The sequence below is a fragment of the Oratosquilla oratoria genome, chromosome 20 (assembly GCF_046742065.1).
Source record: "Oratosquilla oratoria isolate Oo_2021 chromosome 20, ASM4674206v1, whole genome shotgun sequence".
NCBI classification, from domain to species: Eukaryota; Metazoa; Arthropoda; class Malacostraca; order Stomatopoda; family Squillidae; genus Oratosquilla; species Oratosquilla oratoria.
This window is the reverse complement of record NC_134796.1, coordinates 3,323,400-3,467,578: the sequence shown is the minus strand read 5'-3', so window position 1 is coordinate 3,467,578 and position 144,179 is coordinate 3,323,400. Positions and strand designations below refer to the sequence as shown.

The window sequence follows — 144,179 nt, the reverse complement described above, 5'->3', positions numbered from 1 at the left end:
TGTGTGTGTGTGTATATATACATATATATATATATATATATATATATATACATATATATATATATATATATATATATATATATATATGTGTGTGTGTGTGTGTGTGTGTGTGTGTGTGTGTGTGTGTGTGTGTGTGTGTGTGTGTGTGTGTGTGTGTGTGTGTGTGTGTGTGTTCACCTCGGATCTGCTGCAGTCTCTGTCGAGACAGCCAGACACCACCCTACGGCAGTGAGCTCAGAGCTCCTTATTAGCCGATCTCTGGGTAGGTCTGAGACCACTCACACACCACACACCGGGACAGCAAGGTCACAACTCCTTGACTAACGTCCCGTACCTACTCGCTGCTAGGTGAACAGGGGCTACACGTGAAAGGAGTGTGTGTGTGTGTGTGTGTGTGTGTGTGTGTGTGTGTGTGTGTGTGTGTGTGTGTGTGTGTGTGTGTGTGTGTGTGTGTGTGTGTGTGTGTTTGGGTGTGTGTATATATTTGTGGGTGTGTTTCTGCGTGCGCGTGGAAAAGTGCTTAATACATTAGGGCCAATAATAGATTTCGTGCCCACAGAAGGTCACTATGAGGGAAATCCAATATCCAGCCACCTGGAAGCCTGCTGAGAAAGGGCAATCAACAACATCAACAGCCGTTTGACTTCCAAGGTAATACTTGAGCACGACCGCGCTTCACCCCTTGTGTGCTGTTAATAGCTTCCTCTGAAAGGCCAGCAGGCATAGACGCACACACACGCAAGCACGTTCACACACACATACACACACACACACACACACACACACACACACACACACACACACACACACACACACACGCACACACACACACACACGTGGGCGGGAAGTTGGGTGTGTGTGTGTGTGTGTGTGTGCAAGGTCATAGCATTACCCATAGATCGGACCTACGAGCTCTGAGCTCTCTTCCAGGAGGGAAATAGCTGTCGATCACGAGTCCAACACGTGATCCAAAGACCAAAGACCAAGTGAATACACACACACACACACACACACACACACACACACACACACACACACACACACAGTGTACAGTAATACCACACAAGCTTACTCCAACTCTCGTGGACGGAGAGTTGGATGTGTGTGTGCGTGTAAGGTCACAGCATTACCAATAGATCGGTCATATACGAGCTCTGAGCTCTCTTCCAGGAGGAAAATAGCTGTCGATCAAGAGTCCAACACGTGATCCACTCACATACAATACGAAAGTATATAGGATCACAAAAGCAAGCACGCGAACACACAAAAGGTAACACCAAACACGCAAATACAAACACAAAAACACACACAAGCACAAATCCAAACAGAAGCACACACACACACATACACACACACAATTATATATCAATAACGTGAGAAAGATGTGTGTGTGTGTGTGTGTGTGTGTGTGTGTGTGTGTGTGTGTGTGTGTGTGTGTGTGTGTGTGTGTGTGTGTGTGTGTGTGTGTGTGTATGTGTGTGTATGTGTGTGTGTGTGTGTGCATGTGTGTGTGTGTGTGCGTGTGTGTGTTGTGTACATACATACATACATACATATATACATATATGCATACATATATATCAACAGTTGTTCCTATAATGGTACAATAACTATTCAAGTAAATAGGCAAAGAACTTAAAACTAATAGACAATAAACGACTCGATACGCACTATAAATAAAGAGATAACTAAATGAAAATAAAAAGATAAACAAAGATGTTATCAAAATAGATACAAATGCATAAAACGAAACTAAAAACGAGAAAGCAAATATAAACATACATAAATCCATGACCTACAAAGTGAAATGAAAAAAATACGAGTAAGTATAAAGAAACATAAATACATTAATGGATTAAACAAGTGCAATATAAATAAAAATAGATAAATAAAGTTTCCAGGGAGTTTCTGTTCTTCGTGTGTGTGTCAGTCGATTCCAGTTCCAGCAAAGTATCCCCCTCACCCACCGAACTAATCGTTCTATTTACGTAGCCACGTCTACGCGCCCAATCCCCAATCTCCTACTAATCCATGACTATGCGTCCTCTGTTGTTGCTACGAGAGACAGAAAGACAAGGAGATGAGTGGGAAGGAAGGAAATGGAGGAAGTGCGAGGGGGAAAGAGGTAAGGGGAGAGGGACGTATTAGGTGCGGGGCCATTAGAGTTGGACGGAAATCATGGGGTGGAACGGGGAAGGGAATGAACGCTGAGACGTGGAGGGTCGTCAAGGGAAGATGAAAAAAGCATGATGGAAGACAAGGAGAGACTTGAGGTAAGGCGGTGAGGGGCATGAGTGGAAAGGGTAACGATTGTGGGGTGGAAATAAGGCAGAATATGAAAATAAAATATGGAACAGAATATGAAGAAAGGATATAGTAGTGAAAAAGGGGTGGAGGGGTTAACACACTTCAATACTTTCCCCTTACGTTCCTCCCCTCTCTTTTGTGACCCGCCCTCCCCTCCCCTCTCCCCCCCATTCCCTCTCTCGTACGTCCCTCCTCTCCTTAAGTCCCTCTCTTCCCTCATCCATCCCCATCTTCTTTGATGACCTTCCCCTCCCTTTCCCCTCTTCCACTCCCCTCTCTTCCCATCTCTCGCCCTTCCCTGTTCCCTTCCCTAAGTCCTTATGTCTGCTCCTCTATCTCCCCATGTCCCCCTCCCCTCTCTTCCTCTCTCTCCTCCTCCTCTCACATAGCTCAACCTCCACTCTCCTCTTCCCCCTCACGTTCTGTGTTCCATTTCTTTAACCTCTTTGTGACACCATGTATGGATCCTGGACAACGCCATTCAGCCGTAAGTGCGTCACAAAAGCGAAATAACGGAAGCCTCGATTAATCTTCTTAGACGGGTCAGGTACTCGACGGGTGCGACTTTGGACAACGCGTTTTATTCAGCCGTGTGAAGGGGTCAATAGACACGGACACATCCCATGAGGTTCCATGTGTTCGCGCGTTTTCCCAGTGGGAGAGGAAGGTGGGAAGGAGAGTGTTGAAAGAGTAGATAAAGGACAGTAAAGGTCAGAGAGTAGAATGCAGAGAGTAGAGTGCAGAGAGTAGATGGAAGAGTTCAAAGGTCAGAGACTAAAGTACAAGGCGCAAAGAGCAGAGAGAGAGAGAGAGAGAGAGAGAGAGAGAGAGAGAGAGAGAGAGAGAGAGAGAGAGATACTGAGAGAGAGAGAGAGAGAGAGAGAGAGAGAGAGAGAGAGAGAGAGAGAGAGAGAGAGAGAGAGAGAGAGAGAGAGAGAGAGAGAGAGAGAGAGAAGGGAGAGAGACACGGAGAGAGATAGAAGGGGGAGACAGAGAGTGGAGAGATAGAGTGGAGAGAGAGAGAGATAGAGTGGAGAGAGCGAAATAGAGTGGAGAGAGAGAGAGAGAGAGAGAGAGAGAGAGAGAGAGAGAGAGAGAGAGAGAGAGAGAGAGAGAGAGCAGAGAGAGAGCAGAGAGAGAGCAGAGAGAGAGAGAGAGAGAGAGAGAGAGAGAGAGAGAGAGAGAGAGAGAGAGAGAAATATAGGGGAGAATGAGAGGGAGCGATAGAGAAATAGAGAGGAAGAAAGAGGAGAGAAGAAGAGAGAGTTGAGTTGAAGAGAGAAGGAAAGGGGGGGGAAGGCGAGAAGGAGGGGGAAGAGGGGGAAGAGGAGAGGGTGGGAGGGAGGGGAGGATAGGAAGGAGGGGGAAGAGGGAAAAGAGGGGGAAGGGGGGGAAGAGGGGAAAGAGGGGGAGGGTGGGAGGGAGAAGAGGATGGAAAGGAGGAGAGGGTGAGAAGGAGGGGAAGGTGAGAAGGAGGGAAGGGGGGAAGGAGGGGAAGGGGGAAGGAGGGGGAGGGTGGGAAGGAGGGGGAGGGTGGGAAGGATGAGATGGTGGGAAGGAGGAGAGGTTGGGAAGGAGAGGGAGGATAGGAAGGAGAGTTAGAAAGAGAAGGAGAAAGAAGAGGGGAAGGAGGAGGAGAAGAAGGAGGAGGAGAAGAAGGAGGAGGAGAAGAAGGAGGAGGAGAAGAAGGAAGAGGAGAAGAAGGAGGAGGAGAAGAAGGAGGAGGAAAAGAAGGATGAGGAGAAGAAGGAGGAGGAGAAGAAGGAGGAGGAGAAGAGGGAGGAGGAGAAGAAGGAGGAGGAGAAGAAGGAGGAGGAGGAGAAGGAGGAGGAGAAGAAGGAGGAGAAATTGGAGAGACGAGGAAGAGTTGTATACACTAGGAGAGACGGACGAGGAACAGCATGAAACTGAGCAAGAGGGAGGGAAGGGGTGGCGGTGGTGAGGGGCCTACGCTAGGAGGCGCTGAGTAGCTGAGGCCGAATCCGTCACTTTTGCCCTATCGTGCCCTTGGACTGGTGTGGCAGGTAACAGTTACTGCTGGGAATCGGAGAGAAGGGCGGGATTCGAACCCACAACAAAGCGAATACGGGGCCAACACTCGGAAGGAAAGAGTGTTATAGACACCTGGGAGAAAAGAGTGAAAGAAGGAAATGTGAAGGAGAGTGACGGGGAAAGAGAAGAGAAGAGAAGAGAGGAGAAGAGAATAGAAGAGAAGAAAGGAGAGAAGATCACGTCGGTGAAAGTAGGGGGAGGAGAGAGCATAAAGTAAAGTAGAGAATACATTAGAGAATACACGAGAAAAGAGAAGGCATCAAGCAGGAAGAAACAGAACGAGATATTTGCTCAAGAACGAGGAGAAGAGGTAGAGAGAGGGTGATAAAAAGGAGGAAGAAGGGACAAAGGTAGACGAAGCCGAGGAAGAGGGCTAAGGAGGCGACAGGGATGAAGAGGAGGAAGAGGAGGAGAGGAGAGGAAGGGGAGGAGAGGAGAGGGCAAGGGGGAGAGAAGTTGGGCCACAGGAACGACGTGTGAATGCAAGAAATAAATGGAAAAAGAAAAGGGAAAAAAAATCAGAATCTATGAATATGAGAAAAGGATGCGAAAAGAATGTGGTTGTTTGTTGCTTCTATATTTCTCTCTGCCTCTCTCTCTCTCTCTCTTTCTCTCTCTCTCTCTCTCTCTCTCTCTCTCTCTCTCACACACACACACACACACTCTCTCTCTCTCTCTCTCTCTCTCTCTCTCTCTCTCTCTCTCTCTCTCTCTCTCTCTCTCTCTCTCTCTCTCTCTCTCTCTCTGCCTGTCAGTCTCTGCATGCCTGCCTGTGCGTCTGTCTGTCTGTCTGTCTATCTTTCTGTTTCTGTATCCCTTTCTCTAATGCAGAATTGAAGTTGGTAAGAAATAAAATCCATGGATAATATAATATGTGATATGATATGATATATAGTATAGTATGATATAATATAATATAATATAATATAATATAATATAATATAATGTAATATGATATAATGTAATATAATATAATATAATATAATGTAATATAATATAGTATAATATATGATATAATATGATATATAACATGATACATAAGATGATACAAAATATATATATATATATATATATATATATATATATATATATATATATGTATATATATGTATATTCCAAATCATTCACAATTTTATTCTGTGAAGGTGAGTTGACTGTCTACAAACAAATCATTGATTCTGTAATATTTATAGTCGAAGGTGTAACCTACACTTTTCAGATATCAAAACATATACACTCACAGTGTATCTTTTCAAAGGGTAGGAAACAGGATACTCATTTTTATTGACATTTTCTAATATTCTAACAATGTTTGCGATACCAAAAGTTTCAAACCTTTTGTCCAAATTTTCATCCAAATTCTTCAGTTTCGCATGAAAAGATGCATTTTCTGTTTTGAATAGAATGTTTGATAAAGAACATAAATTGCTTGCGTTTTCTAATTGCACTTTTCTCTGGAGTTGCCATATCTTTCACCTTTTATTCTTTTCATTTCTTTCAGGATGGAATGTTTATGTTTCCTTAATTTGTTTCGAATTGAATTATCATTAAGTGGAAAATGTGAACATATTCAAATTCTATCATTCTCTTGACACGCTGAAATTCTCTGTTTTGTTTGTTTTTTATTTGAAAATATGTTTTAGAGTTTAAACCCTCTGAGCTGTTTCCTTATTACAAAGAAAAAACGTGTGTCGCGCTGATGTTCATGAACTAAGAAAGTAAATATAGGAAGATCATGAAGAACTGATTCAATTTTTCTAAACTGCTTTTGTGTAGTTTGTGCTGCTCACCAACTAGTGTATAAGCCAACAGTTGATAGAAAATACAAATTTGTGTGTAATGTATATCGATAAAGATATTCTATAGCCCTTAAGCATGTCGACCGTCAGTATAAAAGGAAAAAGTGACACTTTTATGGGAGGGATTGATATATGTATGTATGTATAAAAATTATATATATTTATATATATATATATATATATATATATATATATATATATATATATACGTGTGTATGTGCGTGCGTGCGTGTGTGTGTGTGTGTGTGTGCGTGTGTGTGTGTGTGTGTGCGTGTGCGTGTGTGTGCATTTGTGTGTGCATGTACGTACATATAACAATATACATATATATATGTGTATATATATATATACATATATATATATGTATATATATATATATATATATATATATATATACATGTATGTATGTACTCGTATGTATAAAAGCATTGTAACCTGGAATCGATCTGAATCCTGAGGATAGGAAAGATCACTAATCTGCGACCCCAGTTCCTGTTTTACACAAGGCCCAAGCCCACTAGTGGCAGGGGGTAAGGATCGGAACAAATCCCTTTCACACTTTCGCCATTGTAACTATGAGAGAAATTCGCTAGTGACAGCGACATTAATCTGATCATTTTTATGACAGTCGCATGTAGGATTCGAACCCACTGCTTCGGCCACCCGTAAGATTACCCAGTACACCACAGAGACTTAAAAGCCTTAACATTATCAGGTTGGGAAAAACGATAATGTATGTATGACCGGTGGATTTCTATTTATAAGAAAGGTAAAGCACCATTATTGATATCAATTTCAACCGTTAAGGAAATGAAAAGCATTTATGTTATCAGGCCAAAGGCAGAGAATATCATCAACATTAAGTGGCCATGTAATACCAGGGGGAATTATCTAAATTGATATTTTCCATGTACAAATTACTTAAAACAGGGGTGAGGGGATTTCCCATATTCATGTCAAATGTTTGGGTATAGCACTTGTCATTAAATCAAAACTTCCAACTTTTAGTACATACTTTGATTAATTCAATAATATTGTAGGTAAGTAATGGTAATATATGTTTCTCAAGATCAACTTAAAGGGAATTTATTAGATTATCAATTGGAACTTATCACAACTAATTAATTCAAAACCATAATTTGACTGTGCATTGTTAGGTTTGTCTTTGGGATCTGAGTTGTTATTAATACAGGATGTGGATATTGTTCCGACTAAAGTGCTAAGAGTTGTCACAAGCCATTTGGAAAGTTTATAAGCGGCTAATCCTATTGACGAAATGATTGGCCTAATAGGATTGCTTGGTCTGTGTGTATTCATAAACACGCACATGTATAGTAAAGGGAGACTTATAGGGGAGTAAATTTCTTTATTGAATTACTATGTTCCTTTAAGATAAGCTTAATCTTTTTATTGCAAATACTATCTACACACTCAATGTGTTTATTTCTAAGTGGAGTGTATGTGTTAGTGTCATTTAATATATTTTTAATTTTGTTTAAGTAATCCTTTATTATTCAAGATAACAATTACTTGCGAACTATCAGCTTTAGTTATGTGGAGACCACTGTAATTTTTTTCAAATTACTGATGGCATATATATACAAGTATATATAAACATTTGGTCAAAAGAGTAATGACTTGCCCAGTTCCTCCCCAGCTAACAGCGTTTTTCAGTAACCACATTACTTTTTCTTTATCCAGCAGGAAACATCGATGTTTGTCCTGTTCATATTGCTCTTCTGTGTAAATCTATTTCCACACGGGTTCCCACGATAGTTACTTATTTGCACGCGTGACAATTGATCCTTTCACATGGGACACTTGGTCCGCCACCTTGTTGGTTGTGTTTTTCATGACACCTTTTTGTTTCACTTTTACTGTATGTTATTGTTTTTGTTTCATGTCGTGTGTGTGTGTGTGTGTGTGTGTGTGTGTGTGTGTGTGTGTGTGTGTGTGTGTGTGTGTGTGTGTGTGTGTGTGTGTGTGTGTGTGTGTGTGTGTATGTGTGTATGTGCGCGCGTGTGTATGTGTGTGTGTGTGTGTGTGTGTATGTACATGTATACATATACGTATGTATGTACACCTATGCATATATATATATATATATATACATATATATATATATATGTATATACATATATATATATAGAAGCATAGAGCGAAACTGGTCAGGAATAAACTCAGAAACTCGGAACTAGACCCGTGACTTCTTTTTCAAAGCATCCCTGCGAAACTAGACAGGAATAAACTCAAGACTAAGACTCCTGTGTTTCCTACCCCGCTTACGTCAAATATACATATGTATATATATATATATATGTATATATGTTATATATATATATACATATATATATATATACATACATACATATACATATACATATACATATACATATATATATATATATATATATATATATAATATATATGCATACACACACACACACATGTATATATATATATGCATATACATATAAATGTATATTCATTCACATGTATATATATATATATATATATATATATATATATATATTTATATAAATATAAATGTATATTCATTCACATGTATATATATATATACATATATATATATATATACATATATATATATATATATATATATATATATGCATATACATATAAATGTATACTCTCACTCAACTGATGCGCATGAATAAGTAGATGAATTACCACACGTCAAACAAGTGAATTGAATAATACTCCTTTGAAATCAACAGTCGACTATGCTTATTCTGGCTTCCACCAGGTAATTTTATTCAACCGAAGGAAGCCCTCGCAATGTTATAGGAATAACCACAAGTGATGCCCAAAGTTAGAGGCTTATCCGAACAGCTTGGTGGCCTGGAACGACCTAGACTAAACTAATATTGAGAATTAACAAAAGTTTGGTGAAGCTCCCCCCCCCCGCCCCCTCATCCTAATGCCTAGTGCCACATTGAAGATTTTTGTTTTGGTTAACGTCAGGCGATGTTATTCAGACCACGGGATACCTGTGATCATCAAAGGATACCAAAGCATTAATGGGAACACGCGGACCTCACCCAAGCTATATCAAAGCTATGCAAATACGACTTTTGTTATCAAGTCCTCCATGTGAGTCTATACACATCAGTTCCCTTACGATGATGGTCGATTTCGTAAATAAAATTGTAATGGTGCAACAATAACAAAAGACGCGACTGCACAGTTCCCAGTACAGCATAGGATCGAAGGATTTTCGTCGTGGATGCGTTAACACAGTCAACAATTCCAGTCTCTGTGGAGCTACTCGTGTATTCAAATGTACTTGAAACAAGTGTGAAGTAAAAGTACCGTACCCTAGTATTTTCCATTTGACTCACTTCATCAAGGCCCCTACACACTGCCAGTCATGATTGCACAATATTCATGATTGCGCAAGCATATCCTGTGTGAGTGGGTATGATTGAGTGTTTGCGCAGATGATTGAGGAATTTCCAACACAGTTTGATTTTGTAAGCTCAAGCATAGTAGTTACACCATCATGAGTGATAGTTAGTGGCGATGATTGCGCCAACAGCTCAGTCTTTCCTTTGTAACCATGGCGAGCACACACGACACTCAGGAATTTTGGAGGGAGTTCATCCAATTCCACAAACTCCAACAGGTAAGTAATGATTGCTCAATCTTAGTGACAGTGTGTGTCCCAAACACTGTTTGCACAATCTCGATGACTGTGCAATCATGACTGACAGTGTATAGGGACCTTCAGAGTCATGACCGTCTTTTCGCACTCAGACGGACATTCCAATGTCAAAAAAGCCGCGTTGCCTAAACATCACCCGATTGTGTGCTTTACTAAGCATAGCCTGAGGTAATACTGAGTGTCAAAGAGCCGGGTTTGATGCCGCAATCGAAACCCTTCAAAAAGATTCAGACGAGTGTGTCCGTCACACCAAGACCTCACGGCCATGGTACAAACTCATAATAGACACGTATTGTCGTTGAAAGTAACACAATAACAACATTTAAAAATCGCCTATATAAATACTTAGACTCTAATCCGCAAATAAAATATTATCCCTTGCAATAAAAGACCTGACAGCCCGGCATTTAATTGTAACGGCCATTGTACAAACGCATAATAGACAAGTATTGTCGTTGAAAGTAACATAATAACAGCATCTAAAAATCGCCTATACAAATACTTAGACTCTAATCCGCAAATAAAATATTATCCCTTGCAATAAATGATCTGACAGCCCGGCATTTAATTGTAATTGGACAAGATAGTAGTAGCAGTAGTGTTAGCTCATCTTCTATCACCTAGCTACCCTGTTTTCTTAACTGTAGCTTAGTAAAGTAAACATAAACAGCTTCGTTAGGGCCAGTAGGCCTGCTGTTGTTTGCTCTTCCTTTGTGTTCTTTTGTGTACATCGTCCTTTGTCTGACCCCAGTAACCCTCCCATCATGTAATCCAAAAGTAGGGAAGATAGGATACATAACCACAGTGTTCAGGTCATTGAAAAGAGTGGATAAATCTGACAATATTTCCTGTTGTGGAAAACGAGTTGGAATCACGGGGTCAACGGAACGAATAAAAAACAAGTACATTTCCGAGGAATATAAAAATTTTACTTTTTATACTGTTGCGTCAACTCGTTGAACAACTAAAGCCAGGTCCACATTTGTTGCATTTCCACGTATCGTATCATCTTTGCGTACCACCTAGTGATACAATACGGTGCAACGGGGTATTGTACCCACTTGTTGCGTATCCGTATACAGCAGGCGGATACGTAATAAGAGAGTACAATACCCTGTTGCACCGTATCGTATCACTAGGTGGTACGCAAAGATGATACGATACGTGGAATTGCAACAAGTGTGGACCCGGCTTTACAGGAAGGAGTCTGATCTAAAACAATTAATACTCTTAAAGCCAAGTTTGAACGTTGGATAAAGGGAAACAGGTCCCCACGAGCGTAACTCTTCCCTGTGTATTGAATTTAAGTAAAGACAATAAGGTAATTACACACACACACACGGATGGTAGAGTCCCAAACTGTCACTACGGCGGTCCGGGTTCGAATCCTACCCAGGGCTAAAAATAATTTCAGTATCGCTGCGCTTCGAGTCGTTACTCCAACTCTCGTGGGAGGGGAGTTGGGGGTGTGTGCGTGTAAGGTCAAAGCATTACCCATAGATCGGTCATACGAGCTCTGAGCTCTCTTCCGGGAGGGAAATAGCTGTCGATCACGAGTCCAACACGTGATCCAAAGACCAAGGTGAATCACACACACACACACACACACACACACACACACACACACACACACACACACACACACACACACACACACACACTTGCACCCTCCTGACTTGGCACTCCCGATAATGATGTCATTGTGCCACTTGGCTTTATTGGGGGCAATTAATGACCTGTAGAGAACATATATACGAGCAATCCGCTCTTCAAGATTGCTATATCGATGCACTGAACCGCGTGAAATACAAGGACATTCCTCTTTACTCTCTGAAAGGAAGATTTGGTGGATCAAATCTACGTCATTCTACTCGTTGATGCCGCCTGGCTATTTTAGTCACTTTCGTGGCAGACGCTCGTTAAAAACGAGGTGGAGGGATTTACGAGGATCCACAAGTCCACCTACATCAGCAGTATCAGAAGTTTAATATATCCAGCATATCCCATAGACGCTTAGTATTTGGTTACATTTGCTCCCAGTGTACCCATGGACCAGTTGGTCACTTGCGAGTTTGCTTTTGGATATAGACACTAAGAAAAATTCGTGACGTCTTTAAAAATATATACAAGTTCATCTTCAGCATGATCACACGCTTTATGGGATTTGTTTTATTCAGTGGAGGTCAAATCTGATTAAATTTCTTACTTCTTACAAGGACAAATTTTACGTCGTACTGGCCTACGCGAGGCGAACTCATTCAGATTAAAGGAACACCTTGGCAATAGAGTAAAATCTCGATTCAACTATTCATCCTTATACTGCCTAGAACAGTGGTTCCCAACCGGTGTCGCGGCACCAAAGAATGCCGTGAGATCAACTTGAGCCACCCTTGCCAAGCCTTTCAAAAGTCCCCGGCACCCTTATTAGAAAATCTAAATTCTAGTTTGTCAGTATTTTGTTGATTCAACATCACTGTAACAAAATTTTGTGTCTGGATAATATGTAAATACTCATCTTTACATTGATGCTGCTTTAATAAACAAAAATGGATGACGGAGAGAGTAGGTAATACGAAAATTATTTTTGCCCTCAATTTTGGCGGCACCCTCCCTCAGTTGTTGATCTCACGGCACTCTTTGGTGCCGCGGCACACTGTTTGGGAACCAGTGACATAACTGAATACGTTTATTAACTCCCAACGTCATACGCCAGTAGACGTTCAACTGCGACCGAGGTGGTACGAGGCACGAACAGAAACAACCCGACACTTGGTACATCTCAGGTCTATTGTTACTCTTTCACTATCAAAATCGACTCACGGGTCTTGGTCTGGTTGCCGCCAGGCAATTTTATTCATTTTAGGTGAGAAAACTACGGACGAGAAGATAAGAAATACCTAAACAAAACTTCCGTCCAACACTAAACAATATTAAAAATGAACAATGATTTTAAACATTACGACTCACTTCCGTCCAACACTTAACAATATGAAAAATGAACAATGATTTTAAACATTACAACTCACTTCCGTCCAACACTTAACAATATGAAAAATGAACAATGATTTTAAACATTACAACTCACTTCCGTCCAACACTTAACAATATGAAAAATGAACAATGATTTTAAACATTACAACTCACTTCCGTCCAACACTTAACAATATGAAAAATGAACAATGATTTTAAACATTACAACTCACTTCCGTCCAACACTTAACAATATGAAAAATGAACAATGATTTTAAACATTACAACTCACTTCCGTCCAACACTTAACAATATGAAAAATGAACAATGATTTTAAACATTACAACTCACTCCCGTCCAACACTTAACAATATTAAAAATGAACAATGATTTAAACATTACAACTCACTTCCGTCCAACACTTAACAATATGAAAAATGAACAATGATTTTAAACATTACAACTCACTTCCGTCCAACACTTAACAATATGAAAAATGAACAATGATTTTAAACATTACAACTCACTTCCGTCCAACACTTAACAATATGAAAAATGAACAATGATTTTAAACATTACAACTCACTTCCGTCCAACACTTAACAATATGAAAAATGAACAATGATTTTAAACATTACAACTCACTTCCGTCCGACACTTAACAATATGAAAAATTAACAATGATTTTAAACATTACAACTCACTTCCGTCCAACACTTAACAATATGAAAAATGAACAATGATTTTAAACATTACAACTCACTTCCGTCCAGCACTTAACAATATGAAAAATGAACAATGATTTCAAACTTTACATCTCACTTCCGTCCAACACTTAACAATATTAAAAATGAACAATGATTTTAAACATTACAACTCACTTCCGTCCAACACTTAACAATATGAAAAATGAACAATGATTTTAAACATTACAACTCACTTCCGTCCAACACTTAACAATATGAAAAATGAACAATGATTTTAAACATTACAACTCACCTCCGTCCAACACTTAACAATATGAAAAATGAACAATGAGTTTAAACATTACAACTCACTTCCGTCCAACACTTAACAATATGAAAAATGAACAATGATTTTAAACATTACAACTCACCTCCGTCCAACACTTAACAATATGAAAAATGAACAATGAGTTTAAACATTACAACTCACCTCCGTCCAACACTTAACAATATGAAAAATGAACAATGATTTTAGACATTACAACTCATGACCAAAATGCTAATGAAAATTAAATTCAGCATTGGTCAACTTGCGAATATATCCAACCCAGCGAATGCTAATTCTGAATGCACGAGAATGCACCATTGACAGCGTGAACGTTTAGTACACCCAAACGCTCAAAGGAGGTTCCATAACTAGGTTCGACTAACAACACCAAGAAAGTAAAAAATCCATGATTATTGGTAAATGGCAAAAGGCAAACTACAGGAGGCTCGATGCTGCATCCAAAGTAACCTTTGCCTTATGTGCTTGTGTAGACAGGGCCAGCAGCAGTTATCGGTGGCTGATACGAAATGTTAAAGCCCATCGTATTATTACAACGGAACTGTGAGTTAAAAGGTGATGAGTTTACGTTAAGCAATTATGAGTTCCGGCCAGACCCTTTACATGGCTAAGTGACGACACGAGGCAAAGTTCTCAGTAACGCTATACCCCCTCCTCCTCCATCAACACCTCCCACCTCCACCATCCCTTACATCCTATGACCTTAATTTGTGTAACGTGATTATAGGTTTACATAATAAAAGATCCACTTGCTGCGTGTGCCGTATAATTAAGTGAAAATTAAAAAAAAAAATCCATAAATAATAAAAAAAAAACATTCCTCAGACTGCAATTTTTTTTGTAATAAGGGGAAAAAATTTCATGTTATGTCGATTCTAACGCAAAACTCGTCGATAACGGTAAAACACGCAAGGCTTCTTTAACCTCTTTTTTTTTTGTCATTATTTTGTCAGCCTTGTGGGCAGCAAGGTCAGGCTAGAATTGTCGCCCCCCTAAAAGTGCCCCCCATGGCCATATGCCCCCCCCCCACACACACACACACCAACCCCTTGTGAGGGCCCTGGCTACGGTCAAAATTGTCACCTGTACCTGGACAACAAGAGCAAGTGGCAGTTATCGAAATTACACAGTTACGAGACATACCCGAGGCCCATTATGCCACGACACACAGTGTAAAGATTTAAGAGAGCATGAATAAATAAGGACTGAATGGATATATGAATAAATAAATAAACAAACAAACATACTATGAGTATAGTATGAACATACTAATGAATGGTATATGATATATACATATATATATATATATATATATATATATATATATGTATATATATATTGATGGCCTTGTTGTAAATTCACTGTCGCACTTGTCATGAGGATACCCGGTTCGAGTCCTGGGTAGTACCACATTTCAATTTCAAGCATGCTGGCCTTTGATGGCTTAGAATTAAAGTGCATTGTGGTTGTTAAAATGTATATATATATTTATATATATATATATATATATATATATTATATATATATATATATAAACACACAAAGTATAGAGATATAGATAAGTAAATGAATGAAGGAATAAACAAGTAGATGCATAAACAAATAAGTTAATAAATAAACTAGTAAATTTGTCAAACTAATAAATAAATGAAGTAGATAAATAAAAATGTAGGTAAGTACATAAAGATTAGATGAATATATAAATGAATAGATAAATAACTAGATAGCTATATATATATATATATATATATATATATATATATATATATATATATATACGTAAATAAGTAAATGCATAAGTATATACATACATAAATGTACGTACTCATGCACGCACGCATATATGAATAAACAAATAAACAGATATATAGCTAATTAGCTAAACAAATAGATAAATGAATAAATGAATCAATGATTAATTCACCAAGGGAGAACATGTGCCACTCGTATTTCCCACACAGTTCTGGCGTATCATGGCCGAGGTGGGGGACACTATGGAGCAAGAGGAGGGTGCTAAGCAGTAACCACATGGTACAACCAGGTGCTAAGCAGGAACCACATGGCACGACCAGAACCACCATCAGCCCCCCAAGCCACCCATCAGGATTATACCACGGATATACATGGAATGCCAGCAGACGCTGAATAAAACCCAGCTTCCTAGGAATTCGAATAAAATGGAGACAATACAAAATGTTTTGTCACAAAGTCGTGTGTAAAAGGAATATGGAATTTTCAGGAATATGCACTAGAATCCGCAAGAGTTGAAGCGTGTAGGTATGTGAACCACGAATACCTATTGCAGTGTTTCTCAACCAGAGTTCCCCGGAACGCTAAGGTTCCGTAAAAGGTCCCTAAGGGTTCCGCGGGAACAAGGGAGATAAGCTAATGCACTTTTGATTTCATATTTAATATCATATACGTAATATAATTAAACACGCACGACATATTCTTGGTTATTGTAATAATGCGTTGTAGACATCATCCTATCTAACCTATTGTTACGATGAAAATAAAACGAGAAAGATATGGAATATGTGTTTGCTTTTTGTCCTGGGGTTCCTTGAGACATGCAATTTATTTTAAAGGTTACGCAAAGGCAATAAGGTTGAGAAACGCTGACCTATTGGAATGCTGTGGAGCCGTAGCAGTTTACAAACCTGAGAATAAAACAACAAAATGGACGCATTGTGTAAATATAACATGTGCATATCCTTGCATTGATTTAACTTTTAACAAACTTTGGTTAGAACGTAAGTAAAGCTGTACCTCACCATACGAATGTAGGAGACTGTAAGAGACCATAAAGCCTACACTAGGTAGTTTAATGTCCATTACCTCCTATAATCCCCATTCATAAAGTTATCTGACCTTCTCTTTAAGCAACCAATAATTTCAGTGCTCAGTGCGTGGTTACCAAGTCTACGTATTCCAATCGTTAACCACTAAACTGGTAAACCATTTCTTGGTTATTTTCTCCTTAAACCTGAAGTTGTCCAGTTTAAATTCACTACTAAAAGTCCTGCCCTGTTGTCATATAATGACCTTGTCTTTATTACCCTTGTTAAAGCCCTTGACTCGTTTGATTACTTCTATTAGATCACCTTGCACTTTATTTCTCTCCAGAGGGTAAGGATGCCTAAGCCTGTTTTCGTTAGGTAAACTTCTGAGCCTTTGTATTATTTTGGTCATTATTTTCTGTACTGTTTAAAGACACGACTATCGCCCTTAAGTCGCCTTGCTAGGTGACCTGTCGTCTGCTTCCCGCCATTTCTATATTTACTTGTTTTGAATTGGTTAGATTTGATTAATACTACCATTATCATTATAATGGCCTGCTATATATTTTTTTATATGCTTATGTTTGTGCATTTATTTGGATCCAGGGAAAGAGGGTAATTATTTACCATCTTTGAAATATCTTGTTTTCGTAAGTAAATAAACAGAATCGACGCCATATTTTTTACTTGAATCCCGCCCGATTTTCTGGTAAAGCCGGCAGATATTGTGAGGTTTTTGAACATTACATGTACTGATTCTAGTTTGACTCGACTAGTGTGGCTGGATCAGAGTGATCTTACCTCCCTGAAGTGCTGATCAGAGGAGGAAGACCATAGAAGATAAAAACCTTTGTTGACCATCTCAGTAAAGTAACACATTTCGCGATTTTTTGTTGCCGCGAACTGCAGGTGATTTTTATTCGTCTGAGTAGCAAACTCCAGCCAGCCGGCCAAAGGGGGTTCCAGATCGATACTCTGGATCCTTAACTGAGGATACAAAGTGCGTCGTTATTCCGAAGGGATTATCCTAATATGTGCCGGGTGTAATTTTTTCCTTTTAATCTAGCTATTTCTAGTTTATTTTATTAATTTTCGTGGCGCTCCCCTCCATAGTGAAGGAGTTCGGTGACAAGGAAAAACCACTGACCTTTGTGTACAGTCATGGTGTTTGTTTATTATTTAACTATACTTATGCATTTATTTATTTTATTTACTATTATTTATATTATTATAATCTATTTATTTATTTATTATTTATTTATCATTATTATATTTTTTTCGCATCCGACCTAGTTATGCTCCGCCTTTGTAATCCTTTGTAAGTTATGCTATCAAATGCTTCAACACGTTGACATGCGTTTAGGATTGTGTTCTGGTTCCTGCCGCCATTCCATTTGATTTAGCAGAAAGACAGATCCAGAAATGAATAGAGTCTTGATCGATGGAGATCGCATTTACTCTAAAACTCATCCCCCTAACGTCCCATAACCTGAATCATTTAGATAAACACCTAAGCAAGATGCTGTAATGATAATAATTTATTTTATATTATTTGTTTTTGTTTTGTTATCATTTGTCTGTTTGATTTTCTTTTATTATTAGTTGTATGTCAATTTATTATTATTTACTATTTACCTGTTTGTTTATTATTTAACTATACCTATGCATTTATTTGTGTATCTTATTCATTTACATTATTATAGTTTTTATTTATTAATTTATTATTATTATAATTTTTTTCGCATCCGACCTAGATATGGACCAAAAGGTCTCCTGTCGGCATGCTCCGCCTTTGTAATCCTTTGAAAATGTCTGTGGTTAGCCAAAGTAAATTCCATAAAATATGCCATATGGATTGACGGTAGAGTCGCCTCGGTAAGTTCTCTCAGCCCTATTAAATTCACTTGCACGCAAAACTTCTCTTACAGGGTGTATGAGCTCTTTTCCTCAACGTTACTGCATTAGAAAAAATCACGATCAATATATATCAAATTCTCAGCAAGGAAAGTCGTATTTCCGCCTATCAAAAGTGCTGACGGGGTGATGGGCCAACTGAACTGTGCACATGGACTTCATCCCTTCACTCTACCCCACGGAATCCCGCCTTCCATGTTGATACCATAGGCCTGGCCACCTGCATTCCAGCGATGTCAATAAAACTGTCACCAAAGAGAAGTATTCACAATTACTGCTGCCGGGTCCAGGATCAGCCTCGGAGGAGGGGTCTGCAGACAAAGTGGACGGAATTCCTGTGAGAGTGACGCAGAAGGGGGCCGTCGCGCCCCATCCCTCCACCGCGACAGCAGGAAAAAGAGATGGGACTAGTGACGGGTCTCGTGTAGGGGGAAAGAAAACGGGAGAGGGGGAACGTAAAGAAGGAAGGATAAAGAGAAGGAGAGAGAGAGGGATAACGGAAAAATGAGAGAGGAGGAAGTTAAGACCGAGTTGGCTAGGAAAAGAGGTAGGGAAGAGGGGAAGATTCGAGGGGAAAGGAAGGAATGGCGGAGGAGATATAAGATTTGCAGGGGAAAGTGTGTGAGGGTGATAAAAAGAGAAAATGGAAGGACGCGAACATGTGCACACACACACACACATACTATTCAATATTTTAAGAAAAAACTTGATGCTGAAAGATACAAAGAAGGGTCACTACAAGCATAGCTCCCTTCCCGTGTAATACTAGGAAATACACACACACATACACACACACATACACTAACACACACACAAACACATACACACAAACACACACACACACACACACACACACACCACGAACACACACACACGCATTGATTTAACGGTGCCTAATGGGTAAGAATGACCATGGGGTTCTTGAATTTTGTGCTGGAACTGGAAAATGTGCTGGAACTGGAAAAGACAGAAAAAGAGAGAAGGAAATATAGAGACAGGGAAAATAAAATTTTGCAAACGCCAACTTTTCCAATATGCAGAAATACTTTGAAGGAGGTTGGAGGAAGTTCAATGAAACTAAAGAAACTGAAAATAAATGGAATGTAACTATAAGAAATACAACATAAAAGTAGAAAAGTACGCTCGAAAGACGAGTGGGAAAGAAGAATTTTTTTTTTTAATAAGAGTTAAGCATTGACGACACAAAACAAAGATAAAACCTGGAAAACGTGGCAGAAATAAGAATTAAATATACAAAAGACGAATAAAAGAAAATAGAAATTAATATATAAGAAGAGGGAAAATCTCTGAGGATGTAGTTGATAAAGGTAAGGATTAACCAAAGTAATTCTTCAGATTTGTGAATGGTAAACTGAAATATAGTGTAGAAACATCTAAGTTGAAAGTTGCAGGTAAGGATCAACCAAAGTAATTCTTCAGATTTGTGAAAGGTAAGCTGAAATATGGTGTAGAAACATCTAAGTTGAAAGTTGAAGGTGTACTATATAAAGTGGCAAGATTGCAAACTGAAATAATGAATGAAAACTTTCGGTCATTATTCAACATGGAAGAGGAACCTATGGGAGAAAAGTGTGACGAGAACGAAGACGTTATAAACAACATAACAGTGGAAGTAAGTAGTTTAGATTATTTGAGAATTTGTGCGTAATTGGCACTTCCCAAGAAATTAAGTACTAAATGTACTTGATCAGGCTGTAACAAGCAAAACATAGTACTGATAAAGGCCTCCGTCTTCGGATGGTGTTTCTTGTGAATTACTTGGGAAACTGGGAGTGAGGAAGGACTCAGTGTTAGATGGATGGGATCTCAATTTAGATACTGAAAAAGTGTAGAGAACAATTAGTAAATACAGTACATCAACTGACCGAATGTTCACTGGAAGAAGAGAAGGTGCAACTGGACTGGAAATTGGCAAGTGTAGTACCAATATTCAAAGGAGGAAACAAGGAGATACCGTTTAATTAAAAACTAGTGTCCTTGATCAGTATGATAGTCAAAATGTGTGAAAAAATGCAATGGATAGATAGATGAAATACATGTAGGAGAGGAATTTTAGTTGATAACCAAATTCGATAGGGAAATGTAGGATATTGTGTAACCAACCTGTCAAGTTTTTGTTTGAGGATGGCTGATGTGTTGCATGAGAGTAAGGAATGAATGGCATCTCACTAACGCCCTTCTCCTCCTCCTCCTCCTCCTCCACGCACCCTTCCTCCATCACTTCACTCTTCACCCGTAACAACCTTGGGATAATTGACCGCGTCTTTGTAAAAAACGCACATAAATAATGTGAACTTTGTCATCTGTCCTACAACTGTCTTTAGATTAAGTATCAACCATCATGTATATCACTTTTTCATTTACTGTTTTATATAATTTGTATTTATCATATTATTTGTAACTGTTGATTGCCCTGTATTATTACAGTTATTTCAGAAAATGTCTTATTAAAGACGAAACGTCAAAATAAATGCAAGATTATGGGAATCTTGCTTACGCTCATCCACCCGAAGGAGAAATAATTGTTAGAAAATTTGAGAATACGAAAAAGCTAAATAACTACAAGAATGCTGTCTTTTCAATACTACGCACACACACACACGCTAACACACACACACATACACACACACACACACACAAAGCTTACAAAGGATTACAAAGGCAGAGTATGCCGACAGGAGACCTTTTGGTCCATAACTAGGTCGGATGTGAAAAAAAATTATAATAATGATAAATAAATAAAAATTATAATATAATAACAAATATAATAAATGCATATGTATAGTTCAATAATAAACAAACAGGTAAATAGTAAGTAATAATAAATTGACAGATAAATAATGACTGAAAATCAAGCAAATAATAACCACAGATAATAACAAACAAAAACAACACACACACACACACCTATATGCATATTGGAAAAAGAAACGAAGCAGAGCGCTTTCGTATATTACATCTTCAGTGCACTTGTTGCACTGAAGATGTAATATACGAAAGCGCTCTGCTTCGTTAGTTTCTTTTTTGCAAGTGGTCTACTTTGTATATATATATATATACATATATATATATATACATATTTATATGTATATATATATACATATATACATATATATATATATAGATATAGATATATATACATATTGTATATATTCATTTAAGGTTGTATTTATGACTATATTTTCCCATTTTTTCTCAAGTTCATGGTAATCATGGTTGAGTTTTTGGATTTTGTCTTTTAATTCTTTTATCCTTTGTTTCATGTATTTTATCCTTTCTTCTTTATTAGGTTTTCTCTTGTGTTTTTTGCTTTGGTTTACTACCCCATCACTGGGGATATTAATATACACCGGCAGTAGATTTTCTTTTATACATAATTCATTGAAAGTGATGGCTAATTGTGCATTTATTTTTTAATGTATTTTCCATATGTCTTACTATGGACTTGTGTTCCTTTGAAAGGAGGTTTATGACTTCATTATAGGTGGTCATGTTTGCTAAGAAAATATTGACCGCCTTTTCATTGAAATCACTAACCAACACAGAAATTTCATCACTAGAGCTAACCAAGAGAAATTGATTAATCTGAATAGCGGCCATATTAAATACTCACGCTCTTTAAACGGTTACATTAACTTAACCAATAAGATTCTCACCCCTGACCAAGAGGAACTACTTAACGTAGGGCTCAATTACCATATTATGTCTAAGCCAAAAAAAAAGTTCCAAAAAAGAACAGAATGTGACTACATGAGTAAAAGAGGAGGATCAGGCAACCAATTACACTAACATGTGAGAAGACGATGCAAAGAAAATGTGAAGAAAAGAAAATGAGGAAGACTGCAGCTACTACAAAAAGACCTTGACATAACTGGAGCCAAGTGTGGAAAATGAATTTAATTCCCAAAAATGTACATTATTAGAAATGTGTAAAAATACAGACCACCAATGATTTACTAAGTGGGAATTCAAACGACTACATGAATAAGAGGAGCTGGGAATTGGTGAACTTGTCACCCGACAAGCACATGATTGTGGGCGAGACATAAAACACTGTTGACGAACACAATTCTACGTTTTTACTTTATAGAGGTAGAGATGATGGAAAAGAATTCATTCAGAGACCTTAAACCAAAATTTAAGTGTACAACAATAATGTGGTCCCTGCACAAACTGTTGAAAGTTATGGGTATTATATAAACGCTTAGAAAAGCACTTAACTGTTTATTGTTCTTCAGAGGCACACATAAGTTTATGTTCTGACAATAGTTCACACATCTACCTCACCACACCGTGGCTCCACCATGACTGACTTGCAATGGCGTGGCTTCCACTTTAGCGCGGGAAAAACTCTCAGGCCTAGCAACTGAATTTTGTTATACATGCAAATTAACTACAGATTATACAATAAATCAAATGAAAAAATTCCTATTATATATTGCATTGTACATCCAATCAAAAACAACACAAGATGCACAATAACAAATGTTTATATTTCAACACAAACGAGGGATATGAACAGGATCAAGAGAAAACAGAGCAGGAATCAAGTTGCTCCTTAGCTCAGCAGACAAAACCATACAAAGAATGATGGGCTTGAGTCTGTCATCATAAGAAATGGAAAAAAAAAGAGATGATATGATTGCAGTGTTCAGATCAAAGGAGCTTATAAAATTGACAAGGGAGATATCTTGATCTGAATTGAAAATAGTATAGGCATATGCCCATATCCGAATGTCTACATCACTGGGAGTCTGATCGAGAAGAGCAGGCTCGTGTAGAGGGGGGGGGGGTGCCCGAGCACCTGCCCTTTTGCCCTGTGCCCCAAAAGTGCCCTTCACGTAAATATATAAAAATGAATTAAAATTTATTTCTCACGGGATTTTTCCATTTTCTTACCATTCAGAAATTACAACGTGGAAAAGGGTGTACTCTACCGGATAGTTGCCAAATACGAATAATACAAAAGAATGAAGTGCCCAATTTCCTGCCAAAAGCACCTGCCCTTGCATTGTCTGTGCACGTTACTGAAGAAGATCTACCTTTAAATGAACCACATACTAAAGATGTCGCGCAACTGGAAATCACTGAAATTACCCGGGTTAAATGAGAAGCTACATTAAGTGGTTAAAATTCATTACGCAGACGTTCACAAAGCTCTACATGGTCAAGGAAATTTCGAATTGGCTCCGTTAAGAATGAACTTTAAAGTGGCTGATACAGTGTGGAGAGGGGAAACTTAAGAGAAAGATGTATATATACCAGAGCTTCATGAATTATATTCCAACTAGAAAGATGGCACATCCACGGGTTGCCCTCAACAGATTCCCAACCCCACTCACCGCAAAAGAACAGACATTTCCGATTAATTTCAGATTATTTTTGGCGGCGACCTTTGAAATTCCTCGACATAGTTTGCGTCGCCTCTTAAGCGGGCTACACACTATCAAACATGCTTGTCTAACAAGATGTTTGATCAAACAATTCGAAAACAATTTGAGAGAGTGTGGGCTGGCTGGAAGGTTTGACAAGCAGTTTGATACTCATGGTAGTCTGTGGCGATGTTTGAACAAACACGCTGGACAAACATGTTTGATAGTGTGTAGCCCACTTTAGGTACATGAACAGGATTACTTCGTGGCTGCCACATTGCGCGTATAATTGTCGGTGAATTGTTTTTCAACATGTTCACTGTTTTATACAAATGAGGAGGTGAGGAGGAGAACAGGGGTGGAAAGGGAGCTGGGAGATAGGGTTGATGAAAGAATATTAGGTTGGTTTGGACACATGGAAAGAATGAGTGAAGAAAGACTAGTAAAAGAGGTATGGAAGGCAGATGTGGAGGGAGTGAACATGAGGGGACGTCCTAGGATGAGGTGGATGGATGGGGTGAAGGGGGCTTTGGGGAAGAGGGGAATGTCTGTTGAGGAAGGACGGGAGAGGACAGAAGACAGGGGTGAATGGAGAATGGTTGTATATGGATGATGTTGTGATTGCATGAGGTGGAATGGGTGGGGGGATGGGGGTGAGGTAGTATGTGTGAGCAAAATTTGACGCAGCCCGAAGGGATTTCTCCTCGTCCTCTCCTTTTATGCAATGGGGGGGACGGAGAGGGGGGGTCGCCGATTTAATGAAGCGGCCTTGCTGTGGATGTGCTGTGTCTTGCGACACTACTTCTGACCCAGGGCAGTGGACAAGGTGCAAGGATGACCCGTCATCCAGGAGGTGCTCAGATAGGAGGGAGGGTGGAGGGGTGTGGAGTGTATTCAGGGATGGAATGGGTGGAAATGATTTTATGCCTTTCCCTTTTTGGCTACCTCCCTTGTAAAGGGGAAAAAGCCTTGGTATATATATATATGTACATATTTTTTACCTCATACTGGGGTTTTATAATAAACATAGTAAATGCATCTATTCCTTGTTTCTGTCCTCATCGATTCTCACGTAATGTCTGGAAGGCATGCAAAAAACATTACCAACATCCGGACCTTACTTAATTAAATTGCTCCGGGCCCTGAAGACAAAATAACATGCCTCAATCATTTTTGTCTGATATTAATATTTTTGTAATATTTTTCAACCAAATAAACACCTAAAAAAAAATGGTGTACATTAAGATTATACACCTGCCCCTTTGCCCTGTGACCCAATAGTGCCCTTCACAAAAATATATAAAAATGAGTGAAAAATAATTTCTCACAGGTTTTTTCCATTTTCTTACCATTCAGAAATTATAATGTGGGAAATGGTGTTGCACTCTACCGAATAGTTGCCAAATACGAATAATACAATAGTAAAGTGCCTAATTTCCAGCCCAAAGCACCTGCCCCTTTGTTATTTACATTATTATAGTTTGTATTTATTATTTTATTATTCATACGATTTTTTTTCGCATCCGACCTAGATATGGATAAAAAGGTCTCCTGTCGCCATGCTCCGCCTTTGTAATCCTTTGCAATGTCTGTGCACGTTACAGCTCCACTGCCTCTATATATTTAACTAGGTGAGGACACCAGACCTGATTCGCATATTTTAGCTATGGCCTCAACAATTGTACAAGGGCTTAAAAGATTGCAGGCTCAGGATGTATAAACGTCCTTATGAGACCAACTATACGGTTTGCTGTATTAATCTTCTCTGCTAAGAGGTCAAAGAATTTCAATTTGCCACCTATGACCACTCCAATATCCTTTTCAACCTTAGTATTTTTATTGTATCCATACATGGGTCCCTGTCGTCCACGCTCGTCCTCCCCATTCGCATGTACCTACTTTTTTTCAGGATGGAAGTTTAACAGCAACTTTTCGGTCCAACGTCTCAGCCTAAGTCCTATTGCAGCTTGTCGCAGTCCTGTGGATCCTTACTGAAATCATTGTATTCATCACTCATCGACGTTGTTGTTGTTGTTGTTCCCTAGACTGTCTGTCCGAGCAGTCCCGTCTCCCCAAGGAATGCCACAGCCGAAACTGGGTTTTCCCACAAATCCTTTATAGAGTGTATGTTGTGTTGTTTGCGTGCATCACTCATCAGCGTTGAATGAACTGGTTTTGTGTCGGCTTGAATGAAATGTGTACGTCAGTAACCGTGGTTAAACAAAATGTTGTCTAATTACCCCTTCCGTACCAGGCAGTATTTGTCCGATGAATCTAGCTACCGTCGGGGCTATACTATACCAGATGGCATTCCCCCATAGCCAACAGGTTGCCCATCTCGATTAATCCCTGGTGGTACTTGTTCCTTTATTCTGGTGGCCGTCAGACTTCCATTCCTGCCTCACCATCACGGCAGGAAAGGGAGAAACAAATTGCACAGAAAACAAAATTTTGAACACTGGAAATAATAAATTTACACCTTGAAAAATATCCTTTGTTGACAATTCTACACACGGTAAAAAGAAAAAAAGTTTTTTAAATTGGGTTATACAATGAAACTACGCATAACACGTGACATTTTTTTCTAGATGGAATCAATCTTGGGGAGTGGTGCCATAGATACAAATAAAGTATAAACCTAATCTAACCTAACCTAACATAACCTGACGTTCTACAGTTGATTATGGCTCGTGATTAGGGTGGCAATTTCCAAATTTCCAAAAAGGAGAACACTGCATATCGATGATTATAATATACAATATATATATATATATATATATATATATATATATATATATATATATATATATATATATATATATATATAATAGTAATAATAAAAAACTGAAAGTGAATAATGTTTTTCACTTCTAATGAAACCGACAAAAACAATTACCTAATTTCTAAGTTACAACACAAACGAAACCTAGTTGTATCCCCAATTTGATTGCCAAACTCTTTGGCTCAGTCAGAGTTAAACAAAGTCTTTTAGGCATTTTCAGACTCCTTAACCTCATAGATTAATTGCCAAACCACACTGCACCGTGGCCACCCCAGGACTGCAGCTCAGTGTGTAAGATGTGAATCATGCAATCACCCGTTCACTACATTCAACATTGGTCCTGTGCAGTTCCTGTCTACTTCGGCTGCCAAGTTCCAACGTTGACATTGGCCTGGGTACTCCCACATTATTTAATTGTACTGGATTATTGTATACCTAGGGTTATTCATTTATTTATATATTCTTTATTCATTTATTTTTGTCACACCCCAAGAAAGGAGGACAAATGCACGTACGGCGTGAGGTTACGCCGGATGGAGGACAGTGCTCAAAAGGAGGACTGTACGGCCTAAAGGAGGACGTCTGGCCACCCTACTCGTGATTCATAACCTATCCAAACCTAACCTGATATAACCTAATATTCTACAATTGATTATAGCTCGTGATATATAACATAACCTAACCTGCCCCAACCTAACCTGACCTGGTCAAACCTAACCCAACCTAGTCTATTAGGGTGGAGAGTCTACATTTGATCACTGTGAGGGAGGGGCGATTCTACATTGGAGTGTAGTTGGGGCAGAGATTCTACCGTTGATCAGTATGGTGGGGAAATTCTACAATTGACCCGATTATTTCTATTAGCTTAAGCTGGGAATGATACCAAAGCAAAAAGATCAAAACATGAGAGCAAAATCGGTCAGGAATAAAATTCGAGAATCAGATCCAGACCTGTGGCTTTCCCTTTCCACCTTTCTCAATCTGTCACAATGTCTCAAGTCTCAACATATATATATATATATATATATATATATATATAATGTATATATATATATATGTATATATATATACATATATATATGTATATATAAATATATGTATATATATATACATATATATATGTATATATATATATATTATATATGTATATATATATATATACTCATATATATATGTGTGTATTTACCTAGTTGTATTTTGTGGGAGAACTATGCTTGTAGTGACCTGCTGTTTATCTTTCCGCATCCAGTTTTTTCTTAAAGTCATGTATAGTTTTGGCACTCGGTTTCCTCTTTCAGTTTGTTCCAGATATCTATTACTCTGTGTGGAAAGCTATTCTTTTTCAGATCTCTTCTGTAACTTTTTTCTTAAGTTTCTTCTCATGTCCTCTTGTATTTTTTCTGTCCCATTTTAGTAGGTCATCCCTATCAAGAATTTCCATCCCTTTCATAATTCTGTAAATGGTCATCAAGTCACCTCTTTCTCCTCTTTGTTGTAGGGCTGGTAAATTTAGTTAGTCCAATCTTTGTTCGTATGTCAAGTTGCAAAGTGTTGGTGCCATCTTTGCCATTGCTCTTTGAATTCTTTCTAGTTTATGTTTTCTTTTTTTTTTGGTACTAGGTGTCCATAGAGATGCTGCATATTCTAATTTTGGTCTTATCAGTGTAACTAGTATTTTCTTTACCATTTCTTCATCCATGTAGTCAAAGGCCACTTTCATTGATATTAATAAGTTAAAAGTTTCTCTGGCTAATTTGTTGACATGTTTGTCTGGTGTCATGTCATTTGAGATAGTTACCCCTAGGTCCCTTTCTGAGTTTACTTTTTTTACTTCTTTTGTACCAATTTAATGTTGACCCAAGGCTCAATTTTTGCTTTTTCCAAATTCCATTATACTACATTTCTTAATGTTGAACTTCACTTCACTCTTTTGACTCCATTTCCAGACTTTGTCCAGGTCTTCTTGAAAAGATTTGCAATCTTCCTCTGTACTTACTCTCTTCAATAGTTTTGCATCATCTGCAAAGAAGTTCATATAACATTCCATGCCTTCGTCCATGTCATTTATATAAATACATACATACATATACCAAGGCTTTTTCCCCCTTCCAAGGGAGGTAGCCAAAAAGGGAAAGGCATAAAAACACTCCCACCCATTTCATCCCTAAATACACTCCACACCCCTCCCACCCTTCCTCTCATCTGAGCACCTCCTGGATGACGGGTCATCCCTGCACCCTGCCCACCGCCCTGGGTCAGAAGCAAACATTATCAGAGCCAATACAGAGCCTTGGGGGACTCCGCTTATCATATCTTCTTAATTTGAGTTCTTGTCTCATTTTTCTTCCGTTCAAGGAATTTTTCATCCATTCCAATAATTTACCTTGTATTCCACCTATTATTTCAATTGTTCCTAGTAGCTTTTTGTAGTACTTTGTCAAAAGCCTTTTGTAAGTCCAAGAAAGCACAATCTGCCCATCCGTCTCTTGTATTATTTCTATTAATTTTGGGTAAAAGCATATTTTGTAGTACATTATCTTCCACTTCTAATTCCAAATTGTTTGGGGTTTAGTATATTGTTCTCTTCCAAGTGTTTAATCCATTTATTTTTAATAACTTTTTCCCATATTTTTGAAATTGTGCTTGTAAAGGATACTGGTCTATAGTTTGCTGGATTTTCTTTGTCTCCTCCTTTATGTATTGGTGCAATATTTGCATTTTTCCAGTCTTGTGGTACTTTTCCTTCTTTGAGTGAGAAGTCAATTATCTTATGTATTTTGTCTGTAAGTTCATCAATACATTCTTTCAATATCCAGTTCACTATTCCATTGGGCACATGGCTTTCTGACATCAAGATTCTTTATTTAGTCCCTTATTTCTTTCTGTCACCATTATTTCTCTCATTTTGGGGGATCCTTCTCAATGTCCTTCATCCCAAATTTGCAAGCTTTCAATTGTAAATACAGACCTAAAATGTCTAGTCATTACTTCAGCCATTTCTACATCTCCTGTATATTCTTTGTTTCATTCACGCAGTTTCACTATTTCATGTTTGTCTTTTAGTTTGTCATTTACATATCTATAGTTTAGGTTGGTCTTTGCATTTGTCTATTATATCTTTTTTGTTGTTTCTTTTTCCTCTCTACGTATATCTACATATTCATTTCTCAGTTTGATGTATGATTGCCATTTGGTAATTTTTTTTTGGTCTTTTTTCCATCTTTTCCAGGCTTTGTCTATTCTACCTTTAGCATTACTACACTTTTTGTTATACCAACACTTTATGTAAACCCTTTTTTGTTTCTTTAAGTACCTCTTTATCTGTTCCCTCCTTGTATTTTTCTTTAAATATGTTCCATTTCTCTTCCATCTTTCTTTCATTATTTGAATTTTTTCCCAATTAGTGTTTTGAAAACAAATTCTAAGTTTTATAGTCATTTTTGTTGTACATTAATCTTCTTTCTCTGTGTTTCTCATTTCTTCTCACATCATTTTGTTCCTTTAGTTCAAACTTTATTAGTACGTGGTCACTCTTCCCAATTGGTGTCTTATAATTCATTTTGTGTGTGTATTATATATATATATATATATATATATATATATATATATATATATATGGTTAAACTTAATGGCAAGATTATTATTGCAGAGTTTTTTATCTGCCTTTTCTCTTTCTCTGAGAATCTTTTTCCCTTCCACGGGAAGTTGTCTTATAATGTCACCATATGACATTGTATTGTCAGTTACTTTGGGCAATAATAATCTTGCCATTAAGTTTAACCATACATGCTTGAGAGAAAATCTCCTGCCCATATATACAATGAATATATATATATATATATATATATATATATAATATATATATATATAATGTGTATATACATATTATAAGTGTATTTGGGTAGGAGTTTTCTCTAATGCATGTATCATTAAAAGTGATGGCTAGTTTTTCATTGATTATTTTCTTAAAAATACCTTTAAGAAAATAATCAATGCAAAACTAGCCATCACTTTTAATGATGTATGTATATACATATATATATATATATGTTACTGACAGACAATTTCATTCAGCCTAGAGGACATGACTAACTAGAGACTGTCAAAAGGATGTAAAGAAATACAGTTTTCCATAGAGATATATAAACCCTTGAAATGGCCAAGAAGGTGACATAACCCAAGCTGGAATCGTACATGATTTTTCATCCTGGAGAGTAAGAGATAGAACCACACAAGTAAAGCTCCTTACCAGTGTATTACAATTAGGTACATACTAATCCATGGCTACCCCCCCCCCCCCGTATAAGGGGGAAAAAGCCTTTGGTATATGTATGTACTAATCCAAATTCATTCATCAACTGTGTTTTTCTCCTCAGTATCAGCCACAAGTGCAGTGTTTTGTGCAAATAACAGCTGGTTAATTTCCCATGTCTTTCCATTTTCTGTATTACCATACCAAAGCCAGAGAAAACACCAGAAAACCCAACATCAAGCAGACCAATGTCATTAATATCCACCATATCCAAGTTAATGGAAAGACTAATAGCTGAAATATAAGTAATCTACCCACCTCACCAAAAAATAATAATAATAAGAAGAAGAAGAAGAAGAAGAAGACTGGTCATGGTAACAATACACATAAAGTAGGCATTTCATCAAGTTCCACAACTGGAATATGCATAAAAAGATCAGAGAAAGATTTCTACAACAGTGACAAGAAATGGCTGACAAATTTCTTAGCTGACAGACAGTGTATAACAACCCTAAACAATTAAATTTCTGGCACTAAACAAATGTACAATGGAGTAACCCCAAAGTGCTCACATATGCAGATTCTATCTATATACCCATAATTCCCCTTAGAAAGGAGGTAGCCACACCTATACAAAATGATAACTTGACACAGTAGCTACAAAAATAGCTAAAAACACCCGAGCCTACCCTCGTAAATGACCTGACAATGCTAACTTGGCAGTAGCTATAGAAATAGATGCTAGAAGCTCCTAAAACTACTTAAACAAACTAGAACAATGGCTTTGTTATAATAGAATGAGTCTCCCCTCAAAACTCATCAGTAACATTACTCTCTCCAGACATCTATGAATCAAAGAAACAGCCATTAGTAATATTGAATGGCCTAACCCTTCAACTGATAATGAACACAGAAATCTTGACTCTTACTTTTGATATTCATACAACTTTCAATGCACACATCAAAGGCCGACAATGAAAACCAACAAGAAAATAAACATACTACAACCAGTTCAATGCACAGGCTTTGGATGGCAGGAAACTAACCATATTCTACAAAACTTTTTTTGAGAACTCCATTCAGCTATGTCTTTGCAGCATTGCTCCCAACAATAAGGAAAATATTGTATACAAACTGTACAAAATATTGCATTGAGAATAACAAGGGGCACTGGAGCACCAAATGATAGATACACACTTTTGTGCAAGAGCCTTCAACCATACTCACCCATTTCACTACTTCACACTAGCCCAACTGAAGGAGGAGGAGGAGGAAAAAAACAAACAAAAAAAAAACTATGGCAGCATGCTACTAAAAACATCTACAACCTTCCACCTTCACCACCCAACATATCCATACAAATGCATTCATATTCAGATCACAAAATCAACCAACCACTAAACTCCCTCCTTCAACAAACCCCCTTCAAACATTAGCTGCAGAAAAATACATCCGAAATGAGGCAAGAACTACATCTGCCTGTGTTCAGTGCAACATCCAGGACCAAAATAATGCCAACACAGAATAGGTCTGGTGATGGAAACAAACAGTCTCAAATGCAGTCTTAATAAAGATGACAAAGAGCACCTCATATTACTCTATCCCACCTTAGCAATACAAAAACAGCACAATATTTCTTCTTTGAGTGACTTCTGGGTCAATCCAGTGGCTGTTGTTGGTTATCTGAAAGCCATGGTCTTTTGCAAAAGATATGTAGCTATGGACTGATTGATTCCATTCTCCACCATTTCTAAGCCTCTGCCAAATAACCTCTTACAATCCCATCCATATATACATTTAACAGCCATGGCAACATCAGACAACCTCGATGCAGTTCTACATCCACCTCAAACCATTCACTCTCTTCATTCCCAATCCAGACAACTGTCCTACTATTCATGTAAAAACTTGTCTGCTTTGAAAAGACTCCTCCCATCTTCCATATATCTGTAACTTGCAATATCATGTAATCTTTCTTTAAACTGCAAACTGAAAAGTTTAGGAAAATAATAGTCAAGGTATTTCAGTTTTGTTATTTATTTTACAAGGTACACAACTATACATCAAGTTAATGTTTTGCAAAGGTCAACACATACATGGTACAAGAAAACAATAGAAAATACTTTCAGATATGAAAGTCTATTTCATAGCATGTAAAGTATCTGTTACCATTCAAATGAATTCTTTCCAGGCTGATGATTTAATTCATTTGACCATCTTCAACTCAATGACAAGAGATGAGCTACAAAATAAATTCTCCCACAAAAATACCCAACATTCACTGAATAATAATATGTATATACTTTCAGTATAACATTCTTGATCAAAACAATAATGTTCTCTTGTCAGATGAGATGTGCTATGGGTAGAATTCTACCCTTAGCCATACAGTTGTGTAACCTTGAATCCAACCAGTTTTGTCCATATCAAATATAAAAAAGTATTAGTATCAGAACCTGTGGCAGGCAGTCTTGTATAATAACCTGTGGCAGGCAGTCTTGTGCTAACATCCTCAGATCACAGCGCTCCCCTTGTTTTAATGGAAGTGTAACAATCTGCAGTATCCATGTTTTTTCTCTTGTGTTAGAGGGACTTAATACAGTATATTTCATTTCCTTCAAATGAGATGGAAGTAAAAAATATAAAATAAATAAATAAATAGACAAAGACAAAAGATGTACATTCAAGACAATGCATCTTTACATTAGTATGAACCCTTTTTTTTCTTTTGACCTTGTTTGAGACAAATAGTAATTTATTAAGTTTCACTAACACATGAAAAAACAGAAATACAGTAGAGTATCTCAAGCGAAACTGAGAATCATATTCTGTTTTTGTTTATAAGCAAAACAAGAGCATGAGCACAATGAGGATGTGGGGGCTGCTTGTCACATCACTGAAGATCTGAACGAAATGCACGGAAAAGGTTGGACGGAAGGGAAGATTAGATATGTAATCTAAACCAAAGCTTTGGGCCATATAATCACACTCCACAAAAACTTGTGAGAACAACCATTTGCTTAATTTTTTTTCCATTTTTTCAAAAATATCACATCCTTCTGCATTAAATCTCATTAATAAATAATGTTGATAGAAAAGCTTCAATATAAAAACATTCTCTGTACTGTTCCAGCGGTCATTTGCTATGCAACCAAGAGAAAGCACATTCCATTGGCAAGATGAAGGATCACACACAGTATCACAACGTCTACGACACTTCATGGGGATTGGTGGGGCTCCACTGGGGTACAATTGAGATCCCCTTAAACATAACTTAACTTTGAGGTACCCACTGCTTATTAAAGAGTTTTGCCTATGGAGCTAACCTTTTAATTGGTATTAGGACTTTCAACATCTTTCTATAACTGTTGTCATATACTCATCTCCTCTTCCTCCTACGAGTAGATGACACAGAAACAGACCTACACCGATACAACATAGACGGCAGTCTAATGTTTCTTCCCAAAGAGATCTACGGAAGGACCCCAAGGACCATTACTTGCTACTGAGAAACTGCAGGTTTCCAGTCAGTGAAACTTATGGCAACAATTACTATTATTAATTATTGACAGATGATTTTATTTAATTCTGGGTGTGCCCTCTGCATGTTTTGTGACCAAGACTGATTAATGTTTATGAAAAATGATCACATGGAAGATAAACTGTTACAGAAACTTCAGACTCAAGAGAAGCCAATTAAGTTCCACAGATATATAGGCAGAAATATGCCAGTCTTTCAGAAACCAATTGCACTGAATCCCCGAAAATTTAGCAACATGAATATAAATTTACTACACTATGTAGCATATTCTATAATTTTGTTCTGGATAATATATGGTACCAAGAGGACCCTCTTTATACAGGGATGAGACAGGGGAGGCAAAGTCAAAGCATACACCCACCCCAAAGAAGTGTTAGGCCATTTCATTCAGCTGAGGGGCTGACCCCAACACCAAAGGAGGGCTCTACTGGCAGCAAGCAAGTTTGTAGCGAGGGCACACTATAGCAAGATCCCTGCTTCAAAAAGTCTTCTGCAATGAGGCAAATCCTCACTCTTTCTGGGATGGGGAGTTAGGATAGGCAATGAGGTGAGGAGAGCAGGGGCAGAAAGGGAGCTGGCAGTTAGGGCTGGTGGAAAAGTTTTGGAATGGTTTGGGCACATGGAAAGAATGAGTGAGGAAACGTTAGTAAGAAGAGTATGGAAGGCAGAGGTGGGTGAACTTGAGGAGATGACCAAGAATGAGATGGAGGGATGGAGTGAAGGGAGCCTTAACTTAAGTAAAAAGGGAATATTTGTTGAGGAGGGAAGGGAGAAGGCAAGGGATTGGTGTGAGTGGAGAATGGTTGCTAATGGACTATAAATTGATGGCTTTCCTGCTGTGTTTGTGCTGTGTCTTGCTGCAATGCTTCTGACACAGGCAGTGGGCAAGAGCCAGGGACGACCATCAACAAAAAGGTAGAATGAAAGGGAAACAAATGGGTGATGGATGGGAGAGGGATAGGTTTATGCCTTGGCTGACTACCTCCTTTATAAGAGAGAAGTCTTTGGTATATAGATAAATTGACAGAGATAAAATGAAAATTCCACGAGTGCAAAATATAGTATATGTATGCATGGAATCAGCCTCAGTCCTCCACCTGATCCCCACTATGAAGCACTCACAATGGTAAACCATCTCCTTCATCAAACCACCACTTCAATGAACACATAATATCACAACACCCATCTCAACTATAGCCTGTTCATTATAACATGGCAGAGATTTATTACAAGAGAAATTTCCTGTAACCTGTTGGAATAAAAATCTTGGTGTAATGCACATATCAACAAGAAAAATTACAATATGACAATAAATGGAAATTGATTGAAACCTGATGATTACAAACCAACTATTCCACAACAATAATGATGCAAATCTTTGCCAGGTTAAGATAAATAGAATATAGTTCCCCTATACAAAAACTTAACTAAAATCTCTAGCCTATTTTGTTGCTTGGAAGGAAGACTTGTATTGGGATCCTATGGCTTCATGAGTATGGAATAAAAAAAAAAAAAAATCCATTATTGCACCCTAGAAATCATGAGTATCTTGGTAAATTACCAATACTGACCCTACCTAACTACAACTGATTTATGCTTCTGTGGTGGGAGGGGGTAAAACGCCAATACTATGTTCCCATGCATGTCATAACAAGTGACTAAATGGGGTAGAGTGTGGGGACTGGGAAATCCCCATCCTGTAATTTTCTCCTGCAAAGAATCATATTATGCTTTAACTTGGCCACGTTCCTTACGTGGGGAAAAGGCCAGTGATATATGCATACACATATATGTATATGTGGATATACATATATACATACATATACATACATATATATATATATATATATATATATATATATACACACACATTATATATACTATCAGACCTTGCCCAACACGACTTCACTATGCATGAAATTCTCATTTATATGAATAGGTAAAATATCTTAGCATTTGCCAAACACAAACATGATTCATGATAGTACGATTTGAACAGCCTGCCAGGTTGCATTGTGCACCAGTGTCTGGAGAAAGTCTGGGAACCTAATCTATTTTTTCCCATAAGACCTGTTATTCACCAAACACAAATTTCATCCTGCATGACGGGCTAAGGAACCTAACACTCATGTTGGGGGAGGCCTGACTGTATGTATGTATGTATGTATGTATGTATGTATGTATGCATATATGTATGTATATATATATATATATATATATATATATATATATATATATATATATATATATATATATGCAAAAGGTGCAAGGAGTAATGAATCAACATGAGAATACTTTTAAAATACAACTATCTTACATTTGACCAATTTAATTTATGGGTGGGGGAATATGGACACAAAAAATGCATAAAATGATTAAACATTGAGATCATTAAAGAAACATTTGACACAAATCTTGAATTTCAGTATGATCTACTCCTATCCATTCTACACAATCCTCCATCCCAAGCAGTTCTATCATCAATAGTTCATTAACATCCTCAACCAACACCTCAATCATGTAAACTCTCAGACTATCTTACATAAATAACAAATCTATTTCACATCCTTTCCACAAATAAGACCATTCTATCCATTCAATCCATAATATATCACTACCACATAGTGGTAGAGTGGATTGCAAACACAGCACTGGTATATGAAGTTGAAAATACTTTCCAGGTTTTCTAGAGCCCTTTTCTTTATTTTCCAACTCAGTACTAAATAATGTTGACCTTAATACTGCCTAAATAATAGCCCAATTTTCCATAAGCTTCATAAGAGCTCACACTTTCCAATTATATATTTTCCTTTTTTTTGGCAACTATCTTCCAAATGGTGATTTCTGAAGAAACATGAAATTCCAGAAGTTTATTTGACAACAAATGCAATTCCAAGCATTTTCCAGAAATTTCTGGTGTCTCTCTTTCCTTCCACCTCTATACAATTAAAACTACATTTCACATATCAATCTACATATCTGGCATTTATTCAATAGTCAGTCATCCATCTCTTCCTTTTCACATTCTATTTCTGAGACCCACAATCATTCAATACTTTAGTTTAAATCATTCATCCATTCAACAGCCCACTAATTTCAGATCCAACACATTTAATCTACATACACTTTTTTCTTTTCTTCAACCATCCATTCATTTACCTTCCTAAGTATTTATCAGGAGTGAGCATGGTCATCAGGATTGTCTGCCCCAGGTTCTTGTTTGATAACAAAGTCAGCAGGGAGCGAGGAAATGGGGATGAGAGGCTTTAGAGGTGGTGTACTTGACCCCTGGAAGCTTTGCAGGAAGGCTTTGAGTCTAGCAATCGAGAGGCGTGTTTCACTTTCTTTTTTGTAGAGTTCGAGCTTTCGTTGTCTCTGTTCCTGAAGATCAAAGAATTCATATGTCACCAAATAGAATTCATCATTACAATACTAATCTGTACATTCACTATTTCTTTACATTACATCAAACCAACATTACAAAGGAGGAGCATGCTGACAGGAGACCTTCTGGTCCATAACTAGGTCAGACCCGGAAAAAAAAAAAAAAAAAAAAAAAAAAAAAACATAATGATAAACAGATAAATAAAAATTATAATAATATAAATCATAAAAAATAAATAATAAGCAAACAGGTAAATAGTACATACATACATACATATACCATAGGCTTTTTCCCCCTTACACAGGGGGTAGCCAAAAAGAAAAAGGCATAGAAACCACTCCCACCCATTCCATCCCCTGCATATTCCACTCCCCTCCACCCTCCTTCTCATCTTGGCACCTCCTGGATGACGGGTCATCCCTCCATCCTGTCCACTGCCCTGGGTCAGAAGCAGAGTCTCAAGACACAGCACATCCACAGCTAGGCCGCTTCATTAATTCGGTGACGCCCCCTCTCCGTCAACCTCATGCAGAAAAGGAGGAGACAGGGAGAAATCCCCTCGGGCTGCATCAAATTTCTCATACATACTTCCTCACCCCCCATCCCCCACCCACTCCCCCTCATGGATCACAACATCATCTATACACAACCCTTCTCCATTCATCCCTATCTTCTGTCCTCTCTCGTCCTTCCTCAACAGACATTTCCCTCTTTTGTAATGATCCTTTTACCCCATCCATTCATCTCATCCTAGGACTCCCCCTCATATTCCTTCCTTCCACCTCTGCCTTCCACATCTCTTTTACTAATCTTTCTTCAATCATTCTTTCCATGTGTCCAAACCATCCTAATACTCTTTCATCAACCCTATCTCCCAGCTCCCTTTCCACCCCTGTTCTCCTCCTCACCTCCTCATTTCTCACTCTATCCAGCCTAGTAACCCCTATCATACTTCTCAGACATTTCATTTCAAACACATTCAAACTCCCTCTCTCTTCCTCTCTTATGTTCCATGTTTCTATCCCGTACAGTGCTGTTGGCACAATCACTCCTTCATATAACCTCCTCTTAGCATCCATTCCCAGATGTCTATTTCTCATTACACTTTTAAGTCCACCAAACCACCCCCACTCCTCCCTCCTCCCTTTCCTGCCACATTCACACCCAATTATCTAAAACTATCCACTTCCTCTAGTCTCTCTCCCTTAATGCTCACTTCCAGCCTGCTGTCACTCTCTCCCCTTGTGATACATCTTATCACCTTACTTTTGCCCACATTTATCTTCAACTTCCTTCTTTCACACACATTCTCAAACTCTGTCACTAACTTCCTCAATACCTCCTCTGATCCTGCTACAAGCGCAGTGTCATCCGAAAACGACAACTGGCTTATTTCCTACTTTTCTCCATTTTTTTTAACCATCTCCAACCCCTGACCCACTACCCTTGCATTCACCTCTCGCACCACCCCATCCATGTAAAGATTGAACAGCCAGGGTGACATAACACATCCCTAACAAAGTCCCACCTTTACCTCAAACCATTCACTCTCTCCATTTCTAATCCTAACACAAGCTCTACTACTCTCGTAAAAATTCTTGACTGCTCTTAACAGCTTTCCTCCAATCCCATATATCGCTTGTTTGCGAAAACGTCGTCATAACTCAAAATATCGAATTTTTCAGGAGAGGCATTTTAAAGTTACAAAACGCTCTCAATATTATAAAAAGCCCTCAAACACCATAGGTGGAACATTTTTTGGAACATCAAATATGCCTCTAAAGTTTATAGAAGTTGAAACAATCATAATCTTTACTAAGTCTAAAATATTTGTTGGAACAAGTTGGAACATGTAAGGTTAAGTCGTTGGGACATTTAGCACTCCCTAGTGGTCAATTTTTGAGCTACAGATATGACACTGTTACAAAAAAAAATCCGTGTTTGAAGATGAATATGTCTGTATAGATAACTCAAAAATTCAATTTTTTGAGTTATGACGACGTTTTCGCAAACAAGCAATATCTGCAATACCTCCCACAGTGCCTTCCTGTCTACTCTGTCATAAGCCTTTTCCAAATCCATAAAGGCCCAAAAAACATCCTTACCTTTTCCTAAAGCTTTCTCACATATCTGCCTTACCACAAAAATCTGATCCACGCAATCCCTACCTGTCCTAAACCCACACTGTTCCTCACCAATTACTCCTTGTTCCTCTCTTAATCCTCTCAATCAAAACCCTCCCATAAACCTTCCCAAATACACTCAATGAAATGATCCCTCTGAAACTACTACACTCTCCTCCATTTTCCTCAATCATCATTGTCATTTTCTTAGTACTTCCCACTGCAACTACCTTTCCTTCCATATCCTCCTTCACATTTAGAAACTCCTTAAAATAATCTGCCCCTCTTTCTCTTACTGCTGTCTCTTCCATTATCATCTCTCAATATGCAACTTTTACCTTTTCTTCTCTACTTGATTTACCCTCTCTTCCACTCTGAATTTCCTTCCAAAACATTTTTTATTACTTTCAAATTTTTCTGTCATATTCTTAGCCCATTTCACATCTGCTCTCCTCTTTACCTCTTGTATCTTATGCTTTACTTCTCTTTTCTTTGTACCTCTCATATGATTCTTTCATCCTATTTTGTAACCAATCTGTGAATGCTTGTTTCTTCTCTTCTACAACTTTGTAAAAATACTTTGTAATAGACCAATACCCATCCCAGGATAAAACAATAAACAAAATAGTAACTACCATCGAAAAGGGAAGTCAGAAACATATTCCCAGTGGGAGAAGGGATTAAAAATAAATAAATAAATAAATAAAATAAAATCAACCCCTATTAAACATAGGAGGTAGCATCCTTAAAGGGATCTATATATAAGAATGGCTTTTTCTCCCTTATAAGGAAGGTGGCCAAGTCAAAAGGCACATAACCACTCCCATCCACAACCCTTTCCTCCCTCTCATCTTAGCTCCTTGTGGATGAAGGGTTATTCCTGTCTCCTGCCCACTGCCCTGGGTCAGAAGCAATGCAGAGGACACAGTACATTCATAGCAAGGCCGCTTCACTTAATCAGTGACCCCCTCTCTATCCCTTCATGTGGAAAATAGAGAAGATGGGGAGAAATCTCTTCTGGCTGCATAAAAACAGCATTCATACATAACCACTTTCTACTCCCCTTCCCCTCCTTGCCTTGCATCACAGTATCATCTATACAAAGCCATTCTCCACTCATCTCTATTATTTGCCTTCTCCCTTCCTTGCTCAACAGACATCTATTGCTCAAAGCCCCTTTCACCCCATCCATCCATCTCATCCTTGGTCATCTCATCGAGTTCACCCCACCCACCTGTCTTCTACACTTCTTTTACTAATCTTTCTTCATTCATTCTTTCCATGTGTCCAAACCATTCCAATACTCTTTCATCAGCCATATCTGCCATCTCCTTTTCCACTCTGGCTCTCCTCCTCACCTCCTCATTTCTCACTCTATCCAGCCTTGCAACCCCTACCATACTTCTCAGACATTTCATTTCAAACACCTTTAAACTTTTCTCTGCCTTTATCAAATTCCAAGTCTCTGCCCTAAACAGTGTCATCAGCACAATCACCTCTTCATACAATCTCCTCTTTGCATCCATTCCCAGATGCCTATTTCTCATGACACCTGTAAAAGGGGCATTGGGAAAGAGGGGGATGTCTGTTGAGGAAGGAAGGGAGAAGACAGAAGATAGGGGTGAGTGGAGAATGGTTGTGTATGGATGATGCTGTGATACATGGAAGGGAGTGGGTGAGGGATGGAGGCAGTGAGAGAGCATGTGTGAATGATATTTTGATATAGCCCGAAAGGATTTCTCCCCATCTTCTCTTTTTCTGCATGAGGGGGTATAGAGGGATAATTGCCAATTAAATGAAGCAGCCTTGTGAATATGCTATCTTGCTGCATAGCTTCTGACCCAGGGCAGTGGGCAAGATGCAGGGATGACATTTTATCTAGGAGGAGCCAAGAAAAGAGGGAGGGCAGGATGATGCAGGGGAGTGGAGTATGCAAGGATGAAATGGGTGGGAGTGAATTTATACCTTTGATTTTGGCTACCTCCCTTGAAAGGGGGAAAAAGCCTTTGGTATATGTATGACTTTGGCTACCTCCCTTGTAAGGGGGAAAAACTCCTTGGTTTGTGTATTTCTCTTCGAGTAGAGATTTTCTCTAACAAAGACAAAATGATGTGTGGCTCTGGTCTGTAGGGTCACCCCATATAGCCTCTAAAGAAAATATATAGTCTCCAAGAAAATTCTAGTGATGGGAGAAGAAAATGGAGGAGAAATAAAAAAAGATGAGGTACAGGTAGTTTTGAGAAAAGAAAAAAATAAAGAAAAAGAAAAAACTAACAAATTATGAAACAGAAACCTCACAAATTTACATAACAGAGAGAAAACTGGGAAAAATTAATCAACACAATAGAGTGACCAACAATGGAAATATGTGGAGAACTGTAAAATCCATCAAAAACTGAAAATTACCCCCTCCCTCTTCCACACACACACACACACACCCATGAAGTTGGTGCAACTTTGGGCAAAATATCATCACCTCTATGATTATACCTCTTCATTGCAACATTGTCTCCATAGATAGCAGTGGTTACTGTCAATGAAATACTAAATACTGTGTGCTAGTAGACTACATAAGAACATCAGAATGAAGGAGACTGCAAGAGACCATAAGCCTACACTAGGTAGTTCCATACCCACTACCACCTATCATCCCTATCCATAAAGTTGTCCGTTTCTTAAAACAACTGATAGTTTCAGCCCTCACTACATGGTTACAAAGTCTATTCCATTCACTGACCACCCTATTACTAAACCAGTTCTTGCCTATTTCCTTCTTAAATCTAAATTTGTCCAAGTTAAATCCATTACTGTGAGTCCTGGCCTGTTGTCTTAATATGATGACCTTGTTTGCATCACCCTTGTTAATCCACTTAAACACCTCTATTAGATCATCCCACACTGTGTCTTTTTAGAGACTGTAAGTTAAGGTGCCTAAGCCTCTCTTCGTAAGGTAAATTTCTGAACCCATGTGTCATTTTGGTCATTCTCCTCTGTACTGATTCTAGTGAATTGATGTCCATTCTACAAGACGGAGACCAAAACTGTAAAACATGTTCAAGTATGGGTCTAACTAATGCTAGAGTTTGATAATTACCTCTGCAATTCAATTCGTAACCATTCTACCAGTGAAACATAATGCACTGTTAGCTTTATTTCTGGCACTAGTGCACCGTTTCCTGGATTTAAGGTCAGAACTCACAAGAACTCTCAAGTCTCTCTTGCACTCAGTTTTCTCTAAAAAATGTGTTATCTAAGCTATACCTACTTTCAGGGTTGTGTAGCCTTATGTTTAACCACTTCCATATGGTGACGCCTACGTAGGCGGCATGAGGAGCAAGTGGGTACTCGATGATGCCAACGTCGGCATCTTGATTATATTTATTGTAGTCGTACCTACGTATCCTCCATTCTCTCTAAACTGGCGTCATCATATTTTCTATGGTTATCAAAATACACGGGTGAAAGAGAACGAACGATTGAGCACTGACTTTATTTTTTATAATGCGAATAATATGACGCAACATCGCACGTCGGGCAGCTAATGCTTCCAGACGTGCGATGTGCCCCAGAGTGAAAAGGTTAACACCCTGCACTTTGAGATATTGAAGTCCATTTGCCATTTAAAACTTACTATCATCACTATTAATCCCATTGTCCAAGTCATTTATGTACATAATGAACAACAAGGGACCCAAGACTGAGCCCTGGGGAACTCCACTAGGAACACTCCCCCAGTTACAACAGTTGCATTAATCTTGGGTGCAGTTTGTCTACCAGCTACATTCCATACAACCTACAACACTCACTATTCTTGCTTTGTGGTATGGCTAGTATTTGTTATGAACAAAATCAACCTATAGTGGACATAGTGGACAGAAGCATCAGTGCCCCAAATTAATTTCACATATCCATCTCACAAAGCTGCATCAATTTCATGCTGAAAAATACAGTAAGACAAAGCATAGTACCTTGACCACTCACTTGCAATGCCATGGACATGTCTCTTTTCCGTTGCTCCAACTCTGCCTTGGCGACAGTCAACTCTGCCCTCTGCCGCAAGAGCCTCTCCCTCTCACATAATGCCTCTATCACAAAGAAAGTTATCTCTTAGTGGATCGTTAACAAATTACAAACCTCCCTGTAATGATGAAGTTAATTAAAAATCTAAGTTGCAAAAGATAATGGCTCCTGCTCTTTATATTTCTAAAGCTCTTTTGACAAATCAAGGATTCATGTGCACTATAGAAGAAAAAATAAAATAAAATTATAAAATAAAATAAATAAAATCCTTATACAGATCAAGTCAACATTCCCTTATTGGAGTATTTCCTTATATTTCCAAGTGGCTATGAGCATAGCAAGCATATAATGTTCCACTTTCTATGGCAAACTAGCCTTTACTGTACCTTGAATATCTAGAATCCTTAAGATGTCATTATCAGATTACTGAGCCTGTAAAAACAAAAAATAGTAACAGAAAAAAAAGTTTTCTAAATACAATAATGCCTGAACATTTGAAAGCAAAAACCTATGCCTTCAACTTTTACAAAACAAAATTTTCTATTGCACGAGCTCTTAAATGTGGCTTAAAAAAAATGTTCTGCCTGAAAGACACGTGCATAAAAATTTATCACCTACCTCTACGTTGAATCTGCTGACTAGGGTCTAAGAGTGACCGTGAGCGGAGACCTAACTGTTCGCACTTTAGACACAGCCACTGATCGGGATTATCAATGTCAAGTGCATCAACACACTGGCTGTGGTAGACAATTCCACATCCATCACATTGGAGATCAGCTCCTAAAAGAGAATATAATTTTGTGTTCAGATTGATGCAGTTAACATTAGTCTGTATACAAAAGTTCCTTATTATACAGCTATTGACCAGGTCAAAAGGAGAGAAAATAAACATGAATGTGTTATGTGTAATCAACTTTGTTGTAGTAATACAATATGTCTTCAAATGTAGAGGTTATTCTTAATCTGTCCTCTTCTAATCTCACTTCATCATATGTAAGTCATAAATGTTTTTGCCACATTAAATTTCTTGACAATTCATTGTCTTTCTACTACTTTTCTTGAAATGCTTAATTTCTTGATCTGTCTTCTGGCTTCTTTTCTATTAATTTCTGGAATTGTGCAGACATTTTAATAACTAGCAACTGAACATAGACATTCCATGCATAACTTATCTTGGTTAAGTTTGTACAATGTGATTATGCCGATCCTCACTTTTTGTAATCCAGTACTGTAAATTTTCAAGGTTCTGTAGATTATCAACAACTCCCAAGTAACTGGCAACAGCACACCAGATGGCCCCATAAGTCATTCAAGGAAGAAATATTGTGTTGTTGTCTAGGTAAGGTTAGGGAGGAGCAATGTATGATGTGTTCAGAGTCTTCTGTGCAACAATTACATTTGGAGCAGTTTGATTCTGTGGACTGGCCTATTCCGTGCTGGTATTGTGTTAGTGCTGGATAGTGACATGAAAGCAGTCATATCATTGTAGTTCTTGATTCTCTTGGGAGGAATTTTCTGCATGGCTAATGTCTAGAGAAGTATGATGGAGAAGTGTGTTTGGTAGTCACACTTGAAGTGCTTGTTTTGTGAGCTGGGTGTTAATGTGCTTTTGTATGTATGTGTTGCACTGTGCATGTGGGAGGTTGTTGATGTTTCAGTAATATAATGCTGGTGTAGTTTTTTGTTGCATTCAGTTGGTTATGCTTCTGTGGTGTAATGAGATGGATGAGTAGATATTAGGGCTATTGCGTAAAATTGTGTAACTATCATTTTCATGTGATGTCCTATAGGGAGGATTTTAGTTTCTGTGTGAAGGTGTATTGAGGTAGTTCCAACACATCCCATTATTCTCAATGCTTCGTTTTGTATAGTTTTTACTGTATTTATGTTTTCCTGTTGGGAACCATGTTATGAAGCATAGCTGAGTTCTCAAGCAATGTTTATAGACTGTGGTTTGAGTCTCCTTCTGCTGTCCAAGTGCTTGCAAGTGATTTTGGCATGTTTTATTGTTAATTTTCATTGTCAGATCTTTGATGTGTGGGCTGAGGGTCATGTGAATACCAAAAGTTTTGGGTTCTTTTCTAATGAAAGTATTGGGCCATTCAGTTTAACTATTGGATGTTTCTTTGATTCATGGTTGTTTTGAAGTGAGTAATGTCTGTTGAACAGGAAAGAGGGAAGTAAGAGATAGGTGTGAGAGGAGAATGGCTGTGAATGGACCATAAATTAATGATATCTGAATGGATTTCTTCTTATGTTCTCTATCTTCACATGAGGAGACAAAGAGGGGGTTGATGTGTAAATGAAAAGGTTGGTTGCTGCAATGCCTATGACCCAGGCAGTGGGCATGATAGGGATAACCTTCATCCACGAAGAGCTAAGATGAAAGGGAAAACAAATAGGTGAAGGTTGGTACTGGATGGGTGGGGCTGGATGTATACCTTGGCTGGCTACCTCCCTTGTAAGCATGGAAGGAATTGGGGGCCAAACTGTTACAAGGAGCCCTTGTCACCCCTGCGGGTGGAACAGATCCCTGGGAGTAGCTTTGGTTACCTGGGGCAATTACCACAATTCTTATACGAGAGAAAAAGCCTATGATATATAGATAGAATATTACTCATGATTTGTTAGGGGAAGCCTCCATTCTATTACTTCTATGCCACTGTTCTAATTCGTTTTAGTAGGTCTGGATGTTCTTAGCAGCTATTTCGTACATGTTACGCTAGGTTTGTCAGGATATCTCTGTATGTGTGTGCTTTGGTGTTAAGTTCTGAATCTGGTGGTAGATCACTTAGTGCTCCTTGGGGGGTTCCACTGTAGTCCTTTAGTCCCAGAGATCTGGTTATTTTGAGTTACTATCCACTGTCTATTATTTAGAAAATTGTTAGCTATTTCTTGTTGTTGTGGTGGATGTCTGTCTATATGATCTTTTTTGAAAGTGTCTAGGAACCTTATCAAATATATTTTTGATGTCTACTGTTACCACATCTATCCATTCTAGTGGTGCTTTCTTGTTAACCTCTACAGCACTGTTGTGATATTTGTGAAAAGTGTGCTGGTGGAGTGGCACTCCTTGAATCCGTGTAGGTTTGCACAGGTGTACTCTGTTCAGCATATGCCTATGCTTGTCTCTTTTTTTGAAACACTTTGTTTACTACTATCAATTCATTTCTTAACACATTTCTATTACATTCTTACCTTTACTTACATACATACATACATATCCCAAGGCTTTTTCCCCCTTACAAGGGAGGTAGCCAAAAAGGAAAAGGCATAAAATCATTCCCACCCATTCCATCCCTGAATACACTCCACACCCCTCCACCGTCCCTCTTATCTTAGCACCTCCCGGAAAGTGTGAACTATGTACAATAGTTGTCATCTTACCTTTAACATTACACATTGGGCATATCTCTTCAGACACTGGAGACTGAGATCTGGATTTGGTACTAGAATCTGGTGAGGCTGGAAGGGACGTTGCATTGCTGTGGTGAGGAGATTGATACAATGGAGTGGAAGAGGATGCTGATGGAGTTGGAGATGGAGCACGAGAGGGGGGACGTGAGGAAGGACATGAGGGTGGCTGAGATGAAGCTAATGCTGCATTGGTAGTTGCTCGATTCTTCCGCCGAAGGTTTGGTGGGGAACCAGCCCCTGACATGAGCCATGCCCTTCTCTTTCTCTTCTGGAAGTATCAAAATAAAATAACACATTAACATATGTATGTATTGAATAATTTTCCCTCTTCATAAAGGGTAAAGCTAAGGCAAAATATTCATATTATGAAGGTGAATTATAGGGTGAAGGAAGCAAATAAGTGTTTGGGTGAAATAAAAAATGTTACGAGAAACAGGTATCTGGGGATGAATAAAAAAAGAAGGTTGTGTAAAGGAGTGATGGAATGCTTGCTGGCTGAGAAGGTTAGGGTGTCACTACTTGTGGCAGAGATTGAGGTGATGGCAGTTCAAACTTTGCCACTGGTGAGTTGAACCAAGGGCATGGTTCATTAAATTCCATGCTACAAAGTTCTCTGTAAGGGGCACCATCCTAGCCTTCTGATAAGGGGGTCTTGCAACATTAAATTGAATCATCATAAAGGAACGATTAAGCCCATGGTACTGTTGAAAAGAGATTCTAAATGTATGGGAGACAGAGACAATGAGTCCGAATGTTTTTTGAGATCAGGAGTTTGAGATATGTGATAGGTGTTACAAGAATGGAGAGAGTGAGAAATGTGGCATGGCAGAGAATATGAGGGTTGAGAAGAGCTGCCAGACAGAGCAGATCAGAGTGCTGCAGTCATCTGGACACACAGAAAGAATGAATGAAACAAAACAGATCACACCAGACAACCATGAATAAAAAAAATGCCCAATACTAAAATTAAAAGGCCAAATTATCCCATTGGAAAAGAACTATAAAATTCTTGGCCTTACATTTGATAACCATATAACTTCCAGCCCGCATATCAAAGGCCTGACGGCCAAAAATCAACAAGAAAACAATCCTAATTAAATCCATTGCAAGCACTGACTTTGGTCAACAAACAGAAACTCTAATAGGGGATCTGAATTCTCAAGTAGAGGATGAGCCAATAGATGGAGTAGGAGGAAGGTTTGGGGTGCCAAGTGATGATGATAGAGATGTGTTTTGAAAGGGAGTTGATGATACCAAATACTGTTTAAGAACAGAATCAAGCATAAATATACATGGAAAAGAGTGGTGGAAAGAAGGGTGGTTGAAGGGGCATTAATGGGCAATGTAGTGGCATCCAAAGGAAAGCTAGAAATAATTCTGGATGTTCATGTTTACAGGGGAGAAAGTGGGGGAGTGTCGATCATTTTCTGGCAGAAGAGAAATTGAAAGTGCAAGAAAGTGTCAAGAGTTAACAAACTGAATGAAAAGGAAAAGAAGAAAGAATACCAGAAGTGGAGAGAAATTTAGATGGTGAAGAATTGAAGGGAAGTAGAAGAACAAATGTTTAAAGGAGGTAGTGACAAACTGTGCAAAGACAGTATGTGGGATGAGGAGGATGAGAGGAAATAGAAAGGTATTGAATGGTGGGATGAAGAGGTGAAGATGGTAGGAGAAGAGGTGGACATATGTGGGTTAGTTGCAAGGTAGAACTATGAAGGATGAGAGGTACAAGAAGAGAGAAGAAAAATGTAAGGTGAAGGAGGCAATGCGGAGAGCAGATGTAAAATGATGGAGTATGAGAGAAAATACTGAAAAGAATAACAAAAAAATATGTTTTAAATAAAGTGAGGGGAGTGAGTAACATTGAGAGGAAAAGGTAAAGGGTACAGATGGACAAATGTTAAAAGATGTGAAGGTGGTAAGGGGAAGATGGGTAGAGCATTTCAGAGAATTGTTGAATTTGGAGGAGGTTAGGGAAGGACTGATTGTGCCAGTAGGAGGAGCTAGAAAAATGACAGTGACGGGACAGGAAAATGATAGGGTTATCAGAAAAGATAAGGTACAAAGAGGAGTGAAAATTATGAAAGGTAAGGAGAAAAGACTGGGGGTAGAGGTAAATTACAGGGCAAGGGAAGCAAGTTAATGTCATGTGAGAATGGAAAGTGTTATAAAAAGTAGATATCTGAGGGTGATTCATGATACTGGGTGATTGTGCCTATAAAACTATATGAGTCAGAGAATTCGAATTTAAGGGAGGCAGAAAAGAAGTGTTTAAATGTGTTTGAAACAATGTACTTCAGATGTATGGTGGGGTTATGAGGATAAGAGTGAGAAATGAGATGATGTGGAGAGCAGGCGTAGAAAGAGAATTGGCATACAAAGTTCTTCATAGAATGCTGGGATGATTTGGGGGTATTTATTTAAAGAATGAGTGAAGAAAGGCTAGCAAAAAGAGCTTGAAAGGTAGAGGTGGGTAGAGTGAACTGGGGAGGGGGGAGACCAAGAAGGGAATGGATGGAGTATATTGGTATTTTGACACTCAAGAAGCTGAGTTACACAGGTGTTATGGGAAAAATTTATATAGGGGAGCACATCAGAAGGATAGCATAAGTTAAAAATTATCAGCATTCTTTTTTGGGTGGAGACTAGTTTCTTATCATAAGAGAATGTTGGGTGACTTGGTCTATAGAAATGCCATTAAAGAACATAAGAACATAAGAATGAAGGATACTGCAAGAGACCATAAGGCCTACACTAGGCAGTCCTTAAAATAGTGCCTGTACAAAACATACCCTATGCATATAGGTGATGGATGGAGTAAAAAGGACCTTTAATAAAAGGAGAATGTCTGTTCAGGAGGAAAAGGAAGGGGCAAGAGATATTGCAAGAAAAGAGCAGTTGTGAATAGAGGATAAATCTATATGGCCCAAAGGGATTTCTTCAGGCCTGCTCTGTTCCTTCATGAGAAGATGAGGGGGAAAAGGTTGCCATGAAATGAAGTGGTGAGGGCAAATTAGCTTTGGCTGTTGGGTCCTGCTGTGATGGTGCTATGCCTTGCTGCACTGTCTCTGACATGGGTAGTGGGCAGAGGACAGAGATATCCTTTCATCCACAAGGAGCTAAGATAAAAGAAAAAGCAAATGGGTGCTGCACAGGCATGGAGTGGAAGAAAAGTGGGTGCATGCTCTGGTTGGCCACCTCCCTTCAGGGGCAAAGGGCCTTTTGGTATGTACATACATACATACATACATATACCAAGGCTTTTTCCCCCTTACAAGGGAGGTAGCCAAAAAGGAAAAGGCATAAAATCATTCCCACCCATTCCATCCCTGAATACACTAAACACCCATACACCCTCCCTCTTATCTTAGCACCTCCTGAATGACGGGTCATCCCTGCACCTTGTCCACTGCCCTGGGTCAGAAGCAGTGTCGCAAGACATACCACATCCACAGCAAGGCCGCTTCATTAAATTGGCAACCCCACCTCTCCATACCCCCATGCATAAAAGGAGAAGACGGGGAGAAATCCCTTCGGGCTGCGTCAAATTTTGCTCACACATACTACCTCACCCCCCATCCCCCCCCGCCCATTCCACCTCATGCATCACAACATCATCCATATACAACCATTCTCCATTCACCCCTGTCTTCTGTCCTCTCCCATCCTTCCTCAACAGACATTCCCCTCTTCCCCAAAGCCCCCTTCACCCCATCCATCCACCTCATCCTAGGACGTCCCCTCATGTTCACTCCCTCCACATCTGCCTTCCACACCTCTTTTACTAGTCTTTCTTCACTCATTCTTTCCATGTGTCCAAACCATCCTAATACTCTTTCATCAACCCTATCTCCCAACTCCCTTTCCACCCCCATTCTTCTCCTCACCTCCTCATTTCTCACTCTATCTAGCCTAGTAACCCCCATCATACTTCTCAGACACCTCATCTCAAACACATTCAAACTCCTTCTCTCTTCCTCTCTTATGTTCCAAGTTTCTGCCCCATACAGTGCTGTTGGCACAATCACTTCTTCATACAATCTCCTCTTAGCATCCATTCCCAAATGTCTATTCCTCATTACACTCTTTAATCCACCAAGGCATTTACTCGCTTCTCTCAATCTACATTCTACCTCCACCTTCACTCCACCTTTTTCTGCCACATTTGCACCCAAGTATCTAAAACTATCCACTTCCTCCAGTCGCTCTCCCTTAATGCTCACTTCCAGTCTACTGCCACTTTCACCCCTTGTACATCTCATCACCTTACTTTTACCCACATTTATCTTTAGCTTTCTTCTATCACATACTTTCCCAAACTCTGTCACCAACTTCCTCATTCCCTCCTCTGATCCTGCCACAAGCGCAGTGTCGTCAGCAAACAACAGCTGGCTCACCTCCCACTTTTCTCCATTTTCTTTAACCATCTCCAATCCCTGACCCACTACCCTTGCATTTACCTCTCGCACTACCCCATCCATGTATAAGTTGAACAGCCAGGGCAACATAACGCATCCTTGACGAAGTCCCACCTTTACCACGAACCACTCACTCTCTCCATTTCTAATCCTGACACAAGCTCTACTACTCTCATAAAAACTCTTGACAGCTCCTAGAAGCTTTCCTCCTATCCCATATATCTGCATAACCTACCACAGTGCCTTTCTGTCTACCCTATCGTAAGCCTTTTCCAGATCCATAAAGGCCCAAAAAACATCCTTCCCCTTTCCTATAGCTTTCTCACATATTTGTCTTACCACAAAGATCTGATCTACACAACCTCTACCCGTCCTAAATCCACACTGTTCCTCACCAATTACTCCCTCCGTTCCTCTCCTAATCCTCTCAATCAAGATCCTCCCATAAGACTTCCCTACTACACTTAACAAGCTAATCCCTCTGAAACTACTACATTCACACTTGTCCCCTTTTCCCTTGTAAAGTGGAACTATACAGGCACTCCTCCAGTCCTCTGGCACTCTACCCTCTCTCCAGCAAACATTAAATAACCTCACCAGCCAGTCCACCATCACTGTACCTCCTTTTTTTAGACATTCTGCATGGCATCCATCCAGACCAGGTGCCTTACCTGCTTTCATCATCTTAACAACTGCCTTCACTTCTTCCTTATTTCTCCTCCATTTTCCTCACTCATCACTCTCATTTTCTTAGCATTTCCCACTGCAACTCTCTTTCCCTCCCTATCCTCCTTCACATTTAGCAACTCCCTAAAATATTCTGCCCATCTTCCCCTTACTGCCTTCTCTTCCATTATCATCTCTCCATCTACACCTTTTACCTTTTCTTCTCTACTTGATTTGCCTCCTCTTCCTCTCTTAATTTCTTTCCAAAACATCTTTTTATTACCTTCAAAATTTTCTGTCATACTCTTACCCCACTTCACATCTGCTCTCCTCTTTGCCTCCTTTACCTTTTGCTTTACTTCTCTTTTCTTTTCTTTGTACCTCTCATATGACTCCCTCGTCCTATTTTGTAATTTTGTATTTTGTATTTTGGTATGTATGTATGTGTGTGTGTGTATATATATATATATATATATATATATATATATATATATATATATATATATATATATATATATATATATATATATATATATATATATGTAGAGACATTGGGACAAATTATGGGAAAGGTGAAGGGGAAAACATGGGTCATTATCTGAATATCGAGTTTATTCCTGACCGGTTTCACTTACAATAGCTTGAAGCTATTGTAAGCGAAACTAGTCAGGAATAAACTCGATAATCAGATAAAGACCCTTGTTTCCCCCTCCACCTTTCCCATAATATATATGTATGTATATATGTATATATATATGTATGTATATATATATGTATATATATATGTATATATATGTATATATATATATATATATATATATGTACGTACATAATATCAGCATATATCTTTACTTCCATACAGTTCTTAATTTTTCTCTTTATATTCACCACTGAATTTAATGGTATTTCCATCAACACTCACCATATTTTAGATCACAACATATATATTTGTTTTCTGATTATTAGAGAACTTACCGTCTCTGGCTTTTCCCATATGGTGGAGGAGAACACAGTGGAAAATGCATTTCGCTTCCTCCTTTCCGTCCTCTTAACTACAACCTCCTCACACTCCTTCAGGGTGAGTAGGCCTGCAATCAGGAAAACAAATATGATAATCCCTCTATAATTTGTACGGCAACTTTTTACCCATTCTCATTTTTAACCACACCATCCTTAATGGCTTTTCCTTACATTCAATTACACATTAACTACTTAGAGTGATAAGGAAAAGCAAGGTTGAGTTTAGGAACATGAGAGGTAAGATACTGGGGTAAGCAAGAGGGTGAAGGAGGGAAAGAATAGCTATATTGGTGAGTGATAAGTGTCTGAAATGCAGTACCTGTACTGGGGGTAGTGATTGCATGATCACAAGCAGAAAATGTTTTAGGGGCTGGTTTGGAGCACCCTAACAGACTGAAGCCACATATCATTTGTCTATGTTAAAGTAAAAATTCTAATCATAAAGGAACATACCACAACTGTCCCTCCTTTCTGCTATTCCCTTGGAAATGTCCTTTACTACTTCTTACCCCTTATGGTAGGAAGGAAAACAATCTGCCATTACAATTTCTATCCAGGTCATAAAAGGCAACAAACTGGGATGGAGTGATGGGACTAGGGATTCTGCTCTATTTATGTTCACCGAAACAAAAAGTCATGGCATAAAAGGTCTGAGAAAATTCTAAACCAAACCCTAAAATTTAGGTTGTTAAGTATGTGGTTGTGGCACAAATGAGAATACAAGGGAAGAGACTGGCTCTATGTTTGTGACAAAGAGTATTTGTGATGTTTATAAATTGAAAGGGAGGGGTGATTTTGAGTTTGGAAGTGGTGGGGAGAGTGTTGAGAGCAAGGAGGGAGAGAGGAAGGGATGGAGTGACGTTACTGGTGACAAGATAAGAAAGTGCATGGTGGAGTGGAGGGAAGTGTCTTCAAGGAGTGGGTGATGGTGACACTAGGACAGGAGATGTGGGTGCATATGGACCTGGTAGTGAGAAAAGTGAAGAGGAAAGGGAACCCTTTGGGGCAGATTTAAATGAGTGTTTAGAAAAATTTGGGAGGAATGTGAATGTAGTGGTGTTGGAGATCTCAATGGGATGAACCATTAGATGTAGTAGGGAAATCTGGGGTGTCAGAAAAGAATCTCAGTGGAAAGATGTTAGAAATGTGTTTAGAAAGGGAGTTGATGATAGCAAACACAATTTTTAAGAGAACCATGCATAAATATTCAGGGGGAGGTGGATGGATGGGTGGTTCATAGGACATTAATGGACTATGTAGTGGTATCAAATGGATAAGAGGAGTTATGGATACTCATGTTTTCAGTGGAGAGTGAAATGTCTGATAATTTTTTGGTAGAAGGGAAACTAGAGTGGAAGAGGAAAAGAGTTGGGGACAGAGTTGTGCAGAGAGTTAATTAATGCAATGAGATGGCAAAGGAGAAGGCATACAAGAAGCTGAGAGCAGTGAGAAGGAAGAGAGGAAAGCATAAGTATACAGAGGAAATGGTGGTGGATGGATGGGTAGTTGACTGGACATCAATAGACTATGTAGTGATATCAAAAGTAAGGATAGGAAGAGTTATGGACATTCATGTTTTCAGGGGAGAGAGTAGAATGTTTGGACATTTTACAGTAGAAGGGCAACTGAGAGTAAAGGGAAAATGGAGGAGGAAAAGGGTACGGGTCATAGCAATGCAGGGAGTTAATAAATTCAATGAGATGGAAAAGGGCAGAGAATACGAAAAGCTGAGAGCAGTATGAAAAGTTGTGGAAAAGAGAGGAAAGGTAGGAATAAAAGAATGGGTTTTAAGGAGTATGTGACAAAGTGTGCAAACCTGGTACTTATGGGGTAGATGGGTACTGTAATTCAGAGTTATTGAATGTTAGACAAGGTTAGGGAGAGACTGATTGTGGCAATGGAAGGAGCTAGGAAAATGAAAGTTGGGAAAATGTAATGAGGAATAGACATTTGGGAATGGATGCTAAGAGGAGAGTGGATGAAGGAGTGATGGTGCCAACAGCACTGTATGGGGAAGATATATGGAATATGAGAGAGGAAAAGAGGAGTTTGAAAGTGTTTGAGATGAGGTGTCTGAGAAGTATGATGGGGGTTACTAGGCTGGATAGAGTGAGAAATGAGGAGGTGAGGAGGAGAACAGGGGTGGTAAGGGAGTTGGGAGATAGGGTGGATGAAAGAGTATTGGGATGGTTTGGACACATGGAAAGAATGAGTGAAGAAAGACTAGTAAAAGAGGTATGGTAGGCAGATGTGGAAGGAGTGAACATGAGGGGGCGACCTAGGATGAGATGGAAGGATGGGGTGAAAGGGGCTTTATTGAAGAGGGGAATGTCTGTTGAGGAGGGACAGGAGAGGACAAAAGACGGGTGAATGGAAAATGGTTGTATATGGATGATGCTGTGATCCATGAGGTGGAATGGGTGGGGGGATGGGGGGTGAGGTAGTATGCGTGAGAAAAATTTGACACGGCCCGAAGGGATTTCTCCCCATCTTCTCTTTTTCTGCATGAGGAGACAGAGAGAGAGAGAGAGAGAGAGAGAGAGAGAGAGAGAGAGAGAGAGAGAGAGAGAGAGAGAGAGAGAGAGGGGGGGTCGCCGATTTAATGAAGCAGCCTTGTTGTGGATGTGCTGTATCTTGCAACACTGCTTCTGACCCAGGGCAGTGGACAAGATGCAGGGATGACCCATCATCCAGGAGGTGCCAAAATAAGAGGGAGGGTAGAGGGTGGAGGGGTGTGGAGTGTATCAGGGATGAAATGGGTGGGAATGTTTTTTATGCCTTTATTTTTTGGCTACCTCCCTTGTAAGGGGAAAAGCCTTTGGTATATGTATGTACTTATTAACACTATCTGTTTAAAAGTTCTCTATCTATATATTCCAAAAACAGATTTAAGTTTTAGATTACTGTAATCATTCTTTAATGATATTATGAGGAACTGATTTCAAATGCTTTCTTCACTGAATTTATCAACTTTTTCCTTAAACCATGAAATAAAGAAAAGAAAAGAAAAAATATAAGTAAAAGAAAATCAAACACTTCAAAGGTACCATGCTACAATATCTAATGGTAGTGAATGATGCAGCGATGATGTACTTCAATTCTATCATGAACATGGCTACATTTGACTGCAATAAAGGCATTAAATAATCAATCCATCTTTAACTTACTCAGAGCATGCATAAATTCTTCTTGTGTCACTAAATCATGTACATCTTCACTCCAACTGTCTTCAGGTTCCTGTTGTAAAAGCTTTGTCTTTTTCTCAGATGAGGTAAAGAATCCATTGCTGGCATCCCCTGGCCTGTCCTTCCTGGTGTGTACAGGCAAGTCTTTGCTGTGTGAGAGAAAAGAAAGTTTTTATAAGATAGATAATAACTACATAGGAAGATATAATTTTGAGATACGAAGAACTGAGGACCAAAATGATTGTAACAATATACTCTATTTATCATCTGATACACAGGGCCCTGTAATTTGGCAATATCAACCCCTTCGATACGATGATACCTACATAGGCGTCATGAGGAGCAAGTGGGTACACAAGGATGCCGATGTCGGCGTCTTGATCATATATATTGTAGTTGTACCTGCGTGACCCCCATACTCTGTAAACTGGCTTCATCATATTTTCTATAGTTATCAATATTCACGGGTGAAAGAGAACGAGCAATATACAGTGGTAACTTTATTTTTTAGAATGCGAGTATTATGACACAACATCGCACGTCTGGCAGCTAATGCTGCTCGCGAGATTTTGGCCCGAAGTGAAGGGGTTAATGTAAGATATCATGCTATATACTATCTATATATCAAAGGTTTTTTCCCCCTTTACAAGGGAGTTAGCAAAGTTAAAATGCATGTACCCACTCCCATCTACAACCCTTTCTACCCTCTCATCTTAGCTCATGCACCTTTTGGAAAACCCCTACTTTTTTCCCCTCTCCAATCTAATCTTATTTCACATTCTCATTCTAAATTCATTAGTAATTGGAATCCCATGGTGGCTGCATGGTAACCTGGTCAGTAATTAGGGCTGCTTTTGGGGTGCCTCTGCAGACCTGAGTCATATATTTCTGTTTCAATTCAAGATGAATGGCAAGATGTTTTTGCATTAATGCTGTCCCCTTGACCTTATTCTTTACCATTTCTTTGACTCTACCTGTTCCTTCTCTGTTTACCCTGTGGTGGTGGAGCAGGGAGAAAGATACTCTCACTATATTCATCAAATTTCACCTAATTGTAGAATACCAGATGTGGATATGCTGTCTTACTACACTACTTCTGACACAGGGCAGTGGGCAGGATACAGGGGTGATCCATCATCCATGACGAGCTAAGATGAGAGGGAGGAAAGGGTGGTGGATGGGAGTGGGTGCTTGCCTACTGACTTGGTTACCTCCCTCCAGTTGAGGAGCAACACTTGTGGGGTCCCTTCTTTTACTTTCCAGTTATCGTGCCTGGCTACGAATTCACTTATGATTCTAATTTGGGCTATATCTCTTTATTCTCCAATTGTCATACTTAGATTTAAATTCCTGTAATGTTCCAGTTTGGGCTATATTTCCTTCTAAGCTATTTATCATGCCTGGCTACAAATTCACTTATGATTCTAATTTGGGCTGTATCTCCTTATTCTCCAACTGTCTTACTTAGATCTAAATTCCTATAATGTTCCAGTTTGGGTTATGTTTCCTTCTAAGCTATTTATCGTGCCTGGCTACAAATTCACTTATGATTCTAATTTGGGTTATAACTCCTTATTCTCCAATTGTCATACTTAGATTTAAATTCCTGTAATGTTCCAGTTTGGGCTATATTTCCTTCTAAGCTATTCTAAATATTTATATATCTGTATGGAAAACATTATTTCTTCACATCCTTCAGACAGTCTTTTTCAATTTGTTCTAAAGACATCTTATAGCCCTTCCATATTTAATCAAAAGATCTTTTTTATCAATATAGACTATACCTTTTAGTGACCTGAACAGTGAAATTAAGCCACCTCTTTCTCTCTGATATTTCAATGCTGGCAGCTCCAATGCATTTAGTCTGACTTATCAGCAAAGCTGTAAACCAGTTTGGTTGCAAACTTTTGTATCCTATCAATCTTGCTTATATCTTTAACTCTGGGAACCATATCACTAACATATCCAGTCTTGGAAGGATTTCTTTCTTTCTTTTCTTTTCCTTTTTTTCTAATCTCTACATCCATATAGTAAAAGCCACTTTAATATTCTACATCAATCCATGTGTGTCTCCCACAATCTAACTGACTGTTCAGTGAAAGTTTTCTTTTATCAACATTCCCAAATCTTCTCTTTTTGCCTTTGTAATGGCGTGGCAAGAAGGAATTACAGCAACAGAAAAAAATAAAGTTGAAATGAGTACTGATGATAGTAAATATAATGTTTAAGAAGAGAGGCAAACATAAGTATGCATGGTCATGGGGTAGGGTGGTGGGTAAGAAAGTCAAGAAGGTGATGGACTATGCAGTGCTACCAAAAATTACTAGAAGAATCCTGGATGCAAATGTATTCAGGGGAGAGTGCAGTGGATTGTCAGGTCATTGCCTGGTGGAAGGGAAAAGTGGAGATTAAGTGGTTTCACTTTTTCCAAGTGCCACACAAGAGACAAAACATGGCTTGGCTTGGAGAAGATGCATGACCCAGCAGTGCCAAGGGAGGATTTTGCTCATAAAAGCAAATGTTCATCGTGTTCTTCAGTTCAACCGGCCCTGTATCCATTGTTACTGTGCTCAAAGATCAATGTTAATGCAACTTACTATACAGAAACAGCTCTCAAGTCAGTAGTGAAAAATCTAAAAGAAAACAAAGCCCATATGCCTTGCCTCAGGAAAGGTTCACCTCCACCATGACAACGCCTCCAGTCACACTGCTGTCAAAACTCACCAGTTTGTGGAGGAAAGCAAGCTGCAACTCACTGACCATCCACCTTACAGTCCTGACCTGGCACCATGTGACTTTTGGTTACTTCCTAAGTTGTCAGAAAAACTTGCTGGGATCAATTTTCACAGGGAATAGGACCTTGCCAGAAGGATAAATGCAGAAAAGTATACCTGCTTGTGAGTACTCTGGGTGCTTAGTCAAGTGGATGATATGGCTCCAGAATTGTGTAAACCTTGGAGGAGAGTGTGTTGAAGGAGTGTGAGGTTCAATAGATGTGTATCTCTATTAATTTTGTTTTTGTTACCTCTGTTGCCAAAACGTTTTGAATGCCCCTCATATAGTAAAGGACAAAAGAGAAACAAAGATTGCAGATGAACATACTTAAAGGAGGAACTGCTTAAATGTGCATGGGGTAGGGTGGTGGGAAAGCAGTAAAGAGGGTGTTAATGGACTATGTAGTGTTGCCAAAAAGGATCAGAAGAGTTCTGGATGTAAATGTATTCTGGGGAGTGTGTATTGGAATGTCAAGATTATCTGGTGGAAGGAAAAAAAAAGTGGAGGTTAAGTGGTGGGGAAAGAAATGAGAGGGAGGCAGAGAAGTGTTGAAGGTGAGCAAACTAAGAGAAAGAAAAAGGAAACAATACAAAGTTAAGCTGAAAGAAATATCAGTGACCCCCCTCTCTGTCCTCTCATGCAGAAAAAGAGAACAATGAAAAGTACCATGAGAAAGAAAAAATCAAATAAAATTGATGGTGTGATTGTGTTTATGACACTGTTAAGGTGTAGACACTTGGAATTTAAGGGAAGGAGAAAGAAGAGTTTAGAGGCACAAAGTGTTTCAAAAGTATAGTGGGATTTATGAGGATGGATAGAGCAAGAAATGAGGTTGATCAATGAATACTGTGATGGTTTTTGCATATGAAAGGAACAAGTGAGGAAAGACTGGCTACTTTCCTTATAATAGGGAAGAAGCTTTTGCTATATAGATATAAATTTATATTGTTACCCCTTCAAAGTAGAGGTGCATTATGATGATTCTATTCTGGCTAAAGCTAGATGATTTAACTTTAGAGGCAGATTATGGACTGTTGGGGGTCCTGATTAATTAATCCGAGTGAAATTGAGTTAAATCAACTGAAAAAATGAGTATCAAGAGAATTCCCTCAGCCCTGAAGGATAGTTAGTAAAATAGATCCAGTCTTTAGTTGAATAAGAATATTTGGTATTTGTCAAAACATCTATAAATTAGGATCAAGAAAAGCAATAAATACCTTTCCCCTCTTGGGACAGGTCCATGGTACCCATTGGCGTAATCATGTGGTTTTGATGGACTGACTAATGATGCTGGACTTGATGGGTTTGTGCCATTGCATTCTACATACTTCCTCTCCATTCTTCTTTCTACAAGATGACCATTTTCATTGTCTGCTCTGACAACAGAACTAGTGGAAACATGGTTCTTTCCCTTCCTTGAGTAGTCTACAGGTTCTTCCTGTGTTCTGTCATCCTCATCATCAGAAAGATTTGGTTCTTGCACCAACTGCTCCTCACAAAAGAGATTTACTTCATTCTGCTTATATTTCTTGTTTACGTCAGTGGTTTTTTTTCTTTCACGCATTTGTGATATTATCAATTTCTGGAAGTAAAAAATACATGATAATAATGTTGATACATAATAGTAATAACAATATTGCAGTAATACAAGTAATACATGTATAAATACATCATAAGTTTTAAAAGGGAGGTCAACAGTCAAGGTATGCACCCACTCTTCATTCATATCACACCCATCACCCTTTCGTTTTCCCCTTTATCTGAAGTTCTTGTGGTTGAGCCATCCCTGTCCCCTGTCCACTGTCCAGGTCAGAAGTAATGTTAGAAGACACACCACCTCCACAAGAGGGCCCAACAGCTGAAGCTGGTTAACCTCCACTCCTTCATACCCCCTGCCCCATATCTACTCCAAAATTTACAGAATAGACAAGAAGAAACCCCTTTGGGCTGCATCAATTTCTCATCCACTCACAACCTCTCTCCATTTACAACTATCTCTTGCCTTCTCCTTTCCCTCCTAAACAAACATTCCCCATTTGTCCAAGGTATGAATAAATCTAGCAAGGGATTCAAATATTTGAGAAATATATTTCTCACAGTAAGTTATGCCAAAATCAAAGAAGGTACAGAAGAGGTTAAGTGAATGAGAAGTATGGTGGGGGTTACAAGATTGAATAGAATGAAAAATGAGAAGGTGGAGAGCTGGTGTAGAAAGGGAGTTGGCACAGATAGAGCTGATAAAAGATTATTGGGATGGTTTGGGCACATGGAGAGAATGAGACAAGAAAGAAAAGCGAAATGAGTGTAGAATGAGAGGGGTCAACCAAAGATGAGATGGATGGATGGGGTGAAAGGGCCTTTGAATAAGAGGGGATCTGTTGAGTAGGGAAGGGAGAAGATAGGGGATAGGTATAAGTGGCAAGTGGTTGTGTAATGATATTTTGACATAGCTTGAAGAGATTTCTCCCTATCTTCTTTATTTTTTTGCATGAGAGGACAAGGACGGGGGGTTGCCAAGTAAATGAAGCAGCCCTGCGGTGGATGTATTGTGTCTTATTCCATTTTTTCTGGTCCCGGCAGTGGGCAGGAAACTGGGATGATCCTTAATCAATAAAATACTACGAAGAGAGGTAAACAATTGGATGGTGGATGGAAAAGAAGTGGGTGAGAGTGGGTGTGTGCCTTTGCAGGTTCTTTTATATGGGGTAAGAGTCCCTTGATGTATGTATGTATATATATATATATATATATATATATATATATATATCTATATATATATTTATATATATATATATATATATATATATATATATATATACACATATATATATATTTTGCAGAAAAACCACTGGTATTTAAGAAACGTAATCCGAATGTTTTTGTCTATTTAAGACATCATCAAGGTATTCCCTTGATGATGTCTTAAATAGACAAAAACATTTGGACTACGTTTCTTATTTACCAGTGGTTTTTCTGCACAATATATTCACATGTCATTTGTGAAATACTGCAAAATATATATATATACACACAGACACAGTACAGTATATATACATACATATACCAAAGGCTTTTCCCCACTTATATTGGAGGTAGCAAAAAAAAAAAAAAAAAAAAAAAAAAAAAAAAAAAAAAAAAAAAAAAAAAAAAAAAAAAAAAAAAAAAAAAAAAAAAAAAAAAAAAAAAAAAAAAAAAAAAAATCCCGCCCATTCCATTCCCACACACTCCACTCCCATCCCTCTTATCTTGGCTCTTCCTGGATGACGGGTCATCCCTGCATCTTGCCCACTGCCCTGGATCAGAAGCAGTGTTGCAAGACACAGCACATCCACAGCATGGCCACTTCATTAAATTGGTGACCCTCCCACTCTGTCCCCTCATGCAGAAAAGGAGAAGACAGGGAGAATTCCCTTCAGGCTGGGTAAATTTATTTTTCATGCATAATCCCTCACCCCCAATCCCCCACCCACTCCCCCTCTTCTATCCACTCCTGTCCTTCCACAACAGACATTCCTCTCTTTTGTAATGCCCCTTTCACCCCACCAATCCATCTCATATTTGGACGCCCCCTCATGTTCACTCCTTCTACCTCTGCCCTCCATGAAACCATCCCAATAATCTTAAGAAAAAACTTGATGCTGAAAGATACAAAGATGGGTCACCACGAACATAGCTCCCTTCCTGTATAATACATCTAGGTAAATACACACCCAATTAAGTAGTTTTATAACAGATAAGTTAAAATCAAAGAAAACAGACTACATCATACCTGCTGATCATTGAGGTTGATTAAATGGCACAAAACATCCAAGATTTCTTTCTGAAGAGTTGGATTCTGTGAAAGCAAATAAAAAATTACCTTTTTGTTAGACACTGTTTCACATATTATCTACCTGGTGATAACAACCTGTGCACACTTCAATACAGTGGTACCTCAACATACGAGTATTCTGAAACATGAGCTGCAGCTTGGTCAATTTTTACCTTGGGTTATGAGCAGAAACAAGATAGGAGCAAGCTTCCTGATGCTGCAGCTATTCTACTTGTGGTGCACAGAGCACACAGCATCAGCTGCTGCCCTTTCTTGCTCAGTTCCATGTGTCAACTACATTCAGACACATCTCTTGTGTTTGCTCATGTGCTTGTGTTTAGCTTGTTTATTGCTTTTGTACTCAACTTTTTGTTCTTTCACATCATGGGCCCAAAGAAATCGAGTACCAAGGAGAGTGGTGATAAGAAAAAGCATATGATGTCAATGGAAACTAAACATTAAATAATAGAAAAATATGGGGGAGGTGTATGTGAGATGTGAACTGCCAAGGCAGTATGAGCATAGTACATTGACGATATGTATGATCTTATAACAAAAGGAAGTGATGAAGACCTTAACGTCAGCCAAAGGCATTACCATTCTTTTGAATTCAAATATCCATGAAGAGATGGAGAAGCTACAATTGCTGTGGGTGAATGAGAAGCAATTGGCAGGCAACACCATAATGAAGGTGATTATCTGCAAAAAGGAACACATCGTTTATAGCAACTTGAAAAAAGACACCAGGAGCTTCAGCAGATGAGCCACCAGACGAATCATTCAATGCAAGTTGCAGATGGTTCGAGAATTTCTACAGAAGACCAGGTATTCACTCAGTGGTGAGGCATAGTGAGGCAGTAAGCTTGGGCATGTAGGCAGCTGAGGAGTATGTCCAAGGTTTTGCTGATATTATTACGAAAGAAGGCTACATTACCCAACAAGTTTTAAAATGTGATGAAATGGGATTGTTCTGGAAGCTGCCACAAAGGGCTTTCATAATGGCAGAGAAAAAGAAGCTGCTAGGCCACAAACCCATGAAGGATCAGTTGACTCTTGCATTGTGAGCAAATACAAGTGGTGGTTTAAAGATAAAGCCACTGTTTGTTTATCACTCCAAAAATCCCAAAGCTTTTAAGACTCACAAGATCTAAAAAAAAATTGCAAGTTATGTGAAGAGCAAATGCAAAAGCATGGATCACTAGGCATTCTTTCCCGAATGGGCAAATCTTGTCTTTGGTCCTTCTGTCAAAAGTAGCTGCATGAAAATGGCCTTCCATTGAAAGCATAACTAACCCTTAACAATGGTTCTGCTCACCCTTCTGGCTTTGAAGATGACATTCTCGACGAGTTTAATTTTGTGAAGATCCTCTACCTCCCACCCAACACCATCCCTCTCCTCCAACCCATGGATCAGCAGGTCATCGCTAACTTCAGAAACTCTACACCAGGCACTTGTTCTGCAGTTGTTTTGGGGGCACTGAAAACACCAACCTAACCCTTTGTGAGTTCTGGAAAGAGCACTACAACATTGTTCTATGTCTAAACATTCTTGATTTGGCATGGCAAGGGGTTACCAGAACCACATTGAACTCTGCTTGGAAAAAGTTATGGCCTGACATTGTGCTTGAACAGGATTTCAAAGGATTTGAACCTGAAGTTGATCCCAATCTGGAAGTGTTGAAGGCGACTGTGTCCCTTGGAAAGTCTATAGGTGTGAAAGAGGATGAAGGAGACGTCAACAAGTTCGTTGAGGACCATGAGGAGGAACCCTCAATGGAGGAGCTGAAAGAGCTACAGATGCTGCAAGACACAGAGATCTTGCAAAAGGTTAGTAGCAAGGAGGGGGAAAAGCTGGAGGAGGTTATCTCTACAACTGAGCTAAAAAAAATGTTGGCAATGTGGGAGCTTTCTAGTTTCATTAAAAAGAAACATCTGGAAAATATGGATACTGGTTGTGCATCAGTGCTGCTTAATGATGCTTGCCTATAGCATTTCCTAACATTTTGAAAGGGAAGTGGGAACAAACCTCCTTGGATAAGTTTTTACTCAAAAGACCTGCACGCGAAAGTGAAAAAAAGGTGCCAAAAAAGGCAAAAAAAGATGTGAAGAAAAATATAAAAGAAAAAGTAGCAGTCAATTTTAGGCTAAAAAAAAAAAAAAGTAACAATTAAGATTAGGCCTATGTTTACATTTAAGCTAGTGTGTAAATAGCCTAGTTTAATCATGTAAAAAAAATAAATAAATAAAATAAATTAATAAATAAAATAAACCACATTTTCTATTATCATACATTTTATTATGTACTTGTAAAGTATATTACATGTGTAATCTTAATTAGAAATACATTTATTGCTATAATTTTGGGCACATTGGGGTGTTTTTAGAGGGTTGGAATGAATTAACATAATTTCTGTTATTTTAAAAAAGAGAATTGCTTTGAGATACAAGCATATTCAGTTACAACCTTGGTCAGAGAACGAATTCTGCTCATATATTGAGGTACCACTGTAATTGAAAATACCCTTTTGTTTTTCAAATTATTATATCAATCAATCCATTGCCCAAATTCTCTCTTTAATGACATACAAACAATCGTTTATATCAAATAAAGTAATCAATATCTGTGTAGGTTGAAGTATTTCAATGCACTTTAGTTAAGAATTATTCCAGCTCAGTGATGTACTTGATAAACTCTGTTTGGTTGGTACCAGTTCATTCAAGCCTACTTAGTGGACTGACTCCACAGTGAGATGTCATGATAAATCAAGAACCACTTCAATACCAAATTTGCCCTCCAGGGAGCATTTTTTGTCATACATCATACAGCTTGTGGGGCAAACATTAAACAAAATGGAAGTTGAGTGGGGTGAGGTTCTTGATTAATTGCAGCCTTATTTTTGTCTGCATCTGGCCTTAGCAAATACAATCCTTAATAAATATATCTGCCCTTGTGAGGTTAATAATCTAGATAAAACAAATTCTATTTAAAGTTACATAGGTACTCACTTCTGGGTCCTCCTTCCCTTTTGCCACAAGATGCTGAAAAAAAAAATACTAATTAGAAATAAAAATTCAATCTCCATATTTTTTTTTTTTTTTTTTTTTATTGTTTAATGTCACAAACTCCTCCCTATTGGAAGGCTAAGACGGTGCCCCTCACAGAGGGCTCTGTAGCCAAAATAAAGACAGAAATTGTATGGTTTCATGATACCTGCAATCAATCAATCAATCATACTTAATAATCAATCCTTCTACTTTTTACAATACTTGCCAAAGGTATACAGATTTACACAAGAATGGTCTTGTGGGTGATAGACAAAAGTATGTGGCAACAACATGATATGATATCACAGCATTTGATAACCCTTGGCAACCAAATCAAGGCAAGGCAAAGCATCAGTTGCCTTCAGGGTGCCCTTATCAGCATTGGTCTACCACACCTTAATCCATAACTGAGCCTTGTCTTTTGCACTTATCAATGGCATTTGTGGTAATACATTGTTACTCTGGTACTTACAGAGGAACTAGACAAAGAAACCAATGATTAGATAATAATTTTGAAGGAAATGAGATGACACTACATCAACTGTATTTACCTAGATGTATTTTACAGGAAGGGGAGCTATGATTGTGGTGTCCCGTCTTCATATCTCGTTTTATCTAGCCTGTTTTTAAATTCTTGTATTGTTTTTGCACACACATTTTCATCTAACTTGTTCCAAACATCTATTATCCTGTGGAGAAAGCTGCTCTTTTTCAGGTCTCTTCTATAATTGTTTTTTTTTAATCTTCTTACCGCGTCCTCTTGTATCTCTACTATCCCATTTTATTAGATCCTCTCTATCAATAATTTCTATGGCTTTCATGATTCTATAGTTATCAAGTCTCCTCTCTTCTTTGCTCTAATGTCTGTAGCTCAAGTTTCGCTAGTCTCTCCTCATATGATAGTTCTGAGAGCGCTGGTGCCAATTTTGTAATTGCTCTTTGTATTCTTGCAAGTTTTGCTATACATTCTTTTGTACTTGGTGACCACGTCGTTACCACATACTCCAATCTTGGTCTTATCAAAGTGACTAGTACTTTCTTCACCATTTCTTCATCCAGGTATGTAAATGCCACTTTGATTGTTCTTATCAAATGATAAGTTTCTCCAAAAATTTTGTTTATATGTTTCTCAGGGGACATATTCATAAAAATGACTCCCAGGTCCTTCTCATTTTACACTTTTTTTTTTCTTCCTCTCCTAATTTATATGATCCCACTATTCTTTTTTTGCTTCTTCCAAATTCCATTATACTTCTTAATAATGAATTCCATCTCCCACTTCCTACTCCATTCCCATACTTTATTGAGATCACTCTGTAGCGACTCACAATTTTCTACAGTGTTCACTTTTTTCAACAGTTTTGCATCATCTGCAAAGAAGCTCATATAACTTTCAATTCCTTTATCCATATCATTAATATATATAGCAATCATTATTGGGGTCAAAACTGTTCCTTGTGGAACTCCACTGATCACTTCATCCCAATTAGAATGTTTGTCTCTTATCACCACTCTCATTTTTCTATCATGCAAGAAGTCTTCAATCCACTTCAGCAGTTTGCCCTGTATTCCTCCTGAAGTTTATAATTTCTTAAGCAATTTCTTATGTGGCACCTTATCAAAAGCTTTTTTCAGTTCTAGAAATGCACAATCAGCCCATCCATCTCTTTCTTGTATTACATCTATTAGTCTTGAATAGTAACACATCAAGTTTGTGACATGATCTTGTCTAAATCCAAATTGCCTTGGATTTAGTACATTTTTTTTTTTTTCAAATGCCTTACCCATCTAATTTGGATAATTCTTTCACAAATTTTAGCTACCGTACTTGTTAGAGAGACCGATCTATAGTTAGTAGGGTCTTCCTTGTTTCCCCCTTTATATATTGGTACTATATTTGCTCTTTTCCAATCTTCTGGAACTTTTCCTCCTTTCAATGAACTGTTTATTAGACTATGTATTTTGTCTGTTAGTTCGTTCCTGCATTCTCTCAAAATCCAGTTTGTCATTTCATCTGGTCCATGTAATTTCCTAACATCGAGATTACTCAAGAGATTCAATATTTCTTTCCTTGTTACTTCTCTTTCATAGGGGGGACTTTCTCCTCCCACTCAACATCTCTTAAGTTGTATGTTCTCCCTCATAAACACTGATTTAAAATCCTTGTTCATAATTTCTGCCATTTCTATTTCCTCTGTGTAGTTTCACTAATTCTTGTTCGTTTTTCAGTTTGTTGTTTACAAATCTATAAAATATTTTGGTTGACCTTTACATTTTTCTATGACATCCTTAGCTCCCTACATCTTTTGTTTACCAATATTTTACATATTCTTTTTCTTGTTTTTGTCTTGGAACATACTTTCCCACTCCTTTATAAATTTTTGTCAAAATTTTCCATTTCTCTTCTGCTGTTGTTTCCTCCTTGTGTATTCTTTCCCAGTCTGCTTTTTCAAAAAAATTCTCTTATTTGATCAAAATTTGTTTTTCCATACATCAATCTTCCCTTTCTATATTGTTCGTTTTTTCCCATGTATTTTTCCCCCATTTAGTTCCAGTTCAACTAATATGTGGTCACTTTTACTTAGTGGTGTCTTATATTCAATCTTGTCCACTATTACAGGTTCTGATGTGATTATTAAGTCCAGTCTCGATGGTTCGTCCTCATTTATATACCTAGCCTAGTATTCTCTTGTATCCATTGTGTCATTGTATGCTCTATATTCATATCAAGTAGTACACTTCCCCATAGGTTGTGTCCCCCTCTCACTGTGACCTCTTCCCTGCAGATTTCTTTACAATTAAAGCCACTCATTATAACTATTCTTCCTCCATCTTTCATTACCTTATTTAGTTTATCCTTGTGTCTTCTAACATATTCTTGTGTTCTCTTCCACAAAGCCATTTTAGGAGGCACATAATTTAACACAAACTTCCTGCTCTTCTTGTCCTTGTTCTCTATTTTCATCATGATCATCTTCACTCTATTCTTTCCATATATAACATTCCTCACATTTATATCCTTAGTCAGGAACATAACTCCACCCCCTTGTTTTACTTCTCTGTTTCTAATCCAATAATTATATGCACCATGTCCTACACTGTTGGGTGGTAATGGACCTTTCAATTTTGTCTCTACAATTCCCATTATGTCAGGTTCTTTTTCCTTCAGGTAATCATTCAGTTCATTCAAGCCTGTTATTAAACCATCTATATTTGTGAAAGACACTTTTAATTTTCTGTTACCTCCATCCTGTTTTCTGTTTCCCTCCCGTTTTTCTCTAATATGAACCATTTCCTCACTTTTATGTCCACTACTCTCCAATAGAATTTCTCTTTGTCTGACTCTATTTTGTTCTCGTTTTTTTCCTTAGCTTTGATTCTTTTTTTTTCTCTTCCTCTCTTTCCTCTTTATTCATCTCTCTTTTTATCCATACCTGTTTATACTGATCACTTTTTGATAGTTTCCCTGTTTTTGATAGGACATTCTCTGCTGTCGTTTGTGACCTGAATTTAACCTTAATTGGTCTGGTTTTATCTATATTGTATTTCCCTAGTCTATATATTTCTTCAATTTCTTTCTCTATTTCTTGTTCATCTTCTTTAACTATTTTTAATACCTTATTTACTTTTTCCTTCTCCTTTACTCTAGTAATCCTATTTGGATTATGCTTCTCTTCCATTCCTAATATAATTATACATTTATTTTTATCTGCTAAGTCTCTTACTATATTCTCCTCTCTCACCACTTTAATAACTGTGTCCTTAGTTTATTCTTTCATATGTTGTTTCACTATATCTCTAAATTCAATTTTGTTATTCCCTTGGACTTTTTTTTTTTTTTACAACCATTTACTTCTTTTGCTATGGACTCTTTATTCTCTATTATTATTCTTTAATTCCCCATTCTCACCCTTTACTTCTCTTAACTGTCTTTTTGGTTCTTCTATTTCTTTAGTTAAGTTTTGATTTTCCTTCTTTATTTCTTCCAGCTTATCAACTCTTTGTGTGACTAGTGCTAGTTGGCTAAACCTAACCTCCCATGCTTCGTTCATTTTTGTTAGTTTCTCCTCTAGACTTACTAGTCGGGGGAGGTTGTCATCTCCTCCCTCATTAAATCCATAGAAGTAATTAATTACTCTTTCCATTGAGCTGCTCTTATCTATATCCCTACTCTTGATACTTTGGCTCACCTATTCGACCTCGGCTGTGTCGTCTGCACACCTTTTGTTTACACCCCTTCTGACTTCCAAGGCCCAATCCTCACCTTCCTCATTTTTTTTTCCATTTTCCTCAATAATGCCTCCCCTTCTCTTTTTTCTTCACCTGCCCACTACACCACGAGCTTTCCCCTTCCCTACTAATACAACACAGGTACTCCCTCGTTGCTGAAATCCACGAAAATTACGTTCCAATCTTCGCCGTCAATACCACGTGTGTGTGTGTGCGAGCGCACATGTGTCCATGTGCGTGTGTGTGAATAGTATATACATATACAGAATGAGCCCACAATGAGAGCCTTCACGTAACAGTCCACCTTCCATCCAATCGTCACAAAATTTCACAATTCCCTCACTCCCACTTGGCACTTGGTTTGTCTCAAAGACTTTTATCCCCTTCAACTATATGCCCATCAAGTTCAACTACATTCCACACACCTGTTACATACAGGGCAATAAATACACAATATCCAGTTCACATGCACGTGTAGTCTACACCCACACTTCATGTCATCGAGTCATGTGTTCATCCACTCGCGCCCATTTCAGATGATTGCATAGGGTAATTACTCTGAGGTGCAATGGAATGTATGCTTGGGAGTGGTATCATCTAAGGAAGGAGTGCCTTCCACATACTTCGCAATTCTTATTTACAAATTAAATGCATAACGGCTTTAAACCTTGCTACACTCCCCATCCAAAGCTTACAATACGATCGTATAGATATAAGCCCTGGGAGTGGGGTAGGAGGGAGGATAGAAGAGGTAAAATACTGGGGAAGGAGAGAACTAAGAGGTGAAGCATAAGAACATGAGACTGAAGGAGACTGCAAGAGACCATAAAGCCTACACAAGGCAGTTCCATGTCCATTACCATCTATCGTCCTCATCCATGAAATTATCTGACTTTCTCTTAAAACAACAAATAGTTTCAGCGCTCACTACATGATTAAGATCTTCCTGCAGTATCGTGGCGTCTTCACCTGACCTAATTTGGGGTCCTATTTTAGTAATGTCCACAAACTAACATCACTAACAACCATCTTATCCAAGTCGTTTATATTCATAATGAACCATAAGGGACCCAAAACCGAGCCTGGGAACTCGACTAGTAACATTCCGCCATTTGGATTTTACACCATTATGGTGATCCACTGTTTTCTGTCAATAAACCATGCTCTATTCCATTCAAACACTTTTCCTCCTATGCCATCAGCTTTGACTTCATTTAGTAGTCTCTGGTGGGTGCACCTTGTCGAACCATTTGTTAAAGCTAAGGTAAACGATGTCATAACTATCATTATCTGATGCCTTGTAGACATTTATGTAAAAAGATAAAGATTAGTTACACATGGCTTACCTTTGGTGAACCCATGTTGTGAGTCACGAATCAAATTCTCTCAATGTGATCTCTGATTCTATTAGCTATTATTGATTCTTGCATTTTACATATAACCGACGTCAAACTGATTGGCCTGTAGCTGTGCATAGACGATTTATTACCCTTTTTTGAAAACGGAAAGAATATTTACCTGCCCCTAAGTAATAGACAATAATCCTGTGTCTACCGACTTACTAAATATTTCCCTTGACTGGTCGCAGATTTCAAATTTAGACTCTTGAAGCACTCTCAGAAAAAAAATGCTTGAACCCAGGGATTCTGTAGCTTAAAGTCTATCAATTTGTTTTACTACTTCTTCCCTACTAATGCTGATGATAGTCTACTTCCCTCATCCCCACTGAAGATCCAGTTGCAGTCTGGTACCATTTCTAACTTCTCCTTTGTAAATACCATGAAATAATATTCATTAAACGCCTCACTTCTTTTTTCCTCTATATCTATCTAGACATCTTCACCGTTTTTAATTAGGCTTATTATTTCCTTATAGGGCATTCTATAGTGTTCAACTTCTACTGTACATTTAAGTGGCTAAGTAAAGTTTGGTGGTTGTTGTTGGTTTTAATGTGCCAGACAGCTCTATGGCCTACAAATACAAGGTAAGCTCCGTTCAAGACCCGGAAGGTTGCCAGAAACATCTTATATATACATTTACTATGTTGCCAAAACTTGGTATATAAAAGGTTTCGTCGCTTCGACTTGGGCGACGGCGAGACGCCGGATTAGGCTTTTGTCTGCGCAGATGTCCTGCTGGCTTCTTTGTTCAAGTAGAGGACTTCAGGTAGCTTGACCCGAGACGTGCTGCGCCTATTGTTCGCCAAGGGGCGTCGCCTGGAAGAGTTGGTGAGCTTGGGTCACTCGGACAATGGCTTTTGCCTCGGGAGAGCCGCAAAGACGTAGGAGTACCTTTTCATAGAATATGTGTGCATGGTTTTCTGGGTAGTTTTAGGGCTCTAAACACATTTCTGAAATTTTAAGGTCAATCTGGACAACCGTTCAGGACATATGACTTCAGATATTTTGAGGTCATATGAGAGGTCACTGATATTTGGTGACCAATAACTAGGATAATGTAAATGTACTGTATATATATTTAGAATCGGAAACATTCAATGAATACAAATATCAGAGGTTTAGGACTCTAGGTTGAAGAAAAAAAAAAACACTCGCTTGTCTAGGAACTTTAAATCCGTAGTTACGTTTCGCTGTGCGCATCCATCTGGGAGTACAGTATTAGTATTCGATCTTATAGTTTTGAGGGGAATTAATTTACTCTGCTGTCGACCTCTGGCCTGTATGCGACTTGATCTGTGGATTGCATACCTCCTTTCATGACCCGACCTTGGTCTAGATAGACACCTGACTGCGCTAATGACCTCGGGCTGACCACATAGCAGCCCTCATTATACTTTTCATCTAGACACCTGGCCCTGTCATTGTCCTCCGGGCTGGCCTCGAATGTGACCAACTATTCTAAATATTTCCTCAGGTTTTCAGAATTGGCTCTCCTAAAGCCAGGCACTAGAATCTAGAATGTTATTCGTACTATTCAATTCTTCCCATAAAATATTATCTCTTATTTCTTGATGATCGCTAGAGCCTAAACTATCACCCACCTCGTTTTTAGTTACGAGTAAGTCCAGCGTACTCTCTCCTCTCGATGGATCTGTAATCGTTTCAGGAAATTATCTTTTATCACATAAAAAACGCTTCCTGATCTCTACTAAAAGTTCAGTCACGTTTCTGTACTTAAAATCTTCCATGATCACATGTTTGCACTGAGACGCTCTGCGAATTTCTTGAATCAAAGATCCAGTCAGTTCAATGCTATGATTTGGAATGTATAGGACACCAATAATAAGTTCCTTATTCTTGCCTATAATCTCCACCCAAACAGATTTCGTGCTTTCCTCTTCCTCAATTGAATTATCGATAATACAATTAGTTGTGTTTTTGACGAAAAGTGCTACCCTACTCCTCCTGTCTACCATACCTTTGTGAAATATTTTAATATCCTTTTATCTCGATTTCCGGAAGGAAATGTCTATCCGCCATATTGATCCAGGATTCAGTAATAGCTAAAATATAAAACATCTCTACGCTTGCTTTACCTTTCAACAAATGTTATTGATTACGCTTCTGCTGTTAGTACAGTAAACCTTTTGTGATTCTTTTTCACAGTCCCCTCTCTCTCTGAGCTGGAGAAAAGAGGGGCTTGAAGGGGCTTGAAGGGGGGGGGGGAAGACGTAATATAAGCTGAAATCACGGAAATTCTAAATGTTGTGGTTCAGGGATGGGAATGATGAGATATCACAATCCATTGTATTTGTTTTCCTGTAGGTCTTTATATTCGAGTTTGTGTATGAAACTTTGTCACCTACATATATATATATATATATATATGTGTGTGTGTGTGTGTGTGTGTGTGTGTGTGTGTGTGTGTGTGTGTGTGTGTGTGTGTGTGTGTGCGTGTGTGTGTTATTTCTATGGTAACCGCCCAGCGGTGAGGACGGAGGCTGTCGGTGCTGGATGCCTCCCGCGCGGCTTCATACTGAGGTGATCAGAATCCCGTATTTTTTACGCCTTCTCCTGTTTTTTAAATATTACTGGAAAGTCCCATTTTCACGTTTGACCCACTCTTCCAATGTTACAGCTTCCTCTGAAGAAGCTGTAAGCGAAACCGGTCAGGAATAAACTCGGCCCTAGACCCGTGTCTTTCTCTTCCTCCTTCCTCAAACCTATCAAAATGTTTCAACATCAATAAATTATATATATATATATATATATATATATATATATATATATATATATATATATTCAACTTCACTACAGTAATTCATTAACTGTCAATTTTACGTTCTACTTGCCATGAGTTTTTTTTTTTTTTTTTTTTTTTTTATCATCACTAGCGAATCCACAGTGAGGGGGAGGGAGTATGTCGGGGGATCATGCTTCCACCCCCCACCCCCCACACCCACACACCCAAGGACGCACTTTGGTTTACAAGTGTTCGCAAGCTGAATACGAACATGACTACATATTGTTACGCAAATGAATACACTTGCGTCAAAGAACAACCGCTGTTCACGCGTTGGGCGAAAAGTGTTCTTCCATACAGAAGGCAGAGAACGCCACCAATACAACCACGTTGTCAGTGGCGGCGCCAGGGGGGGGATGGGGGGGGCTTTAGCCCCCCCAAAAAAAGTGGCCAGCCCCCCCATTAGCCCTCCCAACTGAAATGAGCAAATTGAAAATTTAAAACACTCATTGAAATAATTTTATTAAGTGGAATTTTTAATTGCCAGGGCTAAAGATTTGTCAGCCATCAGTGCTAGCCCAACCATTAACCCCCTCCCCTTCTGAAATGAGGATAATATATGTGTACAGTATTATCATATTACTATTAGCCCCCCCAAAATTTGCTCAGCCCCCCCTTAGCCTCCCCAACTAAAAATTCCTGGCGCCGCCGCTGCACGTTGTTCACTACTTTACTCGTCGCTATAATTTTCCAACTGTGATATGTCTTTTTTAATGTCCATGACTTTTATTTAGCTTTGGCATCAGCTCTAAACAATTATATTCCTCAATTTCTGACACCTTGACGTTGGTGGATAGGTTTGAGTATCTTCATGACTATAAGAGATATGTAGATGACATCACCCATATCGAAAAGGTCTTGTACGAAATATATACTTAAGATCAGTTCCCAGTGATAAAACCCACTGTTAACTGGCACGTTTCTATTGCCGAAAAGGAAAATTCCTCGTGGATTTATGGGGTGCTGTTATGATGACGGCGTGATCCATTGGGTACCCAATAGATATATAAAGCCCCACCAAATATATTGAATAATGTGGGACCAAAGAAATATCTCACCAGAAATTAGGTGGCCAAGAAGTGAGATTACTGTCACCACTCAGCAGGACCGTGCGGGGGGGGGTGGGTGGAATTGAGCACCTGCCTCTTTCCCCTGTGCCCCAAAAGTGCCCTTCATCACAAAAATATATAAAAATTAATGAAAAATTATTTCTCACGGGTTTTTTCCATTTTCTTACCATTCAGAAATTATGATGTGGAAAATGGTGTTGCATCCTAGCTGATAGTTGCCTAATACGAATAATACAAAAGAGTGAAGTGCCCAATTTCCAGCCCAAAGCACCTGCCCCTTGCAATGTCTGTGCACGTTACTGCCACTCAGGGCAAAAACGGATTGCACAAAACGAAAACGGGAATTTCTTTTTTTTTGGATCGTCGTCTCGCGTGCTTTCCCGCAACAAATAAACCTTTCCGTACGAGAAGGGGATAACATTTTAAACCCAACGTAAGATCAATATGCGTCCTTTGCCTCAAGTGTATTCAATTGCGTAATAATATGTGTCCAAGTTGTATTCAATTTGCGAACGCATGTGAATTTACACCTATACAGCCGCCATTTTTTTTTCCGTGGCTTGCTGGAAACCCACCAACCGGATGTCGACCTTCCAGGTAGTCCGGAATAAGGACATAAGAAGATAATAGTGAAGGAGACTGCAAGAGACCATAAGGCCTACACTAGGCAGTTCCGTATCCATCACCACCTGTCATCCCCATCCATAAAGTTGTCTAATCGTTTCTTAAAACAAATTATAGTTTCAGCGCTTACTACATGGTTACTAAGTTTATTCCATTCGTCGACCACCCTATTAGTAAACAAATTCTTGCCTACTTCCTTTTTAAATCTAAATTTGTCCAGTTTATACCCATTACTGCGAGTCCTGCCCTGTTGTTTTAATATGATGACCTTGTTTGCATCACCCTTGTTAAAGCCTTTGATCCACTTGAACACCTCTATTAGATCACCCCGCACTCTGCGTCTTTCCAGCGAGTGTAAGTTAAGGTGCCTAAGCCTCTCTTCGTAAGGCAAATTTCTGAGTCCATGTATCATTTTGGTCATTCTTCTCTGTACTGATTCTAGTGAACTGATGTCATACATGAACTCAGGAGGCGATGTCTATAGTATGCCACTGCAGTGACGATACTCAGAGGAAGATAATGTTATGATTAAAAAGGCGGAGCATGCCGACAGGAGACCTTTTGGTCCATATCTAGGTCGGATACGAGGTGACCTTCGGTCGTGGACCAAGACTCACAGTGGATACCCTTCCTAACCTCAACGCCGTGGCCAGGATTCGAACAGACACCCGATATCCCTACACGGTTACTAGACACGTGCGCTACCACTGAGCCATTGGCGGACAACCCCCCCCCACCCCGCGCCGAACAGACGTCTAGATCCACCTAAGTATCAAATTAAGAAGATAACATTAGGAAACGCTATAAATTACAATTTCCTGGATGTTTTTGAGATGACAATATGAAACATTTAGGTATTTCTAGATGACTCCAAATTAGAGAAACTGAAAATTGAATTGACAATAGACAGTCCACACTCAAAAATATGGGTGATATTTTTTTAATCGGTAAAGAATTAAAATCAAAGCTTGTGTGTATATATATATATATATATATATATACATATATATATACATATATTATACAATATATGTATATATATATATAATATATATATACATATATATATATATACATATATATATATACACACATATATATATATATATATATATATATATATATGTTACAGTAAGAACACGTACCTAGGGATTACGCGTAATCCCTGAATGTTTATTCAGTGAATACGCGTAATCCCCGTTTCACTAACCTAACCTAACCTAACCTAACCTGACCTAACCGAACCTAACCTAAACTAACCTAACCTAAGGTTAGGTTAGGTTAGGTTAGGTTAGTGAAACGGGGATTACGCGTATTCACTGAATAAACGGTTAGTGAAACGGATATTACGCGTATTCACTGAATAAACATTCAGGGATTACGCGTAATCCCTAGGTACGTGTTCTTACTGTAACACATATATATATATATATACACACACACGGCAACAGCCTAACTGACCTGTCTTTTGAGTTCTTGTTACGCCATCATGAAAACATTTCCCATTCACTTGAACTGCGATATTTCGCCAAACGTACTTTCGTTTGTCCTCAGTGCGCGGGCCTTACGTCTACTCGACAGGAAAAACAGCATCCATACATAAAAACGCCGGGGCATATCGGGACAAAAACGCGTTCAAGCTGCGCATCAAATGCTATGACGTAATGTGGCGTATTTTTCAGCTCAGTTGCTCGCGTACAACGGTCGGGTAAGGACGTCGGTTGAGTGCGCTTGAACTGACGCTGGAATCATCTCGACTCTCTTCCCAGCTCGTTACGGACAGCATGGTTTCTCGCTGCCCAACACTTGTAGGTTCTGCAAACGGTCAATGAACATCCATGCTAATAAACTTTAATCTCCAGTTCCGTAATAAATGAGAGGGTGTAATATGTGTGCGTGTGTGTGTATTATATATATATATATAATATATATATACACATACATATATCAAAGGCTTTTTCCCCCTTACAAGGGAGGTAGGCAAAAAACAAAGACATAAAAACCATTCCTACCCACTCCATCCCTATCACACTCCATTTCCCTCCCTCTTATCTTGGCACCTCCTGGATGACGGGTCATCCCTGCATCTTGTCCACTACCCTGGGTCAGAAGCAGGGTCGCAAGACAGCACATCCACAGCAAGGCCGCTATATATATATATATATATATATATATATATATATATATATATATATATATATATATATATATATATATATATATATTGGGCCGGTTTCAAGGCAAACTCTGATGGAGAGAGTATTGGTTTTTATTAGCAACGAAGTTGAGCGCCAATGTTATATGGGGCTCGCTTCAAGTGCGAGAAAGAGGGGAGGGACGGCGAGGGAGGTGACGACTATGCGTTCCAAGTCGTGTCTCAACTTAGTCTACTTACGGGAGAGGGGCATCAAGCTAGGCTCAGAGTGTGATGCTCCGAGGCGATCTGAACCTTCGTTGTTCTGTCCAGCTTATATACGATTGACACGAGGGCAAAGTCCATGTCAGGAAAGTCGAACGCAAAACGTTCTTATACTATTGAGTCACCAAGTATGGGACGTGTGTTCCTCAAAGGACCGTTGTGTATCATAACGTGGATGGCCGAGGTGCAGGTTAGTCATCACTGGGACCGATACTGGTACTGCACGTGAGTTTCCTCAAAGAGGCTTTGTCCCACCCGTGCACCTCAAGGAAGCGTGTCCCCATGGGACCTTTTTGTGTGACGGCAAGGTCGTGGGATGGGCCAGTAGAGGGGGTAAGAGAGGGAGAAGTAAGGATAATCCTCCCAATACATATATATATACATATATATATATATATATATATATGTATACACATATATATATATACATATATATATATATATATATATAATGTACGCTGGCATCCTTCAACCTTGTAAGGCTATGGTCAAGTCTTTTAAAGAAATATCTATTGATGTTTACCACCATCTAGAATGCCTTGCCAAACCGATATGGGCATGGCAATCTTTGCCACACTTTTGGCAAACGGATGTGGAGGTATTCTCAGAGACTGCTGCCTGTCTGGCTTTCCTCCTATCTTTTATGGCTTTTGAGTATTTTTGCCGTTCCAGTTCAAAGGTCCCGATATTTGGTGGCCTACCTCCAAGCTGACCTGTCTTTGCCTTGAGTTTCCAAAGAGTTGAAGGTGATGTCAAAAATTAATACTTTGAGATCCCTCTTGCAGATATATTTATATTTCAATGCTGGTCTGCTTTTTCCTTACTGGGGTTCTCCATACAGAAGGTCATTGGGAATTCTGTCATTATTCATATGTATCATGTGGCCATGCCGTCTAATTCACCTCTGGATCATAAGAGTATACATGCATGGGATGACTGCTCTTTTCAGTATATCCTCATCCTGCACTTTCTTCTCCCAGAAGATGCTAAGAATGTGTCTCAGGTAACGCATGTGGTGTGAGTTATATTTCTCCTGTTTTTTATGTAATGTCTATGCTTTGCTGTCATAAAGGAGAACGCTGACTACATAGACCTTGTAGACAAGAACTTTTGTGTACTCCATGAGTTTCTTGTTAGACCACACTCTCTCATTAAGTTTTGACACCACAGTGGCAGCTTTTCCAATATATCTATTTCTGAATCAAGTGACAGGAGTCTGATATTGTGGAGCCAAGGTAAACAAACTCTTTTACTGTGTCTGGCTTTGCATCTTGGGTACACAGGTTCAAGGGCGACTTGACACCTTGTCCCATATCACTTGCATTTTTTAGGCTGATAGTTAGTCCAAAGTCTGTGCATACTTAGCTGAAATTATTTAACAGTAATTGTAGGTCCTCTTGAGAGTGGGCTACAGGACTTGTATCATCACCAAAAAGGGGCTCATGGATACATCCTTGCTGGATAAGTCTTACTATTGAGTCTAGAGAGGTGGAAAAGGCTTCCATCAGACCTTGTTCTCAGATAGATACACTTTGTTGATGAACCAACGGCATATTTTAGCAAAACAGAAAAAAATCACTTTGTTGATGCACCAACGGCATATTTCCGCAAAACAGAAAAAAAATCACTTTGTTGATGCACCAACGGCATATTTCAGCAAAACGGAAAAAAAAACTTTGTTGATGCACCTATGGTATATTTCAGCAAAACAGAAAAAAAAAATTGATGCACCAACGGCATATTTCAGCAAAACAGAAAAAAAAGAAAAAGAAAAAAATCCTTAAAAACAGCTGCAGGAAGAACACATCCATTGCATGTCACTCCTGATTTCAAATGTCTCTGATGACAAGTTATCGTATACAACAGTACCTCTCCTGTCATCATGGAAAGATTTAACGAACCTTAGAAGCTTGGGCAGACATCTTATCTTAGGCAAAATTTGTAGAAACCCATATCTGCTAATAAAGTCAAGAGCCTTTGGTCGATGAATGCAATGTACAAAAGGCAATCCTGTTCTCTACATTTCTCTTGCAGTTGTCTAATGAAAAACAACATATCAATTGTAGATCCTCCATACACAAACTCTCCACCCCTTCAAAAATCATCTCTAGTATCAAGATCTCATGATCAACCTTTTATCAAACTTTCGCCGGTATAGAAATAAAAGTATCGTATGATCATATAAAACAAATAGAAAATAAAAATAACTGCCATGCTGCCATGGTATTATATTTTAGTTTCTGTTAAAATGTTGCTGGATCAAATTTCCGTTAACGCTACCGACAAATGACGTCACGAACGTCTCAGCTCCGATGAAAGCTCCACGTTATATAGAACAGTGGGAAATGCGAAGAGTCAAAGCATGCTGGTGGCTTAGTAATTCTGTTATACCTTCATCTTTACTTTTACTGTAAAAGTTAGGAAAAATGTAAAAGGGCTGAGTACCCCTCATCGATAATTCATTGATGAAAAAAAAAAATGCTCATCTTTATATCCAAGGGAGAAAAAGTTCGGTTGCCTATAAACAATCTCTTTCATGAGAGTTACGTATATGCCCCGTTGGTGTTAACTATCTTTATATTAAGTGTATGTGAAGCTAGATTGGTATGTTTGGTATGCCTGTGCCGAATGAATTCCTTGTGAGGGAAGCGAAACACTCCATTTCCCTCCCTCTTATCTTGGCACCTCCTGGATGACGGGTCATCCCTGCATCTTGTCCACTACCCTGGGTCAGAAGCAGGGTCGCAAGACAGCACATCCACAGCAAGGCCGCTATATATATATATATATATATATATATATATATATATATATATATATATATATATATATATATATATATTGGGCCGGTTTCAAGGCAAACTCTGATGGAGAGAGTATTGGTTTTTATTAGCAACGAAGTTGAGCGCCAATGTTATATGGGGCTCGCTTCAAGTGCGAGAAAGAGGGGAGGGACGGCGAGGGAGGTGACGACTATGCGTTCCAAGTCGTGTCTCAACTTAGTCTACTTACGGGAGAGGGGCATCAAGCTAGGCTCAGAGTGTGATGCTCCGAGGCGATCTGAACCTTCGTTGTTCTGTCCAGCTTATATACGATTGACACGAGGGCAAAGTCCATGTCAGGAAAGTCGAACGCAAAACGTTCTTATACTATTGAGTCACCAAGTATGGGACGTGTGTTCCTCAAAGGACCGTTGTGTATCATAACGTGGATGGCCGAGGTGCAGGTTAGTCATCACTGGGACCGATACTGGTACTGCACGTGAGTTTCCTCAAAGAGGCTTTGTCCCACCCGTGCACCTCAAGGAAGCGTGTCCCCATGGGACCTTTTTGTGTGACGGCAAGGTCGTGGGATGGGCCAGTAGAGGGGGTAAGAGAGGGAGAAGTAAGGATAATCCTCCCAATACATATATATATATATATATATATATATATATGTATATATGTATACACATATATATATATATACGTATATATATATATATATATATAACTGGCATCCTTCAACCTTGCAAGTCTAAGGTCACATCTTTTAAAGAAATAACCACTGATGTTTAGCAGCATCTAGAATTGCCAAACCGACATGTGCATGGCAGTTTTTGTCACAATTTTGTCAGATTGATGTGGAGGTATTCCCAGGGACAATTACCTGCCTGGCTTTCCTCCTATATTTCATTGCTTTTGAACATTTTTTCCATTCTACTTCAAAGGTCTTGAACCAATATTTGGTGGCCTACCTCCAAGCTGACCTGTCTTTGCCTTGAGTTTCCAAAGAGTTGAAGGTGATGTCAAAAATTAATACTTTGAGATCCCTCTTGCAGATATATTTATATTTCAATGCTGGTCTGCTTTTTCCTTACTGGGGTTCTCCATACAGAAGGTCATTGGGAATTCTGTCATTATTCATATGTATCATGTGGCCATGCCGTCTAATTCACCTCTGGATCATAAGAGTATACATGCATGGGATGACTGCTCTTTTCAGTATATCCTCATCCTGCACTTTCTTCTCCCAGAAGATGCTAAGAATGTGTCTCAGGTAACGCATGTGGTGTGAGTTATATTTCTCCTGTTTTTTATGTAATGTCTATGCTTTGCTGTCATAAAGGAGAACGCTGACTACATAGACCTTGTAGACAAGAACTTTTGTGTACTCCATGAGTTTCTTGTTAGACCACACTCTCTCATTAAGTTTTGACACCACAGTGGCAGCTTTTCCAATATATCTATTTCTGAATCAAGTGACAGGAGTCTGATATTGTGGAGCCAAGGTAAACAAACTCTTTTACTGTGTCTGGCTTTGCATCTTGGGTACACAGGTTCAAGGGCGACTTGACACCTTGTCCCATATCACTTGCATTTTTTTAGGCTGATAGTTAGTCCAAAGTCTGTGCATACTTAGCTGAAATTATTTAACAGTAATTGTAGGTCCTCTTGAGAGTGGGCTACAGGACTTGTATCATCACCAAAAAGGGGCTCATGGATACATCCTTGCTGGATAAGTCTTACTATTGAGTCTAGAGAGGTGGAAAAGGCTTCCATCAGACCTTGTTCTCAGATAGATACACTTTGTTGATGAACCAACGGCATATTTTAGCAAAACAGAAAAAAAATCACTTTGTTGATGCACCAACGGCATATTTCCGCAAAACAGAAAAAAAATCACTTTGTTGATGCACCAACGGCATATTTCAGCAAAACGGAAAAAAAAACTTTGTTGATGCACCTATGGTATATTTCAGCAAAACAGAAAAAAAAAATTGATGCACCAACGGCATATTTCAGCAAAACAGAAAAAAATAAAAAGAAAAAAATCCTTAAAAACAGCTGCAGGAAGAACACATCCATTGCATGTCACTCCTGATTTCAAATGTCTCTGATGACAAGTTATCGTATACAACAGTACCTCTCCTGTCATCATGGAAAGATTTAACGAACCTTAGAAGCTTGGGCAGACATCTTATCTTAGGCAAAATTTGTAGAAACCCATATCTGCTAATAAAGTCAAGAGCCTTTGGTCGATGAATGCAATGTACAAAAGGCAATCCTGTTCTCTACATTTCTCTTGCAGTTGTCTAATGAAAAACAACATATCAATTGTAGATCCTCCATACACAAACTCTCCACCCCTTCAAAAATCATCTCTAGTATCAAGATCTCATGATCAACCTTTTATCAAACTTTCGCCGGTATAGAAATAAAAGTATCGTATGATCATATAAAACAAATAGAAAATAAAAATAACTGCCATGCTGCCATGGTATTATATTTTAGTTTCTGTTAAAATGTTGCTGGATCAAATTTCCGTTAACGCTACCGACAAATGACGTCACGAACGTCTCAGCTCCGATGAAAGCTCCACGTTATATAGAACAGTGGGAAATGCGAAGAGTCAAAGCATGCTGGTGGCTTAGTAATTCTGTTATACCTTCATCTTTACTTTTACTGTAAAAGTTAGGAAAAATGTAAAAGGGCTGAGTACCCCTCATCGATAATTCATTGATGAAAAAAAAAAATGCTCATCTTTATATCTCTTTCATGAGAGTTACGTATATGCCCCGTTGGTGTTAACTATCTTTATATTAAGTGTATGTGAAGCTAGATTGGTATGTTTGGTATGCCTGTGCCGAATGAATTCCTTGTGAGGGAAGCGAAACACTCCATTTCCCTCCCTCTTATCTTGGGGCCTCCTGGATGACGGGTCATCCCTGAATCTTGTCCATTACCCTGGGTCAGAAGCAGTGTCGCAAGACAGCACATCCACAGTAAGGCCGCTATATATATATATATATATATATATATATATATATATATATATATATATGTATATATATATATATATATATATATTGGGCCGGTTTCAAGGCAAACTCTGATGGAGAGAGTATTGGTTTTTATTAGCAATAAAGTTTGGCGCCAATGTTATATGGGGGTTCGCTTTAAGTGCGAGAAAGGAGGGGAGGGACGGCGAGGGAGGTGACGACTATGCGTTCCAAGTCGTGTCTCAACTTAGTCTACTTACGGGAGAGGGGCATCAAGCTAGGCTCAGAGTGTGATGCTCCGAGGCGATCTGAACCTTCGTTGTTCTGTCCAGCTTATATACGATTGACACGAGGGCAAAGTCCATGTCAGGAAAGTCGAACGCAAAACGTTCTTATACTATTGAGTCACCAAGTATGGGACGTGTGTTCCTCAAAGGACCGTTGTGTATCATAACGTGGATGGCCGAGGTGCAGGTTAGTCATCACTGGGACCGATACTGGTACTGCACGTGAGTTTCCTCAAAGAGGCTTTGTCCCACCCGTGCACCTCAAGGAAGCGTGTCCCCATGGGACCTTTTTGTGTGACGGCAAGGTCGTGGGATGGGCCAGTAGAGGGGGTAAGAGAGGGAGAAGTAAGGATAATCCTCCCAATACATATATATATATATATATATATATATATATATGTATATATGTATACACATATATATATATATACGTATATATATATATATATATATAATGTACGCTGGCATCCTTCAACCTTGTAAGTCTAAGGTCACATCTTTTAAAGAAATAACCACTGATGTTTAGCAGCATCTAGAATTGCCAAACCGACATGTGCATGGCAGTTTTTGTCACAATTTTGTCAGATTGATGTGGAGGTATTCCCAGGGACAATTACCTGCCTGGCTTTCCTCCTATATTTCATTGCTTTTGAACATTTTTTCCATTCTACTTCAAAGGTCTTGAACCAATATTTGGTGGCCTACCTCCAAGCTGACCTGTCTTTGCCTTGAGTTTCCAAAGAGTTGAAGGTGATGTCAAAAATTAATACTTTGAGATCCCTCTTGCAGATATATTTATATTTCAATGCTGGTCTGCTTTTTCCTTACTGGGGTTCTCCATACAGAAGGTCATTGGGAATTCTGTCATTATTCATATGTATCATGTGGCCATGCCGTCTAATTCACCTCTGGATCATAAGAGTATACATGCATGGGATGACTGCTCTTTTCAGTATATCCTCATCCTGCACTTTCTTCTCCCAGAAGATGCTAAGAATGTGTCTCAGGTAACGCATGTGGTGTGAGTTATATTTCTCCTGTTTTTTATGTAATGTCTATGCTTTGCTGTCATAAAGGAGAACGCTGACTACATAGACCTTGTAGACAAGAACTTTTGTGTACTCCATGAGTTTCTTGTTAGACCACACTCTCTCATTAAGTTTTGACACCACAGTGGCAGCTTTTCCAATATATCTATTTCTGAATCAAGTGACAGGAGTCTGATATTGTGGAGCCAAGGTAAACAAACTCTTTTACTGTGTCTGGCTTTGCATCTTGGGTACACAGGTTCAAGGGCGACTTGACACCTTGTCCCATATCACTTGCATTTTTTAGGCTGATAGTTTAGTCCAAAGTCTGTGCATACTTAGCTGAAATTATTTAACAGTAATTGTAGGTCCTCTTGAGAGTGGGCTACAGGACTTGTATCATCACCAAAAAGGGGCTCATGGATACATCCTTGCTGGATAAGTCTTACTATTGAGTCTAGAGAGGTGGAAAAGGCTTCCATCAGACCTTGTTCTCAGATAGATACACTTTGTTGATGAACCAACGGCATATTTTAGCAAAACAGAAAAAAATCACTTTGTTGATGCACCAACGGCATATTTCCGCAAAACAGAAAAAAAATCACTTTGTTGATGCACCAACGGCATATTTCAGCAAAACGGAAAAAAAAACTTTGTTGATGCACCTATGGTATATTTCAGCAAAACAGAAAAAAAAAATTGATGCACCAACGGCATATTTCAGCAAAACAGAAAAAAATAAAAAGAAAAAAATCCTTAAAAACAGCTGCAGGAAGAACACATCCATTGCATGTCACTCCTGATTTCAAATGTCTCTGATGACAAGTTATCGTATACAACAGTACCTCTCCTGTCATCATGGAAAGATTTAACGAACCTTAGAAGCTTGGGCAGACATCTTATCTTAGGCAAAATTTGTAGAAACCCATATCTGCTAATAAAGTCAAGAGCCTTTGGTCGATGAATGCAATGTACAAAAGGCAATCCTGTTCTCTACATTTCTCTTGCAGTTGTCTAATGAAAAACAACATATCAATTGTAGATCCTCCATACACAAACTCTCCACCCCTTCAAAAATCATCTCTAGTATCAAGATCTCATGATCAACCTTTTATCAAACTTTCGCCGGTATAGAAATAAAAGTATCGTATGATCATATAAAACAAATAGAAAATAAAAATAACTGCCATGCTGCCATGGTATTATATTTTAGTTTCTGTTAAAATGTTGCTGGATCAAATTTCCGTTAACGCTACCGACAAATGACGTCACGAACGTCTCAGCTCCGATGAAAGCTCCACGTTATATAGAACAGTGGGAAATGCGAAGAGTCAAAGCATGCTGGTGGCTTAGTAATTCTGTTATACCTTCATCTTTACTTTTACTGTAAAAGTTAGGAAAAATGTAAAAGGGCTGAGTACCCCTCATCGATAATTCATTGATGAAAAAAAAAAATGCTCATCTTTATATCCAAGGGAGAAAAAGTTCGGTTGCCTATAAACAATCTCTTTCATGAGAGTTACGTATATGCCCCGTTGGTGTTAACTATCTTTATATTAAGTGTATGTGAAGCTAGATTGGTATGTTTGGTATGCCTGTGCCGAATGAATTCCTTGTGAGGGAAGCGAAACAAATTGGTTGAGTCGATCAAGCTTAGGACATGTGAACTCCGACGAGTTACAAACTACTTGTTTTTCATTCCAAGCTCTGCACCACTCCGACCATCTAGACTACCGTATTACCAAGTTGAGCCTTTTCAAACAAACATCATATCCAGATTAATAATAATAATAATAATAATAATAATGAAATAAAGATAAATAAATAAAAAAAATAACATAAAAGATAAAATACCTCGAAACCAATATGGAGCGATCAAGCCTACGTAATTCGATAGCACAGCTACCCCTACAAAATTAAACAGGCCAGAGTTATTTGAGCTAAAAGTGGGATATCAATCTAATGACAAAATGTATTGGTATGATAAAGTTGCAGTTATTGGAATAGTAAAGGTGAATATGTTATCAAGAGTCAACTAAAAAGTAACATTGAAAATCGGAACATAAAAAAATGAGGAAGTCAAAAAAAAAAAAAAAAAAAAAAATCCAGGCCTGTGATCACATTCTACAAATTATACAACAAACCTTCATCGAAGAAAATTAATCCTACAATGTTTTCAACAACAGGATCAAATTTTAAACAATCACTGAAAATAGCATGCAATAGAAAACATAATTACTGATAATACGTACGTAAAGGCATTCCATCAATTATGTGATATTTGGTCATTGTCATATTTTCCTAAGTTGTGTAAGTTGTGTGCAGGAGAGAGAGAGAGAGAGAGAGAGAGAGAGAGAGAGAGAGAAAGAGAGAGAGAGAGAGAGAGAGAGAGAGAGAGAGAGAGAGAGAGAGAGAGAGAGAGAGAAAGAGAGAGAGAGAGAGAGAGAGAGAGAGAGACTTAACCCCTACAGCGTCAGCGGCACACACAGATTCAACGATACTGTTCACAGATTTCGTGGGATGCGCTGCTCGCAATTTTATATTTTGGTCACGTGTCAATAGTTACATACAGGTGGATGATGCTCAAAACAGAGTTTAGTGGTTTTCATACTGTAATCTCTATCATTGTCTTTAAAGCATATTTTTATGTGTGTCTTAAATAAAAGTCTGATTTAAATTCTTATATTTCTATCATTGTCTTTACATCAATTTTAGACTGATCGTCATTAGACCAAATAGTTTATTGGACGAATCGGTTTTAGACGAATTGGTCTATTAGACCAATTGCCTTTGGACCAATCGGTATTAGACCAATCGTCGTTAGACCAATCGTACCGAACTCCTTCTGTGGTGGTCAATGGGTCGTATTTTCTCTCTCTTTAGAAGTTAAGAAGAAAATAAGCAAGAACTGGTTTATCAACATTAGTTAATGAATGGAACAGACTTAGTAACCATGAAAGCGTTGAAATAATTGGTTATTTAGAGATAACTTTATGGGTAGGGATGACACACGGCAAAGGGCATGGAACTGCCTAGTGTAGGCCTTATGGTCTCTTGTAGTCTCCTCCATTCTTATGTTATTATGCTCTCTCTCTCTCTCTCTCTCTCTCTCTCTCTCTCTCTCTCTCTCTCTCTCTCTCTCTCTCTCTCTCTCTTTCCTGCAGAGGACCTGGGATTTTGGCCTATTTCACCTACAGTTTAGAATAAATAATTGTACTGTACTACATTTACCGAATACATTTTATGTAGTGTCTGCTTCGAGACGGTCTCATAGAGAAACAGAATCGCGTAGTGGGAGAAATGATAAAAAGAACTGTAAAGGGACGGGCTAACTGATTTAGGCTATGGGTCGTTTGCCACTCAGGGGGGCGAAAATGGCTACGAAGATGAACACAATCTTACGGCGGCAGCCCGAAGAGTGCCATCCGGTATGGAAGGAATTTCAAATTCAAATCCTGGTTGAAAATGGCCGCGGTGTCCGAAATCCAGTCTCTTACTCTGCAATTATCATCCCTAGCTTCAAATCCATGTACGATTCCATCCATACTGTGTGTATTTACCTAGTTGTATTTACCTAGTTGTATTTTACGGGAAGGGGAGCTATGCTCGTGAGGTCCCGTCTTCATATCTCATTTTATCTAAACTATTTTTAAATTCATGTATTGTTTTTGCACACCCCACTTTCTCATCTAACTTGTTCCAACTGTCTATTGCTCTGTGAGGAAAGCTGTTCTTTTTCAAATCTCTTCTATAGTTGTCTTTTTTTATTTTCTTTCCGTGTCCTCTTGTATTTCTGTCATCCCATTTTATCAGATTCTCTCTATCAGTAATTTCTATGCCTTTCATGATTCTGTAAATAGCTATCAAATCTCCTCTCTCTCTTCTTTGCTCTAGTGTCTGTAGTTTAAGTTTTTGTAGTCTCTCTTCATATGATAGTTTTGAGAGTGTTGGTGCCAGTTTAGTAATTGCTCTTTGTATTCTTTCAAGTTTTTTTATACATTTTTTTGTACTTGGTGACCATATCGTTGCTGCATATTCCAATCTTGGTCTTATCAGGGTGACTAGGATTTTCCTCACCATTTCTTCATCCAGGTATGTAAATGCCACTTTGATTGTTCTTATTAAATTATAAGTTTCTCCAAAAATCTTATTTATATGTTTCTCAGGTGACATATTATTCATAACAATGACTCCCAGGTCCCTCTCATTTTCTACTCTTTTTATTCCTTCTTCTCCCAAATTATATGATCCTGTTATTCTGTTTTTGCTTTTTCCAAATTCCATTATACTACACTTTTTTGTATTGAACTCCATCTCCCACTTCCTACTCCATTCTTGTACTTTATTTAGATCTCTCAGTAATTTTGCATCATCTGCAAAGAAGCTCATATAGCTTTCAATTCCTTCATCCATATCATTAATATATATAGCAAACATTATTGGGGCCAGAACTGTTCCCTGCGGGACACCGCTTATTACTTCATTCCATTTTGAGTGCTGATCTCTTATCACTACTCGCATTTTTCTTTCTTGCAAAAAGTCTTCCATCCAATTTAGCAATTTACCTTGTATTCCTCCTTCATATTCTAATTTCTTAAGCAACTTCTTATGTGGTACTTTGTCAAAAGCTTTTTTTAGGTCTAGAAATGCACAATCAGCCCATCCATCTCTTTCTTGTATTATATCTATTAGCCTTGAATAGAAACATATTAAATTGGTGACGCATGATCGTCCTTGTCTGAATCCAAATTGCCTTGGATTTAGTACGTTGTTTTTTTCCAAGTATTTTACCCATCTACTTTTGATAATTCTTTCACATATTTTTGCTATTGTACTTGTTAGAGAGACTGGTCTATAGTTGGTAGGTTCTTCTTTATTTCCTCCTTTATATATAGGTACTATATTTGCTTTTTTCCAATCTTCTGGAACTTTTCCTTCTTTTAAGGAACTGCTTATTATGCTATGTATTTTGTCTGCCAGTTCATTCCTACATTCTTTCAGAATCCAGTTTGCTATTTCATCTGGCCCATGCGATTTTCTGACATCAAAATTACCCAAGTGTGTCAATATTTCATTCTTCGTTACTTCTATTTCTTCCATAGGGGGGACTTTTTCCTTCCACTCAATCTCTTCAGGTTGTATATTTTCCCTTGTAAACACTGATTTAAAATGTTTGTTCATAATTTCTGCCATTTCCATTTCCTCAGTGTATTCAACTCCCCCTTGTCTTAATTTCTCCAAGTCTTGTTTGTTTTTCAGTTTATTGTTTACAAATCTGTAGAATAGTTTTGGTTGATCTTTACACTTTTCTATAACATCTTTTTCATATTTTCTTTTTTCCTCTCTGCACTTTTGTACATATTCATTTCTATAACCAGTATATATTTTCCATTTTTCAGGTCTTCTGTCTTTTTTTCCATCCGGTCCAGGCTTTGTCTCTTTTGTCTTTTAACTCCCTACAACTTTTGTTGTACCAGCATTTTACATATTCTTTTTCTTGTTTTTGTCTTGGGACATACTTTTCCACTCCTTCTTTGTAAATTTTTTGTCAAAATATTCCATTTCTCTTCCACTGATGTTTCTTCTTTGTATATTTCTTCCCAGTTTTCTTGTTGGAAGAATTCTCTTATTTTATCAAAGTTTGTTTTTTCATACATCATTCTTCCTTTTCTATATTGTTCATTTCTTTTCATATATTTTTCTTCATTAAGTTCCAGTTCAATCAATATGTGGTCACTTTTACCTATTGGTGTTTTATATTCAATCTTGTCCACTATTCTAGGTTCAGATGTAATTATTAAGTCTAGCCTCGATGGTTCTTCTTCATTTCTATACCTAGTGTTCTCTTGTATCCATTGTGTCATTGAATGGTCAGTAATCATCTCAAGTAGAGCATTTCCCCATGAGTCATCACCACTCTTTACTGTCATTTCTTCCCAGCAGATTTCTTTGCAATTAAAGTCGCCCATCATAACTATTCTTCCTCCGTCTTCCATTATCTTAGTTAATGCTATCTTTGTGTCCTCTAACATACTTTTATGTTCATTCTCCTCCCATGAGGCTGTTTTCGGAGGCACATAGTTGATCACAAATTTTCTGCTCTTCTTATCTCGGTCTTCCACTTCTATCATAATCATCTCTACTGTATTCTTTCCATATATGACACCTTTCACGTTTATATCCTTCTTTGTCAGGAACATAACTCCACCCCCTTGTTTTTTCTCTCTGTTTCTAATCCAATAATTGTATGTATCATGTCCTACACTGTTGGGTGGTAGTGGGCCTTTTAATTTTGTTTCTACAATTCCCATTATGTCCGGTTCTTTTTCTTTCAAATAATCATTCAGTTCATTCAATCCTGTTATCAATCCATCTATATTTGTGTAAGACACTCTTAGTTTTCTGCCACTTCCATTGTGTTCTCTGTTTCCCTTATGTTTTTCTTTAGTATGTCGAACTGCTTTATTTTCATGTTCACTACTCTCCAATAGAATCTCTCTTTCTCTGACTCCGTTCTTTCCTCGTTTTTTGCCTTAGCTTCAATTCTTTTCTGCTTTTCTGCCTCTCTTTCCTCCTTATTCATTTCTCTTTTTATCCATACCTTTTTATATTGATCATTTGTTGCTAGTTTCCCTGTCTTGGATAGAATTTTCTCTGCCGTTGTTTGTGACCTGAATTTAATCTTAATTGGTCTGGTCTTATCTGTACTATATTTTCCGAGTCTGAATTTTTCCTCAATTTCCTTTATAATTTCTGGTTCATCTTCCTGGACTAATTTTAATAAACTGCTTACCCTTTCATTTTCCTCCTTGATTCTTGCGGTTCTATCTGGGTTATGTTTCTCTTCCATTCCTAATATAATTATACATTTCTTTTTGTCAGCTAATTCTCTTACTATATTCTCCTTCTGTCTCATCACTTTAATAACTGAGTCTTCATTATGTTCTTTCAATTGCTGTTTGACTATGTCAGTGAATGAAACCTTATTCCCTTCTTGAGTTATTCTCCAATTTTTAGCTTCTGTAGCTATTTTCTCACTGTTTTCATTACTATTCTTCTTCAATTTCTCATTCTCCTCCTTTACATTTCCTAACTGTCTTTTTAGGTCCTCTACTTCTTCAGTTAAGTTTCTGTTAGTCTTCTCTAGTTGTTCCAATCTTTCAATTCTTTGTAGAATGGAGCCTACATTACCTAACTTACGTTCCAAGTCCTCGATCACCTTATCAACTCTCTCCTCTAGTCTTATCAGTCTGGGGGGGGTTGTGTCCCCCCCACCCTCTTTAAATCCCTGGAACATATTCTCGTCACTTTCTACTGTATTTCTCCTCTCTATACTTCTAATCTTTACATTTTTATTTGCCATTTCGTCATCCGGTGGTCGTTTCATGTTGATCTTCCGCCCGTCTGCCTGGGCCAAGTCCTCCACATCCTCATTATCTTCCATTTCCCCAGTAATCCCTCCCCCTCTCCTCTTTCCTTACTTTCCCACTACCTCACGAGCAATTCCCCCCCCCCTGCAAATACAAAAAGGCACTTCTCTTTGCGTTGGTATCCTCAATCTGCTCTTTTCTTCTCATAGTTCGTCAAGCCGTCCGTCCGTTGACAGAGTGTGTGTGTGTGTGTGTGTGTGTGTGTGTGTGTGTGTGTGTGTGTGTGTGTGTCATCGCCGATATCACAGTCCTTATCATATACCCAACCAACGTTATATTGACCATATTATATATATATATATATATATATATATATATATATATATATATGTGTGTGTGTGTGTGTGTGTGTGTGTGTGTGTGTGTGTGTGTGTGTGTGTGTGTGTGTGTGTGTGTGTGTGTGTGGTAGGGTGGTGAGTTTAAACGCCAAGAATCCGTTGAAGTTTTATTACTGACGTTTCGTCCAACTAGGACTTCTTCAGAGTGTACACATATAAGGCATTGACAGCTTACATATTCACACAGCTCACCCCGTTCCTCCCCGGTCAATTGTTGTCATCTCGCTTTCGTCTAGCTTCGTGGAGAATTGGGCTGTTTGCTAATTTGACAAAACAGTCCCGATGATTGTGAATTGTGTGAATATATAAATTGTTAATGTCTTATATGTGTACACTCTGGAAAAGTCCTAGTTGGACGAAACGTCAGCAATAAAACTTCAACGGGTTCTTGGCATTTAAACTCACCACCCTACCACTCATTCTGTCTTCACACTTCAATATATATATATAATGTGTGTGTGTGTGTGTGTGTGTGTGTGTGTGTGTGTGTGTGTGTGTGTGTGTGTGTGTGTGTGCGTGCGTGCGTGTGAGAGTATACATACGTTTCGATATTCTGAAGTTTCTATATTCGGGTCATTTTGTTTGTCGCTTTGATCTAAGTGGCTTGTATGCAAAAGTTCAGACAAACTGAATGTCATTTAAAGGTTCTACACTCTTAACACAGTATTACAAGTATAACTCTTGTATTTGACATGAACATTAAGTTCAATTTATCTATTTTTTGTTAATGGACTTGTGTCGCGCAGTGACGGACCTGTGTCGCGCAGTAACGGACCTGTGTCGCGCAGTAACGGACCTGTGTCGCGCAGTATTGGACCTGTGTCGCGCAGTAATGGACCTGTTTCGCGCAGTAACGAACCTGTGTCGCGCAGTAATGGACCTGTGTCGCGCAGTAACGGACCTGTGTCGCGCAGTAACGGACCTGTGTCGCACAGTAACGGACCTGTGTCGCACAGTAACGGACCTGTGTCGCGCAGTAACGGACCTGTGTCGCGCAGTAACGGACCTGTGTCGCGCAGTAACGGACCTGTGTCGCGCAGTAATGGACCTGTCTCGCGCAGTAATGGACCTGTCTCGCGCAGTAATAAATAATGTTACCTGGTGCGGTTTTAACTTCCTGGCTGCTGCCAGGCCCTTTTATTCAGCTGAGGGAAACTCCCTCCGCAATAAAATAGTTAATCACGCCTTGAGGGTCTCTATAGGATTTCGGACCAAAATCAGTTTCACCTTTTTCATGAGAAGTCATTTCTACGATGAAAATATTCTAACAAACTGCCGAAAACGAATGGCAAGTAATAATAAATTTCTACAGTAATAAGACTTATAGGAAATGCCCCATTTCACATTTTTCTTCTCATTACCCCTTGGAGATCTATCTAAAGAAATTATTCTCAAGAAATCGTCAAAAACAATAATAAGAGCGTTAGTTAGTTTCTAAGATTAAAACTAGTGTTATGTACCAATCCCCCGTGTAAACAGGGACGTCATTTTTTTTTTTTTTTTTTTTTTTTTTTACAACAAAGTATTTCAGGTAAGTTTTGTCTTTCAACACAAAACAAAAAAACGAAAAAATGGAGAGCGCTCTCCGTTTTGATGACCAAATTTAATTACACAATTAAATGTTCCTGTCATTGATTCCGACGATCTTTATTTATTTTCTTAAGGAATAGAATACTTCTTACGTGACCTACAGAGAATTGACAAGCGATTTTCTTTTTCTTTTTTCAGGGAGCAAAATATGACAAGCCTTACTGGTCCCTATCGTTGCTTCCGACGATTTTCATTTATTTTCTTGAGGAATAGAATAGTCTTACGTGACCTACAGAGAACTGACAAGCGATTTTCTTTTCTTTTTTCAGGGAGTAAAATATGACAAATCTTACTGTCGTCCCTATCAATGTTTCCGACGATTTTCATTTATTTTCTTAAGAAATAGAATACTTCTTACGTGACCTATTGAGAACTGACAAGCGATTTTCTTTTCTTTTTTCAGGGAGTAAAATATGACAAGCCTTACTGTCGTCCCTATCAATGTTTCCGACGATTTTCATTTATTTTCTTAAGAAATAGAATACTTCTTACGTGACCTACAGAGAACTGACAAGCGATTTTCTTTTCTTTTTTCAGGAGGTAAAATATGACAAGCCTTACTGTCGTCCCTATCAATGTTTCCGACGATTTTCATTTATTTTCTTAAGAAATAGAATACTTCTTACGTGACCTACAGAGAACTGACAAGCGATTTTCTTTTCTTTTTTTCAGGGAGTAAAATATGACAAATCTTACTGTCGTCCCTATCAATGTTTCCGACGATTTTAATTTATTTTCTTAAGAAATAGAATACTTCTTACGTGACCTATAGAGAACTGACAAGCGATTTTCTTTTCTTTTTTCGGGGAGTAAAATATGACAAATCTTATTGTCGTTCCTATCAATGTTTCCGACGATTTTAATCTATTTTCTTTGGGAATAGAATACTTCTTACGTGACCTACAGAGAATTGACAAGCGATTTTCTTTTCTTTTCATCCTTTCACGGCGTCCTACGCAGTAACGTGTACAGGCATTGCAAGGAACACGTGCTTTGGGCAGGAAATTGGGCACTTCACTCTTTCGTATTATTCGTATTTGGCAACTATCCGGTAGGTTGCAACACCATTTTCCACATTATAATTTCTGAACGGTAAGAAAATGGAAAAAGCCTGTGAGAAATAATTTTTCATTCATTTTTATATATATTTTTGTGAAGGGCAATTTTGGGGGCACAGGGCAAAGGGGCAGGTGCTAGGGCAACCCCCCCACCTCTGCACGGACCTTGCCTTACGACTTGCTGTCGTCATTCCAGCAACGACCACCAAGTCATTCCATTCACCCGAAGGAAAACCACACCGGGATGAAAAGGTCAACACAACGCGTTATCCTGAGGAAGGCCTCTTCTTAATTTTCCTACAGGGTCAAATTTCCTACACGAGACAGTCTCCGAAGAAAAGCAAAACTTCAAGAGGGATTACCAAGGCAGGCCTGGGAATTCCTCACTTGTTTTCCTGCTGATATTTTACTTAGGCTAAGGTTTAAACACACACACATGTATATATATATATATATATATATATATATATATATATATATATATATTTGTGTGTGTGTGTGTGTGTGTGTGTGTGTGTGTGTGTGTGTGTGTGTGTGTGTGTGTGTGTGTGCAGAAAAACCACTAGGAAAATAACAGAAATGAGACCGAGCGCTTTCGTCTATTCAGACATTTTTCTGCATACTAGAATCTCGCGTTCAAGTGATTTCTTCTGCATATATATATATATATATATATCTATATATATATATATATATATATATATTATATATATATGTACAACACTGAATGGGTCAAAATGAATAGAGTTACGTTTTAATCATCCACAATACACTTCAATTCTAAGCCATCAACATCGAGGGAGACTCGAGGAGACCAACATGCAGAAACTGAAACGTGGTACGGATTTATGGCCACCACTATGAGGTTGTATTTGGCTAACCCAAATTTTTCTCCTGTGTGGATTACACTGTCTCGCCAACCATTTAAATTATATTTCATGTTTAGCATATTTATCCTAACAGAAACAAGACGATTTCATTTTGTTGGGCCACGCATCCTTCACTTCTCATAAGTTGCTGGACCCCCAGCAACCTATGAAAAAAATTGGACCCCCCAGCAACCTATGAAAAAAAAAACTGGACCCCAGCAACCTTAAAAAAAAAAAAAAAAAAAAAAAAAATCAAATCACATTCCCGTCATCGAGGGTTCTCGGAGCATACTTGCGCATTTCCTTCTGACTTGAATTAGACGATTTTATTCAAATGAAGGATGGACTCGGGGTGAACATAACTATTCTCGGCGATTGCTAAACACCAGGAAAACGATCCCAAGTACTCTGATCTACCTAACTTTTAGTGATTTTATTGATGTGGTTGATGGACGTAGGTGCGGACGACAACACCCTCAGAGCTCGATATCAGAGGCACCGACGATAATCGACCGACCGAAAGGCGGCAACAGCCACAGCACGTGAGGTGTGACCTCGGTTCTACAATCAACATTCGTTCTGCTCTCGCTTGGAAGGAGAAATGACGCAAGGAAAGAGAATGAGACTGAGGTTGATATTGAGAGATATTGAGAGATTGAGATAAAGAGAAAGAGAGAGAGAGTGAGAGAGAGAGAGAGAGAGAGAGAGAGAGAGAGAGAGAGAGAGAGAGAGAGAGAGGGGGGAGAGAGAGAGGGGGGGGGGTCGGTGGAGAAAGATAGGGAGAAGATCGCGCCAAGGAATGCCTAATTGTATAATACAGGAAAAGGGCAACGCTCGTGAGGTCCCATTCCCTATTCTCCAATTTATCATACATAGATTCAAGTTGTGTATAGGTGTGTGTGTGTGTGTGTGTGTGTGTGTGTGTGTGTGTGTGTGTGTGTGTGTGTGTGTGTGTGTGTGTGTGTGTGTGTGTGTGTGTGTGTGTGTGTGTGTGTGTGTGTGTGTGTGTGTGTATGTGTGTCTGCGCGCGCGGGCGTATGCGTGAGTTTACGTGTGTGTGTGTGTGTGTGTGTGTGTGTGTGTGTGTGTGTGTGTGTGTGTGTGTGTGTGTGTGTGTGTGTGTGTGCGTGCGTGCGCGCGTATGCTTGAGTTTGCGTGGCGGGGTCTCTGTGTGTGTGTGTGTGTGTGTGTGTGTGTGTGTGTGTGTGTGTGTGTGTGTGTGTGTGTGTGTGTGTGTGTGTGTGTGTGTGTGTGTGTGTGTGTGTGTGTGTGTGTGTGTGTGTGCGTGCGCGCGTATGCTTGAGTTTGCGTGGCGGGGTCTGTGTATGTGTATGAGTGTGCGCACGCGCGTGTGTGTACGCATGCTTATGTGCGTACGTGTGCGCGCCTCTACAAGTAAACGCATAATCACATGCACGCACATGCAAAGAATGTAAACAGTGAAGAATGGAAAGGAGGGAGGAGATTCTTGGACCAAAGAGACTTTGATCTTCCTTTCCATTACAAAGAGGACGCTAAGTAGGGAACGGGACGGGATGCATATCACGTGATAACCTGGACACGTCAAATGTAGAGGTCCTTTGAGTTTGTAAGGCACACGCGGGACAACGCGGGGCCATTGTGCGCTTGAGTAAAAATGTGTACAAAACATAAAGTGAAGGAACGTAAGCGGGGAGAGGGATGTGGAGGCATCACAGCTCTCCAAGTGGAGTAAAACGTGGAGGGAAGTTGTGGAGGGGATGGGCACTTGACGATCGTGTATGGAGGGAAGATGGCAGGAAACGGGTGTCAAGGCTGCAAGTGGCTTTGCAGAAGTTGGAATAGGGGCGTATTGTATTTTGTTGCTGACAATTCACTAGTGCTTTGGAGGAGCAGCAGTTGCAGGGGAAAAAAGGGAGAATGGGAGGAGAGGAGGAGAGGGAGGGGAAGAAAGGAAGAATGGGAGGAGAGAAGGAGAAGGAGGGAAGGAGAAGGAGGGGAAGAAAGGAAGAATGGGAGGAGAGAGGGAGAGGGAGAGGGAGAGGGAGGGGAAGAAAGGGAGAATGGGAGGAGAGAAGGAGAAGATGGGGAAGAAAGGAAGAATGGGAGGAGAGAAGGAGAAGGAGAGAAGGAGGAGGGGAAGAAAGGAAGAATGGGAGGAGAGAAGGAGAGGGAGGGGAAGAAAGGGAGAATGGGAGGAGAGAAGGAGAAGGTGGGGAAGAAAGGAAGAATGGGAGGAGAGAGGGAGAGGGAGGGGAAGAAAGGAAGAATGGGAGGAGAGAATGGGAGGAGAGAAGGAGAAGGAGGGGAAGAAAGGGAGAATGGGAGGAGAGAAGGAGAGGGAGGGGAAGAAAGGAAGAATGGGAGGAGAGAAGGAGAAGGAGGGGAAGAAAGGAAGAATGGGAGGAGAGAAGGATTAGGAGGGGGAAGAAAGGGAGAATGGGAGGAGTGAAGGAGAGGGAGGGGAAGAAAGGGAGAATGGGAGAGAGAAGGAGAGGGAGGGGCAAGAAAGGGAGAATGGGAGGAGAGAAGGAGAGGGAGGGGAAGAAAGGGAGAATGGGAGGAGAGAAGGAGAGGGAGGGGAAGAAAGGGAGAATGGGAGAGAGAGAAGGAGAGGGAGGGGGAGAAAGGGAGAAGGGGAGGAGAGGTGGCGGTGAAGGAAGAGGAGGAGGAGAAGGAGGTACAGGTACACATGGAGAAGGAAGGAGAAGGGGTGGGAATTTATAAATTGATTACAATGGTGAACAATGAAAGAAGACCTGACAGTCCATAATTAGATCGGATGAAAAAATGGAGTCAGCACTCAAACAAAACAAAACAAAACAAAAATCCCGCTGAGCAAGATTGGTTGTCAAAGGGCTTCAGTATATGCTATACGACACGTTAAAATGTCAGGAATCATAAGAGAATATACAATTCACTAATCCGGAGTAACGATCATACACGTTAGTCAGATTGATGTAGCGGGCACTACTTTTAACGTACTGGAGCCTTTAAATGAAAATTACATTTTACGTCAATGTGACCTTATTACATTTTACGTCAGTGTGACCTTGACTTATGACAGACAAAACTACAAGTAACACTTGAAAATCAGAGCTACAGAATTAACCCATTCAACTCCGATGACAAGATGTCTTGTCATTTGGTCAAATAAAACAAAAAATCATAAAACACCAAAATGTTTGATCAAACACCAGAAAAATATGACGTCAATCCTCGCTTCGCTCGCAGCGAAGCGAGGACTGACGTCATATTTTTCTGGTGTTTGATCAAACATTTTGGTGTTTTATGATTTTTTGTTTTATTTGACCAAATGACAAGACATCTTGTCATCGGAGTTGAATGGGTTAACAAACTAACATTTCTATGTCCTAACTAGTGCCTGTTTTGTTAATGTATATGGCGACTCCTTTGTAGTAAAATAGTAGGAACGCATTTCATTTAACAGTTTGCATACTTGCAAGCGCAAGCCACAAATCATTGGATACGTTTCCAAGGTTACCAGATTATTGGTGAGTTGTTTTCGACGCGAATGATGCAGATTACACGAGTATTATACCTTATTTGGGAGAGGAATAATTCAGATATATGTCGTGAAATGTCTTACAAAATATTAGTAACTTTATAATAATGTAAAGGTTCTAGAAATAGCGTCATTCTTCATAACCTAACCAGAAAGGACTCTTGTCTTCGTTATTTAAGAGTAAGATTGTCACGGGCACAAATCAGTTTTCATGAAAAATTAATTGTGATTAATTTTAAGTGACTGTTTAAACTTGCGTTTCTCAACCAGGGTTCTCGGGAAACCCAAAGGTTCCGCAAAAGTTCCCTAAGGGTTCCGCGGGAACAAGTGAGATAAGCTAATGCACTTTTGATTTTTATTTCATTTAATATACTTAATATAATTAAACACGCACGACATATTCTTGATTATTGTAATAATGTAATATAGGCATCATCCTATCTAGCCTATTATTATGATGAAAATAAAGTGAGAAAGATATGGTATGTGCGGTGTTTTTTTTTTTTTTTTTTTTTTTTTTTTTTTTTTTTTTTTTTTGCGCAGGGGTTCCTTAAGACATGCAATTTATTTTAAAGGTTACGCTGAGGAGGCGGGAAAGTAACCTAACCTAGCTAAGGTTCGGTAAGGTAAGGTTTCTTCAATTATTTGTGCTATTGCACCCCCCATCATACTCTTTTGGCTTCTTCTTTCTCTGTTAATTTTCCATGTTTGTTTTTTGTTTTGTTTTTCAGATCCTATCATTCCTTATTTTTATTTGTTTAATCGCCCATTATTATTATTCTTTTTTCTCTTTTACTTCCTGCACTTTGGTGACTACCTCAATGTATTTGTATATTTTGGTTATACTCCTAAAATATTCGCAAGTAATATACTTTTCAAAAGGATGTATATATATATATATATATATATATATATATATATATATAAATTTTATCAACCACAAATGCACTTTAATTCTAAGCCATCAACATCAGAAGAACCGTGGAGGTACATGCAGAAATTGAAACGTGGTGCGCCCGAGAACTCGAACTTACGGCCAGCACGTGACCAGTGCTTGTAGTGACTTTGACCATTACACCATCACTATCTCACGAGCTATCTTGACATGACGCGATGAAACATATTGGAGAGAAAATGTTCCAATTTGACCTAGATCTAAGATTTTTTGGGGGGGTTCATCCTTGGAATAATTCTTATAAGCTAACACAGTATGGTTAGGATCAAAGCAAGTTAAAAAAGCCAAAACGTGTGTGACAAGGTTAACTATAAATAATGACAGACAAACGTATAACGGAACAAAGTAACATAGCGGTCTGAAGTATCTTCGACAACTAAAAATCATTATGCCATATCGCTCGTTTGTTTAACTAAGTGAATACTGAAACTTCGAACTGTCCTACATTCCATAACCATCGAGGAAAAAAATTAAACGATGCACGGTCTACGCAATTGGTGTTTGTTTTCACTTAAATTTTATTATACATCCTGACACATTCACGACATTATCATTTCTCGTCTAGTAAGTAATAAATATGATTTTTTTTTTTAATTATGTCATCATTTTTTTTTTTTTTTTTTTTAGATTCGTATCCTTTCCCCCCTTTTCGGCATAAATAATGCGTTGAGCTTTGCACTCACTTCGTAGCTACGCAGACCAGGGCTCGATCCCCAACGGCTGTTGACAACTCCCACTTGCTTGGAATGACCATGTACGTACGGCAAAGGTGACGGCTCCGGCCGCTAAGCGACTTGTAGCGTAACCTTACCTCATCACCTTTCGAGATGTGATTTTACTCCACCTGTTCCATAAGCTCAGTACAATAGTTATTGAAAACATTAAAACCTCATCCAAGGATTCATCTTAAACGACAGGGACAGGAAAACAAATGGAATAAGAGGGAGAGGAAGAGACAGACTGTTAATATGTTGCAATGTCGACCTCCAGGACCTTATAATGAAGCTCGGTAAACAAAATTCAATGACTTGGGAAAAATGTGATGACTGGCATCGACCCATAACGAAGAATAAAGATGGGCAGGGACAGAAAGAAAGGGAAACGGAATAGTAGGAGGTGAAAGAGGGATTAGGACGAAAGAAAATTATGAGGAGGAAGAGGGGGAAGAGAAGGAAGTGGGAGAGGAGCAGGAGGAGGAGGAGGAGGAGGAGGAAGAGGCGGATGAAGGAGAGGGTGAAAGAAGGGGAGATAGAAGATAACGATGAGAGAGGAGGAAGAGGAGGAGGAGAGAGAGGGAGGACGAGCGGGAGGAAGCTGGGGAAAGAGAAGAGGAAGGAGAGGGGGAAGAAGGGGAGGATGAGAAGGGGGGACAAGAGGGAGAAAACGGGGAAGAAGGAGAGGAGGAAGGTAAGACGAAGGGAGAGGAGGAAAAAGAGTGGGAGGGAGGGTAAGACGGATGGGGAGGAGGAGGAGGAGGAAGAGGAGGAGGAAGAGGAGGAGGAGGACCGTGAGGGGGGGAGGAACGAGGAGTGTTTTAACACGTCATCATCGAAAACCAGCGCTTCTAGCCTTGAGGACAATATCACCATAAATAAATAAATAAATACCGCGTGACTCTAAGTCCCTGAACTGCCGAGTGAATAATTCTCTGTAGTCAATACCATATATGGTGGAAGGAGGATCAGGCAGATGAAGACAAGATGAGGAGGTGGAGGGGGAGAATATGGAGAACAGAGTCCCTACATGCCTAAGACCCCATTCACACTAGTTGCCTACCATTATTTTAAATTGAGCCTTTCACACTACGTCACTGCGGTTCCCCGGTTGCGCAACAGGTCTGTTGCCCGCTTCGGTAACAAGTGACCGTCACTGGCAGTTGCCGTCACCGAGAGCGTCTCTTTTTCGTGACCAGCAAAGCCAACAGAAGAAGCACCTCCTCCATTGATGCCATTCTTTCGACTAATGAGATAATGAGAAAGGATTCCACAACTCGGTGACGGTCACTGGTTGCTTGCAGTTGCCCGAGACTTTCGCACTAGGCAACTAGTGACCGACACTAGTGACGGTCACTAGTTGCCTAGTATGAAAGGGGCCTACGAGTCATCACCAGGTGAAGTTCTCAGTGACGTTACCAACCCCATCACCACTTCCCACCCCACCACCTCTTACTACCTCTCTTTCTTAATTTGTGCAACGTGATCCTTAATTTGTGCAACATGTTTATAGGATACCGGTACACATAGTAGAAAAAATGCATTTACTGCGTGTGTCGTATAATTAAGTATACTGCCTCTCTTACTTAATTTGTGCAACGTGATCCTTAATTTGTGCAACGTGATCCTTAATTTGTGCAACGTGATTATAGGAAAAAGGTACACATAATAAAAAAAATGCATTTACTGCGTGTGTCGTATAATTAAGTATACTGCCTCTCTTACTTAATTTGTGCAACGTGATCCTTAATTTGTGCAACGTTATCCTTAATTTGTGAAACGTGATCATTAATATGTGCAACGTGATCCTTAATTTGTGCAATGTGATCCTTAATTTGTGCAACGTGATCCTTAATTTGTGCAACCTGATCCTTAATTTGTGCAACGTAATTATAGGATACCGGTAGACATAATAAAAAATGCATTTACTGCGTGTGTCGTATAATTAAGTGAAACTTAAGAGTAAAAATAATTTCATATTTTGCTGATTCTAACGCATAAATCATCGATTACGATGAAATATCCAGGTCTTCTTTGACCTCGTTTTTATATTGTCATTATTTTGTCAGCCTTGTGGGCGGCAAGTCCGGGCTAGAATTGCAGCCACGGACATAAGCCCCCTCCCCCCCGGCCCGTGAGGGTCATGGAGGAGGAAAAGGAGGAGGGGGAGGGATGAGGATGGAGGGAGAAGATAAGGAGGAGGATGAAACAAGAAGGGTAGAAGGAGTTGGTGATGGAGGAAGAGGAAAGACAAGAAAGGAGGAGGAGAAGGAAACGGAGGAGGAGGAGAGAGAAAAAGAAAGAGAGGAAGAAGAAAAGAAGCGAGAAGAGGAGAAAATGAGAAAAAGTAAATAGAGGAAATAGGAGGAGGAGGAGGAGGAGGAGGAGGAGGAGGAGGAGGAGGAGGAGGAGGAGGAGGAGGAGGAGGAGGAGGAGGAGAGAGAAAAATAAAAAGAGGAAGAAGAAGAGAAGCGAGAAGAGAAAAAGAGAAATAGTAAATAGACGAAATAGGAGGAGAAGGAGAAGGAGGAGGAGGAGGAGGAGGAGGAGGAGGAGGAGGAGAAAGAAAAAGAAAAAGGGGAAGAAGAAAAGAAGCGAGAAAAGAAAAAAGAGAAATAGTACATAGATGAAATAGGAGGAGGAGGCGGAGGAGGAGACAAATAAAAAGAAGAAGAAGAAAAGAAGAGAGAAGAGAAAAAGAGAAATAGTTAAATAGACGAAATAGAAGGAGGAGGAGGAGGAGGAGGAGGAGGAGGAGGAGGAGGAGGAGGGGGAGGAGGAGAAAGAAAAAGAAAAAGGGGAAGAAGAAAAGAAGCGAGAAAAGAAAAAAGAAATATTAAATAGACGAAATAGAAGGAGAAGGAGGAGGAGGAGGAGGAGGAATCGCTGTCCAAGCATGGAATTGAACCACAGCGAGCAGCCTGCAGTGGACAGGCGGGGTTCCTGCGTACGTGCAAAAATGCATGTTCACACGTCTTACTGCAAACGAGTACTCTATTTCTCACACACATACACACCGATGTGTGTGTGTGTGTGTGTGTGTGTGTGTGTGTGTGTGTGTGTGTGTGTGTGTGTGTGTGTGTGTGTGTGTGTATTCACTTGGTCTTTGGATCACGTGTTGGACTCGTGATCGACAGCTATTTCCCTCCTGGAAGAGAGCTCAGAGCTCGTAGGTCCGATCTATGGGTAATGCTATGACCTTGCACACACACACACAATTCCCCGCCCACGAGAGTCAGAGTAACGACCCGAAGCACAGCGATATCGAAATAATTTCGGCCCTGGGCAGGATTCGAACTGGGTACTGCGAGCACTTCCGTACTTCCCAGTCCAGCGCTCTACCAACCGCGCCACCGAGTCGTGTGTGTGTGTGTGTGTGTGTGTGTGTGTGTGTGTGTGTGTGTGTGTGTGTGTGTGTCCGTTAATTCTTCGTAAGGCACATTTCAAGTGTTCCCTTCTAATTATAAAAACGCGGTCCTCATTTGTGAGTACAACTACACTGGTGATGAAGCAAACCCCGTGGACGTCTTTCTAGGATTGATTTAACCCCAAGACTATACTCGTTGCATCGAAAAATGGCCGTTAGGGCGGAGCACTGGGAGTCCCCCTGTGTTGCCACATATAATTATTGTATAATTTTATTTTATTTTATAATTTTATTTCATATTTTTATAATGTTGTCACATATAATTATATCATAATTTTTGTCACACACCACCACTGAGGTAAAAATCAAAGCAATGTTTTCTATACAAAGGTTTCGTTTCCTCGAATCATAGACATGACATATGAGCAAGAGAGAGCAACGTTGCCGCAACATCTATTCTCTGCCCCCCCCCTCACACTGCATTCAGTGTGAGCCGTGCGGGCTGTCATCTGTGATGTTGGCAACACCGGAAAAGCTCCTAACCCCGCCTTAGCGGTCACTTCTCGTTGCGCTGACTATAAAACTGTCTTGATGATGGTTTGGATAGGCCTACCCACGGCGTCAACTAGCGTGACGCGTTGGAAATAATTACATGCTAGATATTACAATAAATGGAATCTAATGTTAATATAATTTTATATGTATCACAGAAATTGATACTAAACTACATGTAATATAGATTTTTATATAAACTCGCTTACTTACTTTGAATGCAATTGAAATGTGAACAATTGTTGATTAAATTTACGTATAATTATGTATGTGTGGAAACAGTGAGTTGTTATTTGTCCGTAGTACATGGAATCTATTTTTAGATACCCAGTTGTCCGGCATGATTGTGGAAGTATGCGTATCAACCTCATACCTATGTCGTGTGTATGTAGGTTGTAAGCCCTAAGAAATAACAACAAAAGGCTCGGCTCGTTATCAGAAGCTGGCCTCAGCGACAAGTGTACAAAACGAAGGACCATGCAACGGCTAAAGGTACATTGAAATGAAACATAAAATTGAACTGAACATGTGAAATAATTAACAAACGAGTATATATCAAAATCAATTTTACATCTAGTTTAATATTAACTCCTGTGATATATATAGGGCAGTGGACAGGATGCAAGGATGACCCGTCATCCAGGAGGTGCCAAGAGGGAGGGAGGAGGGTGGAGGGGAGTGGAATATATAGGAAGTGGAATGGGTGGGAGTGGTTTCTATGCCTTTTTCTTTTCTGGCTATCCCCCGTGTAGGGGGGAAAAGCCTTTGATATATGTATGTATGTATGTGTATAAATATATATATATATATATATATATATATATAATTATATGAAAATTAAATTCCATTTATTGTAATATTTAGCATGTCATTAGTCCCAATGCGTTACGCTAGGCGACGCCATGGGCAGGCTTACCCAAGCCATCATTAGGATAGTTCTAGTCTTGGGGTGACTTACAAGATCAGTGCGTGGTCACGCTTGTTAAATAAATCAATACACCCTAGAAAGACATCCACTGGGTTTGCTTCATCACCAGTGTGGTTAGACTCACAAATAAGGTCAACACGTGGTGGCAGCGGTGGGATAAGAACCCACACCTCCGAAGAGACTGGCGTACGCAATGGAACGGAGGTGTCTTCCATATTGTTGCATTAAAAATATACCAAATCCGGAATAGGATGCATTAATGTATATTGTGAAGGGAAGCTTAAAGTCTGGGAATGATAGGACAGGGGCCGTAATTGATTAAGGCAGTTTCGTGGGCAACAAAAGTTCTATTATGATCAGGAGTCATGTGAAGGTACTAAATGGGTGGATCATTAACCCCCACTTCTATAACGACGCTAAAAATAAAAAAATAAGATGGAGATATAATAATGGTGGGAAGAGAGAGAGAGAGAGAGAGAGAGAGAGAGAGAGAGAGAGAGAGAGAGAGAGAGAGAGAGATTGGGAGGGAAGGTGAGACAACTATACCTACGAGGAACTCAACCTTCCAAGAAAATATCGTGTGTGTGTGTATGTATATGTATATATATATATATATATATATATATATATATATATATATATATATACATATATATATATACAGTATATATATGTATGTATGTATTAGTCGAACAAATACCTCGGAAGAAAAAATAAATAAAAAAAATAAATCAAGGTCAGGCCATGAGGGCGGGCAACCGCAGAAGGAGGAGGAGGAGGAGGAGGAGGAGGAGGAGGAGGAGGAGGATAGGGGTCGTCCCGTGCTGCAAGAGCTCGTTGCAACAGTCTTTACACCGATTCGACGACCGACACATTTCAGAAGCACTCCAGGTCCGCCGAGCGCCATACCGCTGGACCAACAAACAACTAACTTCCCGCTCTGCCCCGCAGGGGGGGGAGGGGAGGGGGGAAGGGCTCTCTACACGTCACGTCCCATAGAAGAAGGAAGAAGGGGAGGGGGAGGGGAGGAGGAAAGGGGGGAGAGGTCGGAGCATGCGGAGACAGAGGCCTGGACTTGAAAGAGGTGGCGGGGGGTATGGAAGGAGAAACGGTAGGGGAAGAAGAGTGGGAGGGGGAGAGGGAGGGGAGGGGGAGGGGGAGGGGGAGGGGAGAGGGAGGGGGAGGGAGAGCTTAACGAGCAAGAGGAGAGAGGATGAAACTGGTTGAGAAAGGGGAAGAAGAAAGGAGAGAGTGGAGTTGGAGAGAGGGTGGAGTTTTACAAAGGGGGGAGGGGAGGGGAGGGGAGGAGAGGGGAGGGAGGGAAAGGGGAGAGGGGAGGGAGGGAGGGAGGGAGGGAGGGAGGGAAAGGGGAGAAGCAGCCATGGCGATGCATCCCTTCGACACACTTACGTTCTTTCCATACATTCTCATTGACGAGAGAGAGAGAGAGAGATAGGGAAAGAGAGATTGGAGGGAGGAAGGAAGAGAGAAAGAGGGAGAGATTGGAGGGAGGGAGGGAGGGAGGGAGGGAGAGAGAGAGAGAGAGAGAGAGAGAGAAAGAGAAATAAAAAGACGCAGGGAGAGGCCGAGAGGAGAAACAAAGTGAACAGTGAGAAAAATGGCCAGATAGATACACAGTCGTGCATGCACGGGGTTGCGTATTACCTTCCGAAGCTCAACAAAAAATCTTATTCGAGTCCAGGATTTGTCAGCAAAATCTGGAGGTCCAGGCAGCTGTATACGTATGGGGAACTCCCTATTTTCCCGTAATCATACTGCACACGGAATCCTCAGAATCACGCAGACCTTACGGTTGTAACAAAGCGATCATCCGTGAAATTCAACAAGCGGAATAAGAATACAAAAATGTGTGAAAATCAACACTTTTAGCTTATGTCTCCCTAACTCGGCCTTGAGGTGACAACGAGGTGCCTCAGACCACGAGCACGGACCGCATTTCAGTCTCTACAAAGCAGCAACCAACCCTAAATAAATACATACACAAGTAAACGAATTAATAAAACGTCCCTACTCGTCAATCAGCCCTAAAAAAAAAAACGACAGGAAAGGGAGGGTGAAACAAACAACATATTCACACTAACACATCTACACAGCAAAAATACTACTACTATTAATAGGACTATTAGTAGCGGTGACAGTGATGCCTGTATTAACAGGAGAATGAGTGCTGATAGTACCGTAATGATATCAATTATCCCAATTTTATCATTGCCATTGTCGCGTGATCGGAAAATCACATGGAATATATATATATATATATATATATATATATATATATATATATATATATATACATATATACATTTATATCTCTAGCTCGGAAATGTTAAAGTAGATTAGATTACATTAGATTAGATTAGGTTAGCTTCAATTAGGTTAGATTACGTTTTGTTAGGTTAGGTCAAGTTGTGTTAGGTTAGGTCAAGTGAAGATATAATAGGTTAGATAAATTTTCTCTGAGGTTTCTAGATATAGGATGCTTGCAGAGGGTCATATAAACATTATACAACATAGGACCTATAGACCAAAATTAAAATACAGAGAGTCTGTCCACTTTTCTAGTAAATAACGTCAGAACCGATATGGCAAAGTCTTCAAACTTTCCCCCAACTCAGACCGTAAAGTTGCCAAGAGCAAGATTCCACCTGTTTGCGCAGTGTAGCAACAGTACGTGCGTGTTCGCGTGTCAATGTAAAATAAGACAGATCACAATGTTAACTCCAGCAATCTTTACACGCATGCAGGACTAGCGACTGTAAAGACGACGTGACGTCACAAGCGACATGACGTCACAAGCCCCATCTTCCTGATTCTGAATATTTTAATTTTGAGGCAACTAAGGTTGAGATAAATCTAATGGAAAGGGTAATATAAAGTGGAGGTGGATATGGAGGAGAGGCGTGCATGGAGGTATACAAACAACGAATAAAGTAGACGAGAAGGATTAGTCAACAAAACATGTGCGTGCGATAGGAATTTCGAAGGAACAAAAACAAACATTGTTCACCATTTTGGAGAGCGCAACCAACGCCCCCCCACCCCCCACCCCAACGTAGGTGGAATAAAATAATTTACTTTCTGGCAAAACAACATCGCTAAAGTACATCACATAAACGGAGAGACTCATTGGGTTTGTATGACCTTACGCCAAAGAACGCGACTGAATTCGATAAAATCTCTTAGCTGAGGTCAAGATAACACTTGTCTACATCACTGGAATGCAGCAACTCCGACTGTTCACGTGATACCAAAATAATTTTACAACCACAGATAATTACCCCAGAGATAAAAGAAAAATAGAACAAATAAACAAAGATAACTCGAGTGTTATTTGCATACACATAACCTTTCAGTATAACAAGTTACTTTAGTGATTTGTACATAACTTTTATATTGTACACACGCACATAAATAAACGCAGCACTTTTTCTGTGTATTCTGCGCGCGCATACATGAACACAAACAAATACACACCTTCATTTCGATAAGACTAAACATATCTTACATGAGTTACTTGATAAGATGTGATAAGACATTGTGATTCGTTTGTACTTCATAAAAGCAGGCCTTGTTCTCGTTAAAAATACAACCACACAATCTCCCCGCCATTTAATAACCAATCTAAAATCGCAGTAACAATAGAGACAATACTAGTAATAAGAGCAGTATGGTACTACTAATAATGGTAAAATAATAATTATAATCACAAGAACAGTGGATACATAAGGAATACAACGTAGAAACTTGTTAAATATTTCCATGTTATTTTTTATTCAAAAACTTAAGACGCACGACACAATGTCATTTGTAACGGTCAAAACCATAATGTCGTCTGTCTAGTACCGATCTTAATTTCAACCGTTGCAGTGCAAGGACCCAGCCCTGGGGAATTAAAATAAAACGTACCATCACAACAGGATTGAGAATGTGGTGAAAGGAGAGGTGTATTCTATGTGTAATGGTATATGTGGTGAGAAGTTTTGTAGAGTTGTATATAGTGGAAAGACACACACACACACACACACACACACACACACACACACACACACACACACACACACACATATATATATATATATATATATATATATATATATATATATATATATATATATATATATACACACACTCCTGTAGGGGATGGAATGGGTGTGAGTGATTTCTGTGCCTTTGTTTTTTGGCTACCTCCCGTATAATATACATACTAGGGGTGTGCCGATTAATCGGCATTAGCAAGAATCGGCACTTTTTTTGGTGAATCGGTATCGTCATCGGCAAAATATTGCCGATGGCGATGCCGATTCTATATATAAAAAAAGGTTCTTGCAGATTCACCAAAAAGTGTTCTTGCCGATGCTAATTAACCGGCACACCCCTAATATATATATATATATATATAAATATATATATATATATATATATATATATATATATTGCAGTAATTCACAAGGCACACGTGAAAATAATATGAAGGAAAAAACACTGGTAAATAAGAAGCTTAGTCCGAACGTTTTCATCTATTCAAGACGTCTTAAATTGACGAAACATGTGTGTGTGTGTGTGTGTGTGTGTGTGTGTGTGTGTGTGTGTGTGTGTGTGTGTGCGTCTGTGCGTGCTATTGTACGATTGTAACCCTAAAAAGGACGAACCTCGAACAGGACTGGAAACGTCGGGATTAAAGTACATGTTTCTGAGTCCAGTACATTTCACTTATACTACCCTGGTTCCTGGTCTCCATTTGTGCTCGTGTGTGTGTGTGTGTGTGTGTGTGTGTGTGTGTGTGTGTGTGTGTGTGTGTGTGTGTGTGTGTGTGTGGATGCGACGAGGGTGGGTGAAATGCAGGAACAGAAGGAAACGTGAAAGGAAAATTCGCGCCAAAGTAGAAAGTTGTAGTGAAGTTTGGGCTTAAGGGAGGGAAACTACGTGTGTGGAAAGAAAGGAAAGTGGAGTGATACGTGTGGAGGGTGAAGTCTGTGTAAAGGTTTATGGAGTGTTTATGGAATTGTGTGTACGCGCATGTGACGCGTGTGTGATGGGGCAACGGGGAGGCGCCAAGAGGACTAGAAGTGATGTGGAAACACAACCGCGGGGTACTTGATCGGAGGGGAAGGGGGATAAAACAGGAGTTAAGAGGACAGGTGGAGGTGAGGGGAAAGGAAGAGAGGACGAGAGGATGAAAACGGGAAGTGAACAATGGAAGAGGGAGGGAAAGAAGACCGTCATGGTGAGGAGGGGAGGAGAGGAGAGAGGATGGGACGAGACGGGATGGGAGTGGAGGGGAAAGGAGACAGACAGTGGAAAGGGGTAAAGAGAAAGTGGAAACAGATGTTGAAAGAGGGAAAGTCGGCCTGAGAGGGGAAGAAAAGAGGGAGGGAAGAGAGAAGAGGGGAGAAAAGGAAGGTGGGTTGGTAAAGAGAGTAGAAAGAGGAGAGGTGGCAAGATGAACAGACGAAAGGATGAAATAAAGATGAGGGGGGAGAGGAGGCGTAAACAATAGGAAGGAAAGGGAGGGTACAGGGGTGTGTAGAGAGGAGAGAATGAGAGAGAGGGAGGGAGAGAGAGAGAGAGAGGGGGGGAGGGGAGAGATAGAGACGAGAGAAAGAGAGGGCGAGGAGAGAAGAGGAGAAGGGGAGAGAGGGGGACGAGGGGGAAGAGAGAGAGAGAGGGGGGAGGGGGAAGAGAGAGAGAGGGGGGAGAGGGAGAGAGGGAGGGAGAGAGAGAGAGGGAGGGAGGGAGAGAGAGAGAGAGAGAGAGAGAGAGAGAGAGAGAGAGAGAGAGAGGGAGAGAGAGAGAGAGGGGGGGATGAGAAAGAGGGGGAAGAGAGGGAGACAGAGAGAGAAAGAGGGGGAGGGGAGATGAGGAGGAGGGGAAGAGAGAGAGAGAGAGAGAGGGGGGGAAGAGAGAGAGAGGGAGAGAGAGAGGGAGAGAGAGAGAGAGAGAGAGAGAGAGAGAGAGAGACGAACGGAGGAAGCTTGGAAAAAAGACCAAGACGTTGTTCATTTGCCCAACTTCGATGTTAGCCTCAGGCGATTTTATTCAGCTGAGGGTGGGGTTACGTGGGATGCTCGAAAAGCGCGAGCGTGCACAGGTGGATGCAAGAATGCCCAGGAGGAAGTGGGAGTGGATGGGAACACGAGAAACGTGGAGTGGGAAGAGGGAGAGAGGACTGGGAAGAAAATGGGAGTAGATTTACGAGCGGGAGAAAGAATCTGAGCGAGGGATGAAGGTTTATATCACGAAAACTGAGCAGAGACGAGAAGGCGAATTTTTATTTCACATCTGCTTCCTGCACGTCCGCCATCTTGGATCCTGATTTTTATTAAATATTTTTATGTATCCTACTCAGCACAGTGTTCTCTGCCCAATCTGGCTGGCTCAAATTTATTATCTGAGGATTTTACCCCACTCCTGCAAATATTTCCACTAAAAATGGCTAATTCCTCTCCATATGATGACTGATTAGTATTGATATCTGGCTGAATATCAGTAACCAATACCAACAGTCACTCTCCCCTTTCGCCAATAATAGAAAAGTCTTCATTAGATAAGGGTGTGGGCTAATTGTTACGGATCTGAACGAGAAATCAGGATCCAAGATGGCGGACGTGCAGAAATCAAACGTGAAATACAAAAATAACGACGAGAGGAGGGATCAGAGTGTAGTTAGAGAGAGAGAGAGGAGATGCAAGAGGGCGTGTAGTACAGAATGGAGAGTTGGGTGGAGAGAGGCAGCAGGAAGGCGAGGGGAACGGTCGAAAAGACGGGAGACGTACACGAGAGGTTTAGTGATTATGGGAGTGTGAGTGGAGGACGGTTGCAGGTGTACGGCAGATGCTAGAAGCAGATGTTGAGTAAAGAGGGTTTGCGTATACTTCCCGATAATTACAAGTGGTGCAGCACTAAAATAACACCACAAAATGTGGCAAATGTGCGTTTTATTATAATCAAAGAAAGAGGAAAACAGTTATATTCTATGATATGGAAAGCGGAAGGGGAGGGAGTGTCATTAAAAGAAAACGTTGGCATAGTACAGCATAAGAGCAAGGGGGGAAACATGGAACACATACTGAGAGGAATGAATAAAGGTAAAGAAAACTGATGTACAGATGAAAAGGGGGGACTGATTGAGGAGAGGAGGTTAAATCCCAGTAGGACAGTGGCCAACGGGGGGAAGGGGGGTTGATTCAGGAATAAACATGATACAGGAGTTAAGGTACAATGAGACACAAACGCGAATGATGGCGGGAAGAAGGGAGGCAGTAAAAACACACGAATGGTTTGTATATACTATGGAGCAGCATTTCTCTACCTTTTTACCCTTGCGTAACCTTTAAAATAAATTGCATGTCTTACGGAACCCCTGCGCAAAAAAAATATATATATATATTCCATATCTTTCTCATTTTATTTTCATCGTAATAATAGGTTAGATAGGATGACGTCTATATTACATTATTATTATAACCAAGAATATGTCGTGCGTGTTTAATTATATTACGTATATGAAATTAAATAAAAAAATCAAAAGTGCATTAGCTTATCTCACTTGTTCTCGGGAAAGAGGATAGGGGTAGGATGAGTTGGTGAAATGGGGGTGGAGGGTTGCTCCACCCCGTGTACCAAACCCCCAAACCCCTACACTCAACCCCAAAACCTCGTGGACTGCCACCAGGGTCGCAGTGCATTCCCCAGGTGGAATGTTTAAACCACATTTCCGGTTTGACCGACGTGATGAGAGACATTACTCGAGATGTACCTCGCTCGGTCTTCTGGAGTAGGACGTATAAACCTTCTTATATTTCTCATCAAACTAATCAATTCCACTTCATTCTTATTGATAATATCGTATCATGATCGAAATATAGTATAGAGTCATCATACTGGTTAAGAAAGCACATGGGAATACGGTATTCCACTGCCTATGCCCTATAGGGATGTTGATGTATCAGGTGAGGTGCATGACGCATAGTCATGGCGAAATTCGGCCGCGACTAAATGCCTCTATAATTGAAATGCCCGGCCAGCCTGGATGCAGTTACATGATAGTGGTAGTGCACCTTCATCGTGTCCTTTGATACCTCGCGTCTGGCACCAACTAGACTGAAATAATCGAGGCAAGTGACTTTGCGGATAAAGTAAGTGCAATATCCTTAACCTTTCCACTTAGGTACTGTTTTCTAGATCGCATTATTAATGACGCCTGGCGATTTTATTCGGCTTTGGGGACATGGCCAAACCGTAGCCAAGCATCACGTCATCTCTCTAATTTTACAAAGTTGTAGAATAAGCCATGGAAAGATACTTAAACGCTCTAGAATGTTGCCCACTCCCTCCAACTCGCCCCTACTTCTGGTGGTGGTGGTGGTGGTGGTGGTGGTGGTGGTAATGGTGGTGGTGGTGATGATGATGATGATGATGATGATGATGATGATGATGATGATGATGATGATGATGATGATGGTGATGATAACAATAATAATAATAATAATAATAATAATAATAATAATAATAATAGGGTCAAATGTAGATTTCGGATCCCATGGATTAATTATCAGAGTCTGAATTCAACATTTGGAGGAAACTGGAGTCTTTATTCTACATAAGGGAAAATGACAATAAAACCACTCAAATTTGTTTCTTTGCAAATAAATAAAAGTTCATCAAATGAAAGATTTGCTGCTCCAGGTTTGACTACCCTTAATAATTTGCAATAATAGAGCTACATCTCTCTTGTCCACTGTCTCCATGTATCGTTATGTCAAGCGTGGTGATCCGGTCAACCAAACAAAAAACCCGCATACAAGTAACTCTTCTTCGATGATGATTAGGATGTGTGAAAATCATGATACGTCTGTTTCAACAACAGTGCCAGGACTTCCTGGATTCAGTGCCAAATAATTGGAACATACCTCACGAAAAAAACCGATATCCGTAAATGGTTTGTCCTGAAATATTTTGCAGATTCATGGCTTGTTTTTGAGAAGTACGCTCACTCGAAATGTCGAGTATCCATGTTTTTGACCAAGACTGGGCTTAGCAAAAAAATATTTAAACTTTATTGATATTCTATTTTTGTAATTGCAGCATTCCATGTAAATTTGTCGTTAACTGAGGAATGTTTGGTCCAATTCAAATTCTGAGTATAGGAAAAGCACCTCATTTCGCTTGCAAGAAGACGATGTTGTTGCTTCCAATGAATGACCGTTAGTATACCTTCACTCGACATAAGAGATTGTATCACTTTGAAAAATCGGTCTCCCCATGGTTTTCATTCCTTGTATTTCTTGAATACGTAGAATTTATTGTTTTTCAATATTTATCGAATTATTCTTCCCGCAAAAAACAATATTATATAATATCGTTAATAATACTTTAATATACAGACCGTGGTTGGGATTTGAATTCTACGTATGGGTAAACTTATGGTCTGTTTACTAAATTTGGGGTGGCTAAGGTCCCAATTCTACATTTGATTAAAAAATAGCAATAATATTAACAATAATAATAATTAAGAAAAAGAATAATCTCGATTACGTGTATAATACGAGCCGAGATTGTCCGTCTGTCTTCACCATGTAATATAATATGTTGCATGTTAGACGTATGTTGCATGAAACATTTGCATTAACATCTGCACATGACAAGTAACGTTCGCATGTTACATGTTGTGTGCAATATTTCTACCGTTTAAACAAAATTTAAGGGAAACTTGGTGAGATTAAAACCAATTCGACATATAGAAGAACTTAGTGAGGTTTTAGTAATTTAGTTGACCTGATGGAGGTGTAGCGAAGGAATTGGAGGATTCAATCGGACAAACGACCGACCAAGCACTTCCTTGGCGAATTGATATTAACAAGTGTTTGGATATAGGTAGGTAGCTAGTTAAGTTGGTGTGCTTCGCCATGGTCTTAGATCACGTGTTGGACTTGTGATCGACAGCTATTTCCCTCCCGGAAGAGAGCTCAGATCTCATATATGACCGACCTATGGGTAATGCTGTGATCTTACACGCACACACACACCCAACTCCCCGCCCACGAGAGCTGGAGTAACGACTCGCACAACAGTGATATTGAAATTACTTCAGCCCTGGGCGGGATTCGAACCCGGACCGCCGTAGTGACAGCCGCGGACGCTACCACTGTGCCATGTGAGTCGTGTGTGCGCGCGCGTGTGTGTACACATGCAGAGAGAGGTGGGGGTGGGAGGGAGGGGGGACGGGAAGAGAGAGAGGTGGGGGAGGGAGGGGGACGGGGAGAGGAGAGAGAGAGAGAGAGAGAGAGAGAGAGAGAGAGAGAGAGAGAGAGAGAGAGAGAGAGAGAGAGAGAGAGAGAGAGAGAGAGAGAGAGAGAGAGAGAGAGAGAGAGAGAGAGGGGGGGGGGATCTTGGACATTAAGTCTGCACGCTCTCTCTAATATATCACAGAGTCTCAGCTCTAGCTTAGAGGCCACAAAACTTTGGTTAGATCGTCGACCGAGTTTGGACAACGGGGGACTGTAATCGACCAGTGCTGCTGCGAACCTTGATGAAGCCACAGTTTGTTTGCACTTCTGACTTCCTATACTCGGGGCGTCCCGTTTCCCAACTTGGTGACGCCCTTCAGAATTTCTTTCGCTCTGGCGACGCCAGGTTAGTTTAGGTTAGAATAGTTGAGGTTAGGACTCGTGGCGGGCCGTGCTCTCGACAGGACTCGAATATTCCTACACAGATGAATAAAATAATTTGGCATTAACCGAAAAAATAATAAGAGCATTGTGTTGATGTTCCTATTGCGACGCTTCATTAGTGTCATTTTTTTTCACGATAAAGACTTATCTAGAACTCAAAACCGAGCGCCGTTACTCAGCCCGAGATTTTGAAATTAAAATCGCCAATGGGGCTGCTCCGGCCGCGTGACATCACTGTCGTCGTCGTCGTTGTCGTCGTCGTCGATTGAAGTAGGTTTGATACCAAGATCGTGGTGTAGGCGGCGGGCAGGATGTCCTTTCTAGATCAAGTCTAACCACTTTCCGTACCAGGTGCCACTTACTCTTCACTCTGACTTACGTCAAACGATTCTATACATTTCTGTGACACTCTTCGGTAGAGAAAGGAAAGGGTGAACTCCACATGGGAATATTGTTGCCGGCAAGCTATATCTTCATTTTCTGTGGTAGCCTTTGCGCTGCCGTACGAGTTTCGTATGTACTCTTCTGGGTACCAATAATAAGTGATTCTACATAACAATGGGAAAAATGGGAGAACCAGTTATCGGTCTATTACTGCGATGAAAACCTCGAAGTTTGCATTATCATTATTATTATTATTATTATTATTATTATTATTATAGCCAATGTCATTATTATTATTATTTCAATTTATTATTTTTATTACCATTTAGATTATTATCATTATTATTATCGAGTTAAAATATGGACTCATAATAATAATAATAATAACGAATAATGCTAATAATAATATTAATGATGATTCAAATTTCTCCAAAGTTTCCAACGCAGCAATCGATCAATACCCGCTTCTCTTTGTTTTCCTTTGCTGAATAAAATGAACTGTTCGCGTGGCAGCGAGAAGGATATCACGGGATGACCCGTCATCCACGAGGAGCTAAGATGAGAGGAAGGAAAGGACGGTGGATGTAAGTGGAACGGGTGGTGGATGTAAGTGGAACGAGCGGTGGATGGAAGTGGAACGGGCGGTGGATGGAAGTGGAACGGGTGGTGGATGGAAGTGGAACGGGTGGTGGACGTAAGTGGAACGGGTGGTGGATGGAAGTGGAACGGGTGGTGGATGGAAGTGGAACGGGTGGTGGATGGAAGTGAAACGGGTGGTGGATGGAAGTGGAACGGGTGGTGGATGTATGTGGAACGGGTGGTGGATGGGAGTGGTTGTACGACTTTCAAAGTGACTCATTACAACTACACCACCTTCTATATATTTCACTGGCTATCGCAAGATTTCATTCACTTTCGACAGACACACCTCTGTCCACCCTACCATCCCCGTCAGTCTTTTGAAATGAACGTAATCAATACAAACAAGCGATCGTGTGTTTTGCCAAAAGTAAACACCGCCTCCGTCTTTAGGGACGACAAGATCGCAATGAAGTGATGTTAAAGTGGTGAAGGTAAGGCCAGCAGAACGGAGAGACAATAACTGTTAAAAGTGATCAGCATTTCAATTTTGATTAGGAATTTGTCTCCAATCATAAAATAATGTTCATTTGCTCCGTATAGATGTCACTAGAGCCTCTGGATCATCGACTACACAAAACCATGTAGTCATTACAATCTCTTAGGCGAGGAGACGATACGGAAATTATATAAATAAAGGAATAAATAAAGAAAGAAATATACGGAAATAATCCACCAGTTATGGAAGGCACCAAACTAAACGGCGCTAGCCACTCTGGAAGAAAATTACAGGTTAGTCATAAAGCTTCACGCGAGCCACTTTTATGACGCACCGCCGCGTCTCTCGTGAGATCTGGGCGGGAGCTACTCGTGAGATACATCGGCACTTGTAGCTCTAACATCTTCCTGCCTGGCCCGTTCCGTTCCCACAAGAAGTCACACCTACATGAGTACGGTTACGACAAAAATTGTGAACTGCCTCAAATTTCTCGTAACCTTGAAACGATTTGACTCGACAAGGATGGATTAATCAGTTAAAATCATCGTCAACGGTTGTTAACCGTCGGGCGATAGGCATGTACTGATAGGGTGTGATCAAAGACAAAGATGCAACAACGATCATTCCTGAAGTATAAAACGCTTGCTTGTTATAGGATGGCATAGCTTCTAACCTATAGGCAAAAGAGATCTCACTGCGATGTGGAACTGAGAGGGACAGAGTTAATACCCGTGGCTGGATGCTACACGATCAATGAAATGCCGGTTAAAACATTGCCAAAGGCAAATATAATCGCGCTGGTCTCGGGCGGATGATCCGTGTAGTGACAATTTTCCATTTATTTTGACTGCCAACAGCCTACTTTATTCATTTTCGTGGTCATTCGATAACATTTCGGTCATATTTATTCAATCATCTCCTTCTGTACCCTGTGGAATTTTTCCTTTTCCCCACCAAGTCATTTTATTCATCTGTGTGTCAACCACCCAGTAACGATAGAGATGGTTTCCATCAATGCTGTTTGGGGGTGTTATCATCGCGACATATATGTATTATGTATATAAATTCAAATTCAAATCTTAGACGACCTGCAGGCGTTGATTCATTTCCCAGATTCCCAGGTGCGATGGGCGTGTCATAACCGTGAAAAATTAGGAGGTAATAATACTGTACTGAGCTTGCCACTGACCCTGACTTTGAGAGCAATCAAATGCGACTCCGTGCAGCGGCCATAATCAACGATTGCGCAGTCATATTCATAACAGCGAATTACACTCCTAAAATGATGTAAAATACAAACAATGGATGCTGCTGCTGTAATGCAAAGTCAAACAAATACGATTGCTGGGACGTGCAGTGGGACATTATGTAAGGGAATTTGTGTCAACTGACAGATGAAGCCGCACTTGCCAGTAAAGTTGGATGCAGAATGATTTCTTCCCTTCAGCAAACTCATTCAAACTGAGACACATGAAATACGACGCTCAAAGCGCCAAAGATTACCCCATCTCAAAACAGCTCACTCATCAATGCACATAACATTTATACGTGATGTAACACGTACAAGTGTAATTGTATATTAATATCTATTAATTTACCCGTATATGGGTAGTCGCTTTGCCGTCTCCTAAAACACAAACCGGCAACTCGACTTATTCCCATTTTCTTTTATTCGATCAGCTGTTCCCTCACCTACTCCCACTCCCACATCCTCCCAAACCACCCGTCACCTTCCTTGGGAGTTTAGACCTTGCGTACAACCAACCTAAAAGCTCACACAGGCATGGCCAACACGTGAGCGAATTTACACGTTTTAATTCCTTCTCCACGCATTTTTCTTTCTTCCTAATGCCCTGTCTACATGTGACAGATAATGAAACACAGGCGGGTTGTCCCGCGGCTGGGAGAGTTGAACAATCATCAATCTCCTTGGTGGAGCATATACACCCCTCCCCCACCCCCCCGCCTGCAAATATCCTGTCCGCCGTTTAGGTTCGTTCACTCGATTTAATGGCTCTTAGAGCTCAGTGCTCGTGCTCTCTCAAGGCCAAATGCCAACTGTTTATCCCCGCATGCAGGCTACTTATTACTGGGGTTGGTGCCAGGCAAAAGAATTGTACAAAATATGTTTTCAATAGATAACAAATAAATACATATGCTGGTGATAAATGAATGAATGTTGTGCATGTCATGCATCACGTCAATTTTTATTTCACTTCCCAGATTCATATCCTAGTAGACAAGCAAACGTTCACCCAAAATAGCAATGCTCAAAACATTGTTTACTGTTTTTAAATACCACTGATTATGAATTTGCCAAACAGCCTCAATTTAAACCAGAAGCATATTCCGTCCTAACTTGATTAAATTATGCTAATGATATCCATGACAATTTGAGACAAATATATTCATATACCAATCGGTTACTATTACGTCACGATTTGCAAAGATGCACACAAAGAGATGTGGGTTTTAAAGCAGATGTAACATGCCAAGCGTCGATACGCAGCATCTTTCTTAGGACAATTAACTTGAGAAAGCGGCGTGCAACCAAGACGCCAACTCCAACTTAGCAACTTGGAAAATCAATAAAGAATCGTGGAAGCATATCAAACTATTTAGCAAAGTCAACTGAGGATGCTCATATTTCTCGATCACATTAACCCCACTCCGGCTAAAAGACCTTCCCTGTAATACATTACACTCTCATCCTGACACATTCATTTAACGATCGGGAGGGTTTCAAGACTGGAATGGATTTTGAGTATAATAAAAATGCAATTTACAAATAAACTTTCTCTGGGTCTTGAGATGCAGCGACTACTGGCCGCCGCCGCAGCAGCAGCAACAGCAGCAGCAGCCACAGCGTACACGCATGAGCCAGCATACATCCGTATTTTCCAAGCCTTTTCCCTCTTTATCTTTAGGTAAACAACACTAAATACACCTCAATCTTATTCAAACCACCTACTACTACACAACAAAATAGTTTATAATACTTGGAATTATGAACATTGCATATGTTAATTAAAAAGAATATCCCATTTCTACAACAATCAATACAGTTTGCGAGTGTTGTAAAGATAAGTTACTTGAAGTTTTTCCTATTTGTCAATTTAAAATGTCTTACTAACCTGATGCTTCTTGATAGCTAGCCACATTTGGTACTGCAGAACTTGCAGGTCCATCTTGATGTACTGTTTCTGTTCACAGAGTACTTATTAAAGTTTCATATCACTTAAAATTTACTACTTTGTCGGAGCTCGTCCTACACAGGTTGCTGATGTTCAGTTATTGTTGGAACGTTAGTCTTATCCAGTTGCACAGCTTGTCATCAAACTCTTCTAAAAGCTTGGTCATTGTTTCATATTCTTGTTTTGTATTTTATAATGATTTTCACCCCCAACATAGAAAAATACCCAAACTTAATTATCTTAGAAAAATTTAGAAATTATAATTTTTTCTTGAATCAATTTAAATTTTATTTCTATATCTCAACCATTCTATGGCAGTTTTCTGTGATATCAAGCATGAAAGTTTATTTTCTATGACAGGCGTCTAGTCTATATTGAAATATTTTAAGTATACACACTTTATATGCATTACACCGCATAAGTTGCACAATGGAACCAATATAAAAATGGCGGGAATATGTATTTCCTGATCTTTATGTGAATAAGAATGAAAACAAACACGTAGATCAGTCTTACATTACGTACTAATATTGCATTGTTAAAATAACACATATTTTTTCCAAAATAAATAAATAATGCAATACAATTATGGACTGACAAGCAACGTTTTATAAACATTTACAGATGGAAATTCCGATACTAGCGCCTATGTACAATCAAAACGTACTAATAATACTATGCGATCCTATTTTGTTTTTAAGCTATAGGATCGGTATAAATATCAGTAGGTCATTTTAGTTTCATATATTTTACCGACCACGAGTGGCACAATTATTGAAGTAGATGTAAACAATGTGTCAATTGTAACCACAGTTGATTTTTTGAGAAGGACATTCAGAAATCTACTGGTATGTATTTCTCTGATTCAGAAGTATATTGGCATGTGCCACTGTGAGGAGTATTAAAGTCACGAAAATCCGTGACTTTGGTGTAAAAATAATACAGTGAAGTTTTACATTTTGAACTGAAGGTATTCGGCAATTTGATTGAGGCCTAAATTTGGTTTGCTTGAGTAAAACCGACACCACCTAATTGTTACAACTACTGTAAGACAACACCAAATTGGCAAAACTGAACAAATATTTAGATGGAAGCATGAGTATGTGTATCGAACCCGTTTTCATTAGAAAATTATACAGGCAGTAACAGGCCACAGAATTGAGTTTTACAATCGTAATTCGGTTCTTTACTAAGTGTTATGTTATCATTATTGTTGTATTAAAAGTCAAATATAACTGTGTCAGAAAGATTCCTAAACAGCTATGACACTGCCAGGGCAGTTAGTAAAAGAATATTGACCATTACTCGTTAGACTAGACTAGTGACACCACCAGATAATTCATAACTGTCATAATGATAATCCTACATACATTTACCAATCATCCAATGGCTCTTTCTTCCTTACAAGGGAGGTAGTCAAAATCATGATCCTGAGTTGATTTATTAAATATGAAAAATGATAGTAATGATTTCAGAAGTTAACAATGATATGGAGTAAGGAGAGTACTGCAATTGTAATTTCAAAATTATACTCCACGAGATATCAATTGGCATATATATGTTTGTATATTTTAATGCTATACATTTCAGGAAATCTTATTTGTAATGTTAAAATTGAATTGTGGTGGTATTTATATTAATATATAACTATAAGCGGGGACTGGGAAGTCTTGGATGCACTTTACTTTTCCGGTACTATGGTATTGTACTAGAATTATACATTATTATCATTATTATACATATAATCGATAATTTCCCATAATGTATATAGTCTGTATACATTACGGGAAATTATTAATTATATGTATAATAATTAGATGAACTGAGTAAAGAATATTTGGACAATTTATAGTTTCACCCAGACATAGAATTTGATATGTGGCTTATGTGTTTCTGGTGAGAAATGTTGTGATATGAATGATGGTGTACATCATTTCCATCGCAAAACACTTAGTGAAGTCCACTCCAGCTACACAAGACTTCCTAACCGTAAACTAACGTTACCTCTGTTAGGTTAGTTTAGTTTACTTTACGGTTACCAAGTCTTGCGCGATTGGCTGCTTCAATCTATACTTACAATCGTTAGTAAACAAACATGGTGCCGCACGCAGTACCCGCTGATACGGGATATTTTTGTTTTTTATGGGTTTCTTTAGTCTTCATTTTACACTTGATTGGCAACACGCATTACTCCATTTATTAGTCTCCCCCACCCAAAAACCCCGATTTCACACATGTCCCCCCAGGTCGTTTGGGAGATATAGACATAAGTGCATAACTTCATTACTTAATTACTTCAAAAGTACGCATTTGTGACGGAAATGATGTACACCATCTTTCATATCACAACATTTCTCACCAGAAACACATAAGCCACATATCAAATTCTATGGTTGGGTGAAACTATAAATTGACCAAATATTTTTCTTGCATTTCACTATGATTTTATACCTTTGGTTTTTTATTCTTAGCTTGGGGATCAACAGTGGGGACTTGCATCCAAGATCATGTAAGGATCACATGATACTTTGTTTCCCATCATCAGAACCTGTCAACGCCTTCAATATGGGGTGCAACACAGTCTTTGGTTTATGATGTTTGTGTATATGTGTATTTTTGTAAGGATTTATTGTGGGGTTCCAAGGATAGGTTATCGTAGGTGTTTAAATGCTGATGGGGTTGTTTTTGTTGTATTTGTTGGGATGTGTTCATGTTATGTTAGAACTGAGTGGGATTAAGGGCTCATCTGTAGAACATAGTGCTATTCTTTAGGAAGAGTTTTAGTTTATAAGTGTTGATATTTTATCAGTATCTAAAGGCTCTAGGTCTTCTGCAACCCGTCAATCAGTCCATTGCTTTTGGTCTCTTACAGAAGGTACGTGGGCTTCAGATAACTCGACATCTCTGGGTGAGACCATGAATCATTCAGGTAAGATGGGTTATTGTCTGGAGGTCGTTAGTGTAGGGCATTGTAATATCCTCTTGTGTAGTGGTTACATCTGGGGCAGTTTAAATCAGTGGCCAAGCCTGTTCTGTTGGTGCTGTTGTAAAGCCAGATGGTGCCCTGTGTGAAAATGTGTCAGTCTTGTTCTTGTCAGTTGTGGGAGTTTTTTTTTTTTTTCTGATGCTTTATCTGGGGTTTGTGTTGGAGTATTGAGTTTGGTGGTCTGTCTTGAAGGGTGTGTTTATTGAGTGTGTACGTGTTTTGTCTGGTATAGGTGGTGGGTTGTCATTCTTTAGACTGGCTGAGCATTCCCGTCTCCCTGAGGAATGCTTTGGTTGGAATGGGGTTCTCCCATAAATCCCTCATAGTGTATATTTTGTTGTTGGCATTCGTGGTTATGTACAATCTAGTCTTCCAAGAGTTTGGGGGGTGGGGGGCAAACGGCCACAAGAAATCCCGACACCTGCCCTTACACAGGTGGCACCAATCACTGGGAGCAGCTTTGATTACCTGGACAAGTACCACAACCATAGGTAGTAGGTTGTTATAGGTGTTTTAGTAGTATGCTCTCTCTCTCTCTCTCTCTCTCTCTCTCTCTCTCTCTCCACTCTCCATCATTCTGTTGGTGGTGCTTTGTAAAATGTAGTGTGAAGGGTTCTGGTTTATAATTAAGTTCCTATCATTTTCATTTTATGTTCTTTTGGAAGGATTTCAATCTCTCTACCTAGGTATCCAATAGTGGTGGTTTTAGTGCATCTCTCCATTCTGTTGAGTTTGTAAATTATTTTTATTCATCCAGTTAATTGGTGTTGTCATTCCCTTGACAGAGAGAGCAGTTCCATCTCCCTTAGGAACACCACAGCTGGAACAGAGTTTTCCCACAAATCCTTTATGGAGTGTATATTGTGTTTTTGGCATGTATGATTGTTTTTGGCTACCTCCCTTGGAAGGGGGAAAAAGCCTTGGTATATGTATGTATGTATGTATGATTGTTTACAGTGCAATCTATCATAGTGTGGAGTTAAGTCTTGCATCCTGAACAGTTGTCTGTGATGCAGTCATCCAGTCTCTTCTGGTACATAGAATATGGATGGTGGCTGCACCACAGTCTGACCTGGTGGACCCTGTCCTCTTGGGGGAGAGGATTCAGAAGGAGGGATATCAGGGGGTCAGGCATGCAGCAACTGTTGTCTGGACCACAAGTGGATGAGTGCTTGAGGTTATGGATTATATGCTTTGTCTGGCTGTCTATGAAGGGTGTGTAGTCTTGATCTGTGGGGAAGTCTTTCCTATATCGAATGATGCATCAGTCGTCAGGGTGAAGGATGAGGTGGTTTGTCTGCAAAATAAGTTGTGAGTGTTTGCATAACCCTTTCTATATTATCATGCCAATGTTGGTGTCATGAGGCACAAGGATGCCAGCATAGGTTTTTTGTTTGATGGTTATAACCTGGACAAATGTAGATTTAAAAAGGAAATAGGCAAGAATTGGTTTACTAATAAGGTGGTCGACGATTGGAATAAACTTAGTAACCATGTAGTAAGCGCTGAAACTATCAGTTGTTTTTAAGAAACGATTAGACAACTTTATGGATGAGGATGACAGGTGGTGATGGATACGGAGCTGCCTAGTGTAGGCCTTATGGTCTCTTGCAGTCTCCTTCATTCATATGTTCTTATTATATTTGTTTTGTATAGTAGCTGAGTGACCCCTATATTTTGTGAACAGACTTGATTGCATTTTGTGGTTATTAATATTCAGGGTGAAAGAGAAGTAATACAGCTGTAACTTTATATTTTACGACATGCATATATTGATGCATCATCGTACATCAGGCAGCTGGCGCTGCACATTTGACTGTTGTGGTTATTGCTGCATGAGAGTGTGTTGTGTTACTGTTGGATAGTGTAATGCTGTTGAATGCCTTGTATAGTTTTTTGGTGTTTTTTCATGATTGTGTTGGCAAATGTTTGCCAATTTTGTTTTTTGTTTTTGTATTTTTGTTAAGTGCTTGTATTTGGTCTGTTGTTCTGAGGGACAAGTGTAATATTGTGTTTAAGTGTATTGTGTTGTCTAATGAAGCCTTGGATTTCGGGGGTAAAATTTTGTTTGTGTGATTTGCTGTTGCATCTGGGGATATATTTGTCTGTTTTGTATGGTTATATTGAAGATGTGCCCAGCGTCTATGTATGATTGGTGTATTTTTCAGTGTTTCAGATTGTTGTTCTGTCTCTTCAGTGAAAGCTTTCCAGTTTGCTCTTTTGTAATTGGTGTATGTGTGTCTGGCCAACTGAGGTGTATTGTGTTTTAGTAGTGATGATTGGAAGATGGTTTGATCCAAGGGCTCTGACCACATCCCAAGAATATGTTTGGAACAAGGGGGAACAGAAGGTGATATCAGGAGAGGAGGGGTATAGAGGGTTTGTTGTTCATGATGGTCAATGAATCAAGTTGTCTGCAGATCAAACCCTCTGTTTCAGGATTATTGACATACCAGGCCAACAACTTGGCGTTGAAATCACCACATAGGATAAGGTTGAGGATGGTGGCAAGTTGGTTGAGGTTAGGCCTAAAGTTGTTTGGAACTGAGGGTGCTGATTGAGGGGGTGTACCTGTTAAATATTGTGATTGTGGATTTGTTACCTGTGTAGATTTAGATTGATTGGGTCTCAGTGGTGCTCTTAAGCAAACGGCACTGATTATTCCTCCATCTTCTTGATTCTTGGGAACCATGCTGTGGAGGCATAGTCAAGAATGGTTCTTATGAATTGCTTGTGAATAATTATTTGAGTTTCTGTTGTCCAAATTCAATCTTTGTAATGTATTTAATAAGCAGGTGTGGGAAGAAAGTCATACAAGTATCAATTTTGAGGCCCAATGGAAGGTATTTGACCATTTGATTTTAATGTAGGGTGGTTTTTCGATTCATGGTTGTCTGGTTTGAATATTGTCACTATTGATTTCAGGGGTAAAGCTTCCATTCTATTATTTTTGAGAACTTGTTCCAGTTTGTTCAAATAGGCTTGGGTGTTCTTTGCTACTTAGTATTTACTTTAGGGGAGACCAGCAGCAACAGATTGATTGAAATATTGGGTGCTTTAGTTAAGCAATTGCTCCAAGTGCTTTAGTTTGATACTTGTACCCCCTCCTCTTCTTCATCCAACAAGTTGTTGATAAATACATATTAAATGTATTTCATCCAACCAAATTATGTTCTTGCAACTATTTATATTTTTTGTGCAATTTTATATGTACTATGATTATGCCTCCCTGAGACCAATGATGGGTTGCATGTGGTGGTCCTGCAAGGTAGTGAAGCTGCCCATTTTCAAAACCTTTCAACCCTCCTCACCTCAGGAGGTTGCAGCCCTGAGGGGATTACACTCTCCATCGACTTCAACTATATTTCCTAAACTTTTCATGCATTGGGAGATGATAACCAGCAACTGCTCAGCTGCCACTTTAAGCTAGTGACATAGAAATGGTCCCACACCAGTACAGCACAGACAGCAACCCAAAGTTTCATCCCAGAGAGATCTATGTGAGAGCCCGAGGGCCATTGCCAGCTGCTGGTGGTCTACAGTTTTTCCATTAAGTGAAACTCAAGGAAACTATTTTTATTAATGCCCCCCTCCATTCTGCCTATAATTTATAATATTCCAATCATTGTGTAGATTTATGAAAAAATGATGGAATCGTATATACATACATAAACCAAGGCTTTTTTCCCCTTACAAGGGAGGTAGCCAAAAAGGAAAAGGCATAAAATCATTCCCACCCATTCCATCCCTGAATACATTCCACACCCCTCCACCCTCCCTCCCATCCTAAAATCTTAACTAAGATATATGATAAAAATCATTCCCTCAAATTTTACTGAATGAAAAACCTGCAACCCTGCAAATGCTGTCAGCAATTCTTGTGCCCACTGAGCTCTCTGAGAAGAAACTTTGGATTGCTCTCTTTATTTTATTAGTTTGGGACTATTTTTGTATCACTGGCTCATGGTAATGGAAGGTGGGGAGCAGTCAACTCTCCTTCAACTCTCCATATGAGAAAAGGTGTAAGAAATACAGATTAATTTGGTAGATATTTTGGGCCCAGTCCAAAGACTATCATTTCCTCTGAGATGCATCTGATGGAGGGGAGGGATTGATGGATTTTGACAGTTTTGGAGGCTCACGACAAACAGGCTATGGGCTCCGTTTATGTGCTTCTATCCTTGTGGACAGTCTCACAGTGACTACAAACAGGTATCCTGTCTTAGTCCCTGAGATGTGATAGTTCACTGTTAAATATAAGTTGTGGATGAACCTGACATTTCATAAATGACTTATATGCAATCATTAGAAAGGGAATACAGTAAGTCCTCGTTATACGGTACATATGCGTTCCTGAAAACCTTACCGCAAATTGAAATTACCGTATACCGAACGCGGAAAGAAACTGATTGTTGTGGTGGCCACATGGCATGGTGGCGCTACGGTACGGGATAAACAAAACATGAGCGGATACTGTATCTGTGAATTTTTCTTACCATAAATAGAATTGAGGGTAGTAATTACCAAATACCGTAACTGTGAATTTACTGGATAAAGAATTACTGTAAGGAGGACTCGCTGTACTATGAAACTTTAGTGTATCAGTTTAAAACACCCTACATATTAAAGAGGTGCTGGAGAGTAAATGATCTGTGAGCTTCCAGAATAAAAGAATGAATTATGCCTTGTATAGAAGGAAGAGTGTAGAGGAAAGGGAGGCTTTTTGGATAGATTTAAAGGACAGCATAGAGGGTTTAGGGAAAAATGTCAATGTAGGAGATCTCGGTGCTAGGGTAGGAGATGAACCAATAGATGAGTAGTTGGGAAGTGTGGAGTTCGAGGGAAAATTTGTAGTGGAGAGATAATGATGATGATGATGGAGAAGTGTCTAGAGAGAGTTAAGGACTGGAGGAGTGCCTGTATAGTTCTGCTTTACAAAGGAAAAGGGAACAAGTGCGAGTGTAGTAGTTTCTGAGGGATCAGTTTGTTGAGTGTAGTTGGGAAGGCCTATGAGAGGATTAGGAAAGGAATAGTGTGGGTTTAGGAAAGGTAGGTGTTGCATGGATTAGATTTTTGTGGTAAGGCAGACAAGTGAGAACATGGAAAGAATGAGTGAAGAAAGATTAGTAAAAGAGGTGTGGAAGGAGTAAACATAAGGGGGCAACCAAGGACGAGATGGATGGATGGGGTAAAAGGAGCATTGGGAAAGAGGGGAATGTCTGTTTAGGAAGGGACAAGACAGAAGATAGAGGTGAATGGAGAATGGTTGTGTATGGATGATGCTGTGGTGCATGGAAGGGAGTGGGTGGGGGATGGGGAGGGTGAAGGAGCGAGTGTAAATAATATTTTGATGCAGACCAAAGCAAAGGGATTTCTCCTCTTTTTCTCTATAAGGGGACAGAGAGTGGTGGAGGTGGGGGTCACTGATTAAATGAAGCAGCCTTGCTGTGGATGTGCTGCGTCTTGCTACATTGCCTCTTACCCAGGGCAGTGGGTGAGATGCAGGGATGACCCATCATCCAGGAGGAGCCAAGATAAGAGGGAGGGAGGGAGGGGGTGAATGGGAGTGGATTTTATGCCCTTGTTTTTAGCTACCACCCTTGTAAGGAGGAAAAAAGCCTTTGGTATATGTATGTATAAAAGGATCAGTACAGATTTTCTTACTGAAGTGGTGCAACACAGATATACAGTATAGACTGTCACCAGCCAGGGTAAAGGAAAAATGCTATCCAGTATAGGTGTGGGTACAAAGGACAAGCTAATTTATGTATGAGTTGCAGAACTATCTAAGGAAAATAGAATATATAAAAGGACTTTTTTCTTCTTCTTCTTCTTTGTCATTGTCTCCTCCTCCTCCCCCTCCTCCTCCTCCTCCTCCTCCTCCTCCTCCTCCTCCTCCTCCTCCTCCTCCTCCTCCATCATTCTTAAAATTCATATTGACTCATGGGGCTTCATCACAAAACTTTATGTATAACAGGTATCTTTCTTTAGAATACAGAGTTATGGTTTGTTTGAACTTTTCAAGGTTTTGTAAAGAGATTTGGATTTCACTATATTTGTAACTTGCGTGCTGACAGGAAACCATTCAGTCCATAGTGAGTTCAGATGTAAAATAATAGATTGGTAATCAATTTGATAAAGAGGTCAATAAGGATGTAAATATGCATTTTAGAAGATAATTATGAACTGTTTCTTCAGTAGTAAATTGAGCAACAATGGTCATTAAGTTATGACATGGGATACCAGTAATATTAGTTACCATGGTATACTACCTTGGCATAGGTCATATGATCCAACAGTCATTACTTTGTATGTTTTGGTTACATCTCAAAGAAAGGGGTACATATAAATTTGTGATGAAGGTCAAGTCAGTCACACAATACTTACGTTCTCTGAAAGGGGACCCCACTGCCCCCAGATTTCCCATGGCCGTCGGTTCAGCTCAGGAGTCACTTAGTAAAGAGATTTTATTTAACCACCAGGAGTGAAAGACCAACAGTAGGTGTTCTGAAGGTTTTGGAAAAGAAGTCTTGACATTGGTGTGTTAGCTTGCAAAGCAGTGTGGCTTCAGATAAGAAATTTACATGTAAGGTTTTTGTGAAGGGAAAATATCGGCTTCAATAATCCTATTCTATAAGGTATTACAAAAGAACAAGGCTCCTATTGTTAGGAAGACTGGCCAGTAGAAAAGCAATAATGGATTCACCTTTGCATTTTTCCAATTGTGTAATGATTACCGAGGCATCCTCCAGGTGAATGTGTATTAGATAAATGAAACAGGAATTTTAAGGCTGCAGTTTATTTTAGTATTCCTCATACCAATTTTTTTATGTTGAAATTAGTTACAGGCTTCAATTATTAAGGAAGTCCCTGCAGTGAAAAGTTGAAATTTATTTATAATTTTATTTCTCTATCCCTTTCTCTCCTCATTTCTCTCTCTCTCTCTCTCTCTCTCTCTCTCTCTCTCTCTCTCTCTCTCCTCCTACATCCTGAAGAATTTGTTTATTGCAATTACCTAGTTCAGTCAGTCTGTTGTGTCTGGTCTCTTACAGGGTACTTGGGCTTTTAGATAACAACAGTAGCCTCAGGGTTGTTACACAAGTCACTCATAGGAGAAGTATTGTGTTGCTGTCAAGAGATTATCATTGAATAATGATAATAATCAATTTATTTGGCAAAGAATTGATATACATGAAGTGCAGATGATGACAAGAACACATAGTTCGAAATAATAATTGCAAATTGCCGAGGATAGCTCAAAAAAGCATGTACACTTATTTCCATTGTGGTATTCATTAGATTGTCACTCTACACTAAGTTACACAGACAACATACGTAGGGCGTTGAGGGGACCAGAGACAATCATGAGTAATACCAGTCAGTACACATATGACACAAACATTGTTATAGTTTTGCTAATATCACTAAAATGTTCATTACACATAGGATATTGAGACCAATGGCATTGTAGACTGAGGTGCTTTGTGTCTTCTGTGTGATGGTTGCATCTAGGGCAGTTTGAGTCTGTGGCCTGGCCTATCCTGTGTTGCTACTCTAATGCTGGGTAGTGTCCTGAATGCAAGCATGCCACTGCGATTCCTACTTCACTTAGAGGTTTTTCTGTATGGGTGTGGTAGTGGAGTATTGAATTTGTTGTCAACCCCTCCCCCCCCCTTCTCTCTCTCTCTCTCCCTCCCTCCCTCATCATTTTAATTTCACTGTGCAAGTGAACAATTGGGGTGGTTTTAGTGCAGGGATGGACAAACTACAGCCTGTGGCCCCATGGGCTCGCCAAGATCAAATTATATATATATATATATACACATATATACACATATATACATACCAAGGACTTTTCCCCCCTTACAGGGGAGGTACCCAAAGTCAAAGGTATTAATCCACTCCTACCCATTTCATCCCCACATGCTGCACCCCCCATTCACCACCCCTCCCTCCCTCTTTTCTTGGCACCACCTGAATGATGAGTCATCCCTGCATCTCACCCACTACCCTTGGTCAGAAGCAATGTAGCAAGACACAGCAAGGCCACTTCATTTAAGCAGCTGTCCCCCTATCCGTCCTCTCATGCAAAAAAAAAAAGACAAATTCCCTCAGGCTGCATCAAAATATCATTCACACATACTCCCTCACCTACTCCCCCCCCCCCATGCATCACAGCATCATCCATACACACCATTCTCCACTCACCCCTATCTTCTGTCTTTTCCCTTCCTTCCTTAACAGACATTCCCCTCTTTTCCAGTGCCCCGTTATATATATATATTGGGAGTTACTTTGTTCTTCAGATAAATGTGTTTGATGTAAAGTTTCTACCTAAATATGTGAATTTATATATATATATATATAATGATTTTTTTTTTTTTTTTTTTTTTTTTTTTTTTTTTTTTTCTCTCTCCTTACACAGGGGGTAGCCAAAAAGAAAAAGGCATAGAAACCACTCCCACCCATTCCATGCCCTACATACTCCACTCCCCTCCACCCTCCTCCCTCCCTCTTATCTTGGTACCTCTTGGAATAAAGAAGAGAGATCTACTAACCATCTATAGAATTATGAAAGCATGGAAGTCCTTGATAGAGATGATTTACTAAAGTGGGATAAAAGAAAAACAAGAGGACATGAAAAGAAACTTGAAAAGGATAGTTACAGAAGATATCTGGAAAAAAAAATAGCTTCCCACACAGAGTGGTAGATATCTGGAACAAATTGAATGAAGAAACAGCGAGTGCAAAAACTATACAAGAATTTAAGATCAAACTGGATGCTGAAAGATACAAAAGCAGGTCACTACGAGCATAGCTCTCTTCCCGTGAAATACATACACTCAATCCTCCACTTAATGGACAAATGCATGCAAGGACCGATCCGTTCCTGCCAAATGTTAACAGAATGGACTGGGTCGGTATATATCGAACAAATGATCGTTGCTGGCAATTTGGTACGGTATACATGAATTGGTTTATTTTACTGTGCCTGAAAATTATATGGTAATATTGTATCATTGATTAGTTTAAACACACACAGCAGGTAGATATGGAAAAAAATTAACAGAAATTTCTTCGCTGGGTGGCATGGTGCAGTTATGGGTTGATGTAACACTAAATTATTGTTCAACAATGGATGAATGACTTGGATTAAACAACTGAACACAGTAACAGATGATTGGGCCATCACCTGGCTCTGTAACAGATGGAATATTTTGTACGCTAAATTTAGGATCCAATGCATTGGCGTATGTTAAATGGAGGGTCAAGTGTATATGTATGTGTGTATTTACCTAGTTGTATTTTATGGGAAGAAAGATATGCTTGTAGTGACCCATCTTTGTATCTTTCAGCATCAAGTTTGTTCTTAAATTCTTGTATAGTTTTGCACTCACGATTTCCTCATCCAATTTATTCCAGATATCCACCACTCTGTGTGGGAAATATTCTTTTTCAGATCTCTTCTATAACGATCCTTCTTAAGTTTCTTTTCATGTCATCTTGTTTTTCTTTTATCCCACTTTAGTAAGTCATCTGTATCGAGGACTTCCATCCCTTTCATAATTCTGTAGTGTTTGTGTGTACATATATATATATATATATATATATATATATATATATATATATATATATATATATATTTTTTTTTTTTTTTTTTTTTTTTTTTTATGAAGTTGCCCTTAATATCTGGCCATCTGCATAAGAGAATACTTTGGTTCTGGTTGTTGGGATGGTATATTGCTTAAGAAGAGATGGAATATCAAAGATTAATTGTTGCACCCTGGGGTTTTCCATTGTATGTTTTTGTCTCAAATTTTGTTTTTTGCATTACTCTGTACTGTCTTCCTTCTGTGAAGCTGGTTAGCCATGGCTTGTCAGAGGTATGAATGTCTCTCTGAATAATCTTTTTGGATAGTGTGTACCTTGTCAAATGCTTTATGGCTATGGCAACCATAACTGTTACTACTGGTGTGACTTTCTTGTTAAATCCTTTGGGTGCGTGTGAGGTGCGAGCAGTATGCAGGAATAGTGACCCTCTTTTAATCTACTTTTGTTACAGGAGGTAAGTAATTTTGTTTTGATTCTTTCTACAGCCAGTTGTTCTGTCAGCTTGGATATTGTTGATATTGGTGAAATTGGTCTGTATGATGCAGGGTTTTCAAGTTTTGGTCTTGGTATAGGAATTATATGAGCTCTCTTTCCAGATGTTTGGGATTTTGATGTGTAACCAGGAGCAGTTGATGCTGTTTCACCAAAGATTTTGTCTGGACCTTCAGCATGAGTTTTTTTCTTTTTTCATTTCCTTATTGGCCCTTCTACATCTGTAGTAGTGAAGGAAAACTGCTGTATGTTTTATATGATTGCATATGAATTATGAAGGACAGACACTAAGGGATAGTAACACAATATGATAAGTTGGCATTCACCTCCTCCTCCTCCTCCTCCTCCTTTAATGTATAGCAGATGAAGCCATATGTACTGTATGCTATACATACATATACCAAGGCTTTTTCCCCCTTACAAGGGAGGTAGCCAAAAAGGAAAAGGCATAAAATCATTCCCACCCATTCCATCCCTGAATACATTCCACATCCCTCCACCCTCCCTCTTTTCTTAGCACCTCCTGGATGACGGGTCATCCCCGCACCTTGTCCACTGCCCAGGGTCAGAAGCAGTGTCGCAAGACACCGTATGCCAACTACATATAAAAGTATGCATGTCTTACCATTAAGACAGTTCATTTATGTACTTGTGGATCTTGTTTTCAGAAATGGCAAAAAGAGGAGCAGCAAAAAGAGGCGCAAACAAGGAACTCACCCATGACAACTGGAACGACGAGGATGAACCGGAGGAAATGGGATGTTTTCGGCAAGCATCAGATGATCAACTCGCAGGGCGTCGCATAAAGAAAGCCCGTAGACGAGGAGTAGTCGGCGAGTCTCCAAGTATGGGGGTCTTCAAGTCATTTCAAGGATTTTCCAAGAAAGACGCACCAAGTACAGCAACATTCAGTTTTCTGAACTCAAAGACTTCAGGAACCACACCACCAAGTTTCGGCCTTAGCACAGACAATAAAAAAGATGATGACTCCTCAACAAAGCCATCTGGTTTTAGTTTCTTGTCTGCTTCAAAAAATTCAAGTACTTTCTCGTCTTCTGTCAAGACTGATACTGAGAAAAAAGATGAGGAAGACCTTGCCTCTGTTGAAACTCCAGATGATTCACCCAAGACTAATGGGTTGAGTTCAAGCCCACCTGGAACCAGTAATTCTGGAAGCAAGAGCACAGTGTATTTAGCCAATCTGAAAGCTCTGAACCTTGCTGTGTTGTCTTGGATTCAGCAACACATCAACAAGAATCCATATGTGAACCTTATGCCTGTATTTGAAGACTACAAGAAACACTTTGGAGAAGTAGTTTCTAAATACAAACCTGAATCTGAAAGCGAAAGTGACCCAGAATCGGCCAAAGAGTCTGATAAGATGGATGTCAAAGAGGAGCCCAAAGAGTCTGAAGAGAAACCAGCACCAACTACCACCAACCTCTTCAGCACCACTTCCACCGTTACTAGCAACAGCACTGAAAAGGTAGACAAGCCAGCGGTATTTTCGTTTAGTCCAGTGAAGACTGTGGGGGAGGAAAAGAAGCCTACAATTACCTTTGGTGCTAGTACCAACTCTTCGTTGTTCACTTTCGGAAAGACTCCGAGTACCACTACTGGTTCTTCTTCTCTCACCTTTGGTAATACCACCTCAGGCGCTACAACAAATTTCTTTGGCAGCTCAGGTGAAGGAACCAAAACAGGATTTAGTTTTTCGTCTGGATCAACATCTGCAACCACAACACCGGCTGCAGAAACCCAAGCAGAAGACCAATATGAACCCCCGAAAGACGAAGTAGTACAAGTTAAAGAAGATGATGCTGTGTATGAGAAGAAGTGTAAATTATTTTATTCCAAACAGGGTCAGTATGTGGAAAAGGGGGTTGGTATGCTGTACCTGAAACCTGCCCCGGGTGAAAAGACTCAACTAATTATCCGTGCAGATACTAATTTGGGCAACATTCTCTTGAACATCATATTGAATTCCTCCATTCCAGCACAACGTGTGGGTAAGAACAATGTCCTGATTGTCTGTGTTCCCAATCCACCTATTGACCTAAAGGCATCAGAACCTCCAGGACCCACCAGTATGCTCATACGTGTCAAGACTGGAGATGATGCAGATGAATTGCATAGCAAAATTGAGGAACTAAAGAAGTGACGTAGGAAATGTGAATATTGATTAAAAGAGTAGATGTACAGATCTGTGTTAGGACTGGAAATGACTGGCCTGGGTGGTTGTGATGGGCTGGAGACATGAATGGAGAGGATATTCTTACAATACTGATCAAGAGAACACCTCACAAGTTTGCTTGATACTTTTCTATTGGATGTGATGGCTTCGTTGTCAGGAGCTTGTTGATATACAGCACTCTACAAAAGTTTGGGCTGTAGGACCCAGGGTGGAACAAACTTGTGTCCAAAAAAGAATGGCGGTGTTTGAATTTTGCCATAGGTCGGGAGTGAGTTGGATGTCGTCACAGCAGTCCTCTGCTTCTCGCCATCTTCAACTAACTGATGCTTGTTGCTTGCTTGGTTGTGGTAGGTTGTGCAGGTGCTTGCTCCTGACTCCGTTATTTCCCTTGCATTTTTTGTGGCCATACTATGTTATCAGAAACTATTGCCCATTATTGTTCTAAAAAAAGGTAGAGAAGCAAGCTAAGGAAATCGCCCATTGCACATGCGTGAAAATCATTTTCTTCGCAGGGCAGTGGTTAGGGTACTTGAGCTCACGTACACATTGACATGCATACAAACACTTCACTAAACACACCACTGTTTCTTTCATGTGCTGAAATACAAGGAAACTTCACTAAGTCTCGTAATAATTTCAGCACACCTAGAGGTCTTACAAGGCCTACTAGATCGATTTTTCTAGGTTGGTATGACATCACACCTTTCCTCCTACTGCCTTGCTGTATAACGTCAAACAACATGGCTACAAAGTTGATCACCAATTTCTTTAGTTTACCTCCTAGCATCCCTAAAAGGAATAGTCTGGGTATTAGTTTCTGATGATAACTTTCACCTTGCCCAAAGTAAAGCTACAAACATGACAATTGCACACATACATATACCAAAGGCTTTTTCCTCCTTACAAGGGAGGTAGCAAAAAAACAAAGGCATAAAATCCACTCCACCCATTCCATCCCCACATACTCCACTCCTATTCACCCTCCTCCCTCCCTCTTATCTTGGCTCCTGGATTACAGGTCATCCCTGCATCTCACTCACAGCCCTGGGTCAGAAACAGTGTCGCAAGACACAGCATAGCTACAACAAGACCGCTTCATTAAATTGGTGAACCCCCCTCTCTGTCCCCTCATGCAGAAAAAAAGGTGAGGAGAAATCCTGTTGGGCTGTGCCAAATTATTTTTCACACATAATCCTTCACCCCTCATCCCCCACCCCACTCCCTTTCATATAGCACAGCATCATCCATACAAAACTGTTCTCCATTCATGCCCATCTTCTGTCTTCTCCCGTCCTTCCTCAACAGATATTCCCCTCTTTCCCAATGCCCCTTTTACCCCATCCATCCATCTCACCCTTTGTGCCCCCCTCTTGTTTACTCCTTCACACACACAAAAAAAAAAGAGGATGGGTGAATAATGGCAGCATTTGGAGCTTGTACTTTCATTACCTGTCACTATCACGGCCAAGCAAGTGTACGGGTGGCTAATGACACACAAAAAAGTTTAATGGAGTTTATGCAAGCACTGACATGCATACACTTCCACGACTAGAGAAAGACTGGCGTCGCTGGGGCACGCCACGATTCGCGGCAAACATACCCGGTCGCATGGTTTGATTACAAAAATTCCCACGAAATATACAATAATAATTATACATATATATAAATAAATAAACACAACGGGAAATATACATAAAAACACAAGAAAGGTCACCATTACACAAGCCCTAAGTATTAGTTTCCAGGAGCAAGAAGCAGAAAGGTGCTATAATGTCATGTAGCCTGCCCAAAAAACTCGTGATAAAATTCTACCACTCCCAACAATATTATTCTTTTTTCGGACTTAATTTTGTACCACCTCGGGTTCTCCTACCCAAACTTTTATCATGTACTGTTGCTGACACTCAGTCGCCCTTATTAAGGATGACTTTTGTCGTAAATGTAGTAATCGTACTGGTACCTTTGTGTTGCCAGGCTTGAAAATTCTTAATTCTTCTGTTTCTTCTTTATTTCTATATTCTTGAAGTTATGTGATATATGAAGTGTTCAGAGGATGGAACCCAGCCCTCGTATTTAGTCCCATATTTTTGCAAATGACAGCTTTCCATAATTGAACTTGCCATATGTCACAAAGTATGACTGTTTCCTTTATTCCAGATAATTCAAACCTTCGAAATTGAATTTTGTCTTAAGTTTGGTGCATATGGCGTGTATACCTTTGCGTTTGCATCATATGTAACAGTTTGTGCAGTGAGTGATGTGCGGGTGAGTTTTGGTTTTGTATTTGAGGAGTTTAATTTGTGCCGTAAATGTTATAGGGTTGGTAAATAGCAGTATGAATATTGTGGTTTTTTAAATTAATTTTGTGTTTTACATTTCCTAGTATGTTTAGGCACTTTTCTCCACTGTCATGTTAATGACAAGTTAAAATCATATTGTTGATGGGGACACTCCATTACTTAGCAGCACAGACAGGTCATGCTGTTTGTGAAGTGTAACTGTTGGGTCATATCTCAAAATAATACTATATAGGATTGTAGTTGGAGTTGTGTATGTATGTGTGTGCAGTTGCACAATTTCAGTTTTGTTCGGACATTTTTACAGCCACACCCACAAAAGCGTAATTGCAATTATGCAAGCAGTCGTAAGTGATTGCATGCATCTTGTATGGTATGACTCATGTACAGGTTCATGAACGAGTGTAAGTGCCATGTTGTGTCATTGTGTTTGACTCTTCCAGGTCCTTTCATTTAGCTACCTGAATAGTGTTACTGCAGTACATTTTTACCTCAAAAAATGTATATCCAAATGAACCAGACCAACATTTTTTAGCTTAAGAAGAAAGATTCATGAGGTCTGGGAATAATGATATGGGTAATTTTCTTAAAAAAAAAAAAAAAACACTTATGGCATTTATGGCTATGGTGCTATTTGTGGTGAAGAGATTTAGTAAGCATTTCCTTGGTATTATGAAATGTGTCCATAAATTTGTCACATGGTTCATTGATGTGTATTACCTAGTTTTAGGTGAGGATAACCTAAACAACTATGTTGGTCTGGTGGATAGTGTGTGAAGGAAGGAATCAGGTTATACAGGTGACAATTAAAATATACTGTTTTAAGTTTGGTTCGTCTTTCTTTATTCTGCTCAATACCATATACATCACACGTGCATTAAGGGAAAATGTGGTGCAGCTGGGCAAGATGCAGGGATGACCCATCATCCAAGAGGAGCCAAGAAAAGAGGGAGGGAGGGGTGGTGGATGGGATTTGGAGTATTTGGGGATGAAATGGGTGGGAGTGGATTTATGCCTTCGATTTTGGCTACCTCCTTTGTAAGGGGGAAAATGCCCGTGGTATATGTAAGTTTAGTTGGTCTATCCCACTCAGCACTATATACTTTACATGTGCATTATTAGGGGAAAATGTGGTGCAGTTGTAAATATTTTTGCTACTGAATGAGTTGCAGCTGAATAGAATAGCATGACAGAAGTCACAGTAAAGAGATGGAATGGGTTAATCAAGACATTTAATCTTTACTACCGAGGAGTCTGAATAAAACCACTTGACAGCAGCCAAAAAAAAAAAAATCTTGATATTTAAAGGATAGCTGAATCATGCTTCAGAGAGTTATTCAATGATAATATAATTGTTCCCTTGAGTTTTACCGAATGGAAACCCACAGCTGGAAATGGTCCTCACCCTCTCATAGATCTCTGAGAAGAAATGTTGGACCATTATGTATGTTGTATTGGCATGGTAATTGTGTCATAGGATTATAGTAGTAGGGTGATAGTGACAATTGCGAGTTGTCGGATTAACTTGTGTGAAAAAGTGGACAACATACAATTGAAATTGATAGATACTTTGGGCTCATTCTGGAGACAAGGCATCTTTCATGACTTTTCCAAATGTTTTTGATAGGTAAAAGGGATATGGTTTTTGACATCTCTCTCAAAATCACCACTGGTAACTGTTGTTGGTACCTTGGTTAGGTTTGTGCTAGCTTATTATAAAATTTTAAGTATGCAAATTTTGACAATCCCAGAGGTGATTAAGTTGTATATATTAAGTAAAGAAGTGACCACCCCATGTTGTCATTATTTCTCACTTGTGAGAATTAGGTGGTAACCATCTAATAAAGAAGCTTGAAGAAAGTAATAGTTTACTTGACAGTTTCTGAAGTGTGAAAGGGAGCCAAGAAGTGCCATGGTCATTAGTATTTATATACGCATATGCGAATAAATCACAAAAACATGGGATTCACAAAATGTGTAATAAAACCACATGGAAAATGAAATGAAAGGTGACCAATCATTTTCGTCTATTTAAGACATTTTCAAAGGTCTTAAGTAGACGAAAACATTCGGTCACCTTTCATTTTATTTTCCAAGTGGTTTTATTACACATGTACAGACTCACCAAAGGCCCATACCCTAATCTAATGAGGTGGCTGATTCAGATCAACTTATCACTCCATCCCAGTAGTCTTTGATCAACTATATCTTCCCACTCCCTTTCCACTCCACTCTGCCCTATCTCATTTTTCACTCCAGCCATCCTAGTAACCCCCACCATATTATTTATACTTTTTGCCTCCATTACATTCCAACTCTCTGCCCCGTAGTGTCATAGGCACAATCACCCCTTCATATACTTTTCTCTTTGGGTCCATCCCCAGAAACCTAATTCTTATGATATTTTTCATTCCCCCAAAACATTTACTTGCTTCCCTCACTCTACAATTTACCTCCAACCCCACTCCTCCATTACCTACCACTGGTTCCCCTAATCAAAGCTACTTTCTCCCAGCTTCTATCCTTTAAGACTTATCTCCAACTCATTGCCACCCTCACCCCATGTACATCTCATGACCTTACTTTTATTCACATTTACATTCAACTTTTGGCTACCCCCCCCCCCATGTAGGGGAAAAAAAGCCTTTGCATATGTATGCATGTACATTCAACTTTCTCACATACCATCTTGAATTGCTTTAGACCCTCTTCTGATCCAGCCACGAGCACAGTGTATTTTGTAAAGAACTACTGACTTACTTCCCATTCCCTTCCACTTGAACTTTCTCCAATCCTTTGCCCATCACCCATGCATTTACCTTGAATACCACCCCATCCAGGTATGTGTTGAACAAACATGTTCCTCTCCAGATTCTCTTGGTTAACACCCACCCATATGCCTCTTAATTATACTAAAGAAACTGATCCCTCTAAATCTACCACAATCATATATGTCCCCTTTCCCTATGTAAAGTGGCACTGTACAAGCACTCCTCTAGTCCTCTGGCATATTGTCCTACCATAAGCACACATTAAATACCCTCATTATCCAAGCCACTCCAACAGTTCCTTTCTTTGTCAGACGCACTACATGACACCCATTAAACCCAGGTGCTTTGCCAGCTTATATAACTTTTAGTGCTCTTTGTATAGTATTCTTCTATAGCCTCATCATTTTATTCTCCCATCTCGGTCATTTTCCTATCATCTCCACTGCCACAATCAACCAATCCCCATCCTCCACATTCAACAATTCCTTAGAATACTAACCACTAACATCTGGCCATCTGTACCTTTTCCTTTCTGCCTGGCCAACCCCTTCTCACCCTCTTCACTTTCTCTCAAAATATCTATTCTTTTATAATTTCTCTGTCAGTCAACTCCTTCCCCATTTTACATGTACCCTCCTCTTGGCCTTTCTTACCTTGTGTTTTGCTTCTCTCTTGTATCTCATATGTTTCCTTTAGTCAGCCTTGCAACCAATCCTCATATGCTCGTTTCTGTTCATTACTGCCTTCACCTCCCAGTCCCACCATTCACTACTTTTCCTTTTCCCTTCCACCTTCATTGTCCCACATACCATCTTTGCACATTATATGGCTTTATTCTTGAAACATACCCATTCATCTACTGCCTACCTCCTATCCCTCACCACATCTCACAGCTTCTCATGGTACTTTTTATCCTCATTCAATTTGTTTACTCAACACCACCTCCCTTTTCCTCTATTCTCAATTTCCCTTCTCATAAAAAATTACCTGACAATCTCTTGCTCTTGCCTGAAAAATTAATGTCCAGAACACTTCCAATTCTTCCTTTGGGTACCACTACCCTTTTCCATATATACTTATACTTGGCTTTCTTCTTAAACACTGTTTTTGCCATGAACACTCCCTTTCTAAATGAATCACCATCATTTTTCCACAGTTCTTACCTGGCACTCCAAACCTCC

The 144,179-nt window shown here is 39.4% G+C and overlaps 2 protein-coding genes across 10 annotated transcripts; one reads left to right on the top strand and one right to left on the bottom strand.

The window, feature by feature from the left end:
* Positions 1-32,994: 32,994 nt before the first annotated feature.
* LOC143036376 (uncharacterized) lies at positions 32,995-122,761 on the bottom strand. Of its 6 annotated transcripts, none has more exons than XM_076203635.1 (11): positions 122,587-122,760; positions 66,334-66,366; positions 63,286-63,351; positions 60,734-61,098; positions 56,724-56,890; positions 53,512-53,624; positions 47,423-47,720; positions 44,654-44,815; positions 43,997-44,100; positions 37,667-37,888; positions 32,995-35,992 (listed from the first exon to the last, which is right to left on the bottom strand). In XM_076203635.1, the coding sequence occupies exons 1-10, from the start codon at positions 122,638-122,640 to the stop codon at positions 37,682-37,684; spliced, it is 1,569 nt and encodes a 522-aa protein (XP_076059750.1). In that variant the 5' UTR covers positions 122,641-122,760; the 3' UTR covers positions 32,995-35,992; positions 37,667-37,681. The 6 variants fall into 6 exon arrangements, 5 of the variants coding, with proteins under 5 accessions (XP_076059750.1, XP_076059749.1, XP_076059751.1 ...); XR_012967348.1 differs by lacking the exon at positions 32,995-35,992 and adding an exon at positions 44,422-44,467 and having other exon boundaries at positions 37,869-37,888; XM_076203634.1 differs by having other exon boundaries at positions 32,995-37,888.
* Nup50 (nuclear pore complex protein Nup50) lies at positions 121,227-141,057 on the top strand. 4 transcript variants are annotated; one of them, XM_076203639.1, is made up of 3 exons: positions 123,395-123,494; positions 125,519-125,575; positions 136,405-141,057. In XM_076203639.1, exons 2-3 carry the CDS (start codon positions 125,563-125,565, stop codon positions 137,895-137,897), a joined length of 1,506 nt encoding a protein of 501 aa, XP_076059754.1. In that variant the 5' UTR covers positions 123,395-123,494; positions 125,519-125,562; the 3' UTR covers positions 137,898-141,057. The 4 variants fall into 4 exon arrangements, with proteins under 4 accessions (XP_076059757.1, XP_076059755.1, XP_076059754.1 ...); XM_076203641.1 differs by lacking the exon at positions 125,519-125,575 and adding an exon at positions 125,118-125,155 and having other exon boundaries at positions 123,408-123,494; XM_076203642.1 differs by lacking the exons at positions 123,395-123,494; positions 125,519-125,575 and adding an exon at positions 121,227-121,246.
* The last annotated feature ends 3,122 nt before the right edge of the window (positions 141,058-144,179 follow it).

Excerpts from the sequence above, each read along its gene's own strand:
- LOC143036376 (XM_076203634.1), bottom strand. The coding sequence starts at position 122,640 with ATGGACCTGCAAGTTCTGCAGTACCAAATGTGGCTAGCTATCAAGAAG. Across the intron at positions 53,625-56,723 it reads AGAATTTATGCATGCTCTGA|GCCTACTCACCCTGAAGGAG; the intron begins GTAAGTTAAAGA and ends TCCTGATTGCAG. Across the intron at positions 47,721-53,511 it reads TATGGGAAAAGCCAGAGACG|AAGAGAAAGAGAAGGGCATG; the intron begins GTAAGTTCTCTA and ends TGATACTTCCAG.